This window comes from Hippoglossus hippoglossus, chromosome 21 (assembly GCF_009819705.1).
Source record: "Hippoglossus hippoglossus isolate fHipHip1 chromosome 21, fHipHip1.pri, whole genome shotgun sequence".
NCBI lineage: Eukaryota > Metazoa > Chordata > Actinopteri > Pleuronectiformes > Pleuronectidae > Hippoglossus > Hippoglossus hippoglossus.
The window spans coordinates 19,346,217-19,490,395 of record NC_047171.1 but is presented as its reverse complement, the minus strand read 5'-3'; the positions used below and the strand labels follow the sequence as shown (position 1 = coordinate 19,490,395).

The window sequence follows — 144,179 nt, the reverse complement described above, 5'->3', positions numbered from 1 at the left end:
AAGGATAAACAAGAGGAGCTGCTGGAGGGTCCCGTCTCTCCTCTCATTCATCTGTGGAGAATTGATGGAGGTTTTAAAGGAGAACAGTAAGAACCTGACCTCAGCAGAGTCAGAATAATTCAAAATTGTGATGGTTATTGAATAAACTAAATGTTTTTTGAATAAATGAACATTTCTCGCTGTGTTTAAGGCTAAGGCATTAAGGTACACAAGGTACGGTGGCATAACAATGAAAAACATGGATACGTACGTATCAGATATGCTCCTTAGATGGCTCCTACTAAATAAAGTGTAATTATATTACAGGTTATTAATTCTGCAGTGCAATATAATTGCACCTTATGTAATTCAATAAACTATATGAAACTGTGTTTAATAAACTGGGAGGCTTCATTTGTAAAAGTGAAAGTGAGAAGAAGTGACAAAGTTGTAGAGAAGCAAAGGAAGAGTCAGTGTGTGATTGGTGATTCATTTACGTTTGTGTGGGAGTGTGTGTGCGAGTGTGTGTGTGTGTGTGTGTGTGTGTGTGTGTGTGTGTGTGTGTGTGTGTGTGTGTGTGTGTGTGTGTGTGTGTGTGTGTGTGTGTGTGTTGGTTCAGGCTTCCTCTTCCTTTTCCTCTTCCACAATGGGTCGCTGCACAATGCATCAGGTGCAGAAAACACAAAGGGAGGCGACACACACACACACACACACACACACACACACACACACACACACACACTGAGCCTTTTCACATGTATACACAATCCCCGTCTCCTGATTCAAGGTCTGAGGTTGTCTAACTACGATCTGCTCTGATAGAACTGGAACAAAGAGGAGAACACATTGATGACTGTATTTCACATAGTATGAAGTCCTAGTCAGAGGAATTATTCAATGAAGTTCATGTTCATAAACTCAAAATCGAATTTAAAAGTGGTAAAAAGCTAAATCAGTCATGTGAAGAAAATAAATAATGTTTTGCCTCCTCAACTCCAGTGAGTCTACCCTCTTCCGTTCAACCCTCTTCTTCCCCACAACTACTTACAGAAGACCTTGAGTTTCCAGTTACTGTGCTGCTTTATAGTTGTGAGCTGCATTTGTGCTACAAGGGGTTTAAAAATATCTATTGTCTTCAGCTTTTCAATTAAATTAAAAGTTATTCAGTGAATTATAATGTAAGAAGTTCTGTTTGGACTCAAAACAAAGACAACTCAGCGGGTTTTCATTAAAAGCTGTAAACAATTCCAGGAGGATGCAAGTACTGATTGTCTTAGAGATATACAATTCTTAAGGTGGTGCCGATTTAGACAAAGATCCCCATAACACTTGATGCATCTTAGCTGGATCGGAAAATAACATAAAAAGCTGTTAAACCACATCCAGAGGTCCAGTGGCTGTTGTAACTAATCTGCAGAAGAGAATTAGCCATTCAAATTCATTACCTGGTATTTGAATCAAATACCTCCTTTCTGATCCGGCAACAGATCCAACAGAGGCGCATTCAGACTTGTCTTAAACTGCAGATACAATACGTATATTGAGCAACAAGGACACTGCTATGGCTCCCTCTGTTTGTACTGGCAGTGAATAGATTTTCAAAAAGTGTTTCTAAAGTTAGTGATGGATACGATATGACGACAGTTCAGGGCCATTAGGTTAAGGAAAGGATTTAAATGGGGTGGAGGGGTCAAAAGAAAAAGCTCAATTTCTGACACTTAAATCAAACATTTATGAGAAATAAATATTCTCTCAGCAGCAACTTTATCATGTAACATCGAGTCATTCTGGGATTGTGTCAAAATAAATCACTCGGCTTCAGTGGTCAGAAGAAAAACTCTTCTTTGTGTGTGTGTGTGTGTGTGTGTGTGTGTGTGTGTGTGTGTGTGTGTGTGTGTGTGTGTGTGTGTGTGTGTGTGTGTGTGCGTGCACGCTGCCAGCCTGTCCTTGCTGTGTCCAGCGGTGACAGTGGAAGCTTTGGTCCTGTCACTGCTCATCGCCGCTTCACATCCACAGCGCTCACAACGTGTCAGTGTTTCAGTTCCAAATGGAGGCCAGTGGGGCATCATTACCATCTGGCTATAAGGCTATACCCATGTCAAATATAGGCCAGTGAATACACATACACACGCTAACACACACCAACACACTGATCATCCACACAGTGCGCTGTTAGCACTTGGAGAGCAACAAGGGGAAGGAGGCAACGTAGACATGAGCGGAGCCACTGTGACAGTCCGTCTCAATTGACCGCCAGCGCTCTGGAAGCAGTTGGCCTGGTTCCTTCTCATTGCCCTGTGACATTCCCTCAATCAGCACTGTAACACACACACACACACATGCACACGCTCATGCTCATGCTCATGCTCATGCTCATGCTCATGCTCATGCTCATGCTCATGCAGAGTGATACCCTCCAGCCGCCCTCATTGTCTCACTAGACCATCTATATGAGTCATTCTTCGCCTGACTACAGCTTCCAGTAAAGATATGCGCGTACACACACACACACACAATGAAGATCAACACATGTAGTCTATTGGGGCAAAAATAAATTGTCGAACAATCAGGAAAAGGGTTTCCTCACTTTTGAAAATCAGTCCCTCTATCAATAATTAGTTTGATTCTTAAACACATTTAATTAGCATTCTCATATCGCCAAAGATTCAGAGGGGAGAGGCTCCCCGCCAGCTCAAGAAAACTAACTTTGGCTGCTGTTTGATCCGGAGAAGTGTGTTTGCAGCTGCTCAACGAGGTTGATTAGACTGAATCAAACAGTAAATGTGCCTTAAAATGAAAACAACATGCTGAAAGAGGCTTAAAGTCTCCACAGAGCTGCAGAATGGATGAATAGATTCTTTATTTGCTTTCTCTGTTGATGCATTCCAGTAATCCCAACTGTTAATGGCTGCTGTTACTTTTTCCCAACACTGATTTTCCCAGCTTCATTTTCTGTCTTTGGGACATCATGCAATGAATCGTTTGTATGATGGACGACGCATCTTCACTTCCACCCACTGTACAAAACTGAAGCCAAAATATTCCATTCCTGCCGTCTAGCGCATTTGGTGCCAGAGTCTGCGCAGTAGAGATCAGGGGATTGAGCCACAGTATCGAGGTGCTGGACCAATCACGGGTCAGTCTCAGCTGTCAATCATGTTGCCCTTTGTTTTATTAGATCAAATAACAAATTCAAACCCAACTTACCAGAAACATAAACTGAACATGCCTCAGTGTGATAAAGAACTACTTCAAATAAAAAAATTACTTGACATTTACTTTTTAGTTTGGTTCACGTCCAAGCCACTAACATGGAAGAGGTAAGAGTTTATGGCCGTGTCGTCCATCTTTATATTCAGACTACGGATGTCACCGAATGCACTGAAAGACACTGATTAGTGGGTTTGTTTGTTTTGAATTTGCATATTTTCTCTTGAAATGTATATATTCCATCTATAAAGCTCAGTGTAATTTATTATACAGCTGCTCTGAGACGATGAACGATCAAACACTATATTGATCAGGATCAGATCAGCAGTCTGAAACCACACAGGTGCTGTACATGGCTACAACATAGACGTGGTTTTTGCATAACGTATAAATCTGCAGCTCGGATCCCTGGAGAGTTTCACCTTGCCCAGCAGTCTTATGAGAGCGCTTGGTCTCATTAATCTCGTGTTTTCTCTCCCCTGCCAGCTTTCCTCTCCTCTCTCTTTTTTTCCTCCTCCATCCCTCGCTCCTCCTCACTCCTTTCCAGACAATGATCCAATTAGCTGTTAGCTGCCATGGCACCAGTTGCCTGCAGATGTCAGATGTGTGTGTGTGAGTGTGCATGTATGTGTAACTGCCTCAGTAATTACCAGTGTGATACTCCTGCAGCTCTCTAACCTTGTTCCGAGCTCTGACTCTATATGCACTCTCACTCTGCTGCTGCGTACCGCTGTTTAAAGGCCACATGAAGCTGTGAAACAGTCCTGTGGCTTTAATCAGCGACGCTGCTGTTGAAGTCACGGATGAACTCGCTCTTTGGTCGAGAGTGGAACGACTACAGTGGAGCCATAGTCATGAGCGATGTCTGCGCTAATGTGCTCGCATTTGAAAAGCACAGTTTATGTATGAGACTGTTCATGCAGTGCGGCTCTTAGTTTTTGTTTTTAAAGCTCATTGTCTAGCTGAAACAAAATACATGCGAATAATACAAATTCGAAAACGAACATAAGGAAGCACACATTCTAGACTCCTCCGTTATTTTCACATTTCTCTTCTTTTTATTCTACATTAAAGGCTGCATTTTCTGTCCATATTCAGGTTCAATGTCCATAAAACACATTACTTTCCTTAAACTGAAGCATCTCTTTTCAGCCTCTGTCTGTCTTGGTTTTAGCTCCTGTGTCTTTAAGGCCCCCTCCTTTTCCTGCTGTGATTGGTCAACAACTTCCGGAACGTGAAGGAGATGTTTGAAATATATGTCAAGACTATTGAAAAGACTGAACATTTTTAAGTATTTTTAATCCCTCAGCAACTTTTCATTTTAAAAAAACATTTAAAACCTATTTTAATTTACTTTTGCTTAATAAATATGCTGCAGTGTTAAAATTTTACTTATCAGCCATTGACAAAAATGGACAATGGCTTCTCTCCAAATTGAAGCCAAAGCGCCGTGATCGCCTCTTGGTGGCTGGCTGCAGTATAGGTCCTGAGCCTGCCTTCTCCATGTTGGTGAATGGGGCATGGACCAAACTAAAAAGTACAGTCATTTTATGTTGATCCTATTCCACTGATGTTCAAGTGCTTATTCGTCCACTAAGTTTGGCTTCAGGTCGTTTTTATGCTATAAAAACAGGGTGAAATGTCATGATTGGCAGCAGAGGATGACTCATAATTGGACGAGCATGTGCATCGACAGGACGTCACTACCGCAGCTCCACCCCCTTGATCGCTACCGCGCAAATTTTGGTAAGATTGCAGCGTTCGTAACTGGGATTACTTCATGTCTGGATAGTGGGAGGAAGGGGAGACGTGTCGTCCATCTTTATACACAGCATATCAACATACAGTACAGTACCAAAGCAGGAAGTGGTGTGATGTTTATGTTGCACAGCAGACAGGAGACTTTGATCCACATCTTGTCTCCTACACTTGTTGTCAGTGATTTCTGTGTGTGTTGTTTTTGCTTCGATGGAACCACGAGTGTGTTGATCTGAAGGTTGTTTTTTGTTACAGCTGCAGAACGTTGTTTTGAAAAGGCCTCATTCTCTTGACCACACTCAAAAGCAAGGCCAGCGTTTTTTAAAGTATTCCCTGTGAATAGTATTTTCTGAAAAGCTCGGGGGGTGGAATCAGCTGGCTGAGTGTGGACTGAAGGCCGAACGGAGAGAAAAACTATTCATTTTCAAATATCTCTGCACCATTATGCACACGGCCGTGATAAAGAGCGAGGTGAACTGTATTTCTGTGCATTTGACGCTGAATTACTGGTCTGTTGCCCGTCACTCTCTCCTCTTTCTTCTCTTCCCTCTTCGTCCTTTGTTCTCCTTCTGTTGCCCTTCGTCCTCTGAGACTGTTTCATCAAGGTCGTCGGGTCAAAGCAGCAGCTGCTTGAGGCTGTTTAGGATCCTGAGGGTTTGACCTCTGACTCTTGTGGAGATAACACCGTGCCGTCCATTTAGACTCAATTTAACACAGCAATAAGAGTGTAGACAGAGCAGAGCGAGCAGGATCAATGAGGGAGCATGTCTGGAATTTAAGCAGCGGGGTTTCATCTCAGTGCACAAAGGAGGGTGTCAGTTGATGGGAGCTTTTATAGTCGCAGAAGAATTTCATGTTTGTGGATGTTTTCAATATCAATAGATGTAATTTAATGTTTTATTCATTGTTTTTGTTAAGTGACAGAACGATTATCAGGGATCAAACCATGAGATGCTAAAACTGAAGGAATAATGCCACATGTTAAAAAAGTCGCAATACAACAGAAACACTCCTTTTTATGATAATAATCATAGATTATATATAATCATATTTAAAATTTTACCTGAAGCACGTATTATTGTCAAATATACTTAAAGTACCACAAGTCAAATAAATGACATGCAAAATGAAGAAAAAAAACAGAATACTACAGGATTTTTACAATAGATGCATTAATGTATACATTTCACTTCAATGTACTTTAGCTTATTTATAATTATTCATCATAATTTATTTGATATGATAACTTTTATTTCTTATACAGGCCTACTTTATTAATAATCTGAATCTGCAAAAACACTTAAGCTTTAAGATACAAAATCATCAAGTTAAAAGTACTGTATACTAAAGCAGTATACTATACTATAGTATAAATACTTAGCCACAAGTGTAGCAGAGTAAAAGTAAAAGTGCAGTACTTGAGTAATTGTGTCTTTCTTAATTACTTTCCACTGATGAATAATGCTCATAAAGGCATGTTGAATTATTTATAAATGTTAATTATTGTCCACAAAGACAAGAAACGTATTATTGATTTAATGATTAATTGATTGACAGAGAATTGATTTGCAGGGATTTTGATAAATGATTAGTCAATTGTCATTTGTTAAAGGAAAAAAAAACTTGTCAAAATGTTAATTACGTAAACGGGTACAGCTGAGTTTTGGAGTGCTGGTAAGAGAAAATATCAAAAAAATAAGGTTTTTAATGTGAGATACTTGAGGATTAACTGCTGATCAAGAGTCTAAATGTTGGCAGATCTTTGAGGTATAGGCCACACGAACAGACTGGTTGATGCTAACAAATGTGATGAGAATGTCTTTAGATCTGCAGATATTTGCAGGTTGAATGCCAAGGTACAGGAGAAATTGAAGGTCTGACCTGATAATGATGATAACAGAGGGGAAAATCCCAGTTAAGGTAATTTTTCAAATTGAAAAAACTTTTGGAAGTCCAATCATTAAAGAGAGATTGAACTGAACACCAGAAAAGTTGACCTCGTGGTGGCAGATGAATTTGTGAAGTCCTGAAGAACTCTGCGATAGTAGGTAAAACAAACTAGTTTTGAGTTGTGTAAATGTCTTCTCCCGTCTTATTAATCACCTCACAACCCTTCAGATTTATCTCAGAGACCCCCAGGGGCCCTCGACCCCCACGTTCGGAAACACCGCCTGAAGTGTATCTGCCTCGGGCTGCAGTTCATATTTGGCTCCGTCACCTTATCAGAGCCCAGACTTCCATCAGGTATTGATTTATTTCTAAGTAAATCTCCCTGCTTTGCATTGAGATGTCAAATTTTCAGGCAGCTGCTGGAGAAATGTATACAAAGGAGAATCAAGGACCTCTCAGGAAATCTGACAAACCCGGAGAGATAATATATCTGTCAGATTCAATATATAAACCAGGCTGAACTTTGGAAATGGTGAAAGATTAAAGTGGTGTTTTTGTTGAGCTCATAAAGTGAAGGTGGTTGATATTCAAGTCAAGTATGGCAGCGATGTCTGTGCTGAAAATGGACCAGAGTTATGTCTGTGTCAGGTTTGTGCAGATTCTGATTAACTTTACTGACAAAAGTCTGAAAACACTTTGACCTGAACTGGAACTCAGTCATCCTGTATACTAGACTTTTTACATTTAGATTTCTTCATCAGTTTATATCTAAAAATACTCAAATCTGTTTACATAAACATCAGCAGTTTTGCCTGAGCCTGTTCGTTTAGTCTGCAATTAACAACTACAATGCCACTAAATAGAGTTTATACCTCCACCAACAGTCCCCTCATGACACCACATTTTAATTCACTAGATCCAGACTTTTATTTGTGATAATCTGTCCAGTCAAACAGGAGGAAATGCACAATTGGCAGAGACAATTATTGACCAATCTGCTTTATATTTTCTAAATTGGTAGATGTAGTATAAATTGGAAAGAGTGATGGTTCTTACGTGTCTTTGTCCAACAGTCTTAAACCCCAAAATATTCAGTTTAGCATGATAGAAGACAAAAGGACGTCTGTGTGTGTGTGTGTGTGTGTCCATGCAGGTGCATTTACTCTGTCTGTGTGTGTGATTGGGGGGGGGGGGGGGGGGGGGGGGGGTTACCAGGTGTGGATCATGCAGAGATGCAGGAAACACACAAACATGCACAGATGGCCAAAATCTCCAGAGTCTTTCATATGCACATGTGTAAACAGACGCGGTGCAGCAGGAAAGCCTACTGGCGGAAAGATTTTGGAAAAATATAGAAAACTTTGTCATGAACTGAAAAGCTCTTTTGTGTTTGGTTTAGTCTCATTTCCTAAGGATGAGTTCACAGTTTTAATATCGGGTGTCGACATGAACAAAGATTTCTTCACCGTGATCCTGGTCCCACACTGAGCTTCAATAGAGCCTAATGTGCTTTCAGAGTAAGTGATGGGACACAAAATCCACAGACCTCATTTTGTGCAAAAATGCATTCAGAGGTTTATTTGAAGCTAATGAGGCTTCAGCAGACTGAGGGAGACGAATCAAGTGGGTTTTTGTCCCCATCATTTGCACTGAAAGTGCTTTAGGGATCTTTTAACGACCAATTTAAACAGAAGAAGCGATTGGAACAAAGAAAGCCTCTTTCAATCTTCACAAAAGAATCTCACTATTGTTTCTAAATAGACTTGAAACTATGAACCAATCCATTCTATTCATTTTTCTAATATTTTTTCCTAAATTTCAGGGAGTGCCCTCGCATTTTTGTTGTCTTATTGTGTGCAGCAGTACAATGACGATAAAGAATCTTGAATTAACTCTTGGAGCACGTAACATTTTGGATGTTCTGTATTAGCAGTTTGCTGTAAGTAAATATCATAGAGTGTATTTAAATATGAGCAACATGACTGCTCCCCAAAAGTGAATCCAAAGCATCTTGATTGCTCTCTGGTGGCTGCCTGCAGTTTTCTAATAAACCCTGCCTCCTCCATGTTAGCGGATGGGACGTGGGCAAAACTAAAAAAGTCAAAGTATACTTCAAATACATTTTTGTATTTACAACATGACTTAAAAACTTGTTGAAATGTCATGATTGACAGCTGAGACTGCCTCGTGGTAAGTTGGGCGTGTGTACTGGCTCCCTCGGTCGGTACTGTGCACTCTTTTGCCCGAAGACTGCTGCATTTGTATCGGAGATCATTTGACTTCATCTCTGAATAGTGGGAGGTAGAGGAGACGTGTCAGCCATCAATACATAGGCTATCTCAGGTGGCAGTTTATTAGGTACACCTTGTCTAAATGTACAAAGACCATCTTGCAACAAATCCGCAGAGTTTGTGTTGAAACTGTTTGTAAGAGCTGCTCCTTCAACTTAACGGCCATTTTGGAGGCTGCGGTTTCTGCTACTGTTGAATTGTATTGTGCCATATGTAAAGTTGTTGCTATTCAATACGACCATAAAGTTGAACAGTTGCATTGATTTTTTTGTTTTGTTTTTAAGAACTCCAACAGATGGAGAGGGTGATGCTGCTCATGCTGCAGCCACTTATCAGCAGTATGTAGCCTATGTAATGTTTATAGCTTCACACATACAGTTCAAAACAAGTTAAATCTATTGCCTAGCAACAGCTGAAATTGTCTCTTCAGCCATGAAAATTAATTTAGATGCTGAATCTACAGCCATGGATGATTAAATTCACATATAAGAACACAGCAATCATAACCACAGTGGACATTAAACAGCAGGTAACTATAGCAACAACAACGATGAAGATAATGGTTTGAGCAGTTTTGTTGAAACTGTATAATTATAAGGTAAGTTATTAAATTTATACCATTTTGTTAAATCTGAATTTATCGATTTAGTTTTCACTCAAGGAATCTCAAACTTTGAACATATTAAATGTTATTACAAGTTATCAGAATTATTTTCTTTATGGCTGGAAAATCTATATTTTAAGCCCAAATAACTAATATAAGCCAATTAAAATAATATAATTTGGTATTTTTAAATTGATTTGCACTGTAACAATAAATGAACAAATATTCTATGACAATTCACAATATACTGTAGACGTCATTAACAAAAACCGCAGCTTTAGTATTTATATCCACTCAATATATTAGTAGCATATATATGGGGCGGCTGTGGCTCACGAGGTAGATCAGAAGGTCGGTGGTTCAATTCTTCCATTCCGCGTGCCACAGTGTCCTTGGGCAAGCTACTGAGCCGCTAATTGCCCCTAACGGCTGTGACTAGAAAAGTGCTTTAGCTACAAACCATTTAAATAATGCACTGTTTAATTAAAACTTGTGTTAGCACAAGCACAGTGTGGAGTAGATGCCCATCGCTTCTTCAGCCCCACTTTCTCTATGTACACACCCTTCAAACATGAAGTCCTATTCATATGAAGTTCACATGTATAATTCAAAATATTTTACATGTGACATGAAGCAGTTCTTTTTGGTGAAAGTTCAGTCAAACACTCACCACTGATGCACAGTTCATCATAAGTGGGCCTGTAACCCTCAATCGTGAGCTATGATTGGCTCCCAGTGCTGTGGTTTTTAATTAACATGTCTGCGTGACAGTAGAGTGTGTGTGTGTGTGTGTGTGTGTGTGTGTGTGTGTGTGTGTGTGTGTGTGTGTGTGTGTGTGTGTGTGTGTGTGTGTGTGTGCGTGTGTACATTGGCAGAGGAGTGTGAAATTGGCTAATTAACGTGACCTCCCTTTGATCCAGGGAGAAGACACATATGACATCTGAATTGCAGTGAGCCGGAGGGATGGGTGGATTCCTGGAATGTGTGTGTGTGTGTGTGTGTGTGTGTGTTCCCGAGCTTGCCACAGCTTTGAAAACTTGACTTAACCCTGCGTTAACCCTGCAAGCTCATAGACACAGAAAAGAGCAGCGAGACAGGCTGGCTCAAGGTTAACTCTCCCTCTCATCAAGTTTTTAAATGAACCCAAAGGTTAAGTCTCACTCTCATTGAGTTTTTTTATGTGAAACTAAAGGTTGAGCAAAATAAAACCTTAAACTTGGAGCACGTGTTGTCTTTGTCACCTTAATGTTTGACTGTAATTACTGCAAAAACTACATGGAGGCAGTTTATCTTGTTCTTATTTACCTTAAACTTGTTTGTAAAGATCTCGGGGGTGAGGCAACATTTAAGAGAGGAAACAATGAATTAGCAGTTGTGTAAGTGGCTGCACCAGATGGAGAGAGTTAAGCAAAAAACAGATGGACAATGAACTGCTTCATCACACCAATATGTAGGGACCATATTCTCTTCTGTTGTGTTTCCTCCACCAAGATGTTGTTAGCCCACGAAGCCCGACTGTAGTATTATCCAGAGAAAACACTGTCGCTATTGGTATCATTATCATCTAATTTCTATTTGTGATGGTGTATTGTTTAATCTTACTACAGTCAGTTAAGCAGGAATTAAGAGAAACTCACGATCTGAGAATAGGGAAATGTAACTGTCCTACACTCTCTTTAAACAAACAAAAATGCAATTTATTATAAAAGTCCAGGTGAGATCAAAGACACCTGTTAAAAATGGTGGTAAAAGCAGACTTTGAGCCCAGACTTTGAACTTTACCATCAGGGAAAACGGAGCACTGACAAATGCTTTATTGATACATTAGAGACAAAAACTTAAATTTTCCATTTCTGCTCTTCTTTGGCCACTTGGGGATGGTGGAGACTGGCATGCAGTTTTAGCACATTTTAATTTTATTGGTAAATTGCATATAACGACATTCTGCAGTTGCAGGGTAGTTATTATCAATCAATGAGAGTCATATATGGGGCTACATGATTAATGTAAATCCAAGATTCACTTTCTTTTAGCTCTGTTTTTGGTCTCTTCCAACTCGTGAGGAAAAGATCTGGCTCTGTAACAGCTATGAAGCTAATCTCTAGGTGCTATTTGTTAGTGTACGTGGGTTATTTAAAAACTTTTTTCTCATAAAACAATTGCCGACTGTGAGGAGAGAATGAACCAGATCAGTAAAGTTGTGGGCGAAAATGAACCTGAACTCTTTCTAACTCCCTAAATCCGAGGAGAGCTGTAGATTAGCGTGAACTTTACAGGTTCATCACTGATGTCACAAATGTATAGAGCAATATAATCAGCATATTGCTTACTAACATGTTGTTTTTAGACCATTACCATATTGTCAATCTTTTTATTTCGTATATTTTTATAGTTGTACTTTAAACTAACAGGTTATGGCTTTGTTTTTGTATATTCTTTATATCATGTTCACTTTCATCTAAACATTTGTCACAGCTTTCTGTCCGAACACTGGACTTGCTCTGTTCCTCTGCTTTGTATTTTTCACTAAACTATTTTGCATCTTCATCCATTTTACAACTGCTCACATGTCTTTCCTCCTCTCTACTTTCACCTCCTGTAGCTTTCCTGTTTGATTTGTCCTTTCCCTCACCGACCACATAGCAGTCTGTCCATCATCATCCTGTCTCACCATGTCTGTCACATCAGGTCTTTTCTACAGTCTCTCAATGTCTTCGTCTGGTTACTTCACCTGCAACTCTGTCACACAGAGTCCTCTGCTCTTTCTGTCTCTTTACCTCCTCTGTTTATCTCCCCTGTCTTCTCCCCTTTCCTCCGCCCTCCCTCCTTCACCTCCTCCTCCCTCGTTTTTCTCTCTGTTCCCCTCCATCACCTCCTGGGTAATGACAGGGGGGACAGGTGGAGACCAGACCATCACTACCACCAGTCCGTGTGTGTTTATGTGTGTGTTTGTCCGTGTCATTCACACACACACACACACACACACACACACACACACACACACACACACACACAGATGGTGGACAGGGGTCCCTGCCGGCCAGCCTGTCTGTCTGGTGATGGGGTGTTGTTGTTGTTGAGTGCACTCAGCCACACATGATTAGCTACACAAACACACGCACACACACACACACACACACACACACACACACACACACACACACACACACACACACACACACACACACACACACACACACACACACATTTTCCCTTCTACGTGGCACATATGGGGCTCAGCACCAAAACAAGTCACCTGCTATTCCAGTCACACACACACTGAACAGAATAAGGATCACAGGGCTGTGGGACTGTCATTACTGATTATGCATCATTTCGGTTTTATGTGTCTCTTTATGCAACATTATCGTTACACGAACACAAAAAAATAATAGTGATATATTCTTACGTGCAACCCTTAGGAAAATATCACAAAATTATGAACACTGTTTCCTAATTTGCCGTTTGATTTATGTTTTGTGCTCTCTAATGAAGCCGCCTTTACCGTGTGGAGACATTTAAACTCATCCTCGCCTCAAGGACTGTGAAAGTGTGGCTGTGGATGGGGCCTAATCAGATGGATAAAGATAGCCTGTGTAGATCAGTGCGTTTACTTGCACTTAAGCAGATGGTTTGCAGTCGACTTTCTCCTGTAAGCTGATTTCTCAAAGGTCGTGTGGACGAGAAACTCCGTAATCGGGGTAAAAGATTACAGGAACCTGATTTCCCCAGCTAGATTTCTCCTGGAGAACATCGATTGCGCTGCCGTGTAGACTGCCAGCCAGGTTTCTAATCGGCTTTTTACAAGTACACATGCAGGTCACAATATTTTAGGCTGGAAAAGTGACAGTGGATTGGTGATAAAAGAGGTAATAACAAAGTCCAACTAAACCTAAAACTAAAATAAAGTCATATTATTTATACCCAATGCCGTTAATCTGAAATTTGTCCCAAAGGACTTTACCCACAACCCTCTATACTTTCTTAGACTCTATTCCGATAAGGAAAAACTCCATACCAGGGGAAATATTGAAGAAACCTCAGGAAGAGCTAGAAAGATTTACAGCCAAGATTTACAGCAGATGGCTACTACAGCACATGCATGTTAACACGTTATGTGATTACTTGTATAACCCGGTTTCTCTGAGTAACCTCCTCCATGCAGACTGGCTGCATTTCACCCATAAGCCTTGAATGAACACAACAGAATGGGATCGTTCTTTTGTGAGCAAGATGGTGGATGAGAAAGAGGAGGTCATCGGTTTGTTTCCTTCACACAACAGTGGAGAGAAAAAGTGGTTTGACAGGAAGACGAGGGAAACAAATGAGGGGGTTACTCTATGTGTCTTCTCACCGCTTTGATGACATGCCCCATTGCATTTCTGCAGAGCAATAAAAATGATGATGTTATCAATGAACAGGTGCAGAGCAAGTGCACGTCATGCGGCGGCGCCCTTGTAACATCAAAAGTGAGTCTTTCCCAAAGTGGGGGGTCAATGTGCAGGTGAGTAAACCAGTACAGTGCCCATTCTAAACAGTTTGGAATGGTCTGTTTTCTTGGCCTGTGGTGATGCTGGTCACAGCTTTCTCTCTGAAACTGTAAGTAGTAGTAATTGAGCCGTTGAACCACAGAACCCTGAAGCTGCACAAAGAGCTGTTCACCATTTATTCAAAGTTCAGTGAAGCTGGACTCAATACACAGAACCCTAAACTGGAGAATCAGTCTTCGTTGTCGCGAACGCACTGTTGTTTCGTTGATGAGTCCCAGTCAGAGCACTGGTCGTCTGTTTATTCAATTTTTATTGATATTGAACGTATCGTGGGTCCAAATTGCACCAAATTCAACACTGCACTAAACAATACACATGCCAAAGTGTGAAGCCGATAATATTGTAGGTTCTTGAGATATGCAAACTACAGACAGACAAACAGACTACTGGATTAGTAGATAGGTTTTCATTTTCATACTACATGAGGATAACAACAGATCAGACTGTTGTTACACTGGGTAGCTTGAATTCTAATTAAGTTTATAAATAAAAGTCATGCTTTGTCAACTTTTTCTTATAATTTCCCTTCTGAACATCACTTCAGGAACAATGTTACACAAACCCCACCCCCTCCTTCTCCTCCTCCTCCTCCTCCTCCTCCTCCTCCTCCTCCTCAAGTACTGTTCCTGGAAGACTATTCCTGTGTGTGTGTGTGTGTGTGTGTGTGTGTGTGTGTGTGTGTGTGTGTGTGTGTGTGTGTGTGTGTGTGTGTGTGTTCACCTGGGACTGTCGGAACAACGAAGTCTGTTCTCTTGAAGCTAATTAGCCTCATTATACAGTTAGTTAGTTTGATTTCCTGGACGTATCCACACTGTTTAATTAGAGGCTGATGCTGGTAAGTGACTGCACAAACCAGGAAATTATTTTTACTCATCGAATTGTCCGATCTGTCTACACCGGTTCAAGTTAGTTTTTTAGAAGCGACTACAGAACAAATAGTTTGCTTCTTAAACGAGAGAAATGATTCATAAAAATATAAATTATTGTAGAAGAAATCTAAATAAAGTGCTTTTTTGACTTCTTGAATAATGTAAAATATACTCTCAACTATTTATCTGACATGTGTAGTTGTTGAAGTATATTCAAATTTATAAACACACTCCATGAACCATCCAACTAAGAGTATAGGCAGATATAAGTGTCTTTTAATGTATTTGTCAACAGTGAAACCTCCTCCTGTGGGAACCCATTAGTGGAAGCCTGTGTATACTGCATATAAATGCTGAGCGGAGGACCTTAAAATAAAGTGTTACCCAGCAGGGAATTCTAACAGTTTTGGAAAGCACTGACAAATGAGGTCACGCTGCCGACGGAGGCGCCACGTTAAGCCATGTCTTCTTGTCATTCTGAAGGGCAGTTACAAAACAACGTATTTTGTCATCCAGTTTGAAGGATGTTTAAATATCTCTTCAGTCAGTGTAAAATTAGGATTTTAGTGAAACATCCAGAAATCCTGAAATGTCTTTGGGCACCACTGCAACAGTATGATGATGGTGTGTGTGTTGGTGTGTGTGTGTGTGTGTGTGTGTGTGTGTGTGTGTGTGTGTGTGTGTGTGTGTGTGTGTGTGTGTGTGTGTGCACGCGCGCTTCTCTCACTCCTCGCCACAGTCCATCAGCAGGAGCTGTCAGATCAGCATCAGGCCTTGCCAGTCAGATTAAGGATGTTACAGCAGCAGCATCCTGTCCAGCAGCCGAGCGACTGCAGATAGTTTACACACACACACTCTCTCTCTTTTTCTCTGTTTACCTCTCCTCTGTCTCTGCCTCACTCTCTCCATCTTCTGTGCGTCTGCAGGAACACTGCCGGTCTGTCTGCTGAGGTGAAGCGAGGTGACGGGTGGGACGACGCCACGGCTCCACCACGGTCACCAGTGATGCAAAGGTAAAGAAAATTAATACACAACTCAAAAGTGGAGGAAAATCAGAAACGGTTGAGGAGGAAAGGTACAAGTGGAAAGTGCATCACACTGGTTTATGACCACTCATAAAGTGAACCACTTACTGGCTCCATCTTCCATCCTAAATTGCTCAAACCCACAGTAAAGTTTCCAAACGTGCCCAATGCATCAGGCTGGATGTTGGGATAATGTGTCTAAAATGACGCACAAGATATTCTAGATGTGTTTATTTGATAGAATGATGTGACCATAAAAACACGGTCATAGGTTTAAACATTTTACAGCTCAGTTTTACCTTCAGTAAAATGTTGCAGCAAACATAAGATATATGACATTGTCTGTTGTAATGATGCCTTAAAAAGTGCAACCAGGTCATAAACCTACCGAATTTAAACACAGGTGAGGACAGTTCATCTTTTTTTTACTGTTTGACAGAAAAAGGTGTGTTTCTTTCAAATGTAATTCTTTTTTCTTCCTCATTTTGTTTTGGAAACATTTAACTGCTGTGGTATCATTCATAAAACCAAAAATGTGAGGTTTTTGTTTTTCCCCTTCAGTATTTGTGTTCCCAGGTCTCTTTCACATTCCATTCCATTTTAGAGAACATTCAATATTTTATACTGGAAGTCTCATGAAATGATTCTTTAGATCGTTGAAGCAAAAGTTCAACATTTTGTGAGATATGCTTACTTTCTATCTAGCAAGGAGCTGAGAGAGGCTAAAGTTTGATAACTGTCCTACTGGTCACTTATCAACATGATATAACTTATTTGATCCATAATAATGTATGTGTGGCTGACTGGCTGTGGCTCAGCTGGTAGAGTGGGTCATCCACGAACCAGAAGGTCGGCGATTCAATCCCCAGTTCCTCCATTCCCCATGCCGAAGTGTCCTTGGGCAAGACACTAAACCCCAAATTGCCCCTATCGGCTGTCCCGGCACTGTATGAATGTTTATGTGAATGACAAACTGTACTGTAAAGCGATTACGTTGTTCACAAGGAAGTGAAAGATTTCCTAAATAATTGTTGCACTATGTTATTAACGTCTAAGTGTGGATACGTCCTTATGTTTATTTTTATGGCACCCTTGGGTATATCTAATATTGTGATATTAATATCAATATAATAATATATGGCGTCACATGAGGAGGCAGAACTATTTATACCGTAAACCCACACCTGAACCTCCCTGTCCTGTGAGTTTGAGACTTCAGTGTGTAACTTAAAACTGTTGTGATTCTTGAAGCTTCACCATGAGAGAACATGATCTTCGTCCCAGTTTGAAAGAGCTGGTAGACGGCAGAGAACTGTGCACAGTCTTACTGAGCCTGACACGACCCCGTGAAGGTCACTCATCCATGTAAACAATATGGCATCCACGAACAAACGCACACTGACAAAGACACACACAGCGCGGGACAGTGATACGAAGACACACAAGGATATCAGATACGAACATGAATAAATCCATAAACTTGATGTGAAATACGAGTCACACATATGACCCAAGAGAAACAGTTCATGGTCAAAAACACATTGAAATCTGGAAGAGGTGCAGACAAACACGCATACACACCCACACAGAGATACACACGCAGATACAGAGGGAGAGCAAACCAGCTTTTTAACAATGATGAACACCAATACTTTATTTAAAATGTTTCTTTTTACTGACATGTTGGTCCAAAGTTGTGTGTTTGTATTTACCTGATGAATAGAAGTCCAGTAAAGACTCTTTCGAGCTCTGGTTTGGTCTCTACCAACTCCAAGGAAAGTTTCATAATATTATAAGAAGAAGTCATAATTTCACGGGAATAAAGTTGTAATTTTCCGTGACTAACAATTTTTTTTTTTTTAGGAAATGCAGATAACAGACAGCTCTTCTGATATCCCCCCTCTAAAGTGAAATTATGACTTTATTTTCGTAAAAAAAATAAGCTAGCTGCTCACTTTTTGTGCTGGGCGGATAACGTACAGTGGGATATTCTGAGCTGAAATGAGCTCTCTCTTGTTGCTGGAGCTAAAAAAGCTCAATATGGCTGCCGAGCGGGTGTTGATTCTCTTTGGTTCTGTCAGTGTGAGTGAAGCCTTTCACATTACACACATTTGATTTGTTATTAATCTCTAATTAGAGGAGCTTTAGTTTGTAAAATCAGTGACATGGCCCTTTAATGTTGCTGGCCAGGAAATGTATTATCTCAGTGAGCGTCCTCATGAGTTTATAAGTACAAATGTGTGTGTGCAGGCAGTGAAAGGTATCCCAATCGCCGTCCAGGCTCGTACACTGGCTCCATGAATAATGAATTCACATTTTCATACCACTTCCTCTTTCACTCCCTCCATCCCTCTTTCTCCTCCTCCCTGTGCCATAGTAAAAATAGCATCGTAGACCTGCAAGCTTTCACTCTGGTGTTTATACCATCGTGACCCTCCCCATTGCTCTCTTTCTCCTGACAGTGGGGTTATTGCTCTCATTCATCTCAGCCTCTTCATGCCGTCCTCCACGGGAGCTGGAGAGCAGAAACAAGAGAGGAGGTTGTGGGGCCAGACTGGGAGCAGAAAGAAGGTCCTCCGGTAGCATAGAGATGCTTCATCTCCATATCTTTATTATGTGCCTCGTAAAAATAGCCCTGCTTAGGCCTCCGCCGCCGCCTCCCCTCACCTCCCACTCCTCCTCTGCATGCACTCAGCCTCTGCTCAGGGGAAATGAGGAACCGCTCTGCCCAGACATTAAATGTAGAAACTAGGAGGCACAGACAGAAAAAAATGAGACGCCTGCTCATTCTCTGTGGATGCAAAGCAGTAATAAAGTTCCTTGTCGGTACATGAATATAGTCATCAGGGAAGTAGGATGTGGAAAACCAGTAGGAACTAGATTTTTAGTAGATGTGAGTGTGCCCAACTTTCAACAGTATTGGATATTAGTCAAGTAAATTTTATATCATGTGTCATGGTAAGTTAAACTGGTTAAAAAATGTAAGTCAACTAAACTAAACCTCTTCCCCAAACAGGAACTGTCCAACCATAGTTTAACAACCGTTGCTAGGCTTGGCGGGTTTATTAAGTCATGCCTTTCCAAAACCAAAATGAGAGCAACAGTATAAGGAATTCATTGTACTCTGTGTATGTCTGCTCTAATGAAAGCTAACAGTAGCATGCCTGTTTACCTCTACAGCTTCACGGCTATGAACCATTGTAATGAGGCCTCTGGTATTACGCTAGCACACTTAGCTCAGCCTTGGCTCGTTGGTGGGAACAGTAAAACAGTCCGAACCAACTCTGAAGTACAGAATAGGGAACTTTATTGCAGAACTATGGCAAACATGCTCAGCCGCTGTGCCTCAGTGCTCACAGTGGCCATAAAACAGGTTTCTAACCTAGATGGAGGTGGGGGAGTGTCTTGTTTCTGTGGCTAAACATGCCAGCAATGTCTGCATCTTCCCCGTCACACATAATATCAATAAGGCCACCTTCTTAAAGTGTCAAGCTTGGCTCGTAACACCTTTCATGGCGGAGAGTTGGCATACTATATGTCAGGGGGGCTGACTGTGGCTGTAACCATGGTTGTGCATTGGTGATTATAGCTACACTAGCTATGCTAACAGTGCTTACCACGCAGGCTAACTAGACTGTGCTGCACTTGGGCCTCCAAGAGTGAGTATGCTCCTGAAATAAGTTTTTAAAAAGACTTTTACCCACAAAAATATCTCACACAGTCTCAGACACTGAAAGAGCAGCAACACGATGGATCCATTTGAGCACTTTACATGGCAGCTAGCTGAATTGTACACTAGGTAAATTTATTAAGTTGTACGCATAGACTGTACATAAAAGCTGACATAGACTCCAGGTCCGGAAAATGAAGCCAATGCGGAAGTGCCTGAAACCTGTATTCTCTCAAATGACCAGCAGAGGCCGACTCCACTGGTTGCAAACGGAAGTTTCTATAGAAGTCTGAGAAAATTGTCCTACTTCTCACTTGATATATAACTTTGGAAAACATTCTCCTCAGGTCTCAGTTGCTAGTTTCAAGTCTTCTTCAATACAGCATGATCTTAATTTTTTGATTTTGAAAATTATGGTCCAATTTCAAGTCAAATCGATAATAAAATACTGTGTGATTGACCGATAGTGCAATCCAATGCGCACAGTTCACAGGTGTAGGTGGGCATGTAGCGTCCCTGAGCTCTCAGTAGTCTCGTCCCAAGATGTCGGTGCTAGTGTGACATCTAGTGGCAATGAATATCGTATATACACCCTTTAAATTTCTATCTGATGTTCCTTATTATCACTTTATCTAAACTTACTTATGATCTGACATCATAACTGATGGGCTATTTACACAGTGAATGGGATGTAACAGCTTTTACACACCAGGGAACATCTAGTTAGTGAACTCTGACAGGACATTTTAAAGGGAGACAGACAAAGTGGGAAACCATGAGATAAGGACACACTCCATTGATAAAGGACTTGCTTCTTTCTCTGTCTCCTCCTCCACTCTTTTAAAAGGTCACAGTGGAAATAAGGAAAAGATGGATGAAGCAGATGAAACGAGTCTACTGGAACACTGATCCTATTCTCCATACTGAAGAGGCTCCTGCTACGCACGATTTGCTCAACACACACACACATCATAAAGTATGACAAAGAAAATGTCAGACTGTGACTTCAGGTATTTTGGTACAAGATGAGGGTGTTTACATATTAGCAGAGAGTCTGCCAATATTCAAACCTATGAATCAGTTCAGAAATGGAAGACAGATTTAATTCACTTTGGCCCATTTCAAAGGCTCCTTTAAATGCAGCTGACCAATGTGTCCTTCCATTTCCGAGAAACAAAGGATCCAACCTGTGGATCCCTCTTTGGCCAACCTATCCCAACCTATCCCAGGATTCATTGCACACCCGTGCGGTGCCAACAATCTAGCTATGAGGGTGGCCGAGCTGCAGTAAGTGCAGCTGCTCAAAGTAGCTAACGATCTAACAGTAAGAGCGGAACAAAGTGGTGAAGCAAATAGAAATCCTCTGTAGACCAGACTGTCTCATTATGGTTCAGCCTTCAAGGTCTACTCGGTTTACGAAGGCTTGGCCCTCTGAAGGATGCGGCCCTTGAGTTGGGACACAGTCACATAGAGAGAAATGATAATCTATGGGCCAGAGACCCATAAATTATCATGATGTTTTCAAGGTGACAACGTTTTTCAGATGATGTGTAGTGTTTTAGGTATTAGTATTTATTACTGTTCATGAAGCAAACCCAGTCACTTCTTGGTTTACATCCTCATCTAGGTTCATTTTTATGATTTATTTAATTTATTTAGTGATATTTTATGTCTGGTCCTCATTTGGAATCTGTGGGACTAACACAACCCTAATGGACTAATAGTCACTAACCTATGACTTTCCATCGTTTTTGTCCAGTACTGTTTATTTCAACACTACAACAGCAAGGAATGTCACAGACAGAGCACGACAAGGACAAGTAATATTATTCATAGCTGTGACATCAATTTCATCAGCCTCTCATGTCCATAAGTGTCTGCAGACAACAAGCAAGCTTTAAGGCTGTCACTTAACACATAATTTACTCACCTTACTCTAATTCAAATGCTGTCCATATCGTATAAACCTGAACTAAACACTTTTGTACAGTCTGTTCTTATTGTGCCTCCACAGTCTCACTGTTTAACAAATTAACCAGTGATCTCAGATTTGTTGGCACTAATGGACTGTAAGGCTGAATCTACAACCTTTCCATATATGGCGCTGAATGCAAAATGCTTCCACATGTTAGTTTTCAGACAACTTTTCATCCGTCCAGCATGACTCATTGGTTTATGTCCTTATCTGTCAACGAAGAGAGCAACAGTAGTCTAGTTTATTGTCAGGGCAATGGGGTAAACCATACATCAGATTGACAGTGCATTTTATGAACACAATCCACTGAAGTATAAGGCCTGTGTCTGGTGTCTTTACGCGAGGAATGTATTTTCCAGATTCAAACTAGAAATATCATATTGCAGTTTCATTTTACATCTTTTTTGTCCGAGTGATAACTGGTCAAATTTGAAGAAAAACCCAAAAGGCAGACATGAGATATAATGTTCAAAAGGCAAAAACATGTTTTGTTAGGCCACAGTGACCTTGACCTTTAACCATTGACCACCCAAATCCAATCAGTTAAGTGAACATTTGTGCCAAAATGTAAATAATTCTCTCATGGGATTCATAATACAACATGTTCACGCTGCAAAAAAAGGTCACGTCACCTTTACCTTTAACCACCAAATTATAATTAGTTCATCCTTGTGTCTAACTGAACATTTATACAAAATTTGAAGAAAGTCCCTGAAGGTGTTCTTGAGATGTCATGTTCACAAGAATAGGACAGACATAGGGACAACCTGAAGACATTCCTCCGACCACTGGCTGTCACGGAGGCAGGAGAATACGTTAAACATCAAATAATGTACTGTAGCATGGAACATGTTCTGTATGTGTCGGTGCTGCTGTTTGTGTCTTCTTTGAATACATGACTGGTTCAAAGCTCTGGACACACAGATGTGGATATGAGTTGATGACATTTGTATGATGCTGATCTGTGCTTTGCAAATGCAGACAATTAATATCACAAGACCTTTGAAAGAGATTCCTTGAAAATCTCTTGTCATCTTTTTCACGTTGTTTTGCTGTGTTTGCTGACAAAACACAATGAAATATTGATCCTACAGATGTTTCAGACATGAGGCAGCGCAGTGTTTGATCAGTCGGCTTTTGTTCTTCTTTTTTCGTTCCTTGAGGTTAATTTGTCAGGACCCTTGAATTAAAAACCCGTCAGTGTTATCCAGGGATGCAAATGACAAACTGTGACCAGCTGAATGGTTTCATTGTTGTTGAATGAAAATGGAAGCTGTGGTTTAGGTGGTTCCTCTATTTATTCCTCTGTGAGAATATCAAAATTTTAAATTTCACCCTTTTTTTTCCTCTGATTTTTGAGAGAGTATGAAAGTGTACAAGAAGAAAAGAACGACAGACTGATTCAAATTCAGGCAAGTTACTGTATAGGTGCATTCTCAGCATATGTGACTATACAGAAAGTGTGAAGCAGCAAACAGACATATTGTGAGGAGTCGACATCTGTGGCATCGTTTGAAAGGCCAGCGACACACAGTCTGTAACACTCTGCACTGAAGCATGCTGATACAAGCGTTGCGAAGGAATCAAAGTGCTGTTTTCTCATCCTTTGTGAATATGAATCATATCACAGATATACTGTCACACCTTCTCTTTGACCATTTACCATGGCAGGTTTTTTCCTTTTTTCAAATTACCCCCCGGACATCCTGGCGTCTCCAAAGCTTTTCAAAGAGCCTTTAGTTTGGCATTTGATTCCCTGCTCTCCTTCTCTTTCTCTTTCATGCAGAGCACCTTGGCCGCTGATGGGGAGCGTTGGAGGAGTCCACGTTCATTCAATGTGCAGAGACATGACGTGAGGAGAGGAGAGGAGATAAAACAGACTGGATGAAATAAGGACATGAAAAGAGAGGAGACAATGGAAAAGGAAAGGATATAGAGAAGGAGAGGAGATGAAAAGAAAAAAATGAGGTGAGGAAATGAAAGGGGAAAGAGGAGGAGATGGGTGAAAGAAAGGAGGAGATGGGTGAAAGAAAGGAGGAGAAGAAAATGAGGAGAAAAAATTGGAATGAAATTAATGAAAAAAAGACTTGCATGAAAAAGGGGAGAGGATATGAAAGTAGAGGAGAGGAGTGAAAAGAGGAAGACGGAAGGAGAGGACAGACGGAGAATGAGAAGCCAGTCGTCCTTTACCCAGGGGGGGAGGCACAGCGTGGAGCGGGGGTGGGGGGTGAACGGGGGAGGTAGGCTTCTCATCCTTCTCTCCTCCAACTGAGCCTCCTTTCTCAAGGTCAATCACGCACACAGACACACACATACACACAAACATACACACACATGCAGGCAGGTTGGCAGACATGGTACACACACACACACACACACACACACACACACACACACACACACACACACACACACACACACACACACACACACATGCATGCACTCACGCACACGTTTTAGTCGAGCTCAAGTAGAAAAGACGCCTTCTGCCTGCTTTTCTCTCTCTGACTCTCTGTACCAACCAGCCAAGTCTCAGTCAACCATCTGGAGATAAAAACACTATTCTTCCCACACACACACACACACACACACACACACACACACTGCACACACACTGTGTATTTATGATAATAGACCAAATGCCTCTATTGATTCTTTCTCTTTCTGTGTCTGTCTGTGTGTGTGCATGTTTTATTTCTACATGAAGAACCCTTCCCTCTCTCATCTTTGAAATATTCCCCACATTACACGTTTGGTCAAAAATTGAATACTTCTCCATTTTAATAAGTCATTCACTGTCTCTTACTGAGTCCCAGGAATCTTATTTTCAGAGTAATTTCCACTCAATTTTTATTTTAAGCACAGATGTCCATAGCTCTATTGCCAAAATACACCTACATTCAATTTTAATGGCAATAATAGACAAAATTACTCCATCTTCTCCAAGTATTAACACAAGTAACTCATTGGATCTGAATATTGGATCTGGAAAGGAAAAATGCATGTTACAAGAAAACCGCAGTGAAGCATTGCAGTTGGATATAATTGGGATACTTGCCAGAGACACATTTAAAAAAAAAACTAAACTGGCACTCTAAAGAGAACACATACCTGAGCCAAGGCCCAACAGTCCCTTAAACTCGATTAAGCTGCAGCAGATTTAACACACTCATTGATATCAGTTCCCTAAATATGCCTGATTTTTCTTTATTGAGATCTTTTAATCATTCCCCAGGAAACATTGAAAATGTCAAAAAACGTTACAATCTTACAAGGTTAAAGAAAGTGAAAGTCTTTGGATCCGCACCAAAATTGTATGGGTTCCTTCTTGGCCCATCTCGCATCCCTCCACTAAGTTTTGTGGAAATCCATTTAGTAATTTTTGCTTAATCCTGCTGACAAACAAACCAATGCACAGAGATTACAAACATAATGAATACATGTGCTCATTGGATGTTTAAAATCCTCATTGGTGCTAAATTTAGAATTTTAATTAGAAAGTGTTTAAAGAGTTTGCGTAAGGAAAGATGTTTAGCATATGGGCAACACTTGGGTTTAAGCATTTGTTGCCACAAGACCTCCTGGAGCCAAAAATGGGCGCTGCTCAGACCGAAGCCACTTTAAGGTATTTTTGGTGAGTGATGACAGTGCTTTCAATTATATGTGCTCAAGCATGTCACAGCAAGGACAGCCACAACAACACATCAACAGTAATCACCATTTTACTTATCAATCTATATCAACCTAGACAACCAATACGTCATGAGGAAAGGACAGTGAAGGATGCTCGTTGGACAAATGAAGACATCCTTGCTCTCTTTAGGGGAAAGATAGTGTTTTCAGAGGGAGCGAGAAAGCAAAAGTTGGATCAGAAAATGTATCAAGGACGTAAAGATACAAGGACACAAGACTCAGGCAGAAAATGCACAGAAAGTAATAAAAAGATGAAACGAGATTATAGAAAATAAAGGATATAAATGCAGCACAGTGGAGCAATCAGAGAAACCATGAAGAGGTTTTGTGCATTCCTGGTCTAACAGTACTGCACTCTGCATTAAAGGCACACACACCAATTTTTCATATGGAGTTCAATTTACTTGTCACATGGAGCACTACTATATAGTTGAATGATGCCTTCTGCAGCTCTACAGGGAGCTTTACAAAGACTGAACAAAAAAACCCAGAGATCTAATGATAGATGCCGACCAGTTGCATTATGGAAAGTGGAGTGTTTGTGGAGCTTGATCCATGCCAGAGGCTAGAAGTTGGGACCTCTTGGCCTTTCCTGCTTTAGTCTTTAGTCCTGCCAAAGAGGAAATGTTTTAACCTATGTCTGCTGGTTGGTTGGTTGTAGTTGGCTGACTGGCTGGTTAGTTGTTGTTGGTTGGTTGGCTTTAGATGTCTGACTGGCTGACTGGCTGGTTGGTTGGTTGTAGATGTCTGACTGGCTAACTTGCTAGTTGGTTGGTTGTTGTTGGCTGTAGTTGGTTGGTTTGTTGTAGTTGGCTGACTGGCTGGTTTGTTGGTTGGTTGGTTGGTTGGTTGGTTGGTTGTTGTTGGCTGTAGTTGTTTTGTTGGTTGTAGTTGGCTGACTGGCTGGTTTGTTTGTTGGTTGTAGTTGGCTGAATGGCTGGTTTGTCGGTTGGTTGGTTGTCGTTGGCTGTAGTTGTTTTGTTGGTTGTAGTTGGCTGAATGGCTGGTTTGTTGGTTTGTTGGTTGGTTGGTTGGTTGGTTGGTTGGTTGGTTGGTTGTCAGCAGGTATATGCAAAAGTTACTGAATTGATTTCCACAAAACTTAGTAGAAAGGACTTGACATGGTTCCATGAGAGCCCTTGGCCCAATATTGGCACAGATCGGGAGAAAGGAATTTCTCATCAAGTTCTTTACTATTGTGAGATAGGGCATTTTTTCCCATTTCAAGGATTACCCAAGGAAAATGTCATGGATTTTGTTTATCTGGCATATTTAGAGGACTAATATCTACCAGTGTGTACAATTGGTGCAGCTTGATTTAATTTAAAGGGACCGTCTGGCCTTGGCGGAGGTACGTGCCAGTTTCTTGTGTTTATATTTTTCTGTTATTCATTTCCTGTCTGGATATTTTCCGGCTTTGTACTACTGCAGTAATCCCACACATAATGTTAATTGAAAAATGTGCATATTTCAAATAACAAAATACCATTTATGCAATGTGAGGTTTTTGTCTCCTGTAACTGAGTCGTGACTAATGGACGATTACCCTGCAAAACCAGAGAACAGCTGAAAATCAGCAGTCTTGAAACGTCTAAGTGCAGAAAGGGCTTCTCCCCCCTCCTGTAAAATACAAAATATTCCTCCCCTCTCCTCTCTGGGTCAAAATTGTCAACCCCTCCCCTGGACCCCCCTCCCCCTGTTTTTTTTATTCTTTTTTATAACTAGCTGCAAAATCACTGCTGTTCATTACCCAGGCAGGGTCAATTCCCCAAACAATGTGTTTGGTGTCACAATAAAAAGGGTGTTTTTTATGGTGTGTTGCAGTAAAATGCTATTAAACAGATAAAACACCGGCAACGAGCATCAGGAGGATTATAAAAGGAATTGCCTTGATAAACTCCACATATCTGCGTGATGACACACCAGCAGCACTGTCGCCGGGGAGGGGGAGTGGAGGCAGAGACAGGAGGAGCACATGGTCCAAGAGTTTGCACAGATTTACAGTGCCACCATCTGGAGAGGTAAAAAAAACAGCCTCCCTTCCTGGCCTGTGTCGAGCTCTGGTTCCATAAGACAAAAAAAAAAATCAATTATAGGTATGACATTTTTCATTCTGAGGCTTCAGAAGCATAAATAAATTTGAAATACCTTGGTTCTTGAAATATCTTGCTTCTTGAACTGATTGATTTCTCAGTTTAAGTTCCTTCCATATTTTGTCATTTTAGGTTGTGGCATTTTATTTGCATTATATATATTTTTTCTCGTACGGCTTTCTAAAATTCTGCACCACAGAAATGTGTATATTATAAATGTGGTCAAATTGAAAACAAACGGCTAGATTGTATGTACATCTTTAATTATTATCGTTAGTATAAATATGATTTCTTTATCATTATCATTTGAGATACAAATGATAATGATCCTGACATACTGTATATCGGTGCTAAAAGTCCGAACCCATGATAAGGTAGAAGAACACTGGTTTGAATCCCAGGTTACAGGGGCAATTTGGTCAGATAAAGCTCAGTCTCCTCATTATCACAATGATGCATGTCAGAAAAACTGCAAGTGTCTGAGTGAGTTTTATCTTTGTACTCCAACAGTCCACAGACATGAAGTTAACAGAAGTCTAACTTGCCCATAGGTGTGAATCTGGGTGTGAATGGTTGTTTGTCTCTACGTTGACCCTGCGATAGACTGTTGACCTGTCCAGGGTGTTCCCCGCCGCTCGCCCGGTGTCAGCTGTGATTGGCTGCAGCTATCCCCTTGACCCTCAAAGGATAAACTATAATGAACGAATAAATGAATGAGTGAATTATTGAAAATGGAAATACCCACTCTGTGGTCTATTGGTCTGTTGCTGCTCTCTGGTGGTGACAGTGAGATCACAGCAGATCTCAATAGTGCAGGTTTTACTGATAACATTAACTCTGGCTCTATTCTATGAGCAAAATCACTTGGCATTTTAGCCATTTTTCATTTTCACTCCTCTGATTTTTCAATTGTGACACATCAACATGTCTTGAAAGCCCACAAGTAAGCAAGTGGAGAGATATGAATGGATTGTGTTAAGACTCTAATGAGTGGAGACACTAACTAAATTCTGTTTGTGCTGCTACTGAATCTGTTTTTGTGTAGCATCTCTTTTTGTGCTAATTGGTTATTGATAATATAATAATTGTTATTGGTATTAATGATGATGATAATAATTATATGTATTGCTATGTCTTTGTAACTGTTTCTATGTGTTGTGTATGTGAATTTGTTCAATAAAGACAACTATTTGATTGAAAAGGAAGGATCTACCCAGTGTTAGTATGGTGTTCCTAATAAAAGGCTCCACGACAGTGAATGTATTTCTTCAGGAGAAAGTTGTTCCGGTTAAAAACTCATTTCCCTGCTGTACTCACACCAACCCTATGCCTTCATAATCATATTCAAATAGAAATAAAATAACTACTATTATTTATAGAGCACTTTTCCAAGTCTAAGTTACCAAGTGCTTTACAAGGGCAGCAAAATAAAACAGACATGTCATAAAACCATGAGCACAGATAAAATTAAGGAATCACAAATATTAAAATACAAAATTCATTAAAAAGATGAAGAATTCTTTCAAAAAAGAATTAAAATTCAGGTAAAATCAGGAAAGTATCTACTTTATTTCGGTGATTTTTTAAGTTATAGATACTAATTATTATATGTATGGGTAATTTAATGCAGTTTAATAATTATATAACAAAAACAATGATATATATCTTTTTTGTTTTTTTCCCCCAACCCGCCTCCAGTCAGGGAAGGTGTCGTCGTGGTTCGTCTCTTCTCGGCCTTTTCCGGCCATCTCCGTTCGCCCTTCGTGTATTTCCGCTCGGCGTCGCCATCTGCTTTCTCGTCCTTCTCCAATCTCCGTGTTGTTGTTCCCGGTGACGCGGCGGAGGTGTAGCCTGACGCGGGCTCTTACGTGTCGGCCAGAATAAAAGTGGAGCTCCGGAGGCCCGGGAGTGACGAGGGGAGTCTGTATCGGTAAGGACGGAGCGGTGTCCGCGGCTCGGGGACTCGGGTCGCGGCCGCAGAGAGTGTCGGTCTGGTCGGGTTCGGCCCGAAGGAAACAAAGAGATCATGGCGCCGCGGCGCGTTTGTAGCGGGATGGAGGGAGGGAGGCTGCGGTTACTCGGGAGGAACAGAGCCGGTGTGCGGCTTTGACAGAGAAGCAGGAGGGACAGTTAGTGTGGAAACGCGTCACTTACTGTAAGAAGACATGAGCCGTGTTCACACACTCTCCCTGCGGGAGAGGAGGCAGGGTTCCCCGCACTGATTTGGGCTGTTTTCCCCTAAACGGCGCATTCGAACCAGCAGTTGCGACATTTTCCCTTCTCTGTGTTAAAGACCCAGTTTGATGTGTTTTAATTATGAATCCACATCTTCTCTTATCTGCTCAGTTGTGATGCTTGTGTTTAATAATGGTGTCGATCGGCCGTCGAAGGCCTCACTGTGAAAACATGAACTCAGGCCTGAGAGATTCAAACTAACACACATCTGCAGTTTGTGGTTGTTCGCTTTATCTGCCGGGATGTGACCGGTGTGTGTGGAGGGGGCGGTGCCCGGCCATGTGTCTCTGCTGTCACACACACACACACGCGCACACACACATGCATCCGAGTGGTTTTGAAAAGCAGAGGGAGAAATGTGTGAGGCCAATCATGCAGCGCAGGGAAGCTACGCACAGTGTGAGATCACTGAGCTCGTCCCAGATCGACACAGCACGACCTCTCACCAGGCTGCACTCAGAAATATAACGTAACACATACAAGTTGATGAGGCGAGCTAAACACGTCCCATTTACTAAAGCAATTCATCAAACTTATTTAAAATATTAAAAAGGATACTAAATGTAAATGAGCAGACAGGTGGAAAAACATGATCATCATCAGCTGATACTGTGTGATTAATAATAGTTTTACATTTGACCTCTCGATAGAAAGTAACGTCACTTTTTATTGTTCTTTCCTGCAAATAAATGACATTTGCAATCGATCTCTTTGCAGTCACCGTGTAAGCTTCTTTGTTTGGTGTCGAAGCTAATTGTCTTCACTTGACAGTCTGGTGCTAAATTCTCCTCATTACATTCTCTGCAGGAATTGATGGGCTTCTCTATAATTTTTTAAAGGTTCACTGTGTCGAATTTAGTGACATCTAGTGGTGAAGTTGCATGTTGCAGCTGAATCCCCCTCACCTCACCCTCCCCTTCCAAACATGAAGGAGAACCTGTGGCAGCCGTCAGTTGTGATAAAAACTCAAAATCTGTTTAGTTTGTCCAGTCTGGGCTACTGTAAAAAACATGGCGGCCTCCGTAGAGAGGGCCCGCTCCAGATGTAATTTTAAAGTATTTAAATATAAAGGGCCCATTTAAGGGTAAAGAAAACTACAATTTAGATGATTACACACTATTATTTTATATTCTTATCATGTAAAGTGCCTTGAGATCATGTCTGTTATGGTTTGGCGCCGTACAAATAAAATTTAATTTAATTGAATATCACTGAAGTACCTCTACAGCAGGGGTATTCAACTAAAATTTAAAGAGGTCCAGTTAGAGAAAATTTCTTGAAGCTAAGGTCCGGAAGATCATAATGTCTAACTATTTAGTGTGATATATATTTAAGTAGCCTAGTAGTTGTATCAACATCTGCATGTACTAAATACCTGACTGTCAAATCAAATGAATTCAGTACGATTCAAAAACTTTTGGACAATATTTATTGTCACGTAACAAAGAACTGAACATATATGTATGATTGCAGATATGTATAATGTTCTCTCATTAACTAAATAAAAGTAGGGCTGCATTTCAAAATAAGAGAAAATAAATAAAATGTGAAAATTGTGCATGTTCAAATAAAGGGCTTAACTTCAGAAAAATAAAATAAAGGGAGCAAAAGCTTGAATTTCCCTTTTTCTGTTTCACATCTTGACTCAAAAGTCTCAACCAATTTTACAGATAATAAATCTCAACACATCTTAACAATTGAACGGTTTTAGAATCACTTTCTTCCCCTCTTATATCCCACTCCCCCACTTTGTTCGTCTGTTTCTCTCCCTTTCTCCGTCTCACTCCTCTGTTTCTCTCCCTTTCTCCGTCTCACTCCTCTGTTTCTCTCCCTTTCTCCGTCTCACTCCTCTGTTTCTCTCCCTTTCTCCGTCTCACTCCTCTGTATCTCTCCCTTTGTTTTCTCTACCTGTATCGCTATTTTTCTTTTTCTTTCTACCGTCTTCTCATGTGTAACTTGCCTCTAACTCTCTCATCTGTCTGCACTGTGGAGTCGCAATGTTTACCGCCTGGAATGCACAGACTTGATTGGCTGAGTAGTATCACGTGGGATGGCTTAACTCGCATGCAATTGGTCTGTGCGTTTCCTCATCCGCTAAACCACTACCGTAAAGACTACAAAAGCTGCGCCGGTTACAAATAGAAGCGCCCCGTCAGGTTTTAAATCATAACCTTCTGTTTTGGCTGTAGGTCCGGGTCCGTACGGGACGGCTTCTGGGTCCGGACTCGGACCGCGGTCCGCCTGTTAGTGATCCCTGCTCTACAGAATGTCTTGCAGCAGAATTTTGTTTCAATTGGAGCCAATCACCTGTTGTTTCCTAACAATTCCTATATTTCTTCATTAGAAATATATTAAATTATCATTTTCATGCTTTCAATATATACAGAAATTTAAAGATTTCATACAATCGCTTTAAAAATATTAAATTATATATGTATGTTGTTGCAGAAGTGCACACCACTGAATACAGTAAAGTAGGATAAAGTATTGCACAGCATTGCAGATATGGAATCAATCTTAAATGTGTTATTCCATCCCTGAATATACACGTGGTGGATCATTTATTTGATCTCTTGAGAGTTGCTCTATCACTTTTTTCAAAGATGATATACGAGTCTTATTTCTCACACTCAGATCAGTCGGTGCCTTAGAGCTTTTAGTGTCTTTCTTCAAATTTGAATAAATATGGGCTCAGATTTCTGAGATTCAGAAACACTTTTGTAATAATGACAATGTGTTCAAGTAGAATTATTCAGCGCAGCTTCCACAAAGTTCACTCGTTTTTCCTAATATGTATAGAGTTGAATCCCCGAAGTACCAATTACATCATTGTTACAGTTTTCTTAAATATTTTTTTTAATGATTTGTTACCAGCACAGTCTCAGTCAAGTAGTGAATAAACGTTTGTTTATGTAATGTTATAATAAAGAAACCCTTTGACATGTTGAGAAATATTGATTCACAATTTCTCAAGTGTGTATTAAAGAAAACCTGAAACAAGTTTTCTCAACATTATTCCTGCTCATTTACTCTGAGATGTATTTAGTTGAGAACTGTTGGTTAATATTCTTATGACAAGTGACCCTGAAGAGTCTCATGTGTTTCAGTATAATTATATCTATAAATTTGTTCTGTAACAGTAGGTCTGCGTTTGGGTTGTATTGTGCACATTCCCACTACGAAAGCACACTTCCCTGAACTTGTGGCATATGAACAGTCAATGATCCTGGTATTATATGTTATAGCTACTTTTCAGTTTTAATCAGTTAGATCAGTTTTAACAGCTTCTGCTCAAAATTCTGCTTCCTCAGCTCAGCTGATGAAGATGGAGTCAGCAGAGGCTCAGCAGGAGACTGCTGTGATTGAGACTGAAAACCAGCACATCACCTCGGCACAGATCGCAACTCTGGCACAGGTAATGTGTCACATTAATTACCACTGATTCCTGACGGTGCAAGTTGTGTCCAGGCTCAAGCTCTTCAAGTTTGGCTGAGTTTGTGTTTTTAAAGTAATCTTCCAGAAAAACATGTTTCCTCAGCAGAGTAAGGTAAACAGTTTTATTATATGTGCTGTTGATGCTCAGGAAGAGCAGCAGTTTGAAAAGACCAGTTTTTAATGTCACAAATGTTTTTGAAAGATTTCATTTTAGATTTCACATGACAGACAGCATGGTCACATCACGTTTGAATTTCAGGTAACCATGGCAACAGGCCACGGCTCAGTAACAGGTCCAATGGTAACGCTGGTCCAGCTTCCCAATGGACAGACTGTTCAGGTCCACGGTGTCATCCAGGCTGCACAACCCTCTGTCATCCAGTCCCCACAGATCCAAACTGTACAGGTAAAACATACACAAAGTGTTTCCATATCCAACCATGACATAAAGAACTTGAAGTTATGAGTTTAGTTTGATGTATTTGTGTCTGGTTTATCTGTTTGATCCAGATCTCCACTATAGCAGAAAGTGAGGATTCACAGGAGTCAGTAGACAGTGTGACCGACTCTCAGAAACGCAGGGAGATTCTGTCACGACGCCCCTCCTACAGGTAACTATTTACTGTTTTATAATTTTTTGATTAATTTTTTATTTGCTAATAGGCAACACAATCAGCCCATCTTGCAGCAGAAATTGTAGCATGTTTATCAAACTCAAATATCTATTTATTAGGAGTTTTTCAGTGAAAAGCTAAAATAGGGATACTTTTATTTGCGGGCGTGGAAATTATCATCAAACAGTGGTGATAATACTGGAGCTGATGTATTTCACATGAAGAAGTGTGAAATTTCTCTATGACAACAGCCTCATATGAATAAATCCCACGGCTGTTTTCCCATTAGGAAAATTCTGAATGACCTTTCATCCGACGCGCCGGCTGTCCCTCGTATCGAGGAGGAAAGGGCTGAGGAGGATGTATCAACTATGGCTTCCACCCATGCCATTACAACTGTTACTGTCCCCACACCCATCTACCAGACCAGCAGCGGCCAATACAGTAGGTGATAGTTGGTTTGGTGGAGCTGTAGCTGAGGCTGCAGGTTGATTGAATTCAAACATTATAGTTGGGGTAGTGAGTATTGCTTTCATGTCAAATGCTCAGCGCTGATCAGTTTCAATGCAGTTTCATTTTCATTCAAATAGTTTGAGCAAAATAGCCAGCAAAGAACATTTAACAGCCAAAGAACTCGATATTTTTTCAAGAGTTGGTGAAGATCAGGCCAGACAGAAATAAAGAAAGTATTTTCCTGGCTCTCAGGTGGACACAAAATTACTCTTGTGAAATAATAATATTGCCCTGTGCTGGATGTGTAAACAGTCAGTTCTTTGCCAACAATTTTACTACTCTATTATATGAATGCTGTGTTTCAGTTAGTTTGATATGCTTCCCTTAAGACAAAAATAGAAATGTGTCGATGAATCTGGAAAATGTTTCAGCTGTAGTTGTCTGGCTTTGTGTTTCTTTCTTGTGCAGTCTAAGGAACTCAGTACCTTATTCATTTAAGCAGCTATTTGTTTTCTCAACATTAGTCTGTGGAGTTTTTCTGTGGTCAGTAGATCGCACAAATCAAGGGTTATCACGAAAATATGATGCAATACATTTTGTCTGAACAAGGTGTAAGACTTTAAACTCAACAAATCTAAATCTAAAATCAAAGCAGAGCTGGAGAACACATCGTTTCCTGGCTGCTCTGTTGCTTGCCGCTTTGACTTTCTGCCCAAAGTCCAAACTTTTAATTTGACTTTATTATAATCTGAATTTAACAAGTTTCTAATTTATCCCCGTCATCTGTCCCTTTCTCTAAATCACACAGTTGCCATCACACAGGGCGGGGCCATCCAGCTGGCTAATAACGGTACAGATGGAGTCCAGGGCATTCAAACTCTGACCATGACCAACGCAGCAGCGGCTGCCCAACCCGGGGCCACCATCCTCCAGTATGCACAGACCAGTGACGGCCAGCAGATACTGGTTCCCAGTAACCAGGTGGTGGTCCAAGGTGAGAATGTGGATCTATTACCTTTGACCATACCCATTTTGTTTTATTATGTATGGCTTCAGAAAGTATTTCTGCCTAATCGGTGTAATTTTCAGTTTTTGGCTGCAAAGACAAAATGATTCCGCTGCAGTCAGTAAATAAGCAAATGAAACACTGATTGGTTTTATCAAGGGGTAAAATTTAACATTCACATTCCACCATCTGTACCTTTCAGCTGCCTCTGGTGATGTCCAGGCGTATCAGATCCGGGCTGCCCCCACCAGCACCATCGCCCCTGGGGTGGTCATGGCCTCTTCACCCGCCCTGCCCACCGGGGGAGCCACTGAGGAGGTCACTCGCAAACGGGTGGTCCGCCTCATGAAAAACAGGTAAGAACATTGTGTGTTAATAATGTATTTGCTTCGGAAATTTCTCTGCATCAACTGCTGCTCCTATCTGAAATAATGCCCCAAAATAATCTGTCAATGTAGTATATAACAAACCAGTCTAAAACATGGAATTACACTCAGTGAGTATTTTAGTAGGAACACCTGGACATCTATTTATTAATGGAGTTATCCAATACAATGTATAAAAGCCTGCAGATCACTTAAATGTGGTCTCAGTGATAGATCATGGCATGATTATTGGTGCTGCTTTGAGTATTTCTGAAGCCACTGATCTCCTGGGATTTTGAATGGTGCTCCTGTAAGTAGCTTGGTTCTCCAATTTTAACCATAAACTCTCTTAATCGCCCCAAAACCATAGAAAACAAACAAAACCCAAACTGTGTCTTATCGTCCCTACAGAGAAGCAGCCCGTGAATGTCGCAGGAAGAAGAAGGAGTATGTAAAATGTCTGGAGAACCGAGTGGCCGTCCTGGAGAACCAAAACAAGACGCTAATTGAAGAACTCAAAGCCCTTAAAGACCTTTACTGCCATAAATCTGAGTAGGTCGTCGTCCTGAAAACACCAAACTGGGCCAAGTAGCATTTCAGTTCCTTTCAAATACTTTGACTGTTGGATTCTGCCTGTCTGGCCTTCCAGTTTACACATGGCTGGCTCTTACTGACCAAGTTGCCCTAATTCAGTTCTGCTTGTATTATTATTTCTTCAGTAGTCTGTCGGCATAATACATTTAAAATAGACAACATTTTTGCAGCAAAAACAAACTGAGAATGAACTGTCATCCAGGTTGAACGATGGAATAGTCCAAAGTGCTAAATCAAACTTAGTTACATCATTTACTGGGTAGTAAATCATCGGCTGCTGACAACAGTTAAGATGCTGCTTCACACAGATTTATCAGTGAGGCTGCGTCTTAATTGTCGTAGTTTGGCCAATACCCACATAACTTATCTTAAGATTGAACTCATCACGGTCATTGTGGAGATGTTTCACTGTACAGCCCGTCCAAAAGTGCCTTTTGGACGGGCCTGTCAGTGCCTGTCAGTGCCTGTCAGTAGAGCATCATCCAAACTAGAACCTGACCGATGCAGATTTTTGGGGCTGATGCCGACACCGAAATTTGCACCACATTTGAAGACATTCCCTCAGGCTGATCTTAAGATATCATGTTAAAGAAAAACATACTTTGTGAGGCCACTGTGACCTTGACCTTTGGCTACCAAAATCAAGTGAACTAATCCTTGAGTCCAAGTGAATGTTTGTGCCAAATGTCAACGGACTCCTTGATGGCGTTCCAGAGATATCACCTTCACAAGGCAAAGAAATGTGCTTTGTGAGGTCACTGTGACCTTGACCTGTGACCTTTGACCACCAAAATCGAATTAGTTCATCCCGGAGTACAAGTGAATATTTGTACAAAATTAGAGTAAATTCTGCCAATTTTTATCAGCCAACCAATAAATCAGTCCTCTAATCCTTGAGCAATAAATCTGCCTCGTCACCAATACAGTCAAGTTCCACCTTTTGTTAATCCCTGGCATCTGTGTTCTGTAAATTGTGCAGATGTTGCACTGCATAGTTCTGCATTTTTATTCACGTCAGGTAAACCGGTAGTAAAGTGATGTTTTAGGCTTTCTTAAAAACCAGCATTTTCTTTGGGTTCTTAGCGATACCCAAGCCACGTTGGAAGCCGATTGGGTGACCAGTTGTCGAAAGACGTTTCTCCATTAATAGTTAAATTATAGTTTAATTGTTGAAAAGATATTAAAGCTGAGATTTCATTGGCCTCATGTGAGTCCAGTAGAGTATTTGTGTCTTATATTGTATGTAAGCAATAACGGCCAATACCTGCTTGAAGCATCACCGTCGCTGCTATGGTTACCTGCAGTTTGATTTTACTCACACTAAGCTGTAGACATGTTTTTTAGATGTTGTGATTTATGATTTTACAGAAACCTGCCAAATAATTATAACTGAATACACTTGTGAATATTCACAGTGCTTGTGCTCAGTTTTAAACAGAATTCCAGCCACAACTACAATAACAAGACGCAGCTTATAAACAAAGTTATAAAAGATTATTTGACTTTGATATAAGGACTGTTTGATACATCTAAATTGTGATTGTTGTGCTACATGTCAGTGTGTTTAAAAAACATATTTAAGTCTCAGTTTGTATAACAACTATAACTCGTATACCTGACCGCTCAGACAAGCTCAGTCAGTGGCAGTTAAAGGTTTTGAATTAATTGTCTCTACTTGATCCACGTCCTGATCTGAACCAGCCTCTCAACAATGTGGCTGCTTGTAACTTGGACTCTACAGCTAATTTGGCACAAACAAGTCATTTTTTCATCATAACTTTTGAAGATGCTATCAACTGCCGATGGTGAGAGAAGTGACTCACAGCAGGCAGTGGTGTGTGTTAGAAAAAGGGACGTTTTGAAATGTGACATCACATTTTGAATCTGTTAATGGTTTTGTTTTGCTTGTCAACAACAGATGGTTGACAGAGCTGCTATTAAAATGAGATTATTAGCAGGCTGAAGCACAGTTTTAAAAGAAAAAACATTATTGTTTTTACTACCTGGGATCTTGTTTCGATTGCTCACCAACGTTCCTGTCGGTCATGGCAGTTTAATCGTCCAGAAGGCCGGCAGCACAAGGTGCCATTTTATCGAAACAAAATTATTTAGGAATGAAAGTAAATTTGAATGCTGTTTTATTTCAAATATTTGTTGTTCCAGAAATGCTTTGCAGAACTACTTCCGGGTTTACATTGATTGGCTGTACTTACTGCATTTCTGCGCACAATAATTTTTATATAACATGTATTTTTATTTAATTTTAGTTAACATTCTTGTTTGTTTGGTTTAAATAACTGGGGGTTTGTTTATTACTCACCCTCTGTGTCCCATCACTTCAGCAGTTAACTTTTGAGTAAAGCATTGTCTCTTTACAGATGAGATCGATGTCTGTAAGATTTGTTTGTCAAAGATCCAGGTTGTACAAAAAACGCACATTTCTTAGTAGTAACGTAATTCCAACACCAGGGAAGTAGTTCTATAAAAATTTTCAGTCAAACATCATGTTGTTGTGTTGCAGTAAATTGTCGGCGTGTTGTCGAAAAGGACCACCCCCATCAAAGTTATACTTTTTCCGTGTCGTCTGTTAAACGGTGGTAAAATATGGATTGCAACAAGGAGCCATATTTTGAATGTGGTGGACTTCTTTATGAAATATAGGCTACAGGAGTTTAACACTAATAATCAATCTGTTAAAAGGAGATGGCTTTAGTGGGACTGTGTGTGGCTTTTGAGGAGATGTGTGTACGTATTTGTTTGTTTATTTTTTATATTAATGTATATAGTCTCTACAGCATGTGTAGACCTCATGTATTTCTGTTTATTTGATATGAAAAAAAATGTTCTTATGGCTTGTATGAAACAACTTTGAATATTTGTAACATATGTCACTGTATAATAGAGGACAATGTATGTGTATGTATATCCACCAGGCCTACCACCATCATGGCAGCTAAGTGTATGAAAAAAAGGCCTTTGTTGGACTTGTTGAATATTTTGGAGTGTTGTACTGTTTCGGATCAACAGTGTTTTGTTTGTAGAGTTTGTTGAGAGCACTTGGGGTCCACAACTTTTATCAGCTAAAATATTGACAATTTTCTTTGTTTGAAACCTGCACAGAGGAGCCCCAGTGGCTTCAAACTCAGCCACACGTTTGTTTTTAACTGAAAATGTATTTTTATGTCCTGAGCAGAAACGGCTCCATAAGTTTCCTTTTTTTATATCTGCTCATTCATGATATGAAAGCACATGTTTTCTTTCCACTGGATCCATTCATATGTTTATTTTTACTGTGCATTAATTTTACTACTTACATGAGATTCTGACAGTGGTTCCAGTGGTAAGATGGATGTCAGTTAACCAATTCTCAACTCAGATAGTTTTTGATTTGAAACTAACCTGAATCAAAGACAAACAAAGATGTCTGATGTTTTGAGGTGACAGATGCCATTTTGTTACGGAAAATCTCAAAGTTTTCCTTTTTCCTCATGGACTCGTAGAGTCTGGGTTATACTTTTAACTTCTATTCCTGAGCGACATTAAAGTTGATTCTTGACATCGGAAACAAGTGGTTTGACCAAATAAATGTAACTCGAGGTTTATTTTATAGCTTTTTCTAGAGCTTTCAAGTGCATCTCAGCAATTGCAGTTCACTCACTTGTCAATGCATGATAATGAACGGCTGTGGCTTCATATGGGTGTGAGTCATAAGCCCGGCCTCTATTCAAAGATGGTCATCTGAAAGCTCCAGAAGTTAATAAGTGGACCTTGAGATAATATTATTCTTATTGTTTCAACACCTGAATTGTCAGCTAAAGGAAATTAAAGGGCACTACTAGTGGCTCTCACAATCATTTTCTTTTTTTTTTAATGTTTTTTTCTATCTTTTATCCTTTTTGTTATTCAGAAATCATCAGTTCATGGTAGCTCTTCTGGTTTTATTTATCTATCATTTGAATCATTTTGATATTGTACAGTATGTACTTTATGTAGGATTATGAGGATTAAAGTGTTGGCTAGAGAAATCACACAGCACTTAATACTAGGTGTAATTGATGATCTATTGGCTCACAACACATTAGCATGTACTGTGGCTGTACTTGTCATCCATCAGTCTATGTAGACTCAACAATATGCAGAGGTAATCTTTTTTAATGCATTTCACTGCATGAAATTAAGTCTGACAAACAACACCCTGGGCCTCACTGATTCTAAAACTTATTTAAGTGGAGAGGAAGCAGCAAATTTGAAACATGTGCCATTCCAATACCTGAGTTACTGAGCTGAAAACTTTTTTAAAGTGTACTCTGAGAAAAAAAACATAACTTTCCACCTGTAATTCACACATCAAGTGCTGGTGCTGAAACAAAATCTACTAGTAATTGTTTCTGTTGATTTGATATAGTGAGCTCAACTTTGTGATGTGATGACACAATATCTTCAATCAAAAACGAACAATGTATTCATTTCTGTGCCAGAATAGTTTATACCCACGGGTCTAAGATCTATGTGCATGAAAAAAGATTGAAATCATTGTGTGTAAAGTATATATATATTATATATATAGAGAGAGAATTTCTAGAACGCTGATAACATTTTTCTAACTTTTAATGTGACCTGTTTATATATTGCCCCTTTTACAAGTTTAAATTTAAATTCCATGTATTGTATATTATCTTGTAGAGACAAGATAACTCGATGATGCATTACATCGTGTTTGTTTCAACATTGTTACACGATCAAACTGAACCAGACCATTAATTGAAAATGCTGTTACTCTGACATTACATCACTCTTTTGTAAACACTTACTATGTCGCAATAAACTGCTCTTGAAGATAGTCATGAGTTTTGTTGTTCATTAATCGTAGTTGAACATTTTATTCATGATAGACATGATGACCTAAGAAAGGGTACTTTTTAAATCTCAAAAAGGTACGATTTAAAAAATGTTTCCAATTGCTCTGCAATTATTAGGAATGACTGCACTGTTTACACTTTATTATTCTGCTAGGGTTCACCAACTAAGTCACATGATGTTTCATAGTGCGAGATGTTCATGACAGAAAAGGGAGGGCCCCATTAATAAAATCCAATTGTGCTTTTGAAGATAAACTGAAAACTGAAATGTTGGTTCAGAGAGAGTTCAATGATGTGTAGAGTGGAAAGAACTAAAATCGTATAGTTTAAATACATTTACTAAATAAAGGTACCTTAAAGTAAGAGCAAACTCGATTAGGTACATTCAAATTGTTCTTAAAGGTTCAGTGTGTAGTATTTAGTGACATCTAGTGGTGAAGTTGGCAGCTGAAAACCCCTCACCTCACCCTCCTCTTCCAAACATGAAAGAGAACCTGTGGCAGTCTTCAGTTGTCATAAAAACTCAAAAGGAGTCTAGTTTGTCCAGTCTGGGCTATTGTGAAAAACATGCCGGCCTCAGTAGAAAGGACCCGCTCATGATGTAAATACCAATGCTGCATTCCAGATAACTCGGAAGTCAGATATTCCGACTTGAAATGTCCGAGTTAAGACTTCCAAGCGGTCAGTGCACGGTGATGGCACGACGTCAAATGTATACAAACATGTCTGACCATGAGAAGCTACAGTATTTACGTCTCCATGAGCGCCGCCATTGTTGTGTGACGTCAGACAACTGCTTCTCCGTGCAGCATACACATTTAAATATAAAGGGCTCAAGCTCGGGTAAAGAAAACAACAATTCGTACAATTTAGACGATTAAACACCAGTGAAAACATCACTAGGATTATTTTATATTCAATAGATTCCTTTTAGCTAAATCTTACACATTGAACCTTTAAGTCAAACAAACTCATCAGTTTATCCCTAATCTCATGAATGAAGGGGGGGTGCTTTGATTGACAGGTAGAGGGGGCAATAGGAAGCCGGTTTCAATTTTCATTGTGAAAAAAGGGTGTGGATGAGTGACGATATAAAAATAGCAGCGTTGTAAATATATTCCGCTGGTTTAAATCGTCTCTGACAGACGGCTCCTTCAGCCAATGACCGGCTTTGAAATACCCCAGTTTCATTTCTCCAGCCAATGGGGTTGAATTTGCATCCCTGCGTGGGCGGGACTTAGCGGTATCCAGTGGTCAGCTCCGGGCAACAGATGGCGGCGGCGGCGCGGAGGACATCCAGGAGGAGTCCGGAGCAGCGAACAGAGCCGGCGGCCTGATGAAGAACCAGAAGAAGCTTCACTCATCCGGAACTCTTTGAGGATTTCGGACCTACATTCCTGGATCTGCCTCTTTGCTTTTTCACCCCGGTTCCCCAGTGGAGGCCGCAGAAGCCTCGGGATAGATTTAGCGACACACCGGGGCCGTGTGCGAGACGGCGGCTGTGGATTTGTTTGGAAAGTGTCATAAAATGAATTATTTTGGATTTTTCTGGTTTTGAAGTAGCGACGTGTTTATTCTTGACAGTCGATTGTGTTTACGAGGACGGCAGAAGTGGATTTAATGTGGAGTAGAAGAAAGTTAACTAGTTAGCTAGCTTCAATGCTAGTTAGCTCCCTAGCAGCGAAACTCTTGCATGTCGAATGAATGAATGAACGAATTGGCGACCGCCTGCATTAAACTAGCCTCTGCTTCTTGTTCTTACACGAACTTATCTTGTATATCGACGGAAAGACGACACAAACAGGGAGAGCTACAGCCCTCACACCCTCAAATGGACAGGAATGCGATTCCCTGGAGTTGGACAGCGGCGATTTAGCTCCCAGAGATAGCGCAGCGCTAATACTGACCGGAGCCTGGTAATGCCTCTGAGGCTGGGGCAAGCTCGCTTTAGCTAGCTACACAGATTTGCACTACTTGGACTTGGCCGCAGCACAGAGAAGCCCACGCCCGGTTCGGAATGGGGAACACGGTGTCATGCTGCGTCTCTCCCGAGTCGAGCCCCAAGCTCCCGTCGAGACAACCGGCGGAGCGTCTGGAGGAGCTGCAGTCCAGCACCGAGGCGAGCGATGACAACACGGTGCCCTACCTGCAGCACATAAGCGACCGAGAGGTCCCCGATGGTAGGTGACGAGTGCACCGCTTCATTTGTGTTTGTTCTGTTTGTCTGTGGGACGGTGGTGATCCTTCATCCAGTCACTGGGAGAAGAGGGACCACGATATGAACAAGGATCTTCATGGGACTCCCAAACACGCACATCACTAATAAGAGGAATCCACACCACATGTGCAAACACACACCCTCATACTACTGTCACACAAAACTTCATTATAGTGGCCAAAGATTATATCACGATAATAATCAGTCTGTATCCATAATCATCAGGATGCATGTCACATTATCTAATAAGCTTGAAGACTGATTTTTGCTCCTGAGTGAAGTATGTGGTCTTAAACTCTTCTTCACGAGCAGAGAATGACAAATACTTGATAAACTGCAATACATTTTTACAAAGTAAGTGCATGAGGCAGATCAGTTGTGTTTTTACCTCCTCACTGTGTCCCACAATGCATGAGCAATACATTGATGGTTGACATTGTCTTACTGCCCAGCCCTTTAACAACACACAACTATTTTCATATTCAGTCTTTCACAGCTGAACGGACAATGCACACACACACTCGTAGAAAACTCTCTCCAGCTTTTGCCAAGTTGCGAGGTTGTTGTTCACTAGTTGTTCACTTCCATCCCACTGTCAGCAGAGCACTGAGGATGGTGAGGACATTCTTGGCATTCTGTAGCTGAGCACTATCATATTGATCACACTGGCTTCATATTACCCAGTCAGACATTAACAATGGCAACACACCACTCATCGTCTTGGCGCCACATTAACCATTCAGCCATTAGCAATAAAAACAATTCTTGCCGGTTCTTTCTAACCAACCTCAGTTTGTATTATCATTGCTCATCAGGGAGTGAAATCGTGGAGAAGTAGAGAGGGAAAGAGAAACTTCCTTAACCAAAACAAACAAACTGCATTTGAAATGTGCAGCTTGTTGACATGATATCTTAATTTCACCATGCCTACTATTAAAGAGTGCAAACATAGGGACCATTCGTGTCTGTTCTTTTTCCAACCTCACGTTTATTTTCAGATGGAGGAGACATCAAGTAGAATAGGAAAGAGATTTTTAACCAGATCAGACAGTTTCTTCTTACGAACTTATGTACCTAATCAAAAATAGCATTTTTCGCTTCAACTTCAACTTGATACCACCGTGCCCACTATTAGACTACAAGTTAAAATTTCATGCTGTGATCCAGGGCCCCAGTGTCCTCTCAGCCCCCATGGTGCCACTCCTCATTGACCCCCAAGCATGCTGTGCTCATTCCATTCATGTTGTTGTGGACTCTACAGTGTATGAGACCAGCTGTCGGTGGGGCGATGGTCAAAATAAGTCCAGCAGTCCTTTCTTCATTCCTCATGTCTCCTCTTGCTGTCCTCATGTCACAAATGCTGCCATCACCTAATCCCCTGTCTTTTATGTAATGTGCCGTCTGCACGGATTTGGATGAGAAACAATTCTCTAAGTCAAGGCTGGTGGATAATCCAGTGTTCTGTTTGTGTTACAGATAGAACTGCAGGGTCAAGCAATGCAATCAGTAAATTCACTTGATATCCCCAAGTAGTTGTCTTATAGATACCATTCTATTGTGCCCTCTGCAAGTAAAACCTTTTCAATTGCTGTTTGTTGAGTAGTTTTACCAGCCAGTTTTTTAACACATTTGACACAGGGAAAACTGCATTGTTTACTCCTACTTCTGACTTTTACAGCGATATGGTCTGTCCTCTTAGTGGCATGTCTGATCTGTGTCTGCCTATAACTTCCTCATCTTTCCATGGGCCGTATCATGTCACAGAACTGAGAGGGAAGCTGCTCACTCCAAGTCCCACATGAGGTACCTTTGTTGACATATTGTCAGTATAACGCACTGAAATAAACTTTGTTTTATAGAGTTGGCATTGGAGTCGAACCCTTCAGACCACGCCAGAGCGAGCACCATCTTCCTTAGCAAGTCTCAGACAGACGGTGAGCAATCTGAACATGACACTGTCTCAGCAGTGATTCACATGAACTGTCTTCCTTAAGAATAAGTGTGTTGGCAAGAAGAGCAAATGCACACATCTGCAACACATGATGTATGATCAAATATTATGACGTAATCCTGTACTGCGTGTTTTGATATTTGTGCAATTCTATTATTTTTAATCCGTGGCTCTGTTTTGTTGTTGTTACTAATGCAGGCTGTAGTGTTATAATGGTCATGACTTGCTTCACTGTGGAGCTTGATGAAGTTGGGAGTGTATCACACACCCATTGAAGCCACAAGCATCTCTAACAGTCAAGTCAATAATTGAACAGGTCCTTTTTCCTCAAAGACTGTTATAAAAGTCTTTATTTAACTGCAAGCAATCACCAAAACAAATCAACTGCAATAACGTGCTTCATCCGGACTTCTTTATAAGTAACCAGTTGTATAAAAACGAATCTCACTGAACATTTCTCTTCCTTTACAGTACGAGACAAGAGGAAAAGCAACCACATAAATCATATCAGTCATGTAAGTGTCAAAATCTTAATGTTGATCATAAATCAGATTGTTGATGATTATATCTATATTATCTCAAATGACCAGAAAGTGAGTTTACGCTGTAGATTAGCCAATTCAGGTTCATGACAGCAGTGAGTTTTATGAATGAATCGATACATATTGGATATTTTTTGCCTGTGTTTCAAGTTTCAGAATAAACTTCCATAGATCATATTAACGTTGTTCATATGGTTCAAATTGATTAAACAATTGTAAAACTCAGCAATAATCTTATCAACATCAAAACTGAAAACTAAATGGGGTTCTTTCTGTCTTTTTACCAAAGGAATAACAAAAACTTAGTATCATACATGACAAGTAGAAGCATAGTTGCTGCGCTAAGATGGTTATTGCATTCAATGTTCTTGGTTTCTTTTTATGGGTTTATCTGTGTATACTCACACATGCCACATCTGCTATATTTAATTCTCAAATATCTCTTCTGTTTAAAATTGTATTGCTTTTTGCAGGCATATCTTCAGATATGCATGCAGCTATTCAGACACCTGAAACCAGTCCTAAGAAATGCACCCATTGAAATAATTCCTGTCCCAAGTTGTTGATTGTGCAATATCAATGTCTCCAGGTATCTCCTGGTCTATTGTCAAAGAAATACAGCTCCTGCTCCACAATCTTCATTGACGACAGCACCGTCAGCCAGCCAAACCTTAAAAGCACAATCAAATGGTGAGAGAATTTCATACACACACACACATACGCATAACGCTGTTGTCCAAAAGTCACTAAGTTCACATGAGAAAATCCTGTTGCATCACAGTGTGGTAATCCTAAAGTATTACTTAGTGGATGCGTGACTAAAACAGATGTTCTTACGCCTAATTTAGGAAATTATTATAGAGAATCTGGATAATCACATTTCATCAGGATTATCTCGGAGTGGTTTCCTTGCTGAATGTGTGCAAGTTGTGTTACACCATAAGCTTGTACACACACAAGTACGATATAGTCCCTCTGAGCTGGTTTTTATTGAAGCTATAAAACATTTTCCTCTTTTTACTCCCTGTCTCCAGTGTCACATTAGCAATATACTACCACGTCAAAAACAGGTGATTTCACATCTTTAATATCATTTTTGTTACATAATATGTGTCAATTTATGTTGCTAAAACTGTTATGCGTTACAATTGTGTTAACAGATGCATTGTTTGTCGTTCAGGGACTCACACAGGTCACTGGACATCTTTGATGAGAAGTTGCACCCCTTATCAGTGAGTATGTTGAAGAAGTTACCACAAACACACACACGTTTGCTGCTCATCATTAGAGCAGAAAGTCATTCCCTCCAGTCGTCTTGATTCACCAAGTCATTTGTCTGTTACTTTGCTGATCCTTCCAACCAGAATCAGTAAGTCTAAGAAAAACTCAAGATGCTGTTGCAGTTTACTTCCTTGTTGACTTTTAACCTTCACACCTAGTAAACCACCTGACGCCACAATCAGAGATATGATGGCATGACGACTGGATGAATCTCCATAACAACCATGAGGCTTTTAGACTCCTTCGATCCTACTTTCTTCCCTCAGACGTGTCTGTGTTTTACCATTCTTTACAGAGAGAACCAGTGCCAGATGACTACGCCCATGTAGACCCCGAACACAAACTGATCTACCGCTTTGTCCGAACGCTCTTCAGTGCTGCACAGCTCACAGCAGAATGTGCCATCGTCACTCTGGTAAGTGGTCGTAAATGAGCTTAAAAGCAGTTTATTGGTACAAAGGAGAGGCACCTTTTAACAATGTTCTTGTCTGAAATGTATTGGATATTAATGCAACCCTGAAATTTAGTAAGATATTATGGGAATTTATTAAAGTGCACAGCAATGGTTCGAACACATGTATGCATGTGATGTTGGATTTACCGGTCAGCAGAGGGCAGTAAAGTCCCAAAAAACGGATACATGACAGATGAGTGTCTGTTTGATGATTAGATATCATTGTCTATTTCAGAGTGACATGGCCAAAATATTATCTGTTTTTGGATACTGCTTAATATTGATAATTATCTGTATATATATTTAATGTGGAAGGTATCACATTCAGTGTGTTTGTTATACCGCAAGGATACAACACCATGTAAAGTTCAATCGCTAAATACTGTTAAAAGGTGAGGCTGCAATACTGTTAAATTTATGTGTTTCTAATAAAGACGTGTTGTGTGTTTGGCATTTTTTCAATGTTCCTCTTCCACAAGGTGTACTTGGAGCGGCTGCTGACCTACGCTGAGCTGGATATCTGCCCCGCCAACTGGAAGCGAATCATCCTGGGAGCCATCTTGTTGGCCTCCAAAGTCTGGGATGACCAGGCTGTGTGGAATGTCGACTACTGCCAGATCCTTAAAGACATCACTGTGGAGGACATGTGAGTTGTTGTTTTGAGTTTGGGTTGTAGCTGGTTGTTACAAGATTAGTTTTAAACTAGCATCAGTGAGCAGGAGAGAATTTCTTCCCGCAGATTGTCACACAACGCAGGGTTCTGACTTCATTGTTCCAGAAGAAGAGATCCCCCTTTTTTTCCAGGAACATAAATATAAATTCAGCAGGTTTTTATAAAGATCAGTTTTATGTGTGAGTGATTAGAAAACATCAGAGGAGCAGAATTTCCTGTTGATCTGCGCGGATTAATGCACCTCAGTGCAGAGGTGCTGCTAAGGGGGGCCAGGCGGGAGCACCTTGATGCAGTAAAGGCTGTAATCAGAGTTTGTAAACTGAATCAATGTCAAATCAGTGTGGAGAGAACTGACCACTATCATAGACTTACTGCTGTAGTCAGATTTTTTTATTGAAAACATTATTTTGTAAATTACAGCACACTTGTCATAACAGTAACAGTCTATAATACTTTTGAAGCACTTTCTAAATAAAGAGAGTTCATATTTGTGTGACTGATTATTTGATGAAAAAGCAGCCATGTGCAGTGATATAGAAAACTGAGGATGTGATACATTGAAATGCATCATTTGAATCGTGAGGCAAGTGAAGATGCACAACTCAACCTAAAAGATGTGCTGGTTCTGTTGCATGGACGCTGTTTTGGTTAGAATCATGTCAAACAGTATGGCGTCTACGAATGAGAGCCAGTCGAGTGCTCAAAAAAAAAAAAACCTTTTGCTTTGGACACACCACATGGTAAAGAATCAAAAAGATGTATGGAAGAAACGTCTCCCGCAGCAACTTGTATCAAAACTCGGAACATACAGAAACCTTCACATGTTCCACCTTTACTGGGAACATGTTGGGATCCACCAGTGAGAGGATGTGGTTAGGAACATCATTGAGACTCCTTCACTGACACCACAACCCAGATCCCTTTTGTAGTGATTGGATAGACATGGCTAAGCTTTGTATTTTGTTGGGCTTGTTGGCCGCTGTGAGTTTTTGGTTTTCAGATCTCCAGTTATTTTAGGTGTATATAAATAAATGGATTCCTAACAAATAAAACAGAGCTCTGAGACGGCATATTCGTCCCAAATAGAAGAAACATAACAACAAAGATGCACTTGAAGCAGACAGAGAAAGAGAAGTGCTGGAACAGATGGAAGCTGCAGCTTCTTTTCTGTCACTTGGTATATAATCCTGTGAAGAGGCCAGGGGCTGCACTTGGAGCAGCCAGGCTTTATTTCCTACAATTGCTCTTTCTCTCTCTCTCTCTCTCTCTCTCTCTCTCTCTCTCTCTCTCTCTCTCTCTCTCTCTCTCTCTCTCTCTCTCTCTCTCTCTCTCTCTCTCTCTCTCTCTCTCTCTCTCTCTCTCTCTCTCTCTCTCTCTCTCTCTCTCTCTCTCTCTCTCTCTCTCTCTCTCTCTCTCTCTCTCTCTCTCTCTCTCTCTCTCTCTCTCTCTCTCTCTCTCTCTCTCTCTCTCTCTCTCTCTCTCTCTCTCTCTCTCTCTCTCTCTCTCTCTCTCTGTGTGTGTGTGTGTGTGTGTGTGTGTGTGTGTGTGTGTGTGTGTGTGTGTGTGTGTGTAAAAGAGGTTGGAAGTGCCTCCTTGTTGTTTTGTGATTTGGAAAGGTGCGTGCACTGCCTGCATGTGTGTGTTCTCTGTCCGAGAGCCCCCATCTCTCTCTCTCTCTCTCTCTCTGTGACTCTCTCTTTCCTCTCATACCGCATCATGTCTGACCTACACTCTCTCTCTCCGCTCTGTTTGCATCGCTGCCATTGAAGTGTCTTTGTGAGGCGTGCTCGGGTCTGGATGAAGGGAGGGATGGGAGGAAGAGTAGAGAGAGAGACAGAGAGAGAAATGGAGGGGAGGGTCTCAAGTGCTCTCACTCCTTGTACATAATGGCCCAGGCTCTCGCCCACTCCATTAGTTGCCCTGGGAGACCAGACATCACACACACACTCACGCTCGCTCACACACACACCACCTTTGCTGACCAACAAAGCATCCCGGATGCTGTCTCCTTGGCGACCACCTCCCTCAGCTCTTCTCATTGCTGTGATGATGATGAGGAGGAGAATGTCGGAGCTTGTAGTCAGGAAAAGACGAGCTGTGATACTCCAGCAGGGTGTTTGCAGAGACATGTCTGATTACCTGCGAGTTTCAATGTGTGTGCGAGAACTTAGTCAAATAAATGACATAGAAGTTTGTAAGGAGATACGTTTTGTGTTCCAGTTTTAGAGTACGACCATTTCTTCACTAAAATCGTATCTTTTCTGCTGCTCAGATCAACAAGGACCAAACCACTAAAGAAAAATATAATGAAAAAAAAATATACAAATAGTTGTCTTCTATTCAAAAGCTGTCCTCAGTTCCCATCTGTATTCTGGCTGATCAAAATCCAAACACAAATCCACGTCCCCCTTTTTTCCACCTCCTCTGACATGATGCCGTTTTGATCTATTAAGATTCAACAGGATCTCATGAGATTTTAAATGTAATTTATTTTGTGATCATCACTTGTGATCGTAGTTTTGACTATTGATCTTATTAACAGTGGCTTTTCTTCAAAAGAATGGTTGCAGAACATTTCTATGATTTGTTAATAGAGTCATCATAACTCATGATTTAAACTTCAACTAAAAAGTAATTTTACAATATATTAGGCATCCGTGTTTCAGTTAGAAGTGGTTTGCATGCTTTTGGATCTTGCTTGATCAATACACTGTCTCTGAGATCAGCACTTTCACATCCATTCATGCATTAATACATTTCTAGGTTTCTAATTTTCATTTTCACTGCCTTGTTGGAGTTATGCGCTCGTAGTGCCACTCTAGTTGCAATTGTGTTCATTCTCATCATCACAAGATTATTCATTCCCAAATTTGTAAAATTTGAACGTATGTATTACTGTAGTTATTGTGTATATTTTTGTTGAATGTTTACCTAATCCATCATGTATCTGTTCACACTGTCCTCAGGTCTCTTACATATTTATATTTGGCATCTTCTGTCCTCTGTTGTACTTTCAGCTTCAGAGTTAAGAGTGATCAGAACCTCTTTGCTCTTTGTCTTTGTCTGTATTAACCCTCCGTTGTCTTTTCCCAGGAATGAGATGGAGCGTCACTTCCTGGAGCTTCTCCAGTTCAATATCAATGTGCCAGCCAGTGTCTATGCCAAGTACTACTTTGATCTGCGGCAGCTGGCTGATGACAACAACCTCAACTTCCCTCTGGAGCCTCTGAACAACCAGCGTGCCCAGAAACTAGAGGTGAGCTGCTCTCCTCAGACCTCGACCAGTAACTTCTGGTCTTTGAGGTTGTCTAACTATGATTTATTTGTAATATTTAACTTTCTGCACTTTTATTGTGTTCTGCCTCTGACCTCAGGCTACATCCACACTACTATGTTTTATTTTTTAAATCCGTCACTGTTGTTGCATTTATGTCTGCCCTTGAGGCTTGACACACGAGTCTTTGAGCACCTAAAAGGGAGAACTTGATTACCAGCAGTGAATGCAAAGTTAAAAAATGTTCTTACATATTCAAGGAGAACTTACCGATTACCTTGTTTTGTGTGTTTTTCTGCCCAGGCCATTTCAAGACTATGTGAGGACAAGTACAAAGACCTGAGCCGAGCAGTGATAAGACGATCCTTCAGCGCTGACAACCTGATAGGTATACAACGCTCCAACGCTGTGCTGTCATAGGCCACACTGCTGCCATCTGCCCTCTCCCAAAGCCTAGCTAACCCACAGTACCCCCCCCAAACATGGCTGCCTCACGGGGTTGACGCAGCCACACCAGGCAGTATTCAGGCTTACCATGCTACAGTGTGACCTGACTCAACAGAAATTTACATCACAGCTGTAGAGCTGCATGATTGTGAAACCTGAAACTATTGTTTTTACAATTTTTTTCTTTATTTATTTCTCAACTGGCCCTTATTTCCCTGAGGACGTGTATTAGAACTGGCTCTGGTGCAGTCGATCACTAAGGAGTAGTCTTGGGAATTGTCATTAAGATTTAATTCTTGCAAAAATATTTCAACATAGCCTTGAAGATTAGATTGGTGTTAGACGATATTTTTTATGATTCTCCAAATCCCATTAAAATAAAACCACTGTTGTGCAAGTCAGTCTAAAAACGTTCTGACTCTTAACTATCTGTAGCAGTTAAGACAGTTGGTTTGTTCTGTTATTGGAGAACAAAGACATGAGATATCACACGGTTATTTTGAGGTCAGTTTATTCCTGTTTTTTTTGTGGGATTTGTGGACGAGAAAAGAAACCATACAACATCACCAAAATAAATATTTGAATAGGCACAACAAATTCAAAATACTAGGGCTGGGCGATACGGGCAAAAATAGTATCTAGATTATCTAGAAAACATTTAGATATAAATAATTATCACAATATTTATTACATTATTATTTTCTGTAAAGTGAGACAGATTTTTGATCATGAGTGGAGGTTGTGGTTTTAAACTCTTCTTTATGAGCAGAGAATTATAAACACGTGATAAATCTGAGGTAGAACATTAAAATAAAATTAAGTAGTATACCTCCTTGCATAAGCAATATATTGGACTTTGGTTATATTTCTATTCATGCTAATTGTATTATGATGATTATTGTAGTTATATCACCCAGCCCTAAAAATGTTCCTTCTTGTAAATTAGAAATCAAACCAAAAGAAATTGAGAGTGTAAATCAAACGTGTTTACTGTTGATACCAGTGGTGTTGCATCCTGTCTGAGTAAATTATCTACCTATTTGGATTTAGCATAGAGCATGTCTCAAATGAGAAGTATTAAAGTATAAATATTCTACAGCAGCTGTCTGAAGTCAGCACAACTTCAGTCGACGGTCGTGTGTGTGTGTGTGTCAGGTGCCAATCTGGGATCAGCTTCACTTTGGAGATAAACTCTACATGTGGTCAAACTGGACACATTTTACAGATTCTGAATCAGTTCTACTACAGACTGGCTCCATGTAGCAGCTTAAACATAATGTAGGTTGGGTCCACACTGTCCAGGCTCAGTATTGTGCCCCTCAAATCCTGCCTCCCCCTCAAGGAGGCGCTCTACAGATCACCAAGCCCTGTGCTTGTCCCAGACCCTGACCAGAGCTTATGAACGAACTACATAGATGAGGGGGAAAAGAGACTGATGGACACCCCCCTCCTTTTTGCTTACTATGTAGGCCACTAGCTGTGAAATTTGTCTTGTTTTTAATTGAAAAGAAAAACATTTGCAGATGGAGTATTTTAAATAAACACTAATCATGTAACAAAGATGTGTTGTGTTAATTGCAAACTGTTGTGTTTTGTGTGTATGATCGGTGTGTGTGTGTTAGTGTTCGACTTGCCGTGCTGTCGTAGCACAAAGCTGATTTATTTGTACAACCAGTGTACGACGCGTCCCAGCTGCAGCAGCCTCACCTGGAACAAAGAGCGTTGACACCCTAAGGTCAAAAATGATGGTTGGTGAGAAAATAAAGGGTACTCTGAGTCAAACCGTCACCAAGTCCAGCAGTCGCCTTAAATTAAATCAAGCTGCACCAAATATCACACAAAGATATCAGTCCCCTGAATGTGACCGATTTCCCAATGTTAAAGAAAGTCCTTACTACTATTAATACCTTTGTGAATGAATGCATTGGATTCTGGTCTATGAGGCGACAATCAGAGAGCGGTTTTAAGATGGAGGACGATGGTACGAGCCGGCGACTTCTAGTGTGATCTCACCTCGTGACAGAACAGACATCACATTCAGTTTGTCTGCATGAAGCAGGTCAGACGACATGTTTCAATGGGCTTACATTTTTTAAATGAGAATGTTAAAGAAGGATCTTATTTTTTTTTTACAGAGGTGGCTAAATGATTTCAATACAGATAAGTTGTCATGTTAAAACCATTAAGCAAACCTAACAGTTTTAATATGTGGAGAATACAAGGTGAATTCAATGTTTCCATGGATATTAAACTCTTGAGTCAAGTTACGTTTCACAAATACAATTTTAAAAAATATATATATATATATACATACATACATACATACATACATACATACACTCACCGGCCACTTTATTAGGCACACCTGTTCAATTGCTTGTTAACACAAATAGTTAATCAGCCAATCACATGGCAGCAAGTCAATGCATTTAGGCATCTAGACGTGGTGAAGACGACTTGCTGAAGTTCAAACCGAGCATCAGAATGGGGAAGAAAGGGGATTTAAGTGACTTTGAACGTGGCATGGTTGTTGGTGCCAGACTGGCTCGTCTGAGTATTTCAAAAACTGCTGATCTACTGTGATTTTCACGCACAACCATCTCTAGGGTTTACAGAGAATGGTCTGAAAAAGAGAAAATATCCAGTGAGCGGCAGTTGTGTGGACGAAAATGCCTTGTTGATGTCAGAGGAGAATGGGCAGAGTGGTTTGAGATGATAGAAAGGCAACAGTAACTCAAATAACCACTCGTTACAACCAAGGTATGCAGAAGACCATCTCTGAACGCACAACACGTCGAACCTTGAAGCAGATGGGCTGCAGCAGCAGAAGACCACACCGGGTGCCACTCCTGTCAGCTAAGAACAGGAAACTGAGGCTACAATTTGCACAGGCTCACCAAAATTGGACAATAGAAGATTGGAAAAACGTTGCCTGGTCTGATGAGTCTCGATTTCAGCTGCGACATTCAGATGGTAGGGTCAGAATTTGGCGTAAACAACATGAAAGCATGGATCCATCCTGCCTTGTATCCATCCTGTCTTGTATCAGCGGTTCAGGTGGTGTAATGGTGTGGGGGATATTTTCTTGGCACACTTTGGGCCCCTTAGTACCAATTGAACATCGTTTAAACGCCACGCCTTGTTGAATCTATGCTACGAAGAATTAAGGCAAAAGGGGGTCCAACCCGGTACTAGCAAGGTGTACCTAATAAAGTGGCCGGTGAGTGTATATATATACATGTGTTCTACTGTTTTCTTCTAATCGCTTTTAAGCATAAATTAAAATAGAGGTTGACCAACTGCTGCACACATCTTTATTCTTGCACACCTGAGGGAAAAACTGCTCTCTGCCCTTCGGTAAAAACAAAACTCATTTTATTTGGCACATACAGACACACACACGTTTATGAGACATAAACTAGAGATCGACTCACTTTTAATTCCACAATATGAATCAAAATCTACAACATTTTAAAATCTTTTAAAGAGTTTATCTCGGTGTGAAAAACAGATTTACACTTCAACAAACAAACAAACCTAAATGTCGGTTTTTACCGACATTTATCATCATACATCATCACTCTCATAATCGCATTCACTCAAATCAGACTAATAAATTAGACATTTTCTAACACGTGGACACAGTAGTTAACACAACTGGCCAACAACACTGACGTCACAACACATCACCGCAGGAGGAAGGAGGCAGGAAACAAACTGATGATTAAATAAACTTTAAAAACACCTAAGTTTAATTAGTTATTTTTTAGTTATTTTATCAATAAATTCTGTTTTGTAATGTGACTGTTTACAGTGATCTCTGTGGGACAGCTTCACTTTCTGTAGTTTCTTCCAGTTGCAGGTTGATTTGTTTCAGTTCATTTGTACACTCACAAAACGTGACCTCTGACCTCTGAGAGAAGACGTGAGGCTCCTTCACATTATACGACAGCATACAGCTTTGTTGGAAACTGATAAGAGCTTTGCTGGCTTGTAAAAGTCTCCAGAAATGAACATGATGAAATGAAATTGCTTTTTCAGAACAAAAAAAAAGAATTATTGTACAATGTTTTGAAACTAAAGCAAAATCTAACTGAAACTTATATAGAAATAACTTTTATAATTGGTCGATTATCGAACCCGTCTGTGGTTAAGTTATCTATTAGTTGAGTTATTGTGTCAAAAATCGATCAACGTGTGAATTTTTCGTCTGTTCAGAGTCTGTGACATGAAATCATTAGAAAAACAGAGCAACGGTTCTCAAGATGAGGTCCAGGGACCTCGAGGAGGACGCTGAGGACACCAGAGAATCCACAGCAGAAATTATTTTTAAAATGTTGATTATGTCTAAGAAAATTAATCCAATTGTGGATTTTGTTGTCTCCACTATTTTTATATTTCATACTTGAGGATCTCTGGCCTCATGTAATTCTAGTGAGGTCCATGTTTGAGTCCCTGGTGTGATCAGTTCCTCTGTCAACCAGCAGGTGGGGCTAAAGGCCAAGGGCAGTTTCACCCTGTTCTTTTACATGTCATTGACTAAACTAATTCACTCTTCAGAAACTGGAGTCGTCCATAAGTGACTCTAAAGTCTGAGAAAAAACTTTTCAGTTTGTAATAGTACAAAAACACTCGACGTCAAACTCAAACACTGATATGTACAAATTTATACACACTTCAAATCAGATGAGATTCGTTTCCCTGGTGTCTCACTCTTGACTTGTGGCAGTGACATTGGTTGTTTACTAACTAATCATCACACTATACAACTAATTTTCTCATTTTTTTACATCAAATTTATACAATATTTACATAAATAAATATGTTTTTCTCTCTCAGTGCTCAGGATAAACAAACAGGAAGAAGAACGTTTGATCCCATCGAGGATCCTTGTGTCTCTGACTGAACAATTAAATGACGTTTTCCAGCTCTTTAAAGCAGTTCAATTGTTTGATTCAGTTTTTTCAAATACATTTATATTTTTTCAAGTTACATTTTCTATGATTCAGGTTATTTGTTTATTTTTTCCGTTTTTTAATTTGAGCTGATAATCAGAGTCACAGTCCTGCAGATGTGTGTCCACATCTCGTTCTGGAGTGTTTGGATTGTGTGTTTCTAAGTGTCCACACAGGAAACTGTTCAGTGTGTATATGAACATAACAATAATAATAATAAGTCCAGCCAGTTCATATATGAGAGGGAGCAGCTTTGTGATAGATCCCTGATGTCAGCCCAGTTCCAGTGTGTCCAGTTAAAGCAGTACTGGCCTCACTGTACATGGAGGGTGGAGCCGTGGCCTTCTGCAGCCAGCAGGGGCAGCATCGAGCCACAAACCTCCTCCAGGACTCCAGGGTTTTTCCTGACCAAATCCACACTCCTGAGGTGATGCCCACCACCAAGCACATGAAGTACTTGAGCATGAAGACGGCGTAGTCCGGACCAAGGCCCGAGCGCTGGCGCTCAGTCAGGCAGGAGCAGGCCAAGGCTCGCTCCCAGCCGGGCCTGTAGTGCTGCTCGTAGACCAGGCAGGCCACCACGATGGTGGCTGGGACGGTGTAGAGCACCGTGAAGAGCCCAATGCGGATCATCAGCCGCTCCAGTTTGTCCGTCTTGGTGCCACCTTGCTTGATGATGCTTCTGATGCGGAAGAGAGAAACAAAACCTGCGAGCAAGAACAGAGAACCAGTGAAGAGGTAAACCACCAGAGGAGCAAGTACGAATCCCCTGAGGTTCTCCAGACTCTGGTTCCCCACGTAGCAGATCCCAGCCACAGGGTCCCCATCCACAGAGCTGAGGGCCAGGACCACGATGGTCTTGACGCTGGGGATGAGCCAAGCGGCGAGGTGGAAGTACTGAGAGTATCCAGCAATGGCCTCGCTGCCCCACTTCATCCCTGCAGCCAGGAACCAGGTGAAGGACAACACCACCCACCAGATGGAACTGGCCATGCCGAAGAAGTACACCAACAAGAAGACCAGGGTGCAGAGAGCCGGGCCTGTGGTGTCGTAGAGGATGTGCAGCTGGTCTCCACCACCAGCACCGCTGCTGGCACCACAGGCCACCCGCTCATGACCTGCCACCAGGCGGATGATATAACCCAAGGAGACGAAGAGGTAGCAGGCAGCCAGGAAGATGATGGGCCTCTCTGGGTACTTGAAGCGCTCCATGTCAATGAGGAAGGTGGCCACAGTGGTCAAGGTGGAGACGAAGCACAGCACCGACCAGAGGCCCACCCAGAAGCTGGTGAAGGCCCGTTCATCAGCTGAGAAGTAGTGCTGGTGGCAGGGCTGGGCACAGTTGGGCAGGGGCCCGGTCTGCACCCGGCCGTACAGGGCGTGGGACTCCCTCTTGATGGGGACCAGGGGGTCTCTGCAGCGGCACTCCCTGTCACACTTAGGGGGGCTCGGGGGTCTGGTCCGGCCTTTAGGGGTGGGTTTGGGGAACGGGGGAGCCAGTGTGGTGGTCTCGCTGCTGTTCTGGTCCATGCACAGGGTCTCGTCCCCCAGCTGAGGCAGCCGCTCGCAGCTCATCCTCTCGGGCCACTCGAAGCCGTACTGGCTCATGAGCGGGGAGCAGCCGCGCTTGGCCCGCTCGCACACGGAGCGGCAGGGCGGCAGCGGCTTGCGGTAGTCCGGCAGACAGATGGGGGTGTACATGCTGCACAGGAAGAAGAGCAGGTCCGGGGAGCAGTGGATGCGCACCAGGGGCCAGAACTGGTGCACCTCCAGGCCCACCTCCTCCTGGGTGTCGTGGTTGAACTGGTTGGGCATGTAGGTCAGGTTGTAGACGATGCCCTTGCACATGGGCACCGTGATGGGCTCGCACACCAGGTCCTTGGAGGCTGCGGAGGTGAGACCCGCACCACGGAGGAGCAGCAGGAGAGAAAACACGAGGGGCCGCGGGAGCACCGGGCTGCGTGGCGCGCACCTCCCCATGAGTGCCATGGGGGAAAACAACATTCTATTAAACTATTAATCTAAACTAATTGAGAGGATAAAAGTAATAAAAGTGAAGGAAAAGTTGGATTTAACTCATGATTTCATCTCTGAAGCCTGAAAGAAATCTTCGCCCTCATGCGTCTCTATGATTTAAACAAGTTCCGCGTCTGTGGGTCAATCCACTGTGTCCCTGCAGCTCCACCACCGAGCTGTCAGTCATTCACCAGAGCTGCAGCAATCATTGTGGAGAAAGTTCATCTCCGCTGGTCACGATCCAATCACTTTAACAGCCCTGGAACCTTTTCACCGGGACTGTTTGTCCCCTGCGGCTCCTCCACGCAAGAAAAAGTCGCATCGTGAGACTTAAAACAAGTGAAAATGAGACCAAATGAGTCCAGGAAAGTTTGAGAAACTAAAAGTCACAATTCAAATCTTCAAGGAGGTAAATAAAAGTCCACGAACTAAAAGTCTCCGGTCAGTCCGTCTGGAACCTGGTGCGTAAAAACGCAGCTGGACGCGTCCTCTCCGGGTTTATTCCCTCAGGAACATGGAAACAGGCTGAAAACACGTTTGATTTTTTTTCTTCATAAAGTTACACATGTGTTTTCTCTGCTGCTACGACAACCCGATGATAATCCACAGTTTCCTTCAGGGGGAGAAAGAATCGGAAGCTCCCGGTGTTTGACAGAGCTGCAGCTTCTCGGAGCCTCAGGACGAAATAAAGTCTGAGTGAAGCTGCAGATTCCCATCACACTGAGGGAGGCGTTCATAGGCGGTGGGAAATATTACAACTCCAACATGAGTAAGTGTGAGGATGAAAATCAGGATTAATATTACAGGCCCCCATTTGATGGAAGAGGGGGATTTACAATTAAACAAACTGACGGTTTTTCCATTAAAATTACAATATGATTCAAAAAGATTCAATGCAACGTTATTAATCCTGAAGGCAATTTAGACCAAAAAGACAAGATACAGACGTGCGACTTACAAACATCCACTAAAACAATAACACAATAAATCACCATATAATAATCATAAACTTTATTCATTCAGCACCTTTTAAAACAGTTACAATGTGTTTTACAAGTTAAAAATTAAAAACTGAAGGAAAACAATAATAAACTATTTAAGAAGTACAAAGATAAACAAGATTAAAATAGATGTAAGATCAAAAAAGAATATAAAATAAGTGCTCAGTAAATGAGAATTTTCTTTAAAAATAACACATCTTAGACATTATGAATAGTTAGTCAGATACTGTTTTTCACTTGGTTTAATTATTCATTACCAGTCGTTAGCTCTTTTGTCAAAGACTATATTAAACCTGTGTCGACTCTAATGGGCTTTATAAAAGGCACAGAAATGCATCAACTAAATAAAGATAGAGGCTATTTATTGTGTCATTCCCCTAAAGGGTGATTAATTACAAAGTAAGGAAATTTAAAGCAATTAAAATTGTTGTTTGACCATTTTTATCAATGCATTATTTTGACAGTTACCCAATTATTAAGCTTTTATTAATTGTTAACATTTGTTTCTGTTTATTTTCAGCAAATCAACCTCATGGAACCAAATGATTTAACTCAGAGTTTCCAAATTATCAATCAGAATTTTCTCCAACTCAGCCTGTCAACAACAATAACATGTGTGGACATAATATATGATCAGTAATACACCAATACAATTATGTATCATTTGAATGTGGCACACACTTTGTTGTGAAATATCAGAATTTCTATTTTAGTTTAATCTTTTCGATTTTTTCTTAAAAAACTCTTCACACTAATCTGGATTTGTTAGTCATGAATATATTTTGGTGAAAATGTAAATTTTCTGATTATCTTTCCTCAGTGAATCTGCTTATGATTTCAGACAACGATCGTCACCAACTGCCCGTGAACGCATCACTGAGTTGTATTTATGACTTCCTGCATCAGGAGGTTGGAGTTTACCAGATGAGCTTGAAGGTATTAGATGATGGATCAGGTCTCCCCACCCACTCACACACACACACACACACACACACACACACACACACACACACACACACACACACGCACACGCACACCAATTTAAACTTGATCACAGTGTCAATATCTACAGTAATAACATATTTGCTCATACTCGCATGTTTTATTTCATACCTACATGATTTATTCTTAATTTCATGGATTTTCTTTGATGCTCACTCGTTTCTTCTTCACTACCAACATGTCTAATATAAACATTTTACATTATCTGTTGGTCAGTTCGGTTTTCATTCTGTTTTCCTTCTAAACTCAAATCGCACGTGTCTTTCCGATGAGAACCAGCTAATATTTCATGTCCGGTCATGACACATGTTCAGGAGCAGGTATAAAGGAACATTAATATATGATTTACACACACACACACACACACACACACACACACACACACACACACACACAAACACACACTGTAATCTCAGTTTAACACCTGCACTAAGTGTGTTTGTGGTTGGTTGTGTTTACACTGAAGGTGAATCCAGGACAGATCATTATTAACAGTAAATGATGCTCTGATACATTTAATGCAACATATAAAACACTGTGCATATAAGATGTGTGCAGAAAACGTTATTAGAGTTTACAAAGACATCGTCAGCGAGCACATTTCATATAATGACGCCTGAGTTGATGCAAGGAAAAACAATTATATTTAAAATATGTATTTATGATGTCTGAACACAAGCAGGGGCTCAAGAACTATGGTAAAAAAAAGTAACAAAATACAGTCTGAAGTGTGAATAGTTTTATTTATTTCAATCAGGACACATTTAATCAAACACAGAATGTAAACAAGAGGACAAACCTGATCAGACTTTTCATATCAACCTTCAATATTTCAGTGTTCAGAGCAACAGACACATTTTATCCATTAATAAAAATAAAAGTATTGTTGTTCAATATCCAGTCAACTTCAATTTCCAACATGCACCAGTGTGTGTGGAGACAAAGTGAATAGAAGCAGAGGGGGAAGTTTGAGGTAACTTCGGAAAACAACAAAATCAAAATCACTGAAAAGCTCTGGTGATCTTAGGACTCTGCTTTTTCTCTTTCTGCACACATGGAGTCATTTCCAACATCGGACAAAGGTCACAATGCTCACTGAGGGACAAAGGTCTCATAGGGTGTGTGTGGTTGTGTGTGTCTGTGTGTGTGGTAGAAGTGCAGGTGTGTGTGTGTGTGTGTTCCTGTTCTTATATCTTAGTGATAACCATTTTAAGCATAGACCCTAAAGAGTGTGGACATTTTGGCCGGTCCTCACTTCTTCAAAGGGCTGTTGGAGGGTTAAGACTTGGTTTTAGGGTTAGGGTTAGAATTAGGTTTGGATGGTTAGGGTAAGGGGCTAGAGAATGCATTATGCCAGTGAGAGTCCTCAATGAGATAGAAGTAGAAACGTGTGTGTGGGTGGTAGTAGGGAAGGTGTGTGTGTGTGTGTGTGTGTGGGTGGTAGTAGGGAAGGTGTGTGTGTGTGTGTGTGTGTGTGTGGGGTTGGTAGTAGGGAAGGTGTGTGTGTGTGCTCAACATATCAGCTAAGACAAGTCTCTCGTGGTCTGATTCACCTCCATTCAGGTGACTTTGATAAATGAAAGCAAACAGTGAAGAGTTCATGTGTAAAGCCTGGCTGGCATCAATGTCCTAAGTCCACATACACACAAACACACATAAATATATGTAATTACTTACAGTGATTTTCCCATGCAGGTGCCCGGCCTGTTTGACTTGGACTTGAGCAAGAACGCAAGGAGACGTGACCTGAATCACAGGCTGATGAGGCAACTACGGGCACACACACACACACACACACACACACACACACACACACACACACACACACACACACACACACACACACACACACACACACACTCAAATCTTCACTTCTGTGTTCACTGATTGACACACTGACTTACTCGGTCTGTTACCTTAACCATTGCACGTTAACCTTAGCTCCAACACGTTGGTTTTGTCGAATGACCATTTGAAAAAGACCTGAACACAAAAGTCTATTAAAGTCTAAGTCTTCACAGAGAGGAACAGCAGCTTTTTAATGTACAGGTCAGAAATGATAATGTTTGGAAACACAAAACAAAATGCACAGGACACAAATCCTCCACCTGCAGCAACAATGATCCTGAACAACCTTGTTCACTGTAAATCACAGGTTTGGGTTTTTGTTTCCCCAGCATGCATTGCTGTTTTAGACATTTCTCTGTTTTACCCTCTGGATTCCATCCACTCAGATTGCAGTGAGGAGGCTGAACTACACAACAACAGCGTAGCTCTGACAACAAAAGCAGGAGTGATGTTTGCTCACGATGACGAATCACCTCAGTCAAACAAGCTCCGAGTCGCCACATGTTGCTTTTCGTGAACGAGGCAGAGTGGGCGGGTGAAAGTAAACAACCATAAGAGTAATTTGTAAGAAACGAAACAGTTCTGTAGTAAAGTTACATCATGGGTTAGTAAATAACCTGAAGGTGAGTTCACACTGGACACAAAGCTTACCTGAGTGAATCGAGTCAATAGACACAGATTTGTTTTAACACGTTTCATCTCTGCATCTTCAGTCTAAAAAAAAATCCAGTGGTGACGTGTAACCTACGTGTAACATATGTGTAACAAACGTGTACTCAGGAACTAAACTGAAGAACCATTTATCAACCTTTCCCATTATATGCTACTTAATACTTCACAAACGTTCCGGAACCCTGATGCTGAGGCTGCATCCGTATTAATACGTAGATCACAAACCTCCACCGAGGCCCAACAGTCCATTTAACTTCTCAACTTCAAACTGCTCACACTCATAGATACTGTCCCCTCAATGGGCCGGATTTTCTCCATCCATCAAGTTCCATGAATTATTTCCCAGGAAAAGGTGGAAAATCAAAAAATGCACCTGATGCAGATCTGCACCAAAATTGTATTCGTCCTTTTCTGGAGGATACACCAAATCCGTTCACTAGATTTCAATAAAATCTATTCTGCAGGTTTTGCATAATCCTGCTGACAAACGTCAATAAAACGTAACCTCCTAAGTGGAGGTAATAAAACTACATGTAGAGAGACTTTACAGAACATACATCTGAAACAAAATGGAAATTACTGACTTTCTTTAAAGATGCAGAAAATTACAGGGAGTTTGGTTGGCAACTCATCTGACTTTGTTCTTTAGGTTGTTGTGATTTTTCTGGAAAGAATCTGGATTTATGATTTTAGTATTTAAAAGTATTTAAACCTCCCCACCCAAAATGTTATACTGTTTTCTTTTTTTTTCAGCGACTTTTTTTCGGCGAAACCAAGTTGTTTAATGCTTTATGACATTTGATGGAAAAACACATTTTAATGGTTATTTGAGTAGAAAAACAGTGGTTGTACCCTTTAACACTGACAAAAGCACAGAGACAATCTGCTCTGCTCAGACCTGCTGAAAGCTCCGACACGGCCAAACGAGCCCCTGAACAACCAGGTCACTGGGAACACTGGGGCCCAGCCAGCTTTTGTGTAGCAGCTCGCTAAACGTCGGGGTGGAGGGGCACCGTGTGTGTGTGTGTGTGTGTGTGTGTGTGTGTGTGTGTCAAAGTCATACACTCTCCTCATGTTGGGAGAGGCCCGGTCCTTCCCTCCTCTGTGACCATTGTCCACCTCCCTCCTCCTCCTCCTCTTTTTCTTCCCTCCGTCCTCTTTTCCTCCTTAAACTGTCTTTTGTTTTCATTTTCATTGGCATTTCTGCTCCGTCGTTGTTCGGGCCTTAAATGAGTCTTGACTGGCCCGCGGGCCACTGGAGAAGCACAAAGGACTCCGTTCTACTCGCTACAGTTGATCCATTGTGGGCGTCCCACAATGCACTAATTGGCGATGACAATTAAGCGCGGTCGACACTCAGCTTCAATTTGCCCAAAGCTCGACATACATCACAGGCAAATGAGTCAGCCTATGAGATTCCTGCTCGCGCAGACAATATGCAGATTCACTCAGGCAGGTGAACTCGTTTGGAAGTTCTTTCTTGACCTCGAAACCAGCGGTTGAGAAAACAGACTCGTCACAAGGTCCGTTCAGTGGCTGTTGTGGAGGTTTGGATCATTTCACACAGTCTTTATCCAGTTTTCAAGAGAATTATGGAAATTGTTGAGAGAATTGCAAACAAACACTGAAATTCAAGGACAACTGGAAAAACATCTGTTGAGGAACATCATGTTATATGTGGTCTGAGCTATATTGAGTAAAAGAACTTCTACAACGATGTAATCTATTACATTATATAAGTCCTGGATTCAGAATCCTTTAGGAGGTGTTCAAGAAGCACTAAACCAGCGTGTTCTAACCATAGTCTATATAACATCTCCACTTCCTGCCACTGATTAAATTTGAAGCCAAACTATCCTCGATTCGGGCACCGCCATCTTGGGCTTTTTATGTTATTTGGAGCCAGAGTCTGCGCAGTAGTGGTCGTGGTGTGAATCCGTGTGTAGCCACTGATACAGGCCCTTGACCAATCGTGAGTCAGTCTCTCAATCACGATTTTTAACCCTGTTTTAATGTCGTCAAATAACTAATTAAAACCACACGTATCAGAAAAATTCACACTTAAATGACAGAAAACATCTTTGAGAACATTGATTAGATTAGATTTAGATTGGCCCATGTCCTACCTGCTAACATGGAGGAGGCGGGTTAAAGACCTATACTGCAGCCAGCCACCAGATGTTTTGGCTTCACTTTTGAGGAGCAGTCACATCCATCTTTAAATTGAACCTATGGTTTTAAGAGTGGTTTTAAAAGTTAAGGTGTTTTTTCCAGTTTACCTGTTACCAGTTTACTTTTTTTTTTTGCATTTTAAGTTCTCATATTGTACATGGCTTGTGTTTCTAGCTATCGCTGTTAGTGCAACGATGCAAGCAAACATCAGCGCTTATTATTTAGCCCGTAACCTTTTAATTAAAATACACCTGCAAAAAAATTGGCAAACAATACAAAGGTTTCTCTACAAAGGTTTCAAACATGTTCACTTTTACGAACTTTGTCTTTATTGGCATCAGTGGCTATAGCAAACAAATTTGAACAAAACCAGACAAGAGGAAGATTAAATTAAATAATCGACTCCCTGTTCTTGCATAAGAGTTTTTCTGCAATGAAAAGAAACAATGATATAAAAAACAAGAATAATAACTTAAATTGTGCAAAGTAGAGAAGAGTTTCAGTCCAGTTACTCTGCTTAAATACTGTACAATATATTCTTCTCCAAGCATCAAGTAAAAAATACTGCGATGATCATAATGTGCCTGCAACATAAACAGTTCCGTCCTGTTCTCATGATGAAATGAACATGGAAAAATGAAAACAGCTGTAACATATCATACAAAACAAACACAATCACATTTATGAAACAGAGGGAAATGAAAGACATAAGAGAGACGTACAAAAAACTTTAACTTAACACAAACCTGCACGTTCAAGTCGTCTGGATCGACAGACACACACTGCATTCAACAAATAAGATGAATCAATTTAATCCATTTAAGTTTTAAAAGTGAAGTGAACCGCTGTAGCTACAGAAAGGTGCACTACACAGTTATGTCTGTTTGTGGTCATTTGTACACACAAATTAGTAAATTCCTGCTCTCGTCAGAGTACAACAACAATGCTGAAGTAAAATAAAATGAGGTTTAACACACAAGTTTGTAACCAAGTGTTTCCACATCATGTAAACTGCTTCATTTGGAGAGAAATCTGAGTATAAAGAAAAATTCATATAAAAGTTAAATACTGTTTACCTTCCCTTAAACTTATTTTACAGTTAAACTCTTAGTTTTGTCCTGCAAACTGAACCAGATCCACCGATGTGGCTGCTTTGTTTTGGAAAGCTTCAGACTTGAGGTTGTTGTTTTTTCCAGACTGGCCAATCGCCTGCTTCAGAGGGAGTTTATACTGAATGACACAAAACTTTACAGTTTGGGTTTCAAATTTGGCAGAAGCAGGTCTGAGCAGAACTCTAATCTGTGCGCACAAATAAGAAATGAGATTAAAATACATCTTGACACCTGTTGGCCTCCATATTACACAAATCAAATACAGCAACAAATAAAAAATACATATCAAAAATACTTTCTTTTATGCAGCAGGCAACAATAACTTAATAACACTTCACCTGAAGTGGCTGCAGGCTTCAAACCAAGGTAAAAACAAATCACATTAAATTCAACACATCAGTGCACTTTTCCTGCCAAATGTTAAACTACAGGGTTATTTCGTTTCAATCTACAGTTTCCTACATGCTTCATTAACATGAATAACTGTTTGGGTCTGATCAGTGAAATACACATTTCCTCATAAACCTGTAACTCAGTGTGGTGCTGATTTACTTTTACAACAGCTTATTCACAAATGAATTCCATTAGAAAGTGAAAGTTTTATTGCTCAAAAAGATGAAAAAAATTATCAGCCTCAGAGTGAAGTGAAAGAGAAAAAATGAACACTGAAATGAAAGAAAACAAATAGCAGGAGGAAGAAGCAGCTACATTTCCATCCGGAATATCATCAAACTTTAAAGCTAAAAATCACAGATATTTTATGAAGCCCGCAATTAAAAATAAAGTTTCTGGTCGATGTTTAGCTGGGAGCAGATTAGTGACTTCGGACACAACATAATGAAATCACACTGTGCAATGAAGCTGAAGTACCAAAAGTTTGTAGTTTTCATATTGAGGCCGAAGACTAAAGAATTTTTGATTGGAAAAAAAATTCTTACATAGATTTTCCTTCTGTTTTCTGGTTGATGCAAAAATCCACCTTTTGCTATGAGCAGAATTGTGATTTTGAAAATAATAAAGTCGTACATTTCTCTCTTTTCCAATGGTTTTTCATTTTTGACTTAGGACACAACACTTTTATCGTAGAGATTGGACATTTTTAGGGGTAATTTTAAATTTTTGGATGAAAAACTTCAGAAGATAATATTTAATTTTAATGTTGAGACATAATAAAAACAAAAGATACACTAACAATCAAAAACATTAGACTAATACTTAATAAAGTAATTTTTTGTGGTTTAGTTTTTGTGTCTTTCAGGAATCTTATCAAAACACTTAAGATCTTTAAAACTTCAGTAAGTTTTGTCTTAAAATTGGACGGAAATGCAGCTGTTTCAAGAACTCAAGAAAACGTGAACAAGTGTTTCCAGACCTTTACACGTATGAAAGCAGTGAGTCAGAAAGGCCATCTAGGTTGCATAGAAATACTAAAAGCTAAAGCTGCTATCACGTTGGATAGATTCTGCATGAATAAAGCACAACAGGAGGACGAATCACAGAGGAAGAGAGGAGGAGGAGGAGGGGAAGGCAACAATGAGAGAGAAGTTACAGTGGATTATTGCCTCTGGTATTTTACAGCTAGAGAGAAGAATATGTGCTCAGACTGAGAGTCTTCTTAAAATTAAAAATCTCCTTACATTGAACATTTACATAAAGAAACTGGTCAAAATGAGGGAGTTAACAAACGTCCTTCATTGCACATCTACAGGTTAAATAACTGTCTCTGATATTAAGTCTGGGGAGAAGAGGATGAGATGTTATGAAAGAGGAAGAGAGAACGATTTCAATACATAATCACAGCGATTCAAACGTATAAGTTAAAACATCCAAATACAATGGTTCTGCTTGAATCCTGAATGATCCCTGATCTGATCGAAGAATCTCCTCAGAGGTTTGAACGTCAATGCAGGATGTCTATGACTTTTATTATCTTAACTCTGTTTGTTAATTTCATATTGTATCAATTGTCAATTGTATTGAAAAGTGCTATACAAATAGTTATTACTATTATGAGAGTGCTCATATTTTTCCTTTTTTACCAACAGCAGCAGCCGTCAGTTTGCATTTAGTTCTTTACAACAGATTTCAAGTTGAAAAAGTTTGACCACCATCTTTGCAGCATAATGAACTTTCCCACATCTGAGTAAAGTATTTGAGAGTGATTCTGCAACACATAGTCTGACAGGATTTAGTTATAGAAAAGGGGACGATGTCATGATTCTGGCATAATGATCATCACTGTAGCAGTTATTTTGACTATCGAACAATTTCCTTAATAAGAAGACAAATCACTTGGTCTCTAATAGTTCAGAAAACTGTTGAAATGCTCATCACCTTTTTCAAATTGCTTCCTAGTCTCATAACAGTTCACAACTGAAAGATATACATTTTACTGTAATATACTACAAAGAAAATCTAAATTTTTGCTTGAAAGTTAATGTTGATTCCAGGGTACGTTCACATGTTTTCAAGTCTCTCTTATAAACACTCACATGCCTCATTCCTCCTGTTCATACAGGACATGAACAGATTCCATGAGGGACACATGTCACTCTGTCTGTGCAGAAATATCACAGATTTTACCTGAATTTTGAGCAACTCCACATTAGATAACGCAAATGAATGCACCTGTCTATGCTCTACAGTTATGTGAATATTAAGAGGTGGCTGATCAAGTTGTATTCTAGTTTCTGTTCATTTAGTTTTTTTATTCACAAGTTAAAAATGTGTATTAAAACAGGCTGAATAAAACAAAAAGTTTGTTGTTTTTCTTTTACAAAATTCCCTTTTTTTTTGGTTTCCCTTTACGATGTTTCATCACTGAGATGCAGCACAAAACTGGAATTTTACACAAAAAAAAACAAAAAACTTGGGAATATGAACCCACTTGATATGACGGTCACTGCTGAAGAATCTTTAACTGTGGGAAGTGTTTTTGAATAAAAAGGCTGGTGAATTTTTTTCCATCATCACTTAAATTGAAATCAGCTGTAAATTGTAAATGAAAAGACTTGAACAAATGTGAACATTCCCTTTAATGTTTCATTCCATTGTCATCAGTGACGAGAATCCGAGTCGACATCAGCTGCTGTTTCCCTGCAAATATTTTACAGCCACTTTTTAAAGCTACAGTTACAGTTTACAGCTTTTAAATGTGAGCAGGGCTGCAACTAACGATTATTTTTCTATTCTTCAAGTAATAATTGAGTCTGTAAACAAAGACAAAAATAAACATCACTTCCTCCCAGAGGTCAAGGAGAGAGACATTTATATTTATTTTCTTTTTTCTGACCAACAGCCCAAAAGAAAAGGCAGCAAAGCTTCTACACCTGAAGCTGGAAGCAGAAAATGTTTCACCACATTCTAAAACTTAAGTGTGACTTTATGAGCAAGTGGAAGATGCTGTTTAGAATAAACCACCAGAACGTTTCAACCCTCAGTTTGAGATTCTCCAGTTTACCTGCTGTGATTTTACACATTTTGACCCCTGGAATAAAAAAATAAGTGGAAGGTCTTGGGTGAGGTGAAGGGACGACGATGGTGGAGGATGACGTTGACCTTTGTGAAGACTTTCAACGACAAAACACGAGTAGCTCAGTGTGTGAAGCCTGGTGCAGCAGTTCTTCAGTTGGTTATGTCCCTGCTCTTTACAGAGGAGCGAGGCGGGCTCCTCTCAGGTGTGTGTTGACAGGTAAACACACATGAACACAAACCTGACGACGAAAGCAGATTCTCAGATTTCATCCTCTGACCAAAACTGTCCTGGAAACACACAAACACAGAGACTTTGTCCCGGTGTCATGGCCCAGCAGCGCCCATTGATACCGCTTTTGTGTGTGTATGTGTGTGTGTGTGTGTGTGTGTCTCAGGTGTCTTGGTAAGGCACGTGAAAACACCCAGGGCTGTCGTCATCAGGCGACCAGAAGGAGGACGGCCTCTTGTGGTGCAGCTCTCGCCGAACGCAGCGGGGACACGGCTGAGCTTTCTGTCGACACTCGGTGTGGAAAACGGCACCGCAGCCGTCGCATCTGCAAGCGCACAAGAACACGATCACACAGGTTAGCGAGTCACAAGTACTAACAACTACCAACAATAAATAAAATAGAAATCATTATTAATATTATTCTCTCAGTTTGTTCATCATGTTTAAAAAATATTTGTAACTTTGTATTTCTTTATCTTCTATAACTTATTTTAGCCACTGATTTATTTATTTTTAGTCCGTCTTAGTATATATATTTTTCTTGTTATTCTTTTAAACCACATGACGAAAAAGATCTTGTGTCTTTTGAATTTGCTTCACAGTACAGTCCCCTGGTTAAGTTACTATTACTGACAGAAACAACAAATATTACACAGGACATTACACATTTAATTGTTGTTTTCATTAATCCACTAATACCACATTTCCTGTTCCGTCTGCATGTGAATGACTCAATCAACAGAGCTCGACTCAGTGAATCTTTACAGCTCTGTTCCAGTTCGTACAGTAGATTCAGCTGTTATCAGTTAACACTTAACACCTCCTCCACGAGCCATAAAACACAACTCAACAAGGAAGGTGTGTATGTGTGTGTCAACGTTTCCCTCCACAGCTCAGAGTCTTCTAAGAATCTGTCCTGATCGGCTGTTATCGCTCTGCTCTCTGTCGCTCTGACTATCGGTGGCAAAGACAAAGCTCTGGACTGTGTCATTAAAACAATCCCTGCACCTACTCGGTGTTACTAACAAGCAGCAGGCTCAGTCACGCTGCTCACACATGTAACATGATGCCTTCACCAAACCTTAAAGGGTCAACTCGACAAGATCACTCAAATATCTACTTTCTTACTTCTGTCCAGCATCGTGTCTCCATACAGACAGTTTTGGTTGTGTGTTAGAAATGTCAGCAACACGCTCCCTCGCTGGCTGTGAATTTTCCTGCTGTATTCTCACATGGACATTTTAGTGTACCGACAGGAGACACTGGACAGAAAATGTCCAGAGCAACTGACCCAGACGTTCTCACATACAGCCCCTCTGGATAAATCTCAGGAGAATGTCCGGACTTCGTGCATGAAACCAGAATAAGATATTTAGCTCAACACCAGTATAATTGATGGAATTATGATTCTGCAACTCTTCTCGCCTCATGGAAAAAATTTAATGAAAAAAGGAAAATCACCAGCACAATCTGCTTCCTGAAACAGCATCGGTTATTACTGACCTCGCTGTCATCTGTTGATAATCCAAAGTAACCATGACAACGTTTGTGAAAAGTACATTTTCATTTCCGAAGAGCATGTTTGTTTTTATGCTTTAAGTGCCACATACACAATCAAGGCAGAAATCTCAGAGGCAGATATTTCAAAACCTGGTCAAATAAAACTAAAATGCTCTGCAGGTGTTTGAAGTCAGGACGACCAAAACATGTCAACTCCCAAGGTTTGTCCCTTAAATTGGCCCTCGCGAAAGAAAGACAAGAGCAAGCATTCAAGTGCTGAGGATGTACGAACAAACAAAAAAAACACACTGGACACGAGAACCAGGAACCAAACTGAATTGAGCCTCTAGCTCAATGTTCGTCCTTTCTAATGTCATATATCAGTTTGAGTCCTCACACCTCTGTGACTTTTCCTACTGCTCCCAACTGGTAGGTTATTACTGAAAGGGAACATTCAGTCACTCTCCAGAGAAAAATAAAAAGTGCATGATGATGAGAGCTTTTTTGTACACTCTCAGAAAAAGAAATGTTCTTGATACAACTCACTGCCTTTTAGAGAACACTTCCAAAAGCCTCTGAAGGTAGACTGAACATGACGCATATTTAAAAGGTGGATAAAGACACAAACTGACTCAGATTCAGTATAGACATCACAAACTGCAAAAAAATTATGTTACAAATACTTGAAAAAGGTAAAAAACTGGGAAAGGTTTTTTTTTACTGTTGGCTGTGGAATAAAAACACACTCACAGTACAAAGTGGGTTCATGTTCAGGTTGTACCTTTAAAAGATAAATTATTTCAGTCTTCAGGAAGTGTAGATTTTAGATTCCAAGGCTTAAAAGATGCAAATGTCATGTTAAATGACCAATCAAGGCCAACAGAAAAGAGGCAAAGGAGGCATTCCTCAAGCTGTAGCTTCTTCACATGAATACAATCTTATACATGGTCAGTGACGGCTGTGTAACATAACCAGGATCATGTCTCCTGAGGTGGGATAAGTCGAGTAACGTCACCGAAAGAATGTAAACATGCTTGTTGGTCTTGTCTATCTTTTTACAAGTCAGATCAAAGAAATTCCAAAATCCTCCAGCCCAGATTACTTTAGTCAAAATTGATTGAAATGTGATCTGGGTGTCTGTACCTCTTGGTGGCGTTCTCCTGGAAGGGGTAGATGACCTGTACGTTTTGGCAGAGCTCGCAGATGAAGCCCTTCTCTCGACACAAACTGCAGCTGAAAACATGGGAGCTGGCAAACTTGATCACCTTAGACAGGAAGGGAGCCAGTTTTCCATCAATCACCTGCAGGGTGAGGAGAGAGGAGGAAACAGGTTAGGGTTTAAGAAGAGGGGAGGAAAAATGACACGATGAACAACAACAGCATTAGACTGTAAATTGTCAGTCATGCTATTTTCAATTACATTTAAACATGTTAAATCACATTTTGATGGGGTAAAAGAAATGTATAATAGTATATCATCTGCATAGAAGTGGTACAAGACACTTTTAAAACTAGTTATGTAAGAAGATGCATAGACATGGCAAAGAAAAACAGGACAGAGAAGACAACCTTGTGGCACACCACTCGATTGTTTGTAGACACACACACACACTGTCTTTTTCACACTATCAGGCATAACATCGGACTAGGGTCGAGCCTGTCGGGTTCAGGTCGGGCTCATTTAGTTCTCTCTCTCGAGCTCTGTCAGGTTCGAACCTCTGTGAGGTGCCACTCTGACACACACAAAGGTGCGATTGAGGCACTTTGTTGCAAGTAAGGGTTAACACACACACACACAGGTCTTTGTTTGATTTCAAAGTATTCCTATAATGTGGTATTCCTATAAAGTATTCCTTCTTCCACCACTTAATTTTAAGACCGACTTTAAAATTACCACAAGAAAGTAGTATCCTCTTTGGCTTGGAGGGAAGACCGGAAAACAGGAGGAGAGGAAACTGAGGGAAGGAAGGAGGAAGACAGTAAAGGAGGTGAACGCCTTTTAATGGCAACGCTTGGCAAGTTCCTTAAAGAACTGAGTGTAGGGGGTTTTGGCAGCAGGGGGGTAGAGTTGTGTGGTCATGAATAGACAGTGGATGACTCAGAGAAACGGGGAAAGAGAAGCTGTGCGGAATCTTGCAGAAAGTAAAAACTATATACAGTCACAAAGCTTTGTCGTATGATGTTAATAATTCCATCTTAGCCATGAGCGTAATGGAGGAGTGAAAGTAAGACAGAGAGAGAGAGAGAGAACAGTATAGAGTAAGAGAAAGAGTGGTAGAGATACAATATACAAGAGAGATCTTGAGAGGGAGCGAGAGCCTGTATTCAAGTGGTTCCACCTGGCAGAGCTCTGGACCTCCCAATTATAACCTCCTTCATGCTGTTTGTTAGACGAGGGGAGAAGAGGAGGACATGAGATGGAGAGAGGAGGAAGAAACCACACACAAACAGAGGAAACACAGCACTGAGGTATTCTGATCCACTTTGCAGAAAATTACACATCAGGGCCAGAGACTGCTGCACTTTACACTGAGATGAAGGGCAGCGACTGAGGTTTTCACTCACACAACACATTCTGCACAATATATGATGTATCATATCAAATTATCAGCAGCATCAATAGCAAGTAAATGATGTCAATTTGTCACTTTTCAAGCAAATTTGCCAAATATTACATTATTCCACCTTTGTTCTATATGATAGGAAACAGAATATCTTTGGGTTTTGGCCGAACTAAACAACCAAAATAAAGACTTTCGATTAAAACCATTAAACTTGGTGAAAGGATAGGACACAGGGCAGGTAAGAGCCCACGCAGACAAAGGGCCGATCTAGGAATTCACTTTCTTTAACATTGGTGAAAACACACCGTATCTCACAATGTCCCAGGGAATAATCCATGGATGTTAATGGAAAAACAATTATTATATTTAGGGGGACTGATATCTATGAGTATGTGCAATTTCAGGTATGTGCTCTACAAAGTGACATTCTGGTGTCTGTCTGTCTGTCTGTCTGTCTGCAGGATTAATCAAAAACTACAAAACCGATTTCGATGACATTTTGTGGAGCGGTGTGACGTGACCCGAGAAACAATCCATTAAATGTTGTAGCAAAAAGGGAAAACGGACATATCCAGGATTTGTTTTCTCAGCACTTTCTTTAACATGCTGAGATAGGGTGTTAGCCTTAGCAGAGTGCTTTCTGGGCGATCTTCAGAAAATAATTTATGATGGTTGTTTCCTTGAAATGAGCTTAATCACACGCATATTCATTATTTTTTTAACTTATTAACTTATTGTCAACAGTCGCAGGTTTAATAGAAAAAAAATCAACTTTAAAATAAACGGGCTCTGTCCAGCACAGCCCACACCAAACCTACAGAGACTGCTCAGTCCGGTCCAGCCCAGTCCACATGACGAATGGCTCTCCTGATGAAGGCTGACAGCCTCAGCAATTAAGGACCTCTATAATTGGACTGGGCAGAATCAAACGACTGGCAGAACAGCTCTGGTGGCTGACTGGTACTCTGGAGGGACACTGGAAACAACGGAGGGAGACACATAAAGATGGATGGAGGGTGATAGAAGTAAATGGACGGATGAAAAGAGGGAAAGGGTGATATTAGGAAAACAACAAGTAAATCAAATCTAGCTTCTCAAAGGTGCTTGAAACCTGGATGCAATTTATCACAATACACACCGAATTACTCAAAAAAAACCTGATAATTAATTTCTCTAAATTCAGAAATCTTTTCCCAGATTTTCCTAAAATGCCGGAACGCTTGCTGATACTGCTGTAAACACTTGCTATAAATATCCACTGACTATTTAATAAGCTACATTAAAGTAGCACTTGCCAGCAGGGTCACACTGGGACAATCACTCAGACCAGAACTTCCAAGTTCAACCCTTTTTAATTCGTACACTCGCCCATTCAACAAAGACAAGACTGAAGCCAAATATTGAGCGTCTGGGTCAACCAGCAGTCAGACCGCTGGCAGGTCTCTCAATGCTCTGATGGGCGTTCAAGGTCGACTGGGTCGGACCAACTTCTGTCTCAAGGACACACAGAATTAGTTTGAGTGTCATAAATTAGTTTTTTTTTTCCAGATGATGAAGAATAAAAGATATTTCTGTTACACAAAATTATATATACTGTCAGACTACAGTCTCTCTCTAACCTTTCTAATTTCTTTTTCCTGTGCAGGAAGTGAAGTAAAATAGCTCTTAGGTCACGAGGAGGTTGCAAGCTGACATAACTTCTTTTTGATATATCACACATTGAAAAGGTTTGGAAACGACTGCTCTATGCTCTCAGACACTCGTAGATATCAGACCATTGAATGTGCTGATGTTTTTTCATCAAGACCACTGCACTATTCCTTGAGAAATCCACAAAAATGTAAAAGCATAAAAATTGTTTTTATCTCAGTGTTATTAAAAATGCTTGATCTGCCCCCTTAATCAAATTAGCACAACTTCTGAATGGGTTCTCATACCCCACCCTTTCACAAAGTTTCAAGAACATGAAACAAATGAATGGTAATTTACTAGTAGCAATTTTTAAAAGTGATGGAGCCTGTGAAAGAACAAAATACGGTCATCGTAACATGTTCTCTTGCTCTGCTCTTTCCCCAGGTGCCAGACATAGCATAAGCATTGTGTCTCCTTCTGTAAATGTCCTGTCGAGTTTGACTACAGCTGCGGCTTTGGTCTGAACTACCTATAACATTGAATTATGTCGAGGACAAAAGACAGATAGATATGTTATTGAAAGTTTTAAAGGATGTGAAAAAACACAGCAACGACAGACAGGAGTTTAAAGGTGGAAAAGGACGATGGTCGCAAAGTGATTCTCGAGAAGCCTTCAGGAGAAACTCTCCAGATTCACATCCTTTAACCTCTTTCCCTCCAAATGACACCCACACACACCCACACGCACCCACACGCACCCACACACACCCACACGCACACACATCCATCCTCTTAAACTCCTCCCCCTCCAGTTCAGCCTCTTTCTCTGCTCCACATCAAGTCTTTGTGCTCCAAAACCTCCTAATCCCCTAAAACTGCTGTTCAACAGCCGTTCGCCTGCCCTCCTCTCTCTCTCGCTCGCTCTCTCACACACGCACACACACACACACACACACACATACACACACACACACTCTACCACAGCTCCATTGAGAAGCTGGAAAGCCAGCTGGGATTACATGGCTGGAAAGACCAGGGTGAGCTCTGTTTGGATAACACCCTCTCCTCACACACACAGAATACTTGATGTATGTTGGTTGTCAGTGTATCCACAGTGGGCTCTGTCTTATCAGGGGGGTTCCCAAAAACTAACCTTAAAAGTAACCTCCCAGATGAGGATATACGTAAAAGCAGGACACATTTTTACTGGTGATGATATGTCTCTATGACAGGCGATAAATGAGAGGCAAGGATTTTCAAAATGGATGATGTGGACATATACAGATAACAGCATTTAAACTAATTGACTTTGGATTTTACACACTGAAGAGCCATAAAATTCCCATGAACACAATGAAACCATGTGTAAGATAAAGAAATGGTACAGGAACGATGCACCACCATTTGTCTTGTGCCTCTGCCAATGGATCAGTGTCTCCCGAGGACAGGAATCATGGCCACACAGATTTTTATTCAGTTTTTAAACTCCCTTATACCAGCCTACAGTATACGTACCTACATACTATATTTGAACGATTCTTGTAGTTTGGGGTCAACGACAATCAGGAAGTAGCAGCTCAATAGATTTAACGAACAATGGACCAACAAAGAAGTTGTCCCTTGCTACAGTGAGCAGAGAGTTTGTAGTTAAAGTGGTTTTAGCAGACGTGTGGCCCAGAAAAAGAGATGACTGGGCCTTTTTTACAACTTGCTTCACGTCATCTTAATTCTCCAGCATAAAAACCTACACATATGGAAATTATAGGTAGAGAGTACCTCCTTAATGCAGGAATATAAATTAAGATTAGTTTTAATTTATTAGTTTGTTTGTCAGCAGGATTACTCAACAACTACTGAGCTGGTAGGGTTAGGGTTATTTTATCTATTCACTTGATAAAAGAATAGAACCTGAGCAAAGCAAGAATTTATAAGATTTTGGCACAGAAAAAGGGGCAGATCCAGGATAATGTATTTAATCACTTTCTTTAAAATTATTACATTAGGTGGGTTTTTTGGACACTTTCCCAGATTTAACATTGTTAGTTCGGGTGTTTGTCATAATTTTTCAATTCATTGATCTTGTTTTCAAAAAAATCTGACAGGTTGAGGCTACTGCTATTTATGAGTGTGTGCAATTTGGTCCATATCAAAATCTGGATGCAGTGAATTTAAATGTGATTTAATAAGGGGACCGTTGGGCCCTGGTGGAGGTATGAACTCTAGTGTGGGCCATTCTAGTTGTTTTGATAATTCCTTATATTATTAGTGTTACAAAGAATTCTCTTTGACTTCATCATAGAGGTCTGTGTTGTGCATGAACTAACATTAAGCTCTACCTGAAATAAAGGCTGTGTGGAGGAACTGGAAATGTTTCTGATAACATTCAGCATTTACTTAAGAGGCCTCTGTGTGTGTGGACAAGTGTGAGTGGAGAGGCATGCCTGGCATAGAGGGGATGCCAGGGTGTCACTGTGGGAAGCCTGTTGCACAAACACAACCACAAGCACACCTTCTTTCCAACTACTTTAGCCCTCACACAAAACCCTAAGAACAATCCTTAAAACCAGTGGAGGAAAAGGGCAGAGTGCCCTTAAACAAACACATATGGTGTCTGCAGAATAAACTGGTTGCTAATAGGGGGATATGGGTGGAGGCTATTTGTCGGGAGGTGAATAGACTTGCGTGGGCCAGGGTTTAGCCAGGGGAGTTTAGCCTTCACTGACCTCTGGGCCGGAACAAAAAAAGCCATGTTGATTAAGAGCGTCATTTTATTCAGGAGGTGAATCAAAAGAAACAAGCTTGTTAATATGGAAAACCAATTAAGAGGAAGAGTGCTTGAGAATCTCCAAGAGAGAGAGAGATGAGAGGGGCAGCGATGGGGAGGTGAGAGGGGGGAGAAAAAGAGAAGAGGGAGCTGTGCAGACTCTACTAAAGATAACCTATTGTTAAAATAAAACTAAATCGCCAGTTTCTAGTTTAATCACAGAGTTTAGCAGGTAAATAGAGAGAGGAACACACACACACACACACACACACACACTCACACAAAACACATGTATGCCGAGTGTGTGTGTGTGGGGCCAAGGGGATGTTGGGAAAAATGTAGGGATGTCACGCTTTGTTTTTCTGCCTGTTGATTCTGAATGTGACCAATTAGTGAAGCAGAGAGACACAGATTGTGGGAGTAGGGGGATGAGGGGGGTTAGGAGGGAGAGAGGGGGGGGGGGTTCCAGTCTCTTTCACCGTGAGACTCTGTGGTCGAGCTCCGAGTCAGAGAGGGGTGAAAGAAATGGGCCAGGGTACAACATAATGAACATAATGACAAACAAAGGAACTTTTGAGTCATTTGTAGTCGCTTTTCTCTGACCTGCCCCCACCACCACCAAAAATATCAGTTCAACGCTGAAAGGCCAGGGTGCGTCTCCTTTTTTTATGATCTACTCTTAAAAAAAAGAAATCCCTACTTTCATACTAAACTGAACATGTTTAAATTCTGAGTAATCCAGAGGTGGGAGGTGCAACTGGTATCAACAGCAGATTCACCAGTAGAGGTGACAGTTTCCCACAGAACTCATTCAATTTATGTCGTGGTGCACGTGCATGCGCATGGCAGCTGAAACTATGAGCTCTGACTGTCTGTGCAGACAGTAAAAACTGTGGCAGGACACATTAGAATATAGTGAGCTGCCCCAGTCTAGTACTGAATGTAATTAGAAAATCTGCCAATTTAATATGTGGTAATGAGCAATGGGTTGTTTTGAGATTTGAAAATACACGCAGATATGAATTCTTTCCTCTGAGACGATTGTTTTCCTCGATCAGGGTACTTGGAAGAGCTAATCCTGATTTAATGGAACTATTAGAGGGAATTAGCTGTTCTTATAATCATTAGGATATGGACACTTGCCAACAAACACAAGTGTTGCGTTTACATTAAGAATGAAAGAGAATCATGTTATTTTGCACAACAAATCCCACGATAATACTACATGATCAGTCTGTGGCTCTCAGGCCATTGGTTTCTACTGAAGGTGGAAATATTTTTGAAATCCAATGAGAAATGAAACCTAAAAATGTCAAAAAGGCTCTGTAATTTGCAAAAAACAGCTGAGCTGACATTTAGTCGTTCGGCAAGGTTACTAAACAGAATGAATTATTGGCCGAGAAAACCAAAACACAGAATATTTGGTGAAAGTTAAGACCAAAATGTGACTTTTTGACACTTGATGTTGCCACAAAAATTATTATATGTCAATCAGTGACACTAACATTTATGTTTAAATGAGTTAAAATGTAGCATCAAACTTAAAATGAAAGAGTGTGTGTGTACCTGCTGCAGGTCAGCCATGGAGTACAGGTGAATGTGCTGTAGCAGATATTCTCTGGGAAAGATCCTGTGAAAAGACATAAGAGACACTTTCAATGCATCTTACCCTGAATTCCAGCAGAACCTGCAAAGTGTAGACATACGATCGTGATTGGGTTTTGCACAGTCACAAAAATATCATGACAAAACTGGTGTCAAATTAATTTTTTCTTAAATGTGTCCAGGACAGTTTTTAAATTATAGCCACAGTCTTGAGAACATCTATATGTGGAACAATGATCGCACACCGTAGTTAAATATAAACATTGCACTGATTTAATGTTTAACCAGCAGCGTCTCAGTTCACGCTGCTAAACAAAGTAATGATGTTAATCTAGAGTCAGTAACTTTCCATCTTCTAACATCAGGTGACAAAACACAGTCAGGAGTGAGTGTGTGTGTGTGTGTGTCCTCTCAGACCACTAAGATGGATGGCACCATGTTAATTCCTGTCTAAGCTGTGATGAGTGTCACCAAAACACAAGTATGTGTGTGTGTATGATCCAGACGCCTCATGGTGATAGGCACCACTGATAAACTACTATGTTTGGCACGTTACTAATGGTTACCACATTCATAAGACAACACACACACACACGCGCACGCACGCACAGTGATCAAACACACTCACATACAGTACACACGCAGATGTTTGCTGATGACTGTGTAGTCAGTACCCAGGTGAACACACCCTTGAAGTGTGTGCTGATCATGATAAAAAGCACTTGAGCACTAAAACATTTCAGGATTAGATTACAAACAGAAGAAACATGGATCCATGCTTGTGTGGAAATTCACACACAAACTGACAACTCACAATATTTGTATAAGCCATGTTTGTATTTGAATATTATATTTCAAATGTTCTTTTCACTCTAGAAGACACACCTTTCATTAAATATCTGTCATCACTCAGAGGTTATGATTGTTAACTGAAGGAGGGTCTGACCTGATTAAGTGTGTGTGTGCGTGTGTGTGGAGGAAGGTCATACTAACATGTTACAGTCTAACGCAAACCAAAAACTAGATCTCTAGTTTGGTTCAGTTTGTGTTGACACGGTGTCAGTAAAGTGTCGATACAACTTTATTGAAAGCTAAAGGGATGTCACTTGTCGTTTACACACAAAGTGGATAAGGATCATGTTTCTGAACCAGAAGGTTCTGTTGTTGATTTACCACTCATTTGTGACTGCTGTTACCACTCATAAACGATATGTTAAGATGGATGACAAGACAGCTCCTCAAAAGTGAAGCAAAATCAACTTGATCGCCCCATTGTGGCTGGCTGCAGTACAGGTCATAAACCCTGCCTCCTCCATGTTAGTTGATGGAACATGGACCAAACTAAAAAGTCAAAGTACACGTCAAATACATTTTTCTCAAAGATGGTTTCTGTAATTTTAGGTAGTTTTTAATCCCAACGATATAAGTTTAAGTGTAAATTTTTCTGATAATGTGTTGAAAAGTCATGATTAAAAGTCTTCTCTCTCGCTACTGAGCCATCTCACAACGCAAGCAGAACCTCGCTATGAACCAGTTTTTAGTCTGAAGACCCCGTCAATGTCTCCTTTGCAACATGTTATCACAGATGTAAACCTGTGACAGCACAAAGTCATAAACACAGCCTATAGTGTCTCATGTGGTTGGATGTATGACTGTGTCCGTGGCTCTCCGCTCGTGTGCAACAGACATCTCTCCTCAGATTGTCCTGAAGGAGACTGATGACTAGGGGAAGGTTTTAGCGCCATGGCCCTCATCAATCCTACAGTGTTTGGAAGTGGCGGGGCACTAGCCGGCACTAGCTAATGGGACAGAAGTAAACACAGCACACCACGATGCTGCTCGGCTTTGCTTTGCAACAGGGGACCATTAATATGGTATTTTAAAGAGTAGATCAAAAATACTAGTAGTTTCAGTTAGAAGGTAGTAGCCAAGCCTGAGAACAAATATTTTAACAGTTGGACATTGAAACAATTCACAAGGACTAAAATAAAGACTTTACAGTTAAAGCATCTCACATTTTTAATAAAAATTAAAAAAAATCACTGTTATTCTGCTTCTATACATTTTCCAAATCTAAAAACATGCCTTAGAGAGCTTAAACTACAGCAGCAAGAAAAACTAAATTTCTCTCAAAATAATAACTGATTGTTATGTTTATCGTTAGGTTTATGAATTGATAGTATCAATTGTATTAAAGTATATATTGTTTGCCTTTATTTGACAGAGACAGTGACAGAGAGACAGAACAGAGTGGTAGAGAGAAGGGGAATGACACGCAGTAAATGATCTGGCCAGCTGGGAATCGAACCTGAGAGAGAACCTGATGCTGAAGACATACACCCATGGAATGCCCTCTAATCATTTGGCTATCGGGTCCCTCCAATTCAATCAATTTCAACATAAAGCACAAATGTAAAGTCATTGTAATGAATACGTCATTTAACAATGTAGATTAGAAAAAGTATGTGAACTTCGAGACTGATGACATCAACTAAAGCTAATTGGGGTTAGGAGTTTGCAAATCCAGAGTCCAGTACATAAAACCAGATAGGAGGTCTGGGTTAGTCAATCAGACATTATGAGTTTGCTGTTGACAGGAAGCATCTGCTGATGTGAATGGTGCCTTGCAGGAAAACAACTTGATAAGGTTGCTGATGGTTTGTATTAAAGAGTTTACACATGAGTTTAAACATTCATCTGTCGAGAGTAAAACTAAGTCTCTATAAACAGAGACGATTTAGTTTTAACACCAGAGGCTTAAAAAGAATCACTGGAGCTGGTTAACATCTCATGGCTGCAGCGAGGAAACCAAGGAGGAAGCTGCTCTTCTCCAAAACAAACTTTACAAAAAGCACAGTGACAGTGTGCAACACTACTGCGAACATGTTGTGTGGACGGATGAAACTAAGGTGGAATTGTTTGGGAAGAGCACACATCACTACATATGGGTTAAAAGGAGAACTGCATTCCAACCTGACAACATCATTACAGCACTGAAACATGGAGGAGGGAGTTTCATGATTCGCCACTGAGCCCAGACGGCTCAGCTTCATCACAGGAAAAAACAAAACAATCTTTTAAGTTAATTATTGTGTTTATTAGTTTTTCACAGTTTTATTTTTTGGGGGGGGTTTCAGTGAAAGAATATCTTTAAGAGTTTAGCGTGTTTGCTGAGGTGAATGATTCTCTTTTAGACATGCTCCATCAGATCAGAGTGTATAAGTGACCTGGAACGGGGCGAGGAGCATCCATCACAGCTCACAGACAAGGCTTTCAGAGTGGGACTCCACTCAGATAAACAGTCACACCCCCCCCTCCCCAACCATCACACATATGAACACACACACACACACACACACACACACACACACACACACACTCATCTTTTATGTGTGCAGGAATGCATGCAGATAAAAGTTACGGCACTATACACACATGCACTCAGACATACACACACAAACACACATACACAGATCATACGTGGAGATGTTAACAGTCTGTATAATCAACTGTCTGGTCATCAACAGGGGGAATATAGCAAATATTTAAGTTCATCCGTCAGCGTGACTGATGAAACAGGCTGTTCATGTTAAACAGAAAAATAATAGCTGATGTCTCCTGTGTGTGTAGAAAATAACTAAGAATTAGCTCAACATTTACTGTCAGTGGTTGATTAAGTTGGTTAAAGTTACATTATTTTGGGCTATAGGTGTTCCAAAAATATTGACATTTTCTGATACTTCCTAATTTGACACATTTTTCCCATTGAAGGAGCCTGACACAAATATAACCAACACAGAGAGGATTCTTAATGAAGTCATTTTACTTGCACCAACAGAACTGCACCAACCCGCACAACTTCACTGCCAACCTACCGTCGTCGGAGGTCCTCGGCAATGGTTGCCCGGCAGCTGAACAGGTAGGCCCGCAGCGACTGTAGCTGCTGCCGGAGACGTAGCACAGTGCTGAGAGGCTCACAGTGCTCATACAGACAAGGGTTGAGCTGCTGGATGTCAAGCAGAGGCTCCTCATACACAAACTCCAGGAATTCTTTGGCCTGTTTAGAAACCTGAGGAAGAACATCAGAGTCTATATTAGGACGACTGCACCAAGGAAATCACTAACATTAGAGAAAATCCATTGTAATGGATTGATGTGTAAATTTAATAATCTTTATACATAGATTAAACTATGAAAATATAATGTGTTAAATAGGGAATGTTTCAGGTGCTGGTTTTGGCCTATTTTCTTCACATTTGGACGAAGCCAGGATAGCTGTTTCACAATTTCCTTTATGCTAAACTATATTAACATCTCCTGGTTGTAACGTCAGATTGTGCGTGCGTGCGTGCGTGTGCGTGTGTGTGTGTTGTCCCACCTTGTGCTTGCTGGTGTCCCAGTTGTGCAGCAGGCGAGCTGGGATGAGGAAGGAGTTGTCCTGATGGCAGCTCTGGCAGTAGTACCAGCCGCTGTAGCAGCACACCTTTGCCTTTCCTCTGGACAGGCCGACTGGACGCTGACAACCTGAGGAGAAAAACATCCGGTGACAGTGTGAGTGTTTGTGTACATATTTATAACAAATTGAAGGTACAAGATGATGCTCTAGAGAAAGTCTCTAATCATAATGAAACCAGTTTAATCCCTTTAAAAGAAAGTTAAAGTTGGATTCACTAATGTAACAAACTTCCAATTTAATGCGGAGCAATAATCTCAGACATATTAAACAACCTCATGCAATAAAATGATGGCTTCAATAAAACGCTACACTTTTTAATGTCCATTAATGGGTCCCAACCGGTTAATAGCCCTAAAGTGTTGCACCATAGAGCTCTTGGTGTCATGCAATCTGCTGGAGCAGCAGTTAAGAGGAACACAAAGGTTGTGGAGCAAATAACTTGATGTTAATATGTGTCAGTTTATTGCCCCTCACTAAAAACCACACTAATCCAGCCGAGTAAACCTGTAGATAATAAACAAGATATGTCTACGTTTAAAACCCCAAACTGTCAAATCTATCTTTTACATTTATTTGTTATATAGTGAACAAAACTAATTTAGAAGATAATAAAAATATACTAGAGGTGAGGAAAGTTTTATTGTTATTTCAAAATGGTTCACTTAAATTGACTAGGACTCCTGCAGGTCAGGACAATGATTGCTCTGTGTTGGAGAAAATGGACGTACTTGAATTTCAAAAGTGTGGGGACGTCATGGTTCAAAGTTGGTTTGAAACTGTGATATGCTGCTGAATCTCTGTATTATTTCATTTATTGGGTTCTATGTTAAGATTTTTGGTTTCTTGTTTGTTTTTTTCTACTTGATGTGTTGTTGTAAATATGTAAAGTAATATCATGTTCCTTTTCTGTTGATTGTGATATTTTGATTGCAATAATAATGTCCATACTGTTGCCCATTTACATATAAGACAGATAAAAATGTAATAAAAATAAACAATAGAAAATAAACTGGAGGTGAAGAGAAATAATCCTGTTTGATTTTATTCTCCTGTCATCGAAATCTACCTGACAAATTCATTCGAAGTGTGTAGTCTCGGCTCTTCCAGTAGTCACAACAGCAGACTTCAAGACAAAAGTGTTTTGTAGAACTAAAAGACCAACAGATCCTCTGCTCTATTCATCTTGATCGCTGCCCCATGGTCTGCTTTGTCTGCCAGACCCTTTAAAGTTCATTTTCACAATGACAGGTGTCCCTTATCCACAGGATCTGGGAGGGAGGACATGGGGCCTGGAGGAAAACCGCAAGTGAAGAGTGGTAGAGAAGAGAGACGGGAGACTTTTATCTAGGTTTTTAAAAAACAGACGGAAAGCTAAGGACAACAGAAAAAGAAGAACAGCAGAGGAAGACAGAACGTGTGTCAGCCTGTTTGTGAGTGGTGCCTCAACATAAGAAACAACACGGCCTGAAAAAAGGGGAAACAGAAAAAAGAGAAGAATGAGACTATCGAGAGATCGGAGAGAAAGAATTGAATGAAAGAGAGGAAGCTCAAACAGGGACAGATGAAAGAAAGATTAAAAAGAAGTTAGTCCAGGTCCCTTTTCTATCAGATAAGAATCTTAAAGACAATATAGTCTAATCAGCACTGAGAGACGGAATCCTGCTTTATCTGACCAAAGGAAAGGGGGTAAAAATCATGTTTGTTCAACAGAAAGACTGAATGATGGACTGAACTACATCACTTACTACTACTCCTACAATCAGTTAACAATTTTGTTTTAAACTACTGATTACATCTTTGGTATATTAGTGATAAAAATATACATACAACCATGAGAATTCCTACAATTTTGATCTAATTTTAGCCGTTTTGATAATCGATTTTTTATGTGTGTTGTTAACCAATGCAAGTCCCGACCATAACATCGCCCTGTTCAACATGTTGGCTGAGTTATCAGAAAACATTTCTTTTCAGTCAATAAAACTGCTTACAGACCTGCATTTAACTCAAACAGTTACTTCTGAACTTTTCCTGCCAGCCCCCTGGTAAAATGTCCGGAATATGTGAGCCCATGTGACAATACAGAGAGAAAATGTGCAGAGAATTTGCCGCAGGCGAGTGGGCTTGTCGATCATGTTTCTAACACGAGATTAACACTTTATTAATCAACTTTAATAATCTGACTCATGTTTTGAAACTATTTCTCTTTATGGGACTTTGTATTTTACATCTGGTATTAATATGCCTTATTTTAATCTCATCCAGTGATCCTAGATTCAGAGAAGTCACCGCATCATATGCCTGAGGGACTTCTACAGAAGGAAACTGTAGACTACTTCTTTGTAGCCCAACAAAGGTCAAGATTAATTTTAGTGCAGAAGGTTTCCAGCACTGGAGCTGACTCAGTGACCCCTGTCAGTCATGTGACAGTCATCATATCGGTCCCTCAGGAGCTTTGCAAAGCTGCTGTATGGGTTTGACTTATTTTTCCTTTGCCAAGAACAGTGTGGACTGGAGCTTTTTGATGAGCAGCTTGAGTTGGGTTAACTTAAATGTTTCCCTTAAAAATGTGGCTACTGTACATAGAGCGTCTTCACCAGTGAGACATCTAATCACAATGTGAGTCCACCTCCAAACCCTCTTCAGATGTGGTCTGGCTGTTCACATTCTGCAGCTCTAAAAACTGATTGATGCTGTGGTCTGAGAATCATCAGCATCCATTTTTGCCACTGTCCAAAGTTTGTTTCCCCATCGGTTGTTTACACTTTTGCTTGTGGTTAAGATGGCAAAAATCTTATCTCACTGAAGGAACCACATCTGTGTAACTCTGATCTAGGTAGGCTAATTAAAGCAGTGAGCTCATGCTGTTGTTGGGGTGGACGCTCTTTCAACAAACCTCAGACCACTGGTTGAGAGCCAGTCGGCAAAGGGGATGGTCAACAGTCAGAAAAACATTGTGTCACTTCGAGGAATCAGCTGACCACCGGGCCGGCTTTCAGGCCAACTGCGGCCTCAAATTTAGTCTGTTGCTTTTGGGACAAGAGGAAGAGAGACGTATACGCCTGGAGCCTGAAAAAACCTGCAAGCTAAATAACAACCTTTAACCTTAACCTCAAATTCTATATCATGTGGACAAGAGGAGTGCACCCACACACGCACACTGCAAAAGTACTTCTGCCACAGCTGCGGCAGTCTATAATGAGTTCTGCACAGTAAAACAGGGCACAAAAGTCAGAAGAGATAATGTGGGACAATGCAAGAAGAAATAAATCTGATGCCGACGTGATCCTGACCAAAACCTCAACAACCTCAAAAGCAAACAGCATTCACTCTGCAGGAAGTCTCACCACTGAGCCGATAGATGAGCTCATGTGGACCAAAGCAACAAGGACAGATTGAGATGTTTCTGTTGTATGTATGTGCTGCCCCTTTAGGAAAATGATACAGCCGGCCAAACTGGAATATGGGAGTGTGCGTAAAGTTCACATTTAAAAACACAAAAACATGAATAAAAGATTATTTGCAGATTTATTAGTTATTAGTTATCAGTTGTTCATCTGTAAATTGGGCAATATCAACATTTTATTTCTGGTTTAGCCTGAATCCTCTCAGGTTTTGAAATATTAGCCAGACAACACTTAAACCCTCAGGGGGGTGGGCAATTTATGCATTTTAATAGACTAAACAGTTAGTCAATCATTACAGAAATTAATTGATAGATGAGTCAGTAGTTAAACTGCATCCCAAAAGAATGTGGATTTTTAACAACCCAAACAGGAGGCCATAATAATATTCTGTGTGCTACTTGCTTAAATGTTAGAGTAACGATTAACACAATTCTCCTGGTGACTACTTCCTCCATTATCAACAGAGTAACAACTGCTTTCTCTCCTGGTCTCTGATCTTTTATGGGTCTTTCTGGGACGAAGAGAAAGAGGGACGGAGGAAAAGATGAATGGGAATTCAAACGTAGCTCAAAGGTCTACCGATTGTACTGCGGCTCTCTGTAGTGAGAGAGGGAGTCACTTTGACCTCCCCAGGGTGAGTACACGGGGGAGAAAGAGTGGAGGGGGAGAGAGACGTACAGTCTCACAGAGAGAGGAAGAGAGAGATGGCATCAGGGCAAAAAGGGGCTCACACTTTCATCTGCCCGCCAGTGGTTCAACCCAGCACACCTCTGAGAGGAGGAGGTGGGTGTGTGCGTGTGTGTGTGTGTGTGAGAGAGTTATGTACACGAGTGTGAATTAAAACTGAAAAGACGAGCAAGGCCCAAGCTTTGATGTGTCTCATTCACACCAACCAAACACTCAAATGATAATATGCACAAATGGAGAGTTCTATGAGTAACTCTGTGAGTGTGTGTGGTGTGTGTGTGTGTGTGTACCAGGAGCCCACTATACACATATCGGACTTGTGGAGTCTAGCAGGATCCCACAGGTTTAAATGGCAGTTTGAAGTTTAAGACTTGGTTTTAGGGTTTGGGGTGAGTTAATGTTGTACCTTCTGCACATTAAAGGACTGATTTTAATAATGTGGGAGACAACAGACACATTGACAGATGTAACCTATTTTTAATATTTTAATCTTGAGTATATACACAGTCGACAACCCAGTCGAGACGCAGGACCACACTTGGTGTTTAAACCAACTATTTCTGAGTGGCAATTCCAGAGACATGGGAACTCGCAGAAACTTGTCTGATCAAACTTCAGAATAAAAACAAGCATGGTGGCGGAGTGCCATGCTTGTCATCTGGTTGCGCTTGTTTGTGTAATGTTTTTCACAAACAACAGGACACATTAAACACAACAACTCACAATCCAGTAGCCACACTTCCTGGGTGGCTCACTCATTGGTATTGGTGGTTACTGCTCACTCGCCCAATCGCTGTTCCTTTCATACAACACAAGTTTACATAATTTCAAATAAGAAATATAAAATTATATTTAATGTTTAATATCTACAATTCGAAATTAGGGAAATTCTGGATACGTCAGTAACATTAAGATTATATCTGTAAACCCCTCACACTACAGGATCATTTGGCCAGATAATCAGATTAGCCTATAATCTGTAACAATCCTGCGATTGTCGTTAGGGCTGAATCAGAACCCTCTAGGTATTCAGTTGTGATGGTTAAGATGAAAGGATGTCAATAATGGGTCCCCACAAAATCAGGTGTAAGAATGTGTGTGTGTGTGTGTGTGTGTGTGTGTGTGTGTGTGCGTGCTAGTTGAAGAGAGTGAAACTGTATCTTTTGATGTGAGCCCACCTCCTACTTCCTCCTCTCCCTCATATCTACTGACGCCCACTTCACCCAGAGCCACCACCCACCCCTACAACCCACAGACTCACATGGGGTGTCAGGGGCCTGAGAATGTGCTCCACTGCAACAACAGGGGTCACCAAACCTAAGGGCACCCTCTGCACAATGTGCGTGCATGGTGAGGGGTGATGGGGAGTCACGGTCTTCAAACGAGCACAAACCTTTTCCTTTAAAAGGAACCAAAAAACGCTGCAGTTCCTATGTGTAATGAGTTGAATACATTTTACATTTTGATGTTAAATAACCAATCGCCCGATATGTATGGATGGACGTAGCATGCATATGCAAAGGGAAGACTTGAAACAGGTTCAAAGAGAAATGGGTTCAAACTAAAGTAGGATACTGAACATTAGGCTTTGCTGTCGCCACCATCAAGAGATCTTTTATTAGATTAGTGGCTTCATATATGAATAATCAGATATGCACTCAGGTTAACAACAGAAGATGGAGGCTTTTGATGAAGGCTTTTAAGGGTTTACCCTAGATAGTCAGGTCTGCAGGTCAGACAATGTTCTGTTTGTGTAAATAAGAATTTTTACTTCTCCGACCCATGCCAAAGTTCGCAAAGCTGTTCAATTTAATTTCAATTGATTATTTATTTGCTAGGGCCAGTGCTCATTAGCGCTCTGTAGCAGGAACGGCTGGGACTCATTAACGCAACAACAGTGCATTCACGGATAACGAAAACTGATTCTCCAATTCAGGGTTCTGTGTACTAAATTGAGCTTTAACAAACTTTGAATAAACAGGGGAAAGCTCTTCAGCTTCAAGGTCCTGCAGCAGGTCTTTACTTGCCTCAAATCAATTACTGCAGGTCACTTTTACAGTTTCAGAAAGAACGCTGCAACCAGCATCACCACACACCAAGCAAACTGTTCATTTCAAACAGGCAGGTTTAGAATGTGCAATGCACTATTAATTGAAATGTATGACAAAATACTGGTTACATCTCAATAAAATTAGCTGCTCATTACCGAGGGAAGGTGAAAGCCAGAGGAGCGCAGAGGGAGCTTGAGTGTCTACAGTTAAAATGAACGTTCTCATTGTAAAACTGGTGAGAGTAATACTTAAAAGAACAATTTCCAAATAGAAACAAAACATGGAAATAAAAACTATAAACCCATAAAGACACAAGACCTCTAACACAATCTTGTGGACTTAAAATACGGTTTAATGGTGCTGGATTTAAATAGTGTAAAATACGTTTTCAAGACCTGCTAAGTAACACTACAGGAGACGAAGGTGCTCTGAATGAACTGGTGAAAGGAAACAAAAAGAAAGAGAGGAAAAGGCGGGAAATAAAGGGACTGAGTGAGCAGAGGTGTGCTCTGTATAGAAAATGGACGTATCCAGCTGTCCCTCACATCCAGCTCTACCCAGAAACCCTTAAATCAAACAGCTACGATCAGGCCTGACCACCGCCGCATCCCCAGGATGCTTTCATTCGCCTTCATTCATTCATTCATTCATACATTTTTTCCTCTCCCCCAGTGCTTTAGGCCTACCAATTATCATCAGTTGCCCCCAGGCGGCCTCTGTCCTTGTTCCTGTTTCAGCTGGCCTTTCAAACAGCCTTGCATTAATAAGCCAGTTGTTACAAATAAAAAAGGGGGGTGAGCAGTGATTATTCAAAGCCCTCCTAAGAGCGAGAGAAAGAGGAAGCCCACGTTTCACACCCAGGGAGAGTAAAAGCACCGCCTGCCATTTATGGGACTGTCCAAGGCCGGGTGTGGTGAGGTGAGGAATAATAATACTACAGGAGGAGAGAGGCTGTGATTGTCCTGGATTTGAAAAGAGACTAAATACTGAAAAACACGCAGGAAAAGGTAGATGCATTCAAAGAGACACCATCCTTCATATATCCATTATGCTTTATGTAAATATTCAATGTGTGAAGATGTGTGTGTGTGGGCCACTCACCTGCACATCTGAAGCTCTGAGCAGTGAGTCCCTTCTCCACAGCCAGACAGGTGAGGATACTGAGGAAACTGGTGGTGACTGACTGCCTCTTGGCTCTCTGGGCCTCCCGCTGCCTCCTCTCACGAGACGGTTTTGATCTTAACAACACTCCCTGGAGGCCTGGAGCTCCTTCCCCCGATTCTACACCTTCTTGTGGTGCAGGCCTCTGTGCCGCCACTGCCTCTCGCAGCATCTCCACCCATTCCTGGGCCTTAAGTTGATCATCAGCCCAAAGTCGGAGCACGTCTTTGGGGAAAACTACCTGGAAATGTTCCCTTCTATCTGTCCACGGCTGCCCGTTCTCTGGTTCCTGATCATGCTGCACAGCCAAGCAAGATGCCAGGGAGTGCTGGAGGACGGGCTGGGACACAGACCCTCGGCCCTCAGTGGGGAAGGCTTGGAAAGCAGATCTGGTCAGGACGAAGGTGAAGGACCGCCAGTTGTTCTGGTCCATCAGCTGGTGGAGAAGACCAGCTTTGAGGACGTCCTGGCAGGGTTTGGTAAACAGAGGAAGGGTGGTGGGTCTGCTCACGATGCCAGAATTAGATTGAAGAGACAGCGAGGCCTCTGCTGAGGTGGGGGTGTCGCTCTCACCATCAGGCCTGGTGTCAAGCCCAGACGGAGAGGGGGATGAGGACGGTGACATGGGTGTGGAAAACTTGACGACCTGTTGATTTTCCACTGCGGTCTTGCACTGCCGGTTCTCCTGCCTCGCAGGTCTGGCTGCCTGCACCTTCTCCCATATCAGCCTTCTCCACTCCATGGCCTCCCATTGGCTAGCCGCCTTCAGCTGGAGACGAGTGCTGTTGAAGAACAAAGCTTGCAGCGTGCGTTGATCGGCAGGCTGGCTGATTTGGCCAGGCTGACTGCAGGGTGCTGGTGAGATGACGCTCTGGCAGTGCGACAGAGAGTAGGCAGTGCCCAGCTGGCGGTTGGCACTGCTGTCCAGAATGTACAACCGGAGCTCGCAGGGTGTCAGCTCGACATGACACGGTGTCCAGCGGCCCCGGGGCCCCTCACGCTGCTCCATGTGACCCTGCTTCACAACACTGCTACTGCTAATGCTGCTTTTATCAGCTGCACAGAGGAGAGGGGGGAAATGAGATGAGTAATGTGTGCGAGTGAACTGAGACAACTAACACCTTCCCACTGACTAAAGGTCATCTTCTGCAGGCACAAATAACAGGTCACACACAATTGCTTTAATTTTAAAAACTCAATCACTTTCGCAAATGTTTGTAGCTTGATTATTTGTGGACATGGCGTCTGTAATTTATAGATACGTCAATAAATGTATTGTTTACATCGCCTGCTGAAATGTAATGCATCTTCTGACATTGTCTTGACACAGACGTATAATAGGGTAAATAAATAGCAAATTATATTGAATTGGTTAAATAAACCATGTAAAGAATCTAACTTAACAGCTTAGGAGACACGTTTCCTCAAATCTTATGTATAGTGGCCATTTCACATTTTGAGTTTCCTTGGAGGCTGATGGTCAAGAAATGATGCATGATGTGCCTTACATGGTAGTTTGCATTGAAAACTTTACTACTTTAGTTTTATTTGTGTATGCACATTTTGAACTTTGTTTAAAAATTTTAATAGTAAAAGAATTGTTTGAAGATTGGATGTGGTTTCATCCAACATGCATCACATTTAAAAATTGTGGAAAAAATGGAAATATCTTTAATAGATGTCTATAAAAGCCAACCAAATTTACCTCATTTTTAAATATCTATACTTTACCAACAAATCTTTGAATCAATAATTTCTGGGCAAATACATTTACTTAATAATAACAACAACTTCTATTACAAGCCTCGACCATTATGTTTAATTGTAAACCCTGACCAGAGGCAGTTTAATTAACAAATATAGCATTTTGTTTCTTTAACATGCTGAATCACTCAAGGAGGGAAAAGGGAAAAGCCGACACAGCTCCTATTAACTAAAGGGTGGCGAGTCAAGTGCCTCATCAATCTTATAAAAACAGCAGCAGACTTTGTGTCACTCTCTGTCTCGGACTTTGCATGTTAACAAACCTTTTTGTAAAGGGAACAAACGAATATGCAAATTAGTTAAGCCAGAGTCAAGTCTGGCTGATTGGCAGTCTTCACGCTTGGGATGGTTGCGATGAGAATTAGGCATCGTGGCGAAGAGAACTGCTCTGTTCAATTAGCCTTCATCTCCACCTGGTAGGTTTTGACATCACACCGCAGTATTAGTCTAATATACACATGTAAGCCTTCAACCAGAATTAACACTTTTCTCTGCGTGCTGCAAACTAACTCTCCAGAACAGCAGCCCTCAAGTCAATCAAGACACAAACGTCCGCTTCAGCCTTAACCAAGCAGCCTCGCCCACTGATTAGGAAGCCAAAACATAATTTTACACGCTGTTTTTAAATTAGACTGCAGGGGCTACGCGGATACCAATGTACATATAGACTGCAAGTGAAAATGCATCCGTCTCCTTCAGGGTTCGCCTAAATTATATAAGACTTTTTGAGACCATTTTAAAAGCACAAAGAATAAAAAGGGAAAACCAACCAGTAGCATACTACGTCATACAATTAATTCAGATTGACATTTTATAAACTGGAACGAGCAAATATTTACCTTAGGGTTTTGTTGATTATCTTGTTAAATAGCGGCTTTGGTATCAGAAAACAGAGACTGTAAAATTATATTAACACCTATGACAAGGATGTTTTTGTCTGTTTGTTTGTTTTTCAGCTGGATTACGCAAAAAACACCCAAAAGATTTCCACAAAACTTGGTGGAAGGATGGGACAAGGGATGAGACCATTACATTTTGGCTTTGATCCGGACGCCACTTTCGTTAATATTGTGTGTTCTTTGTTTCATTTTGTGACATTTTTTGTCATGTTCAACAATTTCCCAGGGAATACTTCATTGATCTTGGTAAGAAATAAATTGTGTTTATTTAGGGGACTAATATCTATGAGTGTGTGCAAATATTTGAATCTAGTTTTTGTTTATGCAAGCTCATCTCACATTACTCTTACATTTTTGATTAACAGGTGCATAGCTTCTCATTGCATAAACCTTACATTTTTATGAATATAAAGTTACTACGGATTACTTGCAAGAAAAAGGGAAACAGAAAATATACTCAGAATATATAAACAGATTTATACACTCTGTTACAAGACATAAAGGAGCTTTAATGAAAGCTAAACAGAAAGATTATTTGGTCTACATACGCATGTATCATCATTTAAATTTACCATCTAAACATCCCCAGCTGTCACTAATGGAAAGGCAAACAGGCCACTTTTTTTCAGTGTGAATGAAGAGACGAGGCTGAGCCAAATCACGCTGCCTTCTGCTTATTATCGTCCTTTTTCCTACTTCTCTCCTTTCAATACACATCCAGCCAAACTAAATAACCTGATGCCTTTTCACACATATGCTAATACTAAATAATCCTGCCAGTGTCAGGAGCCGGGTAATTGGGTTGCCTCTTCTTTCGCCTCATTTGAGTCCATTTGCTGACAGGATTACAGGCTATTATCCCTCAGGATCCCTCAGGATCTCCTTAGGCCTTCAGATTGGCCAAAACACACAAACAAACGGTGTGTGTGTCTGTGTGTGTGTGCACTCTCTGCACTGGCTATCATAGCACAGCTGTGTCATTTCAAGTTATCATCATCTTCTATCATTATTGCTTTCTCTGAGGATGCTTCAACATAAGTAGAGCATACGCCCCAATCTGCAGCACAAATAGTCCAGGACTTCTGTCCTCCAAAAGCCTCTGAGAGGCTGAGACAGCTTTCCAGTGAATGGACACTATCTGAGCACAGCGGCAGGGGGAGGTGTGCACTGTTCTGACAGGTGAGGTCCAGCCTTTTGGGCTTGTATTAAGAATACGGAGTTCATCACCTGAGGACATGGCATCATATTTAATGAGTCAAAGCAGCAACAGCTCTTCACGCCATGAATCCACAATTAGGAAAAACCCAAGTCAGATAGAGGATCAGTTCAACCAAATTAGAAAACATTGTTGGCAGCTTTTAAAAATTCCTCAAAACGTACTTTAGCCGAATGTCTTACACATAAAATGTTTTCACTTATTACTTGTTTCTTTTTTCCTTTTAGCATTATTTTTAACAGTTTTTAAATTAAATTACAGATTTGTATTTGTTTTGTTATATTTTTAATGGCAAACATTTTCATTGTTATTTCAGCTAATTGTTTAATCAGCTCATCTTTTCTGCTCAATTTTGACTCACTAATTCATAACAACTGCTTTCAACAGCTGATCACACAGAGAATCACACCATGTGAACTCACCTTCTTGCTGGTGGTTGAGGATCATGTTCTTCATTGTGCTACAGTCCACGGTGGGCAGGCCATTGTCCGTGTAGGCAGACGGCCGGTAGTTGAAGTCAGATCTGGACCGGTTGTGTCCCTTCTTGAAGGCGGATTTGGACGAGGAGTTGGCGGTGTTGTTGGTACACTCCTTGGATTGGGCTGCCAGGTCATTGGTGGAGCGCGCCCGGCTTCTCTTGCCGTGCCTCAAGCCCATCCCAAGCCCTAACACACTGAAGTTGTCAGCCCACGCCAGGCCTAAGGGGCCCACCTCTGGCTGCTCTCCGGCCAGTAGGCCCCACACGCCGCTGGAGCTGAGCTTCCCCAGCGCCACAGTGGACACCTCCTGCAGCTGCTTGGGCTGCCTGGGAGGCTGGACGTTCCCTTTTTGAACCTGGCTTGGACCTTGGCCCTGTGTATCCATGCAGTGGATAAAATCCTCAGTAGCCTCCAAGGCCGGGCTGATATCGCCCACCATGTCAAGTTGCTCAAGACCCTCCATGGCTGGGTCTACCCCTGAGCTGTAAATCTCACAACTAGATATTTTTCCAAGACAGGGGCAGAAACCCCATTAGCAGGATCCACATGTCCAACAAAGCAAACTAGACTATTAGGTACTTTGATGAGCTAAGAATTGGTGAAGGAGATCCAAGCAGCCTACAGGCTTCACAAACTGCTGTCTGAAGCCAAGTCCTGCTCCCCCCCGCCTCAAGATAGGGCCTTTGTCCAGGGTTACACTTTTCCTTTTCCAATAGTGAATCTCTACCACTTGGGGAAAGCTACAGGGGCATCATGCCCGAGCTAAATAAGACTGGCAGCAGCTTGAGACTCTCTTAATCAAGCCAATATGGGCGGCAAACAGATACTTGGCCAGATCCACACACTTGGGGCTACAAAACAGTAAAAATCCCTCTGCTCTGTCTGAAATGTTCAGGAGTCGGATACAAATTGTGGAAGATGTGAAGTCAAAAATCGACCATCAGCGTTATTATTGGTGCTCTTTTGGCCTGTCAGTTGGCTGTGGGGTCATCGAACGGAGACGGTTTGTGGCTTGACTGTAACAAAGAGAAGTGAAGATAGTAAAGAGGAAGCATGCCCAAGAAAGGAAACACAGCTGTGAGAAAAAAATACTGTGATAAACTTATACAGAAGTTTAAGTCTTTTTCCAGATTTTAAAACCTTAAGTTTCACAAGTTAAAGCATCAAACTACCAACCCCACTGACAGCATCTTCCTCACACTGACACTGGCGCTTCACAGACTCATCCTCAGCAAATAGAGATGATGATCCTCCCTCACATGTCCTGATGAAATAATACTTGACTTCCTCTTCAGCTGCTTATCACAGGCCTGAGCAGACAGGGAGGAAACAGGCCTGGGTGGGGTTCCCTTCTGCCGGGCCGCCTGTCTCTTGTGATTCTCTCCTCTGTCTCCGTCCCTCTCTCTCTGTCTCTCTTCTCCGTCTGTACATCTTTCTTTCTCATTAGTGCTCCTTTTCTCATCGATTTTCTTCTCCTCCAAAGTGCAGCCCCTTTTACTTTTCTCCACATATCAATTATTTAAAGGCCATTACATCACTGCAATTCAATTCCTAGTCAGCTGGCCTACATATTGAACATTTATGATTTATTCATGATCATTTGTTGGAGATGCAAATAAACTGGGATATTATTGCAGATATCAATGACTTTAATCATCTTTTGGGGTTTTAATTGGAGATTTAGTAACTCATATGAATTATCCTTACACACAATCAGCTTCTGCATAGCACCAAGGAATTCCGTGACACTATATACTAGTAACACTGCAGCAAAGCTGCTGAGGCAGTCGAAAAATCTATTTCTGTTTAAGAAGTCGCTTTTTACTTTCATCCAAAATATATTTGGTATTGTATAATTCCTTTGGCTGATCGTGCTGAACGTGCTTCTCTTTAGATGACATATTGTAATGCTGACATTTACTCTGACATCATCTGCTGCCAGAAAATCTGACCAAACTGTGGATCGTCATCAAGGTTAGTTACTCATTGACTCATGTGGACTCACGCATTCTGTTACTCCAATACAGCCAACATCAGCTGAGTAAACACAGATTCAAGTGATCAGTGATGAAGTTACTCAAGAAAAAAGCTCTATGGCATTCATTCTCTGTATGTAATTTTTTTTCAAAGGTTTTAAAGTGAGCCAGGTCATACAACAAATATAATAATCATCACCTCATATAACATACAGCTCTTAAAACATGTTATATAAATTGATGCTATTTTAAATGCACTGGTATCAGTCGATATTGTGGAGGTGGATCCTGATCGTGGTGGCAGCTGATCGTGGACTATGATGACAACAAGACTGTTTGACATACGACACGCCTACTCACATATTCTACCATTACTGACAAAAACTCCTCAATTCATTTGTCATTGCTGTTCCCTTCATCTCTATCAGACTTTGTCTTATGTACAAATACTTTAAAAATTTACACATTTTGCCATTATGTTAGAAACTGTTTCTTCTAAGCAATGTTGTAATCACTGATATTTTGTTGATGTTCTCAGTTACATGCGGCATCTATTGCACTTCTGTCCGTCCTAAGAGAGGGATCCCTCACAGGTGGCTCCCTCTGAGGTTTTTCCCCCCTTACTCTTGTTGAGGATTAAGAACAGAGGAAGTCGTACCTCGTTAAGCCCTATGAGACAAATTGGGATTCGTGAATATGGGCTATACAAATACAATTTGATTGATTAATTTATAAGCAAAGTCCAGGTATTGGCATCAGCAGGGGCGGCTCCTGGCATATGCGACATAGGCGGTTGCCTAGGGCGCAAAATGCAGAGAGGACGCCACAAGAGGCGGATTTATCATGACGTGATACATGTAATGTTAACCAATGCAGTAACGTCACACCATCATTCTCTAACCACGGGGACACACCGGAGGCAGAAGCGCCACGGAAAGCTGTGTGCCCATGTTAATCAATTGGGCTGTTCACACTGGCAGCGAAGTGCCGGGAAGCGCAGCGGCCAGCTTGCAATCTGCAGCGATGGTTTCTGGGTCTGTTCTATTTTTTTCGTTCACCAGAAAACACACATAAATTATATATTATGTAAATGATCAAATATGCATTCCATACTTTTGATTTCCCCGCTTTTCTCCTGGAGTTTCAATTTCCCCGATTTTGGGGCGCTTGCAGTTTTGCGTGTGTATGCTGGGGGGCCTGGGGGGGCCTGGGGGGGGCGCCAATCTGAAATCTCGCCTCGGGCTCCAACATTGCCAGGGCTGGCCCTGGGCATCAGTATCGGGAAGGGGAGAAAATGGTGTCGAAATATCTCTTTTTCTATGTAAACAATACATTTTGTTTTTATTCAAGTCAATTTTAAAGCACCAAATCCCTTTAGATTTTATTTTCTTTCGACAGCTGAAAATGACAATTTCAACACAACACAACATGTGATAAGGCGTTTTTTAAACAAATTAAAAGTGGAGAGCTTAGATGGAGATTTTAAGTGCATCACTGGTCCTGATCATCCTCTTTAATAAACATTTAACAATGATGCCCCTTCAGTTTGACAATATTAGCAGCAGATATAAGAAATGAAAACAAGCCTCAGCACCAGTGTGTTTGTTCCAGTATCTATAAACACAGTCATCTCAGCACAGAGGTGAAGCCACGGTCAGTCAGTGTGTGTGTGTGTGTGTGTGTGTGTGTGTGTGTGTGTGTGTGTGTTAGCCACATTGACCTGCACTGTATGCTAACTCTCTGATACACACTAACGCCCCCACACACAAACACAATGTGTATAAACATGTATGACACAGTGGAGGGTCCTGACAGCTGAGAGAAGAGGGGCCTGTTTCTATCCCCAGCTCCTGTGAAGGGAGCCGGGGCTACTCAGCTAGCTGCTAACACTAGCTTCCCTCCATCCGTGGACGAAGTGGTTTTAACTCGGGATAAAACTGTTCGCTCTCCCACATCAAACCCGCACATCCGTTGTATTCCGTTTTGTTCAGTTGTGAATCTGGTGCGAGTACAAGCTGTAAAAAATAAATCGAGACTCACCTCACTGTGTTTACCATTATGTCATTTCACGGTCCGTCAGCGGCAGAGTCCTCCGTGGGGAAACTGAGGCTTCGTGGTAAAGGTTCCGCGCAGCGGTGGTGGGGAGCGATTAAAACTTTGCACCGTGTATAAATACTCTGCTGCAAGTAAAAGTCCTGCGTTCACAATCTAACAGAGGTAAAAAAAAATTTAAAACAAGTATTTACATAAAAATCTACCAGTAGTATCAAAGGCTAATGTCCACATTATGCATAATTTATATAATATATATTATATTATAATAGGTGATTTTAATTACCTTATATAGCCTACTGTTGTTTACAGACAGTCTATTTACTGTCTGTAATGCAACTACTTATAGTGGTTTAACTTATTCGAAAACAGTAATGCAGTTAAAATTACTGCAATTTAAGCCAGGTCACAATTTTTTACTTTTGTTTTTTGTAAAATAGAAAAAACTACTACTAAGTAACAATTACTTTTTAAGCAGAAAGAGGTCAATTACTGACGAGTAAATGTTAATGTCAGATAATGACATAATATTAATAATCTAATGCAATCATATTAATGTGTAAATATCATAAATCAATAATGTTCATTTATAAAAAAAATTACACTTGTATGAATAATAAAACTTATAAATTCTTTTATAATATAATAAGGGTTTCTCCATTATTATTTTTTATTATTATTGGATATAAAATATCCTTCAAGGACATGGTCAACACTGTGGTTAATAGTAGGAGGTGGTGCCTTTATTTAGTCTGACACAGAAAGGTTGTGACTCAGAAGAATCTGACCAAGAGGAGAAGAGGACCAGAGAGTGGAAGACAAAGCAGAGGTGGAGAATAGTTTCTCACTAATGGGCTGCTTGAAGCTGCCCCAACATCCCAAGTGCCAGTTCCACTGAGAGAAGAAGAGAGGGACACTCCTCTCTCCTCAAACCTGTTCCTGCAACAGTTAAAATCCATATATGGTTCCAATGATAAAAAAGAAAAACAGATCTGTAAATCATTATTGTCCAATCTCCGTTATCACAGATATGCAGGTTTATTGATTAGATCTGAATATTTATATGTGTGATCACAACTATGGCTTTGAGGGGTCAAACAAGAGTATAGAGTATGTACAGGTCAATGCTGCACTGGATATCTGCATGGTTATTGTTTTGTTGCTGTCTGAACCCAGTTTTCTGCTTAATTCCTGAATAGTATGAAAGGAATATTTATCCACAGCCTCAGTCTGGGTGTCTCTTTTTGCCTTATTCTACAGACAATGTGTTGTGGTCGATTTCTCATTGCGCAAATTAAAAAAAGAAAAGCCCCCAGAGCTTCAGGGAATCCAAAGGTTTGGGTTAAATAGGTGAAAATTAATCAGAGGTAATTGTTGAATTGCAAACAAAATTCAAAAACACAATAAAAAATTGCAACGTAAGGGGACTACGATAATTTTATCTTTTTTGCCTAATATTGAGGCCCTGTTTTAATTACTCATTAGATCAGTACAGGTCATATTCATTCTGTTATTTATTTATTATTATTTATTCTTTAATTCTGTCTGTATCACAAGCTAACACAAACATAGCCAGTATGAGAAAATTCAGTGTCCGCTCCAAAATGAGTGATCTAATCGTTTACGATGCTATTTTAAAGAGGTCGATACAAACAAGTTGTGTTAAAGTTTAAGCTGATTTAACTGCATGGCCAAATTTCAGCAGAATAGGCATTTATATCTTTAGTGTGAAAACCTGATAAACATTAATATAATTAACCAATTAAGATACGATACGATAAACTTTATTGATATCATGCCGGGGAAATTCCCTTGTTACAGCAACATATAGTAAAAGGCATTCAAAATAGGCAATAAAATAGTAATGATTGATTATAGATCAACGGTATGTGTGAATTAGAGGCCCCGCAACAACGAGATCTAATATGGAGAAACTGGGCATGATATATAATCAACCCTGTTTCATGAGCAGGGTGATACTGAAATTACTAATACTGATACAAATTTTCTGGATGTTTTGTCAGAGAGAGAGGAACTTAAATTAGTAAAATTATCAGCCCTAATTATTTATCAGTAACTTCAATCCAAGAAATATCATTATCAACTTGCAAATGTCCATTTGTGAAAACCCCAGTCGGACCCCCCTCTTCCTCCTCATGATCCTTTGATTGCTCTTTGTCTGAACGTGTTTGAAAGGTTTTCCACAGTGAAGGTTAGGAGGGCCAGGTCGCACTAATGGGCTCCACTGTGTCACTCTCTGCAGTATTGTTGTGGGATAATAGTCCTACATGTCTCAGATATAAACCAGAAGATTCCACTGATCTTCTGATGTTTCTCTCCTTTTTTTCTTTCTTTTTTGATGGAAGAAATTATTTTCTGCTTTTATTGAGCACAGAAACATGTTTTTTTGTTGGTTGAGGGAAAAGTGTATTACATTTTGACGTTTTTGACTCTCCAGGTATTGATGATTATGGCTATGTCACTGTATCTGCGGCATCTGAGCTTTAGAAATCCTTTTCCATTATTTTCCATCTAGCAGGAATCTCACAGCTCCATCGACTCGTGCGCTGTCGTCTCCCTCTGTCCTGTCAGTCTTGCCTATTTCCTGTCTTATTTTGGTCATACCATCTTAGTGATGAATTAAATTATGATGAGATTTAAGGATGTGAAGCACTTTCATCTGTCTAGTGCGTTGTTTAATACTGCTCCCCTAACCCCTCTCGAACTGCCACCCCGACCCCCCAAACACACACAACACAATAGCAGTCTACCTCGACTCACTCTCCCCCTATTGAAGAACAGAGTGGCTGCTTGGTCCCCATGGAAACGCTGTGTGTGTTTGTGTGTGTGTGTGTGTGTGTGTGTGTGTGTGTGTGTGTGTGTGTGTGTGTGTGTGTGTGTGTGTGTGTGTGTGTGTGTGTGTGTGTGTGTGTGTGTGTGTTCAGTTAATGTTCTTCGCTGGCTGAGATTAACTTGGACATGACACATACACACAGGCCTCTCAAATGCAACTTGTTGCATTACAAACCTTTATATGACATGGGAGGTTGAATAAGAATTTAATCATTTATTATTTATTTATTCAAAATCTACAAATCTGTGTAAAACATGGCTCATAACGCCACCCAGTGTTTCAGACCGTCTTTGAGGGCCAATGCCTGTTAGTGACCTCTATGTAATGACAAAGTTGTAACTATGAAAAATAAAGTCACTCTAAAAGTAGGGACAAATGCAATAAATAAACTATCCTACTACATTTCCATTGATTTCATTTGCAAAGATGCAGAAGCAATTGAGTGAAAATACAATAAAATTGGCAGGTTATATGATCAAGTATTCGAATTTCAGTTAAGTGCATCCTCACGTCAATCTTAAAGATATTAAAACTCACTTTAAAACTATACTTGGACTTTAGTTTGAACAGAATAACAAAAGGCGGTCCGTGTACATAGCCAATTAGTTTTGCTGTATTATGCTATCTTGTTATGGAGGGTGAAGAAGAGATTTAGATGTTTTCCTTTTCATTCTAATGTTTAAATGAGGAGATGAGCTTTGAAAATAATGGTCTGAAATCACATGTGGGCAGAACAATGTTTGACATAAATACAGCAATTTCAGATTTATTTGCATCAGTGTGGACACGTGTGTGAGCAGTAGGCCGTGGCACCACAAGTCTCATTCACACCTAATGAGCCCAACCTCTCACTGGCAGTCATCTCTCCTCCCAGACCAAATCCAATTACTGGGGACAATAGAAACCAGCTCCAGGCTCAAGACTCCATCAGCTCCTCTGTGCTCCTGCTCCGAGACTCCTGGTGGACCCCTAATCAAGTCGAGGGTCCACAGGAGCCACAAAGTACACCTGTACACCTGTACACGCACACACACGCACACGCACACACACACACACACACACACACACACACACACACACACACAGATGCAAGTGCAAAATGAAACACAAATACTGATGCATATGAATCACAAACAAATATAACTACTGATCAATACATGTATATAAGTACATATAAATAAAACATTTAATGTACAAACAAGCAGAAACAAACACATTTTAAGGCTCTACGTGTTGCACTGATCACTAGCCCCATCTAGGGGCATAAATATGAAACAGTATCTGATGATTCAAGATAGGCCAGGATGAGTTAAGAAATCCTCAGCACAGGACTTTTAAAAAAGCACAATGAATGTCAGTTACACAACTGACCTTGGAAACAACAACAAAACAAAGCAATCAAGCAACGCCACAGGAAGGATTGAATTGAAGTAATTAAAAATAAAAAAAAACTTTTATTTCTTTATCTAGATCTCTTTTTTACGTATGCACCCAGATTGAGTTACTATTTATTTACATTTTAAATTGTTTCTACTTGCCTTGCCTTTTTCTACATGACATCAAGATCCGTGTTGAAGACTTGGATGGGGTCGAACCGCCCTCGTCATGTTGCAAGCATGTTGTTGAGACAAGACTATTTTACATTAATTGAGAAATAACAACCTATTGTTTTTCAGACGTGCCTTGGTGCAATGGTATAACATTAACTCTGATTGTTGAACTCTATTGCACAGGGTATAAAACTCATCTTAACCTGCCACAGAATTGGACCTGAAGAAATTTTACTCATCTAACAAAAATGTAATACCAAACAACAAAATTGAACCTAATGGTGGCACGAGAGGAGTCACATAGGGATAATCGAAGTCAGTTGGATTCATCCTGTGGGGACCATGGATGTCTGTTCAACATTTCAGGACAATCCAATGAACAGCTGTTTAGATATTTCAGGCTGAACCAAATTGGCAAACCAACTTAACCATCCTAAAAAACCATTACAACCCAAAAACAATTCAGATGTATTTCTTTATAAAAATGAATAGTGCTGTATGTCAAGACATACTTCCCACACTGATTTCAGTTCTGTCAGAAACACAAATGTATTAAAGTAAATATGTTACATTAAATACTACTTGTTCTATTTGGCTACATCACAAGTGGATTTGAACTTACTCTCAGTTGCTGTAGTCAAAGCATAAATTGTAAATAGAGATGGCCAACACATCTCCGCTTCCTTCCACAATCCAGAAATTAAGTCAAAATATCCCGGATTCAATCACCACCATCTTGTACATTTGGTTCCAGAGTCTGGAAAGTGGGGATCAAGGGGATGGTATCACATCCCCTTCAATCATGAACAATGTTTAAACCCCATTTTTATAGCATCAAAAAACTTAAACCTAACTTACTGAAAAATGAGCACTTGAAGATACATGAGTGTGATAAGAACAACCTAAAATGACAGAAATCGACTCTGAAACAAATATATTTGATTTTTATTTTGATTGTTTTGGTCCGTGCCTCATCCACTAAAATGGAGGAGGCCGTTCATCTTTTGTATACAGTCTATGGGTATGAGTCTAAAGCTTAATGGCCATTATATAACCAAATGGTGACAGCATACAGTGGTCTAAGACTAGGGAAGCCCAGTATCTTCCGTGTGTCATCTGTACTGTTAACCTTTGTCTCCTGTAACAAACAGAAATAGCTAACTATGCTGGAGGAAGATCGAACACATGGTGTGTAGCTATTACACAAATGGAAACTGTGGGTCTAGTGGCTTTCCATTATAATCTACATTGTTGCATGTTGTCGATCATTTTCACGCAGGCAACAACGGTACAATCGTCTACACATTACCCTTACCTTTAATTCTTGATTTATTGCTCCGCCAGCCACGGTGCAAAGACCCTATACCTCAATATAGTCCCTTTCGTACAGTAGTGCCACCCAGTGGATAAACTTTGTATAGCAAACTTGTTGTGTCAGTTGACTTACAATTAGAAACCAAGCTGATGCAAAATGCAAGCTTTTCAGAGCCTCATTCCAAGCCTACAGAAGGCGTGTTTGACACACTGGGAGGCGCCTGGCTTTCCTTGGCGCTGCGCTGCGCGGCGCGGCGCTTCAGCGCCCGGTGTAAACCCGGCGTCAGTGTACCATAATCTGGATGCCAGATTGGCAGGCTGCAGAAAACATACCAATGAATATCGGCCAATGTTATCGGTGAAAGTCAAGTTTATTACCGATACGCCGATAGCAGTAAACGAGGCGAATATCGGCCGCTACCGATATACGGCCGATACATCGGTGCACCACTAGTTTTTACAAAGGCTTTGGCTTGATAATGGTCATAAATATGACTAATTACTCGTGTAAAAGTAGTCATGTGTACTCAAATAAATACGTACTATACAGAATAAGCCGTGCATCTTCTGCTCCTGCAAATATTTCACAATAAAACCCAATTTTTAAAGAATGGATTCTGTCAACAGAAACGCTGGAGAGCTTTTATTTGAAACCCATACATAAAGTGTTGCCACCATTTATGTTTGTGACATAAATTAATCAGATAAACATTAAAACTCAGGTGAAAGATCATTTTCTCTGTTTATTCTGCAGTGAATCACAATGCTTATCTGTTTATGACACAAGCGTGTTTACAACCCTTCCCGAAACCGTTTCAAAGTAAAAGCACTCCAGCGTTTCACTTTCTGAATACATTCTTTTGTTCTAAGGGGGTTTGATTGTTATCGACAGACCGGAAGATGCGCGTCTTCATACCGTAGTGTCCTGGTATTTAGTTTAGTACATAATCTGACTTGTATTGAAGGAAATGCAGTAGATAAACCTGCAGCTCCGCCGCCAGTAGCGGACACACAGCGCGTGTGAACAACAGACAACCGACACACAGCTGATCTGCGGCGCAACCGCAGCCAGTGAGTCCAGAGAGTTACTAAGATCGACGGTGAACACTGTCGAGACCGACCGGTAGATCGCGATCGACGGGTTGGCGACCACTGCTCTAAGGCATACATCCATAATGCAGTATTTCTAGTATAGAATGTGTCTTATGTTTGATCTTGGCTTTGAAAAATTTAAAAATAAAACTGGCTCATTGGTTGAATAGTAATGGATCTCTTACTACAATGGAATGCTAAGTGTTTAAGGCTTATGGACACTTGGATACTTTATTTGATAGGTTTATTCAAGTAAAAGTTGGGACAGCTTTATCAGGAAGGTATATGGTGGAAAATGGTACTCCTCAGGGCAGTGTCATTAGTCCTATATTGTTTTCCATTATGATTAATGATGTATTCTCTCAAGTTCAGGGTGATATTGGGCGGTCTTCTTCTTCTGTCTTTGGTTTATTGGCAGGTGGCAACTAACATCAAAGTGCATTACCGCCACCTATTGAATCTACTAGAAGCCTTTAAACTATATAGTGTATGTTGCCCATGATTATGGCTTTAAACTTTCTACTTTGATCTGTGTTTGATGGTCGACCACTAGTGGACCGAGCAAAGAATAATAATAAAGAAATATAGTAGGTGGTGGTAATGCATCTTAATATTGGTTGCCACAAAGGAGAAGAAAGACACATTTCCACTTCAGCACACCATCAAACTTCATAGAAGAAGAAGAACTTCAGCACACTCTATCAACTTTCAACTATGAAATTACTTTCAATCTTCAAAAAGCTTTTCAGTAGAAGAAAGGAGAAACTAAGAGGGTATAAAAAAATTCTTATGAAAACATTACACTGAATTATTAGAAACATTTTAAAACCTGAACAATATAATGCATATGTTATAGTTGGGCATAGTGAAACATATCTCACATACTTTGATCGTTTCATTTACACATATGAGAGGACAGGAATTATCAGAAGAAAGCCTTCTCAAAAGAAGGAAATTGAGTCTATAAAACATATGCAGAAACAGAATAAAGATACGGACCACCAGATTTCGGTCTATTTTGAAGAAGAGTGATAACAATATGGAGGTATGCACAGAAGAGTGAGAGATAGTAGAGGTGACGAGGGAGGACTAGAGGAGAGAGCTGATGAAGACTTGGAGTTTAAGATCATATTGAGATTTGGCGAGGAGAGAGGATTTTATTCAGTGAGTCCAGTGAAATTGATTTCTGTGTTGAAAAACCATGCAGGTAAGAGACATAGGCAAGGCTAAGGATCTCAGAGATGGGAATTTGTTGATTGTTTGTAGGAATAAAGAGCAGAGGGAGCGGCAGGAAGGATGAGAGAAATAAAATAAAAACGATTTAAAGTGGTGAGTGTAAGCCGCTTTGAAAGAAGAAGTAAGGGAGTGATTCGCGGGGTGCTAGTCGAAGATACAATGGAGGAAGTTAAATCAAACCTGAAAGGGGGAACTTTAAAAGGTACTCGGTGGTTGCAGGTAACTCGAGATTGATCAGAGGCTTCCTCGTTATTTTTAGATCACCCGCAAAACGCCCACCAACCAAACGTGCAATCTGTTGTCTGCACACGCAATTTAGCACTCTTTGTTTGGGATCTTAGTAGATCAGGCCCAGAGAGTATATTACCAAGCCAATAAGGTGCTAGAATTGTCAAAGATTTGGAATGGTTCTCTTACTACAATGGAATGCTCGGAGTTTGTTGATGGTGGTTGAGAGCAAATTTGGATTTGGTTCACATGGAATGAACATATACTCAGGGTACTCTCCAAATGTGGAAAAATAATAAATGTGATGAGATGTCTAACAGGGTCAGAATGGGGAGAGAGCAGGTCGTCAATGAAAAAATATTTATGTAGCGCTCTTTATATCTGTGCTATGGTTGTATTGCTAATGGTTCAGCAGCTAAAACATCGTAAAAAGGTTGGAGGTTGCGGACGCTCAAGCTTTGAGACCCCATTGCGACTGCTTTTACTCCAACACTAAGAATTGGGTCTGGTTTGAGTTGATTTGTCCTTTTAAAAAGAGATTTTATCCACAGCCAGAACTTTGTTCACAGTAGAATAAGACTAATCAGTAGGTGTGTTTGTGTCTGTCAGCAGAGGTGACTCCAAAAATAATCCAGCAACTGCAACAAGAGCAGCTGGAAAAAATGAAAAACCAGATGAGAAGAGACAGAAAGACCACATCAGAAAAGACAGTCCCTCAGCCGCCAAGACTGCCACTGAACAGCCAATCAGGAAGAAATCTTTAATAGAACGACTCTTTAGGAAACCGGTGGTAAGGTTTCACATTAAATATAATTTAGAAATGAATAAGATATGTATTATTTTATAATCTTGGACAATTAAAATGTATGGAATTTGTTTTTACTCTACAGGAGACAAAAACTGTTTCAAAAACAGATAAAAGAGGAAAAAGCTCCGTCTCAAAGCAGAGGTAAGTGAAAGCCTCTGCCTGCCACCACTACCCAAACAAAGAATGTCAGATATTTCTGTGCACGCTGTGTCTTACATTAACATTTACAGGTTTACCTCAGTAAAATAGTTTATAAAAGGTTAGCGTAACAAAGTTAACACATGTACATTTCCACTGAGTAAGATTTTTTAAGATGAATAAAAAAGAGAAAATCATTTATCTTTTTGTTCAAAATATTTTGTTTCTAGTTTTTAAGCAAATTTACATTTCAATTTGAATTATATTCGATTTTTGTGATTTGATGAAGTAAGTGCTTCATCACATCTTTCAGTAAGGTTGTATGGGGTGGGGGGGGGGGGGGGGGGGGGTTCTGTTTCCAATTCGACATAGTCAGGCTTTGCGCTCAAAGTGTCATAAAACTTATAAAATAACATTGATTGATTGACAACCCCATTGCGACTGCTTTTACTCCAACACTAAGAATTGGGTCTGGTTTGAGTTGATTTGTCCTTTTAAAAAGAGATTTTATCCACAGCCAGAACTTTGTTCACAGTAGAATAAGAATAATCAGCAGGTGTGTTTGTGTCTGTCAGCAGAGGTGACTCCACAAATATTACAGCAACTGCAACAAGAGCAGCTGAAAAAAATGAAAAACCAGATGAGAAGAGACAGAAAGACCACATCAGAAAAGACAGTCCCTCAGCCGCCAAGACTGCCACTGAACAGCCAATCAGGAAGAAACCTTTACTAGAACGACTCTTTAGGAAACCGGTGGTAAGGTTTCACATTAGATATAATTTAGAAATTAATAAGATATGTATTCTTTTATAATCTTGGACAATTAAAATGTATGGAATTTGTTTTTACTCTACAGGAGACAAAAACTGTTTCAAAAACAGATAAAAGAGGAAAAAGCTCCGTCTCAAAGCAGAGGTAAGTGAAAGCCTCTGCCTGCCACCACTACCCAAACAAAGAATGTCAGATATTTCTGTGCACGCTGTGTCTTACATTAACATTTACAGGTTTACCTCAGTAAAATAGTTTATAAAAGGTTAGCGTAACAAAGTTAACACATGTACATTTCCACTGAGTGAGATTTTTTAAGATGAATAAAAAAAGAAAATCATTTATCTTTTTGTTCAAAATATTTTGTTTCTAGTTTTTAAGCAAATTTACATTTAAATTTGAATTATATTCGATTTTTGTGATTTGATGAAGTAAGTGCTTCATCACATCTTTCAGTAAGGTTGTATGGGCTGGGGGGGGGGGGTTCTGTTTCCAATTCGACATAGTCAGGCTTTGCGCTCGAAGTGTCATAAAACTTATAAAATAACATTGATTGATTGACAACCCCATTGCGACTGCTTTTACTCCAACACTAAGAATTGGGTCTGGTTTGAGTTGATTTGTCCTTTTAAAAAGAGATTTTATCCACAGCCAGAACTTTGTTCACAGTAGAATAAGAATAATCAGCAGGTGTGTTTGTGTCTGTCAGCAGAGGTGACTCCACAAATATTCCAGCAACTGCAACAAGAGCAGCTGAAAAAAATGAAAAACCAGATGAGAAGAGACAGAAAGACCACATCAGAAAAGACAGTCCCTCAGCCGCCAAGACTGCCACTGAACAGCCAATCAGGAAGATACCTTCACAAGAAGGACTCTTTAGGACACCAGTGGTAAGGTTTCACATTGAATAGATTTTAGAAGTTAATAAGATATATATTCTTTTAGAATCATGGACAATTAAAATGTATGGAATTTGTTTTTACTCTACAGGAGACAAAAACTGTTTCAAAAACAGATAAAAGAGGAAAAAGCTCCGTCTCAAAGCAGAGGTAAGTGAAAGCCTCTTCCTGCCACCACTACCCAAACAAAGAATGTCAGATATTTCTGTGCACGCTGTGTCTTACATTAACATTTACGGGTTTACCTCAGAAAAATACTTTATAAAAGGTTAGCACAGCAAAGTTAACACATGTACATTTCCACTGAGTGAGATTTTTTAAGATGAATAAAAAAAGAAAATCATTTATCTTTTTGTTCAAAATATTTAGTTTCTAGTTTTTAAGCAAATTTACATTTCAATTTGAATTATATTCGATTTTTGTGATTTGATGAAGTAAGTGCTTCATCATATCTTTCAGTAAGGTTGTATGGGGTGGGGGGGTTCTGTTTCCAATTCGATATAATCAGGCTTTGCGCTCGAAGTGTCATAAAACTTATAAAATAACATTGATTGATTGACAACCCCATTGCGACTGCTTTAACTCCAACACTAAGAATTGGGTCTGGTTTGAGTTGATTTGTCCTTTTAAAAAGAGATTTTATCCACAGCCAGAACTTTGTTCACAGTAGAATAAGAATAATCAGCAGGTGTGTTTGTGTCTGTCAGCAGAGGTGACTCCACAAATATTACAGCAACTGCAACAAGAGCAGCTGAAAAAAATGAAAAACCAGATGAGAAGAGACAGAAAGTCCACATCAGAAAAGACAGTCCCTCAGCCGCCAAGACTGCCACTGAACAGCCAATCAGGAAGATACCTTCACAAGAAGGACTCTTTAGGAAACCGGTGGTAAGGTTTCACATTAAATATAATTTAGAAGTTAATAAGATATGTATTCTTTTATAATCTTGGACAATTAAAATGTATGGAATTTGTTTTTACTCTACAGGAGACAAAAACTGTTTCAGAAACAGATAAAAGAGGAAAAAGCTCCGTCTCAAAGCAGAGGTAAGTGAAAGCCTCTGCCTGTCACCATGACCCAAAAAAAGAATGTCAGATATTTCTGTGCACGCTGTGTCTTACATTGACATTACGGGTTTACCTCAGAAAAATACTTTATAAAAGGTTAGCGTAACAAAGTTAACACATGTACATTTCCACTGAGTGAGATTTTTTAAGATGAATAAAAAAAGAAAATCATTTATCTTTTTGTTCAAAATATTTTGTTTGTAGTTTTTAAGCAAATTTACATTTCAATTTGAGTTATATTCGATTTTTGTGATTTGATGAAGTAAGTGCTTCATCACATCTTTCAGTAAGGTTGTATGGGCTGGGGGGGGGGGGGGGGTTCTGTTTCCAATTCGACATAGTCAGGCTTTGCGCTCGAAGTGTCATAAAACTTATAAAATAACATCGATTGATTGACAACCCCATTGCGACTGCTTTTACTCCAACACTAAGAATTGGGTCTGGTTTGAGTTGATTTGTCCTTTTAAAAAGAGATTTTATCCACAGCCAGAACTTTGTTCACAGTAGAATAAGAATAATCAGCAGGTGTGTTTGTGTCTGTCAGCAGAGGTGACTCCACAAATATTACAGCAACTGCAACAAGAGCAGCTGAAAAAATGAAAAACCAGATGAGAAGAGACAGAAAGACCACATCAGAAAAGACAGTCCCTCAGCCGCCAAGACTGCCACTGTACAGCCAATCAGGAAGATACCTTCACAAGAAGGACTCTTTAGGACACCAGTGGTAAGGTTTCACATTAAATATAATTTAGAAGTTAATAAGATATGTATTCTTTTATAATCTTGGACAATTAAAATGTATGAAATTTGTTTTTACTCTACAGGAGACAAAAACTGTTTCAGAAACAGATAACAGAGAAAAAAGCTCCGTCTCCAAGCAGAGGTAAGTGAAAGCCTCTGCCTGCCACCACTACCCAAAAAAAAAAGAATGTCAGTTATTTCTGTGCACGCTGTGTCTTACATTAACATTTACAGGTTTACCTCAGTAAAATAGTTTATAAAAGGTTAGCGTAACAAAGTAAGTAAACTCACTGAGTGAGATTTTTTAAGATTAATACAAAAAATATATATATCTTTTTGTTCAAAATATTTTGTTTCTAGTTTTTAAGCAAATTTACATTTCAATTTTAATTAAATTAGTTTTTTGTGATTTGATGAAGTAAGTGTTTTATCACATCTTTAAGTAAGGTTGTATGGGCTGGTGGGGTTTTCTGTTTCCAATTCGACATAGTCAGGCTTTGCGCTCAAAGGCTTAATCCCATTTCCCCCCTTGGCCCTACCCCTACCCCAACCCCTTGTTTTTCAAGGGTTATCTTACCCCTTGAAACAGAGTCACAAGGGGTAGTGGCTGAAATCTTCCCCTACGAATTGGGACAGCCCTTCAAGAAGCCGTTACATCATCAGTAGTCTTCACGAAAACCTGACACGTCATCAGTAATCATCGATGAAAACAGACAAGACAAAAGTCTTGCCGGGGATGTCATTGTAATAACATTGTTGGGATCTTTAATAAACCAATGCTATTGTTTGCAGTTATTAAAGTGACAAACCTATAATATCCAAAGAGCATCTATGCTAATGCAGGCGAATCAATGACATTTGAAATTGAAAAGCTTGGCTGCTCTACATTATTTCACGTATGAATCAAAAGCACACAGGCTGCTAGCAGTGTTCCGATAAAACCTTGCCAGGATGCTTTGTTATCAGAGGAGCAGTTAAGTTCAATTACATCGCTGCTATACTCAGGTTCAATCAAGTGCATCGTGTGTCTTCCAAGAGGGGGGATTCGACATGAAATTATGTGAAAATACAGGATTATCATGCAAAAAAAAAGATCGTTAGCATCCTAACGCTAGCACGCTCGCAATCTTTTTTTTAAAGGTTGTTGTGGAAAAAATATCCATGTTGAAATGATATTAAACTAAGATATTACAATCATTATCGTAATTTTTAAATCCTTAATAATGGAGAAAATACTCCATTTGTGGGTCTCCCTCCCAGCTTGCCAGTGATTGCAAGGCATTCTGGGTACCCCTAGGTTTGAAGTGAGGGTCAGAAAAATCTCCGTTTCTATGGCTATAAAGCCCTACCCCTCGGCCCTACACCTCCGTCCCAACAGGTATTGGGACACCCTACCCCTACAAGTGAACGCGCAAAAAAAGTAAGGGGAAGGGCTAAGGGCTTGGGCAAAGGGGAGAAATGGGATTGGGCCAGAGCGTCACAAAACGTATAAAATAACATTGATTGATTGACAACCCCATTGCGACTGCTTTTACTCCAAACACTGACAACTGGGTCTGGTTTGAATTGATTTGTCCTTTTAAAAAGAGATTTTATCCACAGCCAGAACTTTGTTCACAGTAGAATAAGAATAATCAGCAGGTGTGTTTGTGTCTGTCAGCAGAGGTGACTCCACAAATATTACAGCAACTGCAACAAGAGCAGCTGAAAAAAATGAAAAACCAGATGAGAAGAGACAGAAAGACCACATCAGAAAAGACAGTCCCTCAGCCGCCAAGACTGCCACTGAACAGCCAATCAGGAAGATACCTTCACAAGAAGGACTCTTTAGGACACCAGTGGTAAGGTTTCACATTAAATATAATTTAGAAGTTAATAAGATATGTATTCTTTTATAATCTTGGACAATTAAAATGTATGGAATTTGTTTTTACTCTACAGGAGACAAAAACTGTTTCAAAAACAGATAAAAGAGGAAAAAGCTCCGTCTCAAAGCAGAGGTAAGTGAAAGCCTCTGCCTGCCACCACTACCCAAACAAAGAATGTCAGATATTTCTGTGCACGCTGTGTCTTACATTAACATTTACGGGTTTACCTCAGAAAAATAGTTTATAAAAGGTTAGCGTAACAAAGTTAACACATGTACATTTCCACTGAGTGAGATTTTTTAAGATGAATAAAAAAAGAAAATCATTTATCTTTTTGTTCAAAATATTTTGTTTCTAGTGTTTAAGCAAATTTACATTTAAATTTGAATTATATTCGATTTTTGTGATTTGATAAAGTAAGTGCTTCATCACATCTTTCAGTAAGGTTGTATGGGCTGGCGGGGGGGGGGGGGGGGGGGGGGGGGTTCTGTTTCCAATTCGACATAGTCAGGCTTTGCGCTCGAAGTGTCATAAAACTTATAAAATAACATCGATTGATTGACAACCCCATTGCGACTGCTTTTACTCCAACACTAAGAATTGGGTCTGGGTTTGAATTGATTTGTCCTTTTAAAAGAGATTTTATCCACAGCCAGAACTTTGTTCACAGTAGAATAAGAATAATCAGCAGGTGTGTTTGTGTCTGTCAGCAGAGGTGACTCCACAAATATTACAGCAACTGCAACAAGAGCAGCTGAAAAAAATGAAAAACCAGATGAGAAGAGACAGAAAGACCACATCAGAAAAGACAGTCCCTCAGCCGCCAAGACTGCCACTGAACAGCCAATCAGGAAGATACCTTCACAAGAAGGACTCTTTAGGACACCAGTGGTAAGGTTTCACATTAAATATAATTTAGAAGTTAATAAGATATGTATTCTTTTATAATCTTGGACAATTAAAATGTATGAAATTTGTTTTTACTCTACAGGAGACAAAAACTGTTTCAGAAACAGATAACAGAGAAAAAAGCTCCGTCTCCAAGCAGAGGTAAGTGAAAGCCTCTGCCTGCCACCACTACCCAAAAAAAAAGAATGTCAGTTATTTCTGTGCACGCTGTGTCTTACATTAACATTTACAGGTTTACCTCAGTAAAATAGTTTATAAAAGGTTAGCGTAACAAAGTAAACACATGTACATTTCCACTGAGTGAGATTTTTTAAGATTAATACAAAAAATATATATATCTTTTTGTTCAAAATATTTTGTTTCTAGTTTTTAAGCAAATTTACATTTCAATTTTAATTAAATTAGTTTTTTGTGATTTGATGAAGTAAGTGTTTTATCACATCTTTAAGTAAGGTTGTATGGGCTGGTGGGGTTTTCTGTTTCCAATTCGACATAGTCAGGCTTTGCGCTCAAAGGCTTAATCCCATTTCCCCCCTTGGCCCTACCCCTACCCCAACCCCTTGTTTTTCGAGGGTTATCTTACCCCTTGAAACAGAGTCACAAGGGGTAGTGGCTGAAATCTTCCCCTACGAATTGGGACAGCCCTTCAAGAAGCCGTTACATCATCAGTAGTCTTCACGAAAACCTGACACGTCATCAGTAATCATCGATGAAAACAGACAAGACAAAAGTCTTGCCGGGGATGTCATTGTAATAACATTGTTGGGATCTTTAATAAACCAATGCTATTGTTTGCAGTTATTAAAGTGACAAACCTATAATATCCAAAGAGCATTTATGCTAATGCAGGCGAATCAATGACATTTGAAATTGAAAAGCTTGGCTGCTCTACATTATTTCACGTATGAATCAAAAGCACACAGGCTGCTAGCAGTGTTCCGATAAAACCTTGCCAGGATGCTTTGTTATCAGAGGAGCAGTTAAGTTCAATTACATCGCTGCTATACTCAGGTTCAATCAAGTGCATCGTGTGTCTTCCAAGAGGGGGGATTCGACATGAAATTATGTGAAAATACAGGATTATCATGCAAAAAAAAAAGATCGTTAGCATCCTAACGCTAGCACGCTCGCAATCTTTTTTTTAAAGGTTGTTGTGGAAAAAATATCCATGTTGAAATGATATTAAACTAAGATATTACAATCATTATCGTAATTTTTAAATCCTTAATAATGGAGAAAATACTCCATTTGTGGGTCTCCCTCCCAGCTTGCCGGTGATTGCAAGGCATTCTGGGTACCCCTAGGTTTGAAGTGAGGGTCAGAAAAATCTCCGTTTCTATGGCTATAAAGCCCTACCCCTCGGCCCTACACCTCCGTCCCAACAGGTATTGGGACACCCTACCCCTACAAGTGAACGCGCAAAAAAAGTAAGGGGAAGGGCTAAGGGGAGAAATGGGATTGGGCCAGAGCGTCACAAAACGTATAAAATAACATTGATTGATTGACAACCCCATTGCGACTGCTTTTACTCCAAACACTGACAACTGGGTCTGGTTTGAATTGATTTGTCCTTTTAAAAAGAGATTATATCCACAGCCAGAACTTTGTTCACAGTAGAATAAGACTAATCAGTAGGTGTGTTTGTGTCTGTCAGCAGAGGTGACTCCACAAATATTACAGCAACTGCAACAACAGCAGCTGGAAAAAATGAAAAACCAGATGAGAAGAGACAGAAAGTCCACATCAGAAAAGACAGTCCCTCAACCGCCAAGACTGCCACTGAACAGCCAATCAGGAAGATACCTTCACAAGAAGGACTCTTTAGGAAACCGGTGGTAAGGTTTCACCTTGAATAGATTTGAGAAGTTAATAAGATATATATCCTTTTTTAATCTTGGACAATTAAAATGCATGAAATTTGTTTTTACTCTACAGGAGACAAAAACATTTTCAAAAGCAGATAGAGGAAGAAGCTCCATCTCAAAGCAGAGGTAAGAGAAAGCCTCTGCCTGCCACCACTACCCAAAAAAAGGATGTCAGATATTTCTGTGCACGCTGTGTCTTACATTAACATTTACAGGTTTAGCTAATTAAAATCATCTATAAAGGTTAGCATAACAAAGACAACACATGTACATTTCCACTGAGTGAGACTTTTCTTTTAATTTTTAAATCAATAAAAAAACACTAAAAAACATACAATTCTTTTATCAAAAATAATTTTTAAATACAATTTTTAAATAATATTCTGTTCACAGAAGAATAAAAATAATCACCAGGTGTGTTTGTGTCTGTCAGGAGAGATGACTCCATGAATATTCCAGCAACTGCAAAAATTTTAGCTGGACATAAAAATGAGAAAGGAATGGAGGAATGGGAGTCCAGACTTTTCAGCACTATTAAGGTAAGTCTCACACAGAGTTCTACAGCTTCACATAAACCACACATTCAGCGGTCTGGACATGTACATCATAAAACAAGTGTGTAACTCTAATACTGAACCATGAGACTTTCTTTTTCCTCCAACAGAATGAATTGGGAAATTACCTAAAGAGGGCAGAGCCGAGTACCTCTCAGAAACCTAACAACGAGTAAGAGACTCATTACACATCACTGTCAGCACAAGGCAAATAAATTTCACAGTTTACAAGTTCATATTTAAAACCAAAGACACTAACAGGAGCAGTTCTGTTTACAAAAACTCAATATTTCCAACTGAACTGTGGCCATAGTAGAATCACATACTGGCATTGAAAGTCTGATCAGATTTGTAATCTTGTTTAATTTAGTCATTATTTCATCAGACAGATCCTGAATTTTACTAGGTTTCTTATGCAGAAGGTTTTAATGTAGACTTGATGCATCAAGGAGACCAGAAGGTGCAACAATATACAAATGCTAACAGAGTAACAGGAGCAATTGTCACCCCCAAGTCTGAAGATGTCTTCCACAGCTTCCCCATATATCTTCCTCTACTTGCATCACCCATTCTAACAGCACATCCATGCATGGCTAGAATTGCTGTCACTCTCTATGTTACATGTACTGTAGGTGTTCGCATCCTATTGGATAGTTAAGCCTAAAGTATGCAGAACTAAATCCCATTGTGTCCTTACGTCTTGCCACTGGTGAAATACGCAAAAGAGTTAAAGTTGGTGAGAGTTGAAGTTGGTGCCTCTCTGTCGGGCACATCTGAGTTAGATATGAAAGTCCCTCAACATAGACGCTACAATGCATTGTTGGTTGGCCCTTTATCTTTAACCTAACCTTGGGTACCGCTTAGAGAGAGAAGGGAGTATCTGTTGAATTTAGACAGGCACTATTCTCCTGTACAGATATGATGTGTAATATACAATATACATTAATATATAGTCAAAAATTCCTCAAAAGGGGTCACTTGAGAATAAATGCTACACTCATGTCTGTCATGTTGACTGGCATTCGTGTCTGTGTCGCCTTCTAACCAGTAGTGACTGCTTGGGTGGGTCTCCCTCCTCTGAGAGAACCAGTGGTCAGGACTGTCTTGGGTGAGTTAATCTGCATAAACACACATACAAGAAATAAAATCAGCTGATCATTGATCACCGGCTGTTTGATTACATACTCGAGCTTCAATTATAGAAATACCTAGCACTAGCTGTTTTCACTTGTTATGGGATTTTCGTAAATTCAAGTCATTTTGCCAAACACCTTCATCCTTGACAGGTTTCCAAACCCCGCTCAAATCTGCTACATGAACTCCAGCCTCCAGAGTCTGCTCACACTGATGGAGTTCATCAGAGACATCAGCTGTCAGGAAGATGCGTGGAAGATGGTCCCCGAGGCTACAGTTCTCATGTACTGCAACAACACACAATCACACTGATGCTAACACAAACACACAAGTCTAAAATGTCAGAGGTGACAGCAGAGGTCTCCTGTTTTTTTCACCCTCTACAGGGCATTCATGAGCATTGTGAGGTGCCATCGCTCCCCTAATGAACAAAACAAACTCGACGCCCTCTTTACCTTCAAAATGGAAGTGGCTGAGAGGTTTCCAGAATTTTCGGACATGGGGCAGAAGGTGTGTTGGCTAGTTTGATGGTTTGTCTTGTGTCTTCTTCGTCCTGATTTTATCCTCTGTGCATTGAACCCTCTGCATTTCTCCGTTTGCAGGATGCCCATGAATTTCTGACGTCCTTTCTGGAACACATTGAAAGGTTGAACCCTGTGATGACAGAATTGTCCAACAAGACGGAAAAAGTCTACAAATGCCCCGTCCAGGTACACCTGTCGTTCAAGATGCAGAACACCAGGACCTGCAGGAGGTAAATCCATACGGAGAAAAAACACATGTATTTTATTCTTGTTTATGTGACTGGAAATTCATCTGGTCACGACCTTTGCGTCTGTAATTTTATGCACGTTGTTCCTTTATATTGCAGATGTGGACACAGTTCTAGGACAGAGGAAATGTTCAACAACCTGTCTCTAAACCTGGTGCCTCAAGAATCAGTTCAGGACATGCTCGAGAATTACCTGCTAGTGAGTCACGGCTGTCCCTGTCTAGTGCCGTCACCCCATGAACTCACACACAAACAAAGTTACTCATAGTACTCTTCATTCGTGCATTTTATCAATTGAATCTTTGGTCGCTGTGAATGAGAATGGACATTGCTCATCTTTTCAGTTTTAATTCACACCCATACATAATAGATCTCTCTCGCTCTCTCTCGCTCTCTCTCGCTCTCTCTCTCTCACACACACACACAGTATATCACTGATAACATATCATCTCTGCATTGTTTTTCAGGAGACAGATACTGACTACAGGTGTGCCTGTGGTGGCACAAGTTCCATCCAACAGTACAGCTTTAAAACCTTGCCCAGGTAACTGGAAATCACATCCACCACAGTTAGACCACAACAGATACTTTTCCTTAATCAAACATCAAGTTTACTTGATATTTTTCACAAAACATTTCCTCACAATGTAAAAATCAATTTTCAGACTCGCTTATTTTTTTGTCCATCACAATAAAAATCAAGTGATGATTGCTTTTAGTTTCATTGTAAGGTAGTGTACAACTGATTTTACTTTTAGTGAAGAACAAGGTTTGCTGTGAAATCTAGCTATTAAACATTAATTTAGCGATCACAGATTTTGATTATCAAATTAAGAGTAATTCATTAATACAAATTATTAAATAAACTTTCTTCTATTTCTTGGCTGCAGAGTTTTGATCCTGCATGTGAAGCGTTTTTGCTACACCTTGTCCATGACCCTGAAGAAACTTCACAACAAGGTCAATATTAGTAGGGAGCTGTTGGTCTCATCCACCCAGGTAAGAAAGAACTCACCTCACTTCAAGTACAAAGTCAACATTTGGTAAGTGAGTTCTGGATTTTTATGTGAGTGACTGTAACTTCCAGTTGTTAAATTGATTCCTTCTCAGGCTAACGGCTGGTACAGTCTGGTGAGTTTCATCAGCCACCTTGGATGCAATGCAAACTCAGGTTAGTTATCACACAGTGAGTGTCACACTGTCACATTCTGTAGTCCTCTATCAGGTACTCGGTATATTATAAATACATGACGGTCGATCAGTGGTAGAAACATATATTTTTTCAGTTCTTTATTGTTGTAAATTAGGATATTTTAATGAAGTTGCTGAGTTTTTTTTACATCTGTCATTTTCCTGGAACTGAACAGTTGAGTGTTACGATAATTATTTCTCATTTTTACTTCACCATTGTGGGTTTTCCAACAATTTTTCTGATAAAATATTGTTTTTTTCGCTTTAGACATTATTGTATATTGTATACAAAAGCAAAACTGTTTATTATTAGAGGTGTAACAATTCTCCTCTCTCAATACGAGAATGTGAATGTTTGTTTTGCTGTTTCGGTCCTGGTCTCAAAATTGTTACAGCCTTTACCTGATACATCAGTTACCTTTCCTAACCTCCACACATCAAAGCACCTTTTGTAACAATGATTTGTCTCCTTTCAGGACACTATGTTAGTGCGGGAGTCCAGCGAGAAGCAGTTGAAGATGATGTCACTGACTCCTGGGCCATGTATGATGACAATTATGTCACAAATGTAGCAGGGACATCCGTGTGTAGCCATTTTCAAGAAAATGCTTACATCCTTTTCTACAAGAGACGGGTAAGTTTACGTATTTTTCTTAATAATAATGGTGATAACAGAAAGTGACATACAAAATAGACAAGAAACACAGAACTATGTACACACAGACATAACATAATGCAGTTAAAGTGATGTATGATAATCTAGTAAAATAAGGGTTTCTTGAGTAGAGATGAAATAGGGTGTGTGTGTGTGTGTGTGTGTGTGTGTGTGTGTGTGTGTGTGTGTGTGTGTGTGTGTGCAACAACAACAACAATAAATAAATAATAATGATAAAAATAAAATAAAATATATTAGTAAATACATGCATATACCCTATAATATAGTATAATATATAATAGGTATAATATATAGTATAATAAAAACCATCCTAATAATTAATATGCTTCTCTTCAGCAAATGAGGCATGGTACCTGACCAGGCAAACGGCTCCCCCCCACCTGCTCCACCAGCACCACAGCGATGAGCCCAAGTAGAGGATAAGCGGTGTGGGTCAGCGAGTCCCCCCCTCCCCATTGAGGGGGGACATTCTGAGACAAATGAAGCTTGTGTTCTGCTTAAAAATATATTATTGAATAATAATAATAATATATTTTGTTCTTTATGTATTTGTCTATTATTTGTGTATTCCTCCTTTGCCAATCCCAACCCTGGCCACGCCTCTCCACCAGGGGGAACAGGCAGAGAGCCGCTGCCCAACCCCCCCTCCAGCCAGCCCAGTTTGGTTATACACCCCTTCGCTACCATCGACTATTATTATATATTCTATACATAGCAACAATTCTATATGTTGATTAAATAATAAAAAGAAAGAAAAGAAAATGGAGAGGAGCAGCAAAAGAGAGATAAAAAGAAAAGATATCAAAGATAAATATATATAAAAATATATACTTTTACATATGTAAACACCTATAAATATACATTTATGCAACTGCATGCATTCATGCGTTCGTATCCCAACACATGGATACACATACCTTAAGTTATAGAATGAATGTGTAGATGGGTATGTTTATATTTATGGGTGTGTGTGAGTGTTTGTGCATGTCTATCTATAGTTGTGAGGGTCAATTTTGGTACAATACCATCATTGTGAGGACATTTTGAGGGCATTTTGGCTGGTCCTCATAAATTCAAGAGGGCTGTTTGGGTTTGGGAAGTTGCATGTTGCAGCTGAACCCCTCACCCCTCCCCTTCCAAACATAAAAGAGAACCTGTGGTAGCCTTCAGCTGTATTAAAAACTCAAAAGGTGTTGAGTTTGTCCAGTCTGGGCTACTGTAAAAAAGATGTTGGCCTCCGTAGAGAGGATCTGCTACAGATGTAAATCTAAAGTATTTAAATACAAAATGGCCCATTCTACGGTTAACTACAGGTTAACTACAATTCATACAATTTAGACGATTACACATAGGTCACTAGAATTATTTTATATTCAATATCTGCCAATAGATCCCTTTCACCTAAATCTTACACCCTGAACCTTTAATGAGTAAGGCCTGGAGTCTCCCAGCTTGAACTCAAGTGTCACCTTTTGCTGCCTATAGCCTGGGCTAATACAGAGACTGGAACAACAGGTAAGGATTAAAGGAACAGAACTAGGCTGGTTTAAGTTGCACTAATTAGAATAATGACGACTTACCTCTATAAATCTAAATAATATCTTAGTAACTAAATATGATGACTTACTACTGTCGTGTTCTTTTATCCTTAGGTATGAGAAGAGTCGGTCTTGGTTTGGTTCAAAAAGTATTTATTTAGAAGCAATGAAAAGCTACAACATAGCTATGGGCACTCAACGTACAGGCCGGCCATCTAATAGCACGGGGTAGTCTAGAGTCGCCCCGAACGGACGGCGGGTGCAATATTTATAATAGTAGGTAGAACTTCATTGGTCAATAACGAGGGGGAGTCACCGTGGCTAGTGCACAGGCTGGTCCCAGCCTCTTGGCACTGGAATCCGCCAATGATGAGGAGCCGCTCCCAGTTTCGCCCCTCCTCTGACCGTTGCTGGGCAAATCTTGACATTTCTGACAGTTTGGTTTGGTGTTTTAAAACAAGCCTTGAATCGGCTGACGGCTTGTGAGTCTTCAGTATGGCATGCGCCTTTCCTATCTGTCCTTCAGACCCTAGTGGCAGCTGCTTGAATTCTTTCTAAGGGTATGCCACAGTTTTTTAAGAAAACAGTGCATTCATGTATGTGTGATGTTTGAATAAAGCTAATGGAGTTTAGGCTGTAATATAGTAAGTTAGGTATGAGAACAAGTTAAAGTACAGTGTATTGTATGCCACAGATGTACAGACTTCTCAAACAGGCATTATCAGACAGGTGCAAGACTGAACTGCGATGTGACGCACGCACACACCAACCAACTTCAAGATTAAAACCAGCCAGCAACGGCTACTATCAGTCACTATGTGAAGGCCACACATTCTCCCACATATTCAGCCCAAACTGCCCCTGCCCCCACCCCTGTCTAACCTACTGCATTTGTTTAGAGTTTAGTTTCATTGCCATCTTCACAGACACACACACAAAGAAAAACATAGATTTTAGTCTTAACACTACCTCTGTCTCAAAATCATATCTTACTAACTCAATATGATGACTTACTTACTCTATATATCTAAATAATATCTGACTAACTCAATATGATGACTTACTTACTCTGTGTCTCAAAATGGCGACTTGCTAACTCAAAATGAGTTAGGAACTCAATATCTTTTGGTGTTATCACAATTTGATGAAACTCCTTGTGCTCCCTGTGGAGCGTCTCCATGTGTTCAGTCCTTCCTAAAACACTGACTACGGTTCAGTCTGTATTTATTTTGAAAGGTTTAACCAAACCTCCGGTTCCGGTGTTGCAACAGAGGAAACAACATGGCGCACAGCGGCGGGATGAGCGTTGATGGAGGAGGCGCGATGCGTTACGCTGAACACGCACCGCAGACGAAGGACAGGGGCGACGCAGAGATAGACAGGCGACTGGTGAGTGTCTGTCTTTACTCTCAGGACCTTTGTGGAGTCGGTCCTGTTTCATACCGGCAGCTAGCCTCTGTGACCGCTGACGTACCGGCCCTTCACTGTCAGTGGTTCCGGTGGGAACCACTGTGCTGCACTGTCGGACAAACTAAAGCTTCTGCACAGTCCTTTAAGCAGCTGTGTTATTATGTGTTTCTGTGACAGGGAGGAACTCTGATAGCAGTTGGTCTTGGTGTGGCTGCTGCAGGATTTGCAGGTAAATATAATTATTATTATTTTATTATTTTGTTAGTTTGCAGTGTACTGCCTTCACTTGAGGAAAAAGTCCTGCTCCCAGCATTTTCTGCTTTCACGAGGAAAAATGTATCTTTTTTTAAGTGAATGCAATATGCTTCTGTAAGATTGGAATACGCTGTTTCATGTGCTTTGTGTTTGATCCACAGGGCGCTATGCATTCCAGCTGTGGAAGCCTCTGGGCCAAATCTTCTCTGACACTGTCAAGAAGATGCCCACCTCAGTGAGTGATTCATCAACCTCCTGTTAAACCTGTCTGGTAGAGCCCGACAGATGTGATTTAGTAAAATTCTATACTGTATCATCCTATATATATATATTTAAAGAACATTGGCAGTGATTCCTCGATGTCTAACCCTTTATTTCTAAATTTAAGTGAGGCTTGAAATTTTACAGTTTAACCATTAACCGTATGATAAGTTAGTATCAATAAAAAGAAAAAGATACAACCAAATATACAGAATTTTGGGGGATTTTCATATCGGCAAACATAAACGCAGATACTGATATGTCTGCGAAAGACTCATATAATCAATGTCCTCAATGCTGTTCTGTCACCTTAGGCTTTCTCATCGTATTACAAAGGAGGTTTCGAGCAGAAGATGTGCAAACGAGAGGCCAGCCTCATTCTCGGCATAAGGTAAAATAAACATTTATTTTCTTTACGTTTTATCTTAATAAGTGTAAGTCCTCTCACATGGATGTTTTATTTTGTGTCCAGCCCGATCAGCACCAAGGCCAAGGTACGTGAGGCCCATCGGAACATCATGGTCCTGAACCATCCTGATAAAGGTACAAAATGTATACACCTAATTGTTTTCATCACCTTTAACCAAGGCCAGGTGTTGTTTTCTGCCGCTGACTCTTAAAATGACAAAGCTCAAAATAGTCTGCAATACTCCAATCAGTACTGGTCGATAAATGAAATAGATATTTTATGTGTCAGACTGATTTATCGATCCTTTTACAGAAATGTAGTTTCTGTAAAAGTTTTATATATTTTTATATATTTAGTTTAGTAAATTATCAAATTATAGTTCTTTGTCTTAAGAAGACATTTTACAATTTCTTTACTTCCTAATATCGGTATCAGCCTCCAAAGATCCGTATAGGTTGGGCTCTAAAAATTTCTGAATCTAAACATCTAGTAGGTACAACACAATAAATGTCAGCTACAGGAGCAGTCTTGATTCACAATATTAAAATGTCATGTGCACATAGATGGTCACGATTTTCCCTATCTGTACTGAAACGGAAATATCTGGTTAATCTGATGACAATTTGTAACTTTACAGAATAGACCGTCAGAGCTTTATATCTTTATACACATTATAGTCATGTTGTTTCTTTAATAATTCACCCATGTTTGGCACATTTAGGCCTTAATCTAAAACATCTACCGTCCCAAATTCACTACAATTCATACATGATATAGATTTGGGACACATTTTTTAAAAAGAGATTGAATGCAGTAAGTAGCTTGGTCTCGATTTGCAGATCACACTAAAAGTTGTGTGTTTGTGTGTTTGTGTGTTTGTGCGTGAAGGCGGGTCACCGTATCTCGCCGCAAAGATCAATGAGGCCAAAGACCTTTTGGACAAGGAGATGCGGCGATGACCTGCGCTGCTTAAAGGCTTTCATCATTTAGTTCTGTTGTACTCCTCCATCAACACCAACACCTCACCTGGACCTCCACTCAGGCTCCGCAAGATGAAAACAAAAAACAACTATTATGACATTGTCCGTCTTCAGATGGTCATATAACTTATCTTCAACGACCTTGACAATTTGTAAATGTGGCTGTCAAATGTTGTATCGTTGCCCTCTAGTGGTAACTGATGTACATCTGATAGATAACTGCTCATGTAACAGAGTGCACTTACTAAATATGAGTATGTAATGTGTTATATAAAGATGATCTGTTTAATTAGAATAATAAATTTGAATGTTTGTTGCTGAAGACTTTGTGAAAATACTTTTTTTGGGGGGGGGTAAATTTCCTTTGAACTCATGTTGTGTTTTTATTAATATGTGACTGAGTTAGACTTTGTTGATGTCTCTCAATGTTAAATGTGAAAATATTTTGTGACCAAAAAAAAAGAAAAAAGCACATTAAAAAGAACATCTCAGACAGCACCTTCAAAAAGCATCTTTATTTTGAGGATGAGGTCATATGAAGTCACTGCATGTTACTGGACTGAGAGGACAGAAGCATTTAGCAGTTACACTTACAGCAGCAGTTACCGGTCAAAAAAAAGAGCAAATAATCACAACAAGGTTTTTAAGCTTAAAAAAAATCAATCAAATAAATAAAAAAGATGAATCTGTCTTTCTCTGATGTCACCGTGTCTGCAAAGCAGTCACAGTGAAACCTGTGTGTCTGTTGACTCGACTCCAGCGGAGTCAGGTCATCTCAGTCCCTATGGTGAGTTTGGAACAGTGAGCGGCGCAGGTTCGATCTCCATCATGAAGGCAGAGGGTTTTATGAAGAGCAGCGTGGTCGGAGCCTCTGGGTCCTTGAACGATTTGAGCATCATGGACACAACTATGTTGACAAGTCCCAGAGAACATTTCAACAAGAAACAGCATGAAGTCGAACAGAAAATAAAGGAGACAATGTATGCTCATGACTTCAAGCTGCTAGGTGTGAATTAAGCAAATGTTTGGAATCGATGCAAGGTATTGGCCGCACGACTGACAAGGTCTTAAAGGAGCTTCAGAGTTTTCTGTGGAGGAGAGGAAGTCCCTTTAGCACAGACTTTTTAACTTTGAAGACATTTTCAACACATTTAACACAAAGAATATATATATGTCTCCTTTAAAATTGATTTTTTGCTGAATCTCTCCTTGGTCCGTTTCCATTTGTATATTCGCTTGGTTGAATCGGGACATTCTACAATACAGAGCCCAGGAGGTATTTGTGCACACAATTTAGTAAACCATCCTCTTGACTTATATCATATGTTGCCTCCTCCCCTGCTGTAGTGCGGAGACTTCAGTCACCTGAACTTTAAAACAGACAATTTATCATCTAAGCTTTGACTTTAAAAACTTTTAACACACTTAAAGAATCTCAAAGAAAAAAATATCTTTAGTTCAGCAGCCTTGATGTGTATCCACATATCTTACAAATACAAGAAAACTAGCAAGAGTGTCTAGGCACACAATGCAGGACTTTTAGTGTATGTTATACTTCATTTATTAAATTGTGCACACAAATTAGTTTGCTTTTCTCAAGGCCGCCTGCTGGACTGAGTTCGTATAAAAAACTGATTCTAATTTTATTTTCCTGCTTTATCACTTCACCTGTTTTAAACAGTCTTTACTGTGAGCTTTGACAACAGTTTGTATATAAAGACGAACGACATGACAGCTCCTCAAAAGTGAAGCCAAATTACCTGGATCCCTCCCTGGTAGCTGGCTGCAGTAACATTTACAAACCATGCCTCCTCCATGTTAGCAGAAGGGACATGGACCAAACTACAGAAATTATATTTCACGTTAAAAAAAGGTTAATATATTAGGCACTTCTTGGAGTTCAAGAGTTAGGTTTCCTGGTAAGTTTGGCTTTAGTTAATTATTTAATGCTATAAAAACAGCGTGAAGCATCATGACTGACTCATACCACGGCTCCACGCCACAATCACTGGCTCAAAGTGAGGTCACCAGCGCAAGATGGCAGCTCCTGTATCCAAGGTATTTTGGCTTCATTTTTGTACAGTGGGGAGAAGGGGAGGTGCGTCGTCCATTTTTATTTACAGTCTATGGCTTTGACAGTCTATGGCAGTCATTTGTGAATAGGACTATTTTTTTCTCGAGGAAAATTTTCGACGACTTGCAAGAGGATTTTATAAATTATGTGAGTGTTATATTTTTATCTGATCTGGTTGTCGTATTGTTGTGTGAAGCTCTTTGGGCCTTGCAGTTGACTCCTCTCCTCAAGTCGCCATGGAAACAATCTTATAACTTTGAGTTTTTGTCAATAAAGCAGATTATTTTCTTCAGCTCGTCTGTACTGTGGATTCAGCCGGGAGAGTTTCATGTGGAACTGAGTGTTGAACAGCTCTAACAGGCCTGACACTGTCTGCAGGTGGGTGAAATGTTCGGGACTGTTGCTGCAGGAGCAGGATCCAGTCGCAGCACACCTGATAAACTGTAGCTCCGCCCTTTGAGTTCCTGCACCGGCCGCCAGCTTCGTCTTTTGTTTGAGGACGCAAATATAAAAGAGGCAAAGAGGCAAGAAATGAGAGAAAGTCGTAGGAGGCACAGACAGAAACCATGTTAGCACCATGGAAGCTCCACCCACATAGGTGAATGAGAGGCATGCTGGGAAGGAGAAGACTTCTTATCCAAAAAAGGTTATTTTACAGTCGTCAGAGAGCATCAGGGGACATGAGTATGAGTAACTATTCCAGTAAATATTTCCAGTATTTTACATTGGATCCAAAAGGTGCCGTTTAGAGGGTGCTGATCCTTCACTACAGCCAGGGGGAAAGCTTTCAGAGCGGAGAGGCTGATGGGTAATGTAGTCGGATGTAGATAAACAGCAGCAGTAAGAATGAGACTAGTAGCTGCAGTGATCCAGGGCTTTCTTGGCACGGGGACAGCAAATCGTAGGTCTCGCTGGAAATGAATGAGCAGCCCTTCATTGAGGCTGCTTGCTTTAACGTCATCCATTAGCAGTCCTGCGTGGCCCTGTCTAACTCTTCATCCTGCGGCCCAGCCTCCTCTTCCTCCACCTCCTCTTCCACTTCATCCTCCTCCTCTTGATCCTCTTTCTCACTCAGTTCCTCTCCGATAACATCGAGCCGTGCCTCCTGTCCGTTCAGCACCTCATCGTCATCATTATGGAGCCCCGCCTCCTGCAGCCGCTGCTCTTCCACCAGCAGGAGGCGCTCTCTGACGCCCTCCGCTGCCGTTGCCGTGTCGCTGGGGCTCCCGAAGTACTGCTCGCTCCTGAAACGATGATAACTTGAGTAAGGAGTGTGTATAATATATGAGCTCTGTGTGTGTGTGTGTGTTGTGTGTGTGTGTACCCATCAGGGAAGATAACGGGTGTGGTCAATCTGTCCAACAGAGTTTTCCCAGAGGAGTCGACCTCATCCAGCAACTCGGTCTCGACACATTCTTGCTGTAAAACCTGAAACAGTACAAACACACGTGCTGAAGGCAGATTTCGATTTTCACTATGACTGCAACATTGTGCAAGGGTGTCACAATTCCGTCAGCTGCTTCAAATAACTGGTCACATAGACTCGATGTCAACAGGTCGCCGTTTTTTTAAATTTCATCCCGACTCACAGGTCTGCTGCTGTTAACACCTGACACATAAAGTCTGTGTCTCACCTTCTCGGCGGCGGTGTGGAAGTTCAGAGCCAGCTCCAGTCTCTGTTGCCTCTCTTCACCGCTGACGCTGAACTGTTTCCACACTCGGTTGAGTCTGGGCAGAGTATCTCCGGACGAGCGCGTTGTACAGCGCAGCGATTGACAGAGGACGACGGTGGCCTGCAGCAGCTGGCGGCCATAATCATAAGTGCTCTGAAGACAAGCAGAGAAACAGAGTTATTGTCTGTGTCTTGTCTCTGTAGTCAGTAGAGCTCATACCTCTGCCAGCAGCCCAACAGTTGCACACACTCATAGTTATCAGTTCCTGGTGTTAATAGTGGGAGTGAACCATTAATCGAAGCTGCTCCGATCAGTAATTTACATTAACAGAGCATCGTTTGACAGAGTGTAGAGTGGAAGTGTCTCACCTGAGCGACGTCCACAAACTTCCTGTGTTTGTCCAACATGGTCCTCGTCTCTTGAGTGTCATCACCCAGTCGGACATGAGTCTTCAACAGAGCGTCCAAAAGCTCGCCAAGCCACTCTACTGACTGAGAACACACACACACACGTCCCATCAGTACAGAAGGTGCCTCTGTGTTTGTGTTTGTTTGTTTGTTTGTTTGTTTGTTTGTGTGTGTGTGTGTGTCTGCCTTTGTGTCTGTGTGTGTGTCTGACCTGTAGAGCGTCCTCTTCACATTTGAACAGTTGGACCATCTGTAGCATTTTCAGCCTCCTCACATCCACCATGTCCTCACACCTGCAAAACACACACACATTATATAAGTTTTTGGTTTTATTCTACAGCTGAGAAACAAAAAGAAGGAGGAGGGAACCTCTGTTTGCGGAGCTGCATCTCCTCCATCACAGCCTGGATGTGCTGGACGTTGTCTTGCTGTTCTCCTGCTGGACTCTCCGTTTCCTCCAGAGACCATGGTGGCTGGCTGCACATCTGCTCCATCAACAACGCCCCCTTCTGACGCAGAGAGGTGAGACCTGCCTCTGGAGGTAGAGAATTTGTAGATGTACTTAATAAATACGAAAGAAATTAGTAATTTAGAGGAAAATTCAAAGGAGCCTTCATTCAAAGCACGAACCGACAGTTTGCAGCTTCTCCTCCAGCAGTTTGAGGTTTTGTTGAATTGAAGCTCCGTCGGCCGGCGCCACGTCAGCACAGAGCATTCCCAGTAAACCGTCCAGCTGCTGAGACAACTGCAGAGTAGACGTAAAGCTGTAATTACTCGAAAAACATCAGTCACTTGTTTCTCTCTCTACTTTCACACATTCTGCCTCATCCTGACATTTTTGTTTTTAGTTCTGTTCACCTCCTGAAGAGCTGCTAATGTTTCAACTACTATTGTTGTATATTTATTATCATTTGATTGAGTTTGGCAAAGAGTTTCTGCCTAAAGTCTTGAGCTAAGATAGGCTTAAAGCAGCACTCTGTAACTTTTAACAACAGCGCCCTGAGGGATGCTGGGCTCCAAGTCTATCGATGTGTTGATTGGAGCTCTGACATCGTAGTCCCAATCACTGAACTGAAACACAACTGAACGGTGGATATTACCCATGATCCCCGGCTTCCTGAACCAGAAGAACTGCAGCTGTAACATATCCACCAAACTCTGTTTAGAATTCTACATGTTTCAAAAGTTTCCTGGCTGAATATTAGAGATAAACACTGGTTTTGAATGACTCTTAAGTTTTTTCAACTTATCTACAGTTCAGCATTACTCTTTAATTTTACACATTTAGCTCCACTCCACTGCAGTGGTAGTAGCATACAGCTCTTAACATATGTTTTACGTAGATTTTTTATAATCCCCTAGTAACGGATCGACACTCAGTATCAGCCAATACACAAAGTCCAGTTATGGGAATCAGTGTCGGGAAGGAAAAAATGGTAAAAGTGTGTGTTACCTCCTGTGTGGTGCTGTGGAAGCCCTGCGCCGCCTGCAGGACGTTCTGCCGATTCTCCAGCTGAGCCGCCTGTCGGTAGCAGACATCGCTGAGCTGCTGCTGCAGCGACTTTAGCTCCACCACTTCCTCCTCCTCTCCGGCATTGAGCAAGGCAGCGATCTGCTGGTTCAACTCCACGTACACCGCAAACCACTCCTGTACACACACACACACACACACACACACACACACACACACACACACACACACACACACACACACACACACACACACACACACACACACACACACACACACACACACACACACACACACACACACAGCGATAGAGAATCAGAGTCACATACACTGCATCAGGTTTCTTCAGTTAACTCCCCGCTAAAAGACAAACTCAGATCTGTATTCAACCACAAATCTCATTTATCAGTTTGCCCTCGTCACATGATGCGTGTGTGTGTTCAGTGTGTTGCATTACACTGTGCTGGCTCTCGATCTCCTCGTGTTTCTGCTGCAGGGCCTGAGCCGCTCGAATCGAGTCTCCGATCGCCTGATGAGTCTTTAACAGCTCTGAACCTGGACCCTGCAGCCAGGTCACCACCTGAGAGAGACACAAAAAGAAATCCATGTACACATTTAACTCGTTACCATCAGAGAAAAGGGAGGAAGTATTTCAGGTGCTCGTCCAAGAACCAAAAGTGCCATTCATTTCCTCCATAGACAACATCGTAAATATTTGTTTTTTGTCAAATAAAAAGTCGAGGATAAAGCCTGTTTGCACAAAAACGTAAGATGACAGGTTAAATTTGACTCCTCTGTGCATTTCGATTTGAAGCATAACTTCATAAAGCTTCAGATGATGTTTCATGCATCAGGAACATCGGCAAGCTATGACCGACAAGTAGTGACAGTGAGACAGCCTTCACAGCATCAGGACCCTGAAACTGAAGCAGCTAAATGGAATTCATGCCTCATGAAGATTAATTTTTGACAACTGTGTTACTCTTGTGCTTTCCTCTCTGTGGTATCTCACAATGTCTAATGTGCAGAGGTTCCTCAGAAAAACAAATTTCAGTCTCTGTGAAGATTTCCATCCACCCCAGACGTTTCTCTGAGTGTCTGAGCTGCAGTGCTGCAGAGCGACCAACAGGAGGCCCTTAGGCTCTACTTGTTTCCGTGATGGAGTTCACATGATACCACATCATTCATGTTCACTCTTCATAAACCTTATATTCTATAAAAAGTTCACATCATATTAAAATCACAGTTTCCCTAATCAAACCCATATATATATATATATGGGTTTGATTAGGGAAACTGTGATTTTTTTTTATATATATATATATATATATATATTTACAGCTGATTAGCTCAAAGATGAGGACTTAGATATTAAAGGGGCTTTAATCTGTATACACTTTATATTTTTTATTCAAATACACTATACTTAAATTTTCAACAATATTTTTCGACCTAATTTATTGTGTTTTACTCACTGTACTCTATTCTATTTTATATTGTTACTTTAATAGTGGAGCAAGCTGGCACAAGAATAAAGTCTTTTCTTATTCTATCTTATCGTAAAATGTACATAAAACCGTTTGCCTGTGTGTTTGTCTGATACAAACAAAAATCATCATGATTTAGATTTTATCATGAGTTGAACTTAAAATGTTCACCAAACAGTATAATACAGAGCAACATCTGGAACTGTCTATCCAGATGTATCAGTATCGGGATTTTAATTGTATTTATCAGGTCAGTGATGCCTTGAAGAGCTAACACACACACACACACACACACACACACACACACACACACACACACACACACACACACACACACACACACACACACACACACACACACACACACACACACACACACACACACACACACACACACACACACACACAATTTGATCCAGAACTAGGCCACCACCCCCACCTCAAATCCTCCAGGCTAGCGACCGATATGTTGAGGTTACCATGACAACCCCCGGCTCATCTCATCTCCAAGACAGTCGTCCTACCCATCAGCCCCTGCGGCTGCACATGAACCCCAGTAACCACAGTAGAGTCTATGTCGGCTGAGGAGCCCGGACAGTGAAGCTGCTCACTGACACCGTTTCAGAAGGTCAAAGGTTGGATGATGAAACATTGAAGACACTGAAAGACGGAGGATTAAGTAGCAGGACAATGTTTTACATGTGGAGGACGTGTTTACAGATTTGTTCTCATGAACTGCACCTTGACCTTTTAAGACTTAAGGATTTATACAGATAGTTGAAAAAAAACTGTGTGTTTGAAAAGGGTGAAAAGGTTTGATGTTTGAAAAATAAGCTTATCTTTTATGTCCAGTAAATATGAAGCACCAGTCAGTGGCCAGGTGTGTGTGTGTGTGTGTGTGTGTGTTTGTATTACCTGCATGACCTTGGTGTGAATCTCATCCAGCTGGGTGCGTTTGTTTCGCTGCCTGCAGAGCTCCTGGTATCGGGTATACTGCTCCCTGAGTGAGTCCAGCAGCTTCATCACCTGAGGCTGAGCCAGCAGCTCCTCCTCCATGGGACGCCAGGCCGGACCTGCAGGTCAGAGGTCAGAGGTCAGAGGTCAGAGAGAGGTCAGAAAGAAGTGAGGTTGCAGTCTGGTAGTGTGTGATGGTCCTGCTGCCTCTGAAGACAGAGATGCTACAACAGGTCACTGTGACCTTGCCCTGGAACAGCTGAATGACTGCATTCAACAAGACAACTATAAAGAAAACACTTCAGACGACACCCCTCGACCCACAGCTGCTTCCTCACCTCCCTGTCCTCCTCCTCCTCCCTCGGAGCCGTTAAACCGACGCTGCTGCAGCTCCGACAGCAGCTCATGACCTGCACACAGACACAAACAAAAAGGGGAGAGAGGGCTGGTTTGAGATTTAAGAGCCTGTTATAAAAGCATCTGAAACAATAACACATCAGTGTTTGTGTACATGCTGTTAGATAATGAAAGGAGCTGGTAGAGGGAGGAGGGTGGCACCACAAACAAAGACTCCTTTCACCTCTGCCCAGCAAACACACAGACACAGGCCGCTCAGTACAGTGAACACAGCCATCCACCCAACCATCCATCATCCATCATCCACCCAACCACCCAACCATCCATCATCCATCATCCATCATCCATCATCTATCATCCATCCATCCACCCATCCATCATCCAAGGAACCATCCATCATTCATCCACCGTTAGTGTCTATCTAGCTCCAGTTCTTGGTGGCAGCAAACTAAAGCTGCTTTCAGACGTGCACTGAACTCTGGATAATCTCCTGAAATCATCTGAAGGGGCTGTGTGCGAGTTGCTGTGGACATTCTCTGGGGTTTCTACTGCCAGCCCACGAGTGAAATGTCCAGATAATGTCTGAGTGAGCTCACGTGAGAACACAGCAGGAGATAATCCAGAGGATTCAACGCAAGTGAGTGCGCGGGTTGATGTCGTATATAACAAGCGACAGACTAGAGAAGATGATAGTTACCAGTCTGAAGAACAGTCTCAGGGTCAAAGGACGGTAAGAGGGCAGAGTCAGCTGATCTGCAGAGAGCGGACAAGACAAACAACTTTAAACTGTAACTTTGTGTGTTTGTGTACGTTTGCGTGTACGTTTGTGTACGTGTGCGTACTTTTCCTTGTCCACCGAACTGCTCTTGTCACTGTCATTGATGAACGACAGCTCGTCCAGCAGCGACGTCGACTCTTTGGTGAATTTCTCAAAAACCTGAAAACAAGATGAAACCAAACTTGCTCGGACTTGGTGGCAGGTTACCATGACAACAAGCATTTTTAGTCACGCATCAAATACATGGATTTATTTAAATAAAATGAGAATCACCAGTCTCTTGTTGAGCCAGTCGTTGTGGTCGTAGTCCAGACTTCCTCCAAAGTCGTCCGTCAGCTGACAGGGTTCGATGTAACGAGTCAGCTTATTGGCCGAAACCAGGATCACCTGACACACAAAACAAAAACACAGGAAGCACATATAAATCACACATTAATGATGAAGTGCAAGAACATTTTCATACTCTGATCCTTAACATGAACTGTGTCCCACAGTGGATTCACTCTTATGTCTCTTCACTGCACAAACTTTTTGTTGCTGGCTGGTTCCAGCCTGATGAATATCACATGTTCATGAGGACGTTCAGATTAGATTTATTGTTAGATTATCAACGGACCCTTTCTCTGTTGCCTGTTTTGATTGTTGATTAGTATATTTAAACTCAAATGAATTCAGATATGATGATACACCATTGTACAGTATTGAAGAAACAACAAACGTCCAAACGTTTCCCTCTTTCAGAAGTGATGTCGCTCATGTTTGCTCGATCAGGACGCCTGGAAGCCACAGTTGTCTAAAGGCAGCTTTGGGTGTGGCAAGTGTCTCCAGTGCTGTGACACACCAGATCGTAAATACATCAAACATCGGCGTTCTGGAGAGAAATGTTATCCTAACCACTGGCTCCTGACTATGAGGAGCCATGTTAACCACATGGAGAGCAACACGTGTGTGTGACTGAGGCAGGTCAGACACTGGAGCTGTTGGTTGTTTCTGTATTTTACAGAGATTTGGGGGGATTGACTCATTTTAGCTTCTTTATATACATTGTCAACCTTTTATTCAACTTTTTAACAAACTCACGGCCATTTTTAAAACCATCTCTTTGCGGTTTCAAACATCAGCACTGATAACAGATATTATTTTAAGTGTTGCCTCAGTCCATGATCCAAACAGTTCTTAGATCACAAGACAAACTTGTGTTCGTGAAAAGCCTCTGAGCTCATCTTTTTCTTCTGTAGAGAAAAATAAAACCAAGTTTAACCTTTACTTTACTTTAGCCTTGACAGATCTCTTTAAACGAAATTGTACAGAACTCTGAACAACATTTCTATGAGATTGTTTTACAAATACCTGGACAGTCAGACAGCTGGTGGTAAGTCTGTGTCCCAGTTGTCACGGGAGCAGATTCTCAGTGTGCGCCGGTGTGTGTGTGTGTGTGTGTGTGTGTGTGTGTGTGTGTGTGTGTGTGTGTGTGTGTGTGTGTGTGTGTGTGTGTGTGTGTTTGAATGTTAGGTCAGACGTTAGAGCAGCTGTACAACACACACCCCACACACACAATCCATAGTTAAGATGAGTCACATTTCAACACCGTCGCTGGAATCTCCCTCCAGCAGCTGTGTGTGTGTGTGTCTATAGTAAGTGAAGACACGGTGAACTATAACAGAATTAAACTAGAAGGGCACTCAGAGAGTGGATACCTCTGACGCCCAATCACGCCATGTTAAAGAGAGTGGAAAAATAATCCTGGATCCGCCCTTTCATCCAGATCCGCTCTAAAATGGAAAGGACTCTTCCATGGGTCCTGCCGCACCCCTCCACAAAATCTCATTGAAATCAGTTCACTAGTTTCTGAGTTATCCTGCTGACAAACAGCCAGACAGATTGAAAACATGATCTCCTTGGCAGAGGTGCAAATAAACTCAACTGCAGCATATTTTTTGAATCAAAGCACCAAATATTTCTTCTCACAAAACATATTCAGCCTCCAAACAATCCAACAAACTACATGTTTATGAACTCACAGCTTAAACAAGAGCAAACTCGGATGTTGATAATGAGACATTTACTCATTTCATGCAGTCAAACTGTCAACTGTTCTTTAGGCGAATCTTCAAAGTCGCAGTGTCACAAAGAACACAAGGAAAAACCCCAGTGTGATTTAAAAAGGTAAATTAATCTCAACACTCACTGTAAGGATCCATATGCAGCAACAATCAAGTTACCTACACACCCAGCCACTTGCTCGGGTTACCACGGCAACGGTCGTAGCCGTTCAGCCAACATGGGCGTAACAATCTGGGTCACAGTGCAGACTGATCTCTGTCAGTAAAACCATCTGTTATAATAGAAGAGGAGGAGGCTAGCTAAAAATGTCACACACACACACACACACACACACACACACACACACACACACACACACACACACACACACACACACACACACACACACACACACACACACACACACACACACACACACACACACACACACACACACACACACCATCGATCCTGGCTCAGGTTTCCAGCAGCACTCAGGACGGGTAATGATGCTCAGGGCTATTATATTAGTTTCTGTTTGATATCAAGTAACAACACAATCAGTGTGTGTGTGTGTGTGTGTGTGTGAGACTGTGTTTGTGAGACTGTGTGTGTTTGCTCTTATTAGAAATACAAACACTATTTCTGTGATGGGAGACTTTTCGAGCTGCCTTCCTGAGCAGCCAATCCAAACGGGCATGTAAGCTGTATGTAAGCATTGGAACAACGAACAACTGACACTCAAACTCTACAGCCAGGCTGCAGGCAGTAGATGAACACACATCTTCAGAGTCAACATGGCAACAAAGTTTGCTCCTTGTTGTTCTTAAAACTTCACCTTATGCTGAACACTCAAATCTCCGGTCAGGTTCCTGCAGCAGAAACGGGAACCAAACATCACACCAATGTCCAGCGATGCTCTTCTGGACTGTGCTTGAGCTCGTATTTTGTGAGGCCACCGTGACCTTTGACCTCCAAACTCTTTCCACCTCACCTGTGAGTCAAGTGAACGTTTGTACCAAATTTGAAAAAATGCCCTCAAGGCATTCTTGAGGTATCGAGGACGGACAACTCCGAAAACATAATTCCAGTCACCTGTCAGAGCCCCAGAGACCAGTGAGCGTGAGGGAAACTTGAAGCCGGTTTGTCCTGTAGAAGAGTTGAGGAGACTCACCTCGAAGCCCAGACGATCTTTTTCCTTCCAGAAGCAGAAGTGTGTGACCTTCTTGTCCCAGAATTCATCTGGCTTCACCACGCAGACCAGCGAAACCTCGGCCGGGATCACATTCTGAAACAGCAACGACAGCGTCATCAGCTGCTGATTGTGCCGAAAGAATAAGGAAGGTTGTCATGTATGGAGGGGCGTTAAAACATGTCTGTACCTGCAGCATGAGCACCACAGTCTTAACAATGTTCCACTGAGACTTGCGTCCGTCCACGATGACGGTGAAACCTCGGGCCTTACACTTCTTACTAAGAGAGAGAGAGAGAGAGAGAGAGGAAGCTTTTTACAGAACAGGGTCATGATGCGATAAGACCCAAGTTGTAATAAAGTGGAATCATCCTTTAAGCCTTTTCTAGAACATCTGAACATGGATTCTGATGATGGAGTAAAGAGCCGAGTACAAATCAGCCAATATGTCCAGAGGCTTTAAAACACAGACACACACCAGACGGTCACGACTGCTACAGCATCTGTGTGTGTGTGTGTGTGTGTGTGTGTGTGTGTACCTGGGGATGCTGAGAAGGTAGTCCAGTGTGGTGCTGAGCTCCTCCATGCTGGTCTGATCTGAACTGAGAGGTATGGTCAGGATCAGACCACTACGCCGGTCTTTGCCCCCTGAATGAAAACAGACAATTAGAGGAGGAAGAAATGTCATCTATGGAAAGTTTGGTTTTACACGTGTAGGCATGTTATCTCATATTTTGCTACTTATTGTGTTTGTGAGTGTGTGTGTTTTGTACCTGACAAAAAGGCCAGTTTCTTCTTGAGGATGGGGAGCATGGTGGTCGCTTCCATGGTAACGTCAGACATCTGTAAGCACACATCCAAACAATACTTAAATGGACCATTCTCACAGCTGAGAATGGTCCATTCAGACACAAGTTTACAGGCCCAGACACTAGTCCACAATGTCAAACACCTGTCCGCATAGTGAGACACTAGTCCAACAGGGTCTGACACTATAGTCCATCGTTTCAGCCACTAGTTTAAAGGCCCAGATACTAGTCAACATAGTCAGTCAGACACTACTCCACATAGTCAGACACGAGCCCAATGGTTCTCACACTAGTCCACAATTTTAGACACTAGTCCACAGGCCCAGACACTAGTCCACATAGTCCAACAGGCTTGGACATTAGCCAACATGCGCAGACACTATAATAATTTCAGACTTTACGCACGTTCCACAAAGAATTATATAATTAATGTCCAACTCTACTATTGGACTTGGTTTCAGAATAAAAGCTGATATTTTATCACAAATGTGATTATTATCATTATTATCATTATTTTTTTTTATTATCTATTATTATCATCTTTATCAGCAGAGGTGAAGGACGGAGTATTTGTGCTTGGTCTAGTAACTGCAGCAGCAGCAGTCAGTCCTGCAGCATGGCTTCATGTTCCTCCTCCTCCTCTTCCCCAGCCTGTCTGAGGCCTGGCCGCAGACGCAGGACGGCCCGGCCTGGCTCGGATCGGTTAGTCTCGGCTTGGTTCGGCTCGGCCCACCGACACAATGACCTACATTCAGTAGCGCCCCCAGGCTGCGGCTTTCGTGGCTTAAACCCCCCTAACCCCAGACTCCATCCACTCAGCATCGACAACTTCAGGGATCGATCAGTATCGAGTATTGATCAGGCTTTTCTTACCTTCCACTCAAATCAGCTGCATTTTATATTGTCTCGGTTTTTGTAACCCACTCTTCCGCTTCTCCTGTTCTCCTGCAGCTCCTCGTCCTCCTCCTCTTCCTCCTCAGGCTGATGGATCAGCAGATACTAAAAATATTCTCCATTATGAATAAACACTGGAGATTCTGTTTCCTCTTCGCTCTTAACAACAGTAGACACACACAGAGAACAGGCGTTGGAGCTGCGCAGCCTCAGTGAAGCGCAACAAAATAAAATCACATCCGGTAAAGCAACATTCAAAGTAAAAGCCCTGGGGTGTCAGGGTAAAAACTCTCTTTTGGACCACACTGTTCATTTCTAGAGATACCCAGAACCAACCAGTTTTTTATTAGAATTAAATTCTTAGAGTATTATTCAATTATTCAACTGATCTAAAATATATTATCTACTGTGATTTTGTCTTCTTTAAGATAAAAATATCAAATATTTCCTGGTACTATTTGTTTTAATGCAAATACAATAAAACAAAAAGAGAGCTATGGATATATGTACTACTGAACAATCAATCTAAAATAAGTAGAAATAACTTACTGACATATTCATAATGAAAGTAACGTATACATGTGTTAATTACTTTACACACATTCTGATAAAATGCAATTTTACAACAAATGTGATCAAAATAAAGTACAAATATCAGGGCCACAAGATGGAGGTCGGTTAAATTAGTTTGAGTTTATGTTTGATGCAGCAAAATGGCAATTGTGAGATTAGTCAGATTTTTGTAGAAAGTAATATTTTAAGGTCAATTTAAAGGCTGTAATGGTGATTGTAACGGAAGACAAATTGTCCATATCTTCTCCAATGAAATAAGTATTGGACAAATGAAGATACTGAAGGGATAATGGCCCTTTAGAGGAAAAGTTTACAAAAGGCAAACTCTCACATGATAAGATTAAAAAAGGTGTAAAATAATTACTTTTTCCTAAAAATACTCTGTAATTGTTATTTCCCCAAACATATTGACAAACATGTTATTGTATCTGTTTTTTTGTCTATAAAAACACTGCTACATATTCTTATTTCTTTAAAAATGTATATCTATGTATACCATGCTTTTGTTCTGAAGGCCTGTTTGCTTCTTTCCCGGTAAAATCCCGATCAGCTTCATAAAACTTGGACCGTGCTTCCGGGGCAGGGCCACAGTTAAACAAGCCACGCCCACGCAATTCAGACCGGCGAGGCGTTCATGAGACCCCAGGAACTGGAAAACCTGCTTTTACGACTGAAATTATTTGCAGAAAGTATGATTAACAAAGATGATTAAAATATTATATAATCATCATCATTATAAATTTATATTGTGTATTTGAGTGCACATTTCTCACCAAAAAAAAGACAGATTACTTATATCTGATTTATTCATTTATACGTCACATAAAATAAATACACAACTTTCTATTTGTCTTAATCATACAACAAGGAACTGTTCAAGTTTATAACAACAAACAGCATTACTGCTGCTAATATAAGAGACCAAAACTAATTTTACCTGGAGTTTTTAACAGGATTGACACTTATGTTTCATTCATATTCATGTCAAATCCATGTTCACAATTCACGTTTCTTTCCTCTTTCATACTGACACTGTCATATTTACTATTCCTTTCCAACCAGGCGAGGCAGGCGGTCGTCCACCCTGAGTCCAACTATCTGAGGTTTCCTCCCGTCAAGAGGGAGTTTTTTTCCACAGTGCTCACTCGGGGTCAGATCTGTTGAGTTTCTCTCTATAATATAATACTTAAAGGTCTCGAACTTACTAAAGTGCCTGTGTTAGTTCCGATTTGGCCCTGTATATAAAACTGAATTGAATTAATGCATCAGTGTTTCAATCCATGAGCAACAACACACTAAACTGGATATACGGAGAGTAAAGTCATTTGCTGTATGGTTTTAAATAATCAATTGATTGGAAAATAATACATTCACTCGTTCGGTTCACCTTCATTTTAGTGACGTTTTGCATGACCTTCCCTTTCGAAGTACAATAAACTAATTCATAAAGTGTCAGTGAATGCATCACAACAGTCTCTGCAGAACCCTCTCCCAGTGTTCACACCTCACCACGCAGAGGACGCAGAAAACTACAACACTGACCAAACCGGATTTCTAAAAATGAAATGCTGGATTTTTGGACGGTTTCTGTGTAGTCTGTAGTTTTCTGTGTGTGTTTGTGTGTCAGGAGTCTTAAAGTCGAGTCGTGCAGATGATCTCAGGTGCAGTGAGCTGATCTTTAGCAGATTTCCCATCATCCTCTGACGGAGGGGTAGAAGTCCATGGCCACCTGAACCTGGAAGACAGATTAAGAGACGTGCATTCAGACCCCACTACACAGTTGGTTTTCATCCTATTGTCAAGTGTTTTTTTGTTTGTTAGTTTTTAGTCACATGATTCTTATTGTAAGTTTGTAGTTTTTTTCCCTTCTGTACATATTTTAAACATATATTTGATACATTTGTTTTTGTCTAAAATTGTTAATTTTGTCATTGTCGACAACTGTTTCTGTTCTTGTGTCTGCTGTTAGTTTTCATGTATCCATTCACTTTTCAATAGTGGATTCCTGCTGACTGTAGTTTTCTTTTAGAAACTTTGAAATTATATTAAGTGCCAACCAATAATTGTTTTGAAATTTGGTTCAAATTAACTGCCCCCAGGTCATTGCTTCAAAATACAAAAAAATACATGATACATATCGAGGCCTTGGTATTGGCCGAAATAAAACAACCCGTTGAGCCTTGCAAGATCTCAGATTTGTATACAGATAGACACATTTGTAATGAGAAAGTGCAGACTTACCTCTGT

General features: G+C 40.7%; 7 protein-coding genes across 8 annotated transcripts; 4 read left to right on the top strand and 3 right to left on the bottom strand.

Annotated features, from left to right (window-relative positions):
* The first annotated feature begins 29,334 nt into the window (after nucleotides 1–29,334).
* On the top strand, nucleotides 29,335–41,149 carry creb1b (cAMP responsive element binding protein 1b). Its single transcript, XM_034574558.1, has 8 exons — nucleotides 29,335–29,537; nucleotides 33,154–33,257; nucleotides 33,537–33,683; nucleotides 33,788–33,888; nucleotides 34,181–34,335; nucleotides 35,153–35,338; nucleotides 35,553–35,706; nucleotides 36,127–41,149. The coding sequence occupies exons 2-8, from the start codon at nucleotides 33,162–33,164 to the stop codon at nucleotides 36,269–36,271; spliced, it is 984 nt and encodes a 327-aa protein (XP_034430449.1). The 5' UTR covers nucleotides 29,335–29,537; nucleotides 33,154–33,161; the 3' UTR covers nucleotides 36,272–41,149.
* Nucleotides 41,150–42,403: 1,254 nt separating this feature from the next.
* On the top strand, nucleotides 42,404–53,568 carry ccnyl1 (cyclin Y-like 1). Its single transcript, XM_034574610.1, has 11 exons — nucleotides 42,404–43,348; nucleotides 45,246–45,320; nucleotides 45,809–45,852; nucleotides 46,469–46,569; nucleotides 46,914–46,949; nucleotides 47,060–47,111; nucleotides 47,456–47,575; nucleotides 48,094–48,260; nucleotides 51,381–51,543; nucleotides 51,865–51,984; nucleotides 52,041–53,568. The coding sequence occupies exons 1-10, from the start codon at nucleotides 43,186–43,188 to the stop codon at nucleotides 51,979–51,981; spliced, it is 1,038 nt and encodes a 345-aa protein (XP_034430501.1). The 5' UTR covers nucleotides 42,404–43,185; the 3' UTR covers nucleotides 51,982–51,984; nucleotides 52,041–53,568.
* A 3,089-nt stretch (nucleotides 53,569–56,657) lies between these two features.
* On the bottom strand, nucleotides 56,658–59,647 carry fzd5 (frizzled class receptor 5). Its single transcript, XM_034574264.1, has one exon. It carries the CDS (start codon nucleotides 58,965–58,967, stop codon nucleotides 57,195–57,197), a length of 1,773 nt encoding a protein of 590 aa, XP_034430155.1. The 5' UTR covers nucleotides 58,968–59,647; the 3' UTR covers nucleotides 56,658–57,194.
* Nucleotides 59,648–68,981: 9,334 nt separating this feature from the next.
* Nucleotides 68,982–100,777, bottom strand: plekhm3 (pleckstrin homology domain containing, family M, member 3). Of its 2 annotated transcripts, none has more exons than XM_034574262.1 (8): nucleotides 100,691–100,777; nucleotides 96,618–97,690; nucleotides 92,257–93,372; nucleotides 84,933–85,078; nucleotides 84,430–84,623; nucleotides 80,516–80,579; nucleotides 73,133–73,290; nucleotides 68,982–70,814 (listed from the first exon to the last, which is right to left on the bottom strand). In XM_034574262.1, the coding sequence occupies exons 2-8, from the start codon at nucleotides 97,135–97,137 to the stop codon at nucleotides 70,652–70,654; spliced, it is 2,361 nt and encodes a 786-aa protein (XP_034430153.1). In that variant the 5' UTR covers nucleotides 97,138–97,690; nucleotides 100,691–100,777; the 3' UTR covers nucleotides 68,982–70,651. The 2 variants fall into 2 exon arrangements, with proteins under 2 accessions (XP_034430153.1, XP_034430154.1); XM_034574263.1 differs by lacking the exon at nucleotides 100,691–100,777 and adding an exon at nucleotides 97,851–98,450 and having other exon boundaries at nucleotides 69,975–70,814.
* Nucleotides 100,778–119,331: 18,554 nt separating this feature from the next.
* LOC117755433 (ubiquitin carboxyl-terminal hydrolase 37-like) lies at nucleotides 119,332–122,825 on the top strand. The gene is made up of 11 exons (XM_034575231.1): nucleotides 119,332–119,702; nucleotides 119,881–120,012; nucleotides 120,115–120,238; nucleotides 120,331–120,482; nucleotides 120,600–120,699; nucleotides 120,968–120,978; nucleotides 121,015–121,044; nucleotides 121,391–121,499; nucleotides 121,611–121,671; nucleotides 122,168–122,285; nucleotides 122,716–122,825. Exons 2-11 carry the CDS (start codon nucleotides 119,909–119,911, stop codon nucleotides 122,771–122,773), a joined length of 867 nt encoding a protein of 288 aa, XP_034431122.1. The 5' UTR covers nucleotides 119,332–119,702; nucleotides 119,881–119,908; the 3' UTR covers nucleotides 122,774–122,825.
* A 2,315-nt stretch (nucleotides 122,826–125,140) lies between these two features.
* On the top strand, nucleotides 125,141–127,539 carry dnajc15 (DnaJ (Hsp40) homolog, subfamily C, member 15). Its single transcript, XM_034575241.1, has 6 exons — nucleotides 125,141–125,294; nucleotides 125,493–125,544; nucleotides 125,732–125,805; nucleotides 126,146–126,222; nucleotides 126,304–126,374; nucleotides 127,129–127,539. Exons 1-6 carry the CDS (start codon nucleotides 125,187–125,189, stop codon nucleotides 127,197–127,199), a joined length of 453 nt encoding a protein of 150 aa, XP_034431132.1. The 5' UTR covers nucleotides 125,141–125,186; the 3' UTR covers nucleotides 127,200–127,539.
* A 180-nt stretch (nucleotides 127,540–127,719) lies between these two features.
* On the bottom strand, nucleotides 127,720–141,566 carry sestd1 (SEC14 and spectrin domains 1). The gene is made up of 19 exons (XM_034575226.1): nucleotides 141,339–141,566; nucleotides 140,430–140,499; nucleotides 140,196–140,304; nucleotides 139,847–139,937; nucleotides 139,639–139,752; nucleotides 136,695–136,808; nucleotides 136,486–136,580; nucleotides 136,341–136,396; nucleotides 135,625–135,696; nucleotides 135,248–135,405; nucleotides 133,303–133,425; nucleotides 132,828–133,022; nucleotides 132,005–132,119; nucleotides 131,744–131,909; nucleotides 131,586–131,667; nucleotides 131,336–131,458; nucleotides 130,929–131,120; nucleotides 130,619–130,722; nucleotides 127,720–130,538 (listed from the first exon to the last, which is right to left on the bottom strand). The coding sequence occupies exons 2-19, from the start codon at nucleotides 140,497–140,499 to the stop codon at nucleotides 130,259–130,261; spliced, it is 2,259 nt and encodes a 752-aa protein (XP_034431117.1). The 5' UTR covers nucleotides 141,339–141,566; the 3' UTR covers nucleotides 127,720–130,258.
* Between the last annotated feature and the right edge of the window lie 2,613 nt (nucleotides 141,567–144,179).

Coding starts and splice junctions, on each gene's coding strand:
- creb1b (XM_034574558.1), top strand. CDS start 33,162: ATGAAGATGGAGTCAGCAGAGGCTCAGCAGGAGACTGCTGTGATTGAG. Junction 33,684..33,787: donor CACAGATCCAAACTGTACAG/GTAAAACATACA, acceptor TGTTTGATCCAG/ATCTCCACTATAGCAGAAAG. Junction 34,336..35,152: donor GACCAGCAGCGGCCAATACA/GTAGGTGATAGT, acceptor TAAATCACACAG/TTGCCATCACACAGGGCGGG.
- ccnyl1 (XM_034574610.1), top strand. CDS start 43,186: ATGGGGAACACGGTGTCATGCTGCGTCTCTCCCGAGTCGAGCCCCAAG. Junction 43,349..45,245: donor CGACCGAGAGGTCCCCGATG/GTAGGTGACGAG, acceptor TTTGTTTTATAG/AGTTGGCATTGGAGTCGAAC. Junction 47,112..47,455: donor AGAAGTTGCACCCCTTATCA/GTGAGTATGTTG, acceptor CATTCTTTACAG/AGAGAACCAGTGCCAGATGA.
- fzd5 (XM_034574264.1), bottom strand. CDS start 58,967: ATGTTGTTTTCCCCCATGGCACTCATGGGGAGGTGCGCGCCACGCAGC.
- plekhm3 (XM_034574262.1), bottom strand. CDS start 97,137: ATGGAGGGTCTTGAGCAACTTGACATGGTGGGCGATATCAGCCCGGCC. Junction 80,580..84,429: donor GCCGAGGACCTCCGACGACG/GTAGGTTGGCAG, acceptor GTCTTTTCACAG/GATCTTTCCCAGAGAATATC. Junction 73,291..80,515: donor CCATGGCTGACCTGCAGCAG/GTACACACACAC, acceptor CTCACCCTGCAG/GTGATTGATGGAAAACTGGC.
- LOC117755433 (XM_034575231.1), top strand. CDS start 119,909: ATGAACTCCAGCCTCCAGAGTCTGCTCACACTGATGGAGTTCATCAGA. Junction 120,239..120,330: donor TTTCGGACATGGGGCAGAAG/GTGTGTTGGCTA, acceptor CTCCGTTTGCAG/GATGCCCATGAATTTCTGAC. Junction 121,672..122,167: donor TGGATGCAATGCAAACTCAG/GTTAGTTATCAC, acceptor GTCTCCTTTCAG/GACACTATGTTAGTGCGGGA.
- dnajc15 (XM_034575241.1), top strand. CDS start 125,187: ATGGCGCACAGCGGCGGGATGAGCGTTGATGGAGGAGGCGCGATGCGT. Junction 126,223..126,303: donor AGCCTCATTCTCGGCATAAG/GTAAAATAAACA, acceptor TTTTGTGTCCAG/CCCGATCAGCACCAAGGCCA. Junction 126,375..127,128: donor CCTGAACCATCCTGATAAAG/GTACAAAATGTA, acceptor TTGTGCGTGAAG/GCGGGTCACCGTATCTCGCC.
- sestd1 (XM_034575226.1), bottom strand. CDS start 140,499: ATGTCTGACGTTACCATGGAAGCGACCACCATGCTCCCCATCCTCAAG. Junction 140,305..140,429: donor GAAACTGGCCTTTTTGTCAG/GTACAAAACACA, acceptor GTTTTCATTCAG/GGGGCAAAGACCGGCGTAGT. Junction 135,697..136,340: donor TGAGACTGTTCTTCAGACTG/GTAACTATCATC, acceptor GTCTGTGTGCAG/GTCATGAGCTGCTGTCGGAG.